Below are 143391 nucleotides of genomic sequence, written 5' to 3' on the forward strand. Positions count from 1 at the left end.
CCTTTTCAGCAATTTTAAACACATCTGTGACCTGCCAATATTTCAAAGGCCTGAAACCCTGGAGAAGGAGAGAGAGCGAGAGAGAGTGAGAGAGAGTGAGAGAGAGTGAGAGAGAGTGAGAGAGAGAGAGAGAGAGAGAGAGAGAGAGATGGGGGTAATTATTATTTTGATGTTGAACTTCAGTTTAATCTGTAAATAGAACTTGCACACATTCTATTGTGCATGCTTTACATTTAATAATCCTCCTTCCCCTGCTGGCCAACAATGGATGGCTGACCTACAGAAGATTTCTGGCTTTGTGATGAATCAGCAGTCACATCCTGGACAAAGACCAATGGCAACGCAAGTCACTCAGGCAGTGCTTCCCTGTCAGATGACGTGTAGCCTATTTATGGGTGACAACATACGGTCCTTGGGCCAAGAAACAGTGGGAGCATTAGCACAGGACAGAGAACTGGCTTCCTCACAATAGTAACGCGGCATACAGATGATTTATCGTGTACAATTATTACAATTTTGACTCCATTCAATGTAAACTTACATGTCATGAGTTTAAACTGTTTTTCTCCAAGTCATTGCTGGCCGATGGTGGAGAATGTGTGCCATGACGTACTACATGGTAGGGAAAGCAGCAGCAGCACTGAGCTACTGGATTATTCTCTGAAACAGGGCCATGATGGTTTATATAGACAATGAGTAAGCTTCAACTGTGCCCGATTGGTGCATGTGTATGAGTGACAGCAAAGTCGAGAGAGAGAGAGAGAGAGAGATACTGCCGTGAGACGTGGATTAGGCCCTGGATGGTGGATGCTGCTGTGGCTGCATCTGTTTTTCAAATTGCTCTAAATTCTCAGAGATTATGTGGACTGAATGACTGAATGACTGAATAAATGAATGAATGGCAGCATGATCTTCAAAACAACATACTGAAATGGAATCCTTCAGTTGCAATTTATTATAAATTATTTTTTTTATCATTTTTTTGTCAAACAAGACTTTCTTCTTAAGTGTGCAATATATTCCAGTTTAATGTAATATGACATAAGCAAAGTAGATGATGTATTGCTGATGATGTTTTGATGGATTTGAAACTATTCACTTTAATACTCAAAACAGTGTTTTCTTGCATTGAAGGTTTTTTTTTCACAAGAATTGAAACTACTGCAATGATGATGAATGGTGACATCTTCTCAAGTCACAGACACTATTAACGGTAATTAATGGAATATTTGAGGCATTAATTCATGGATTTTACACCACTTGAAGATTAAAGATCGTGTACCATGCCATTAGAGTACATGTGCGCTTAACACCAGCATTATAAGATAATATTGTTTCCCTTTTGTGCAGCTCACTCCCCTTCTGCTATCCTTTGCTTTAACCAGTCAGCATATGTGCCAGTATTAATTTAGTATGTGTCTAGACATGAGGTGCATGTAACTATGATATTTCTCACGTTAGTCATAATACTGTAAGTAATAGCTTGGAGTCCTTGTTCCTAAAATCAGCAGAATTTTTAACTTCATATGAAAAACTAAACAAACAGCAGAAAAAAACTGGTATGACTTTCTAACATAATTGCTTGTGACTAATGGCCGACCTCTAAAAGGTTCAACTGTAGCTGTGTCGTGAGTAATGGACACAAGCAGCAGATTGACTTAATGCAACTGTGATTCAATAAAATACAGCCGACCAAGCGCTGTGTCCTGCGGGGCTGCGTTTATGGGTACAGGAAGAAGAAACACGGGGAAATTATCGTGCATGGTTTTCCAAAAGAGAGAAAAAAGAGCCCATAAGAGCATACTTATGGGCCAGTTGAAGAAAAAGGCTAAAGATAACATGAGCCAACATGAATAACAATTACAAGCATAGAGCACTTGTGTGATAATATGGCCTTGTCGTTTGATTCATAAACTAGCAACACAATAAATATTAAGTGGTGATTTGTTAAATACACATAAATACTCAGGTCATCTTTATATTCATCACAAGTACTATCCCAAGATGCGATCATGTTTCTGTTTATGCATTCATTCAGTATGTTCATCAGTCTTAATTGGACAGATGGGCGATGACGCTTGAGCTGAAATATAGAAACAGATGTGTCAAGACTGCTACTTCTGTATTATGCATATAGTAAGTAAGTAATCTTTATTTATATAGCACTTTTCACAGACACAAAGTGCTTCACAGGAACCATGAAAGGAACCAAAAAATAAAATTACAGTAAAATACATACAATCAAAGTGTGCTAGTCCTCAAAGGCCTGTCATTCCAGAGATGGGGAGGGGGGGGGGGGGCACTTTAATGGATCTGCCTCCTCTAGTTTAGTCCCGTGTCTGAGGAACCATCAGCAGTGTCCGACCTGAGGACCTCAGACTAGGTGCAAAGTTGTAGAGCTGGATGAGCCTCCATGAAGAGCTCTGATTTTTTTTTATTACAAAATGACGGGGAGCCAATGGAGAGACTTCAAAATCTGAGAGCTGTGGGCTCTCCTGCTGGTGTGGCTCAGAAGCCTCGCTTAACTGGAGACTGTTAAATACTTTAATTGTTGCTGTTTCCTATAATCTTTTCAGATTAGTAGAAATTATATTTATGAAAATTCCATGAAAGTGAACAAAATATCAAGTGATATTTCAGATTTATCGGCAGCTCCCTCAGGAAACAGAACGTTCCTGGAACTACAGGACCACGGACAGCGCTCAGTGAAACTCGCCACAGGCTGCCTTCCCTGTTGTATGTGATCTTAAATCAGCTTGTGGGATTCCCAAGATGAAAAAAATAATAAGAATAATTTAAGTATGGAACTAGTGCCATGAATAAAATTACACCAATCAGTCACAACATGCTAAGCACAGGCCTAAATCTTTGTCAGAGCCAAAAGAGCTGAGCTGATTCCACAATTCCATTGAGGCATGGACTCCACAAAACCTCTGAAGCTGTGCGGTGGTACCTGCTGCAAAGATGTAATAGACGTCAATCATCTTGTCTATAGCCTCTTTATCTGCTACAGGAGAGAGGCGGGGTACACTCCGGACACGTCGCCAGCCTGTCGCGGGGCGTACTTAATCTAGCAGCATCAGTGGATGCATCACAGACACAGGAGTATGCATGAATCATTTAGTCGATGAATCATTCACATTGGTGAAATAGAATTTTACTCGGAAAAACTATCAAACTAATAATGACACCAACGTGAATCTTAGTTGTCCGGGTCGGTTTTCATGGTCAAACTCTCATTGCTTTTATGTGCAATGACATAATGGTAATAATGAGCTGCCAACGTGGAGGCTTGTGGTCCCAGAGTTCTGGCTGGGTCATTGTACTGTTCGAATGCAAAACAGCACATGATCAGCAGACCACTTCCATGGCAGGATTTTAAAACCACCCTACTTAAAGTGTGCAGTCACTGTTTCTCATACAGGACAACATCCCATAGCGCATTACATTTCAAATGAGCGCATATTCCGATGCGCGGGCTCAGTGCGGAAGGCTGAGGTGAAGCGAACTAAGCCCCCTTGGCGCAACGTCACACCCCCTGGCATATCAACACGATCCGCCCCACGCAGCAGCACAGAAGGCGTCAGGAGTGGATCGACCGTCATCGACGCGAAATGCTTTGCGAACCAGAGGCAATCCTCCCCGTATCCGTGCGTTTCGGCGAGGTGCCATTTGCGTGCTCAGGCATACAAGCAGGCTGAAGAACTCCTCCGCGAAGTGGGAAGGTCATTTAAAGTGGGGGGAGAGTGTTCGCGTGGACGATGGTCTGTGGTGAACGAAGCCGCGTCTTTAACTTCGGGATTGATTCATAAAGGCGCTTCTGCGGGATATTCCGCGCGTAATCATGCCTGTAAGAAGAGGTCACGTTGCGCCACAGAACACCTTCCTTGGATTAATTATTCGGAAATTCGAGGGTCAGAGTAAGTGTTTTCTGAATTTTCACACAAAGAGAATGTTTAGATTAAATTGGCATTAATAGGAATATGTGAGTTTATACTGGGCCACAGTTGTTCCATCCCATTTGGATGATAAATGTGTCGTTTTTCATACACGTTTTGCTGGACAAAGTCAGAGACAAAACTATTTCAATGCATATGTACTGAGTTACTATCTGTAAGTAAAACAATGGCACTGCTGAAGGATTTTTATTTCTATTTTTGGTGGGTTGCTTGCACTGACTCGTATCTTTTCATGCAGACCGTAAATTTGTCATAGCCAATGCCAGGGTGGAGAACTGTGCTATCATATACTGCAACGATGGCTTTTGCGAGATGACAGGCTTCTCAAGATCAGACATCATGCAGAAGCCGTGTACCTGTGACTTCCTCCATGGTGACCTGACCAGCAAAGATGCCATCAGCCACGTGTCCCAGGCTGTACTCGGGTCAGAGGAGCGCAAGGTGGAGATCACCTATCACCGCAAGGATGGTGAGTCAGTGTCTTAGAACAGAAGTGGGGCTGTCACAGCATGCCTGTAAGCCAAGAGGGGTTTTTTATTTGATATGTGATTCTCCTTACATTGTCTATCCCATTATGTGATCTGCCACTCTGTCACTGACCAGCAAGAGCAAGTTACAAGATGTGTTTCAGACGTTGCTCTTAACAGAGGGTTGGAATGGAAGTCGTCAGCTCTGAAATGCTAATAAAACACCCCTGTGCAGATAAATATAAATAACTTTGATCCTCTTAATACATAAGAAGGATTATGATTAGATATGTCAAGTGCAAAACAAAAGTCAACATGTTTTTGCATATGATACCCACTTCAAACAAACAAAGTAGAAAAGAGTTGAAGTTGTGTATTTTGATTTGTATTACAGTATATGAATGTTTTGGTTGTATGTCTTATAGAGGAGACAAGTACCGAGGGTATTAAATACACCAGTCACAGGCTTCATGTGAGAACACGCTGAAGACAGTGGAATTATGGTTTTTGGCACATGCCTTATTTCATAACATCATGTGACTGGGTGACATTAAAAAAATCTGGTGACGATGATGCTTCTCAGTGGCATAAATCCCCGGATTGACCACCACCTGCCACGCGTTCACATGGTTTCTCATGGTCAACGGGACATATCTGTGCCAAATCAACCTAAAGCTGTACCCTTATAGAACGACAGAATAAGAACATGCTGTTTTAATGCACCAACACTGCTGTTTGGAGCTCGCATGCTTTACTTAGGGCATGTACAAACCACTGTATATGAGAAGCTGGAAAACAAGAGATGCAACACTTTATTTAATCATAAGGAGCAAGGGTGTTAATTTTTAATTGTGACTTTGCTTTGGTTCTAAGCCATACATGTTTAAACTACCTTCAGCAGCTCTCAACCCCAATGTTTTATTTAGCTTTGTTGCTAATCAGAGAAGCAAAGAGCCAGCTGCTATTTTTTTATATATATATTTATATATATATATATATTTTTTTTTCAAAAACCTGCAAGACAATTGCACAAAACACTCCAGGGTCTGTTTGCAAGAGCATGAACAGCTTGCTTTTAGACAAGCCAGATTTTGTACTTAATTAATTTCCCTGTCCTCTTGCATGCATGTGCTGTACTCCATCACAATATAATAAGCCTTTGTAGTGTTTAGAGTGTAGGAAATAAGAGCTACAGAAACCTTCAAGCATAATCTTTGCTTTCTGTCTCTTTGCAATCGTCCCTGGCGTGCAATGCAGCTTTAAGACACAATTAATACTCCTCAGAGGTATTTACACTGAGCGTGTGTGCTCATGAATAAAGATGTCAAGACTGACAGTGCAGTGACTAGGAATGAGCATATTACATAGTAAATGCATTAAACTGTATGGAGGACACAATCCACACACTTCCAATGTAGGGGGATGAAAGATTCATGGCATCCTTGAGAACAATGGCCTTATTGATTCAAGTCTCTTCAAATGATGTTGATGGGTGGGGAGCAGCTTCATTCAATGTTTCCGCTCTTAACTGGGTTTCTAGCTGTCAGTCCTCATGCCAATTTGCTAATCCTTTATATTAACCTCCCGCATTTGCCATGCACCTTCTTCACAAATCACATGAGCATGTTAAAAAAGAATATAGGATAAAACAGCAAGTTTGTTTCGAGGGGTCGTAATGTGAAAGAGTACCATTTGGTTTTTCTCTTCTGTCCATAACAGCAATGGGCAAACTTAAAAAAAAGGTTGCGATCTGAAGGAGAAACGAACGTGTGACATCAGGACAGGAGCAACAAAGTTTTGACTCTTTTCATGTGCATGCTTCAAAATAAAAAGTAGTGGAACAAAGGGCACCACGGGAGCAGAGGCCTTTAGCAAATGGAGACACTTTGTTTCATTTCTATGTGAACAACCAGGCGATACTGCACTCTGCCTCCAACAATGACACGTAAATGCTTTCCCTTGATGGCTTTGCAAAGCTATCCTGTTCCACAGGGTGTAATAATACTTTGTACCTGAATGAGTGTTAACAAAAGGAAGCCGACACCGTGCAGAGAGCAGTTAAATGGATAATGGCTACGTAACAGCAGTAGCTTAGTGAAACGTGCTGAATGATCTGGGACATGTGGTGTGCATGGGTGTAAGGTTTCATCGGTGACTCCCTGCAGAGGGGACTGAAGGGTCGTGTGCCCTCACTGAGGGTCTGCTGGCAGGGGAACCAGGCAATGCAGAGTGTCTACAGTGCACAAGGTACACTGCAGGACCCTTGGATGACTACTCTCCAAAAGAGCACATCAATGTTTCATCACACTCAGGCCTCAAGTGTCGGAGTAAAAGGTGAAGCGCATGCAAAGCTTCCTTCGTCAGGTTTCATGTGTGAAAGATAAAATCAGCTAGTCTAAGTAAACATAGCAAATTAAAAGAAGAGCCCAGACACTTTCCATCTCAAAGTTATTAGTATCACCTTCATTCATGACAATTTGCATGTTTATTAAATAATGGATTAATGTGGATTTAGAGTATCGGTAGAGGAGAGGAGCAGATAGACCATTAAAGACTATAGGTCTCACTTTTTATTGGATACGACTGTTCATACTTGAGCTATTTTTATCTCAAAGGATCCTGATGGAGCAGGCAATGTCTTCATGCTTATATATTTTTGTTAATCTGCTACTTCAATTCTTACTGTGGATCACAATTTACAATTAAAGTAAATACAATAAACAATCACGAAGTAAAATGTCATGAACAGATAAATGCCAAATTAAATATAGTATGAGTCGTAGTATCTAACTATCCCTGATGGCTGTGGAGATGCTGATTGAAGCTGAAATTGGGCCAGGCTGCCCGGCTTAGAGGAGTTTTACTAAGGCGAGATATGGCCACAAGGCCGAGGGACTCTAAACAAAGGGTTAGCTTGCATGGCCTCTTCCTGCATGCCCCAGTCCTGATTGGCTATGCCCCAGTAACGTTGTGTATTGGCTTAGGCAGAATAGCCTGAACGAGAAACATGTCAGATTTCATTATGCAAGACGTACAACCAGAAAGTATCCGGGGTCGCACTGTTAAAGAGCTGCAGTTGTTGGAGGAAAGATACAAAAGTAAAAATCAGCATAAAGCAAATTGACCTCAATCATGATCTGCAGATTAATGAGACCTGATATCTAAAAATCTAATAGCAGAAATGACTTCTCCTTTTGGAATAAGGAAAATTAATAGATACTACTAAGCATAACTTCTACTAATGTAAACAGCGATGCATCATTAGGAACTCTCACAATTTCACCACAATGTTGTATGACCATTGAATCACCATTGTAACAATGCCCAAAGGATAGCTTCATTAATCAGCAGTGTTTTAATAATTGATGATGGAAATAGAATCGAGAGTGATGGAATTTCCATCATGAAAATAAAGTAAGTCTTAATGCACGTGTAAACATGAACATTTCATGGCCATATGGGAAACACCTTGTCTGAAGGTGAGGGAATTAATGAACACACTGGTGCAAACTGTTTCGCTGCCGATGATGTTAATCATGTCTAGCATCCATGCTTGTACTAGGTCAAGTGTTGCAGAGGAATAGTAGGTTGGAGTCACTTAAAACAGTTGGAACTATGTTTTAAGCGATTACAACTCATATTTGTAAAAATGAAATTGCAAAAAGCATAGCAGCATAATGTTAAATTCAGTGCACAGAATGCAATAGATGGTGGTGACTTGACATTTTTTTATATGTACATAATCTTTGGTGCATACATAATGTTATTGGACACATTGGCTTCATCTACAGACCAATTTAGAATTAATACCTTTTCCATTATGTCTCCCAGAAGCTTATCCTTTGTATTAAAGCCCTGCTCTGCTGCAGTGCAATGAAGTCTCTCCAACACCGTGAGGACTGGATATGCCAGTGACATGTATGAAGTGTGAAGTGGTGCTTTTCAATGTGATGGAGAGCAGCTGGGCCGTATCAGTCAAACTAATAAAGTGAAAATATTGACAAGGAGGAAAACTGATTTAAAACAAAAAAAATCAAATACTACAAGACCTAATTAACCAAAGAGGTACAAAAAGCAAAACCCTCCACTTGTGAATTGTGAAGATACTAGAAAATCATTTGGATGACTTTAGAATACATTGTGATTGATGTTAGCGGGGGGGGGGGGGTGACATTTTACAAACCCAGACGTCTTTGTCCAGAGCCTGTAAAAGACGCTGGCTTTGTGGCTTTGTCTGTCTGTTTTGGTGTGACACCGCAGCTGAGGAGTCGCATCTGCCAAGGCAATTTGTCAGTCAACAGGGGGCGACATCTAAGATGTAGAAAATGGGATCTGTCAAACACGATTCAGTTTTTATTTTATTACCCTCGCCGAAGGGGAGGCGAGGGTATTGCAATTGGGTGCATTTGTCTATTTGTCTGTTTGTCTGTTTGTTTGTCTGTCCGAGCGCATAACTCAAAAACTAGTAACCCAATCGACTTGAAATTTGTACACAAGCAAGGTTCGGTCCGTGGCTCGGTCCTCCCCGAGAATGGCGTTGATCCGGATCTGGATCCAGATTCTAGAAGTATTTTTACCCTCGCCGAAGAGGAGGCGAGGGTATTTCAATTGGGTGCACTTGTCTGTATGTTTGTTTGTCTGTTTGTTTGTCTGTTTGTCTGTCCGAGCGCATAACGCAAAAACTAGTAACCCAATCGACTTGAAATTTTTACACAAGCAAGGTTCTGTCCGTGGCTCGGTCCTCCCCGAGAATGGCGTTGATCCGGATCTGGATCCAAATTCTAGAATTATTTTTACATCTGGAATTGTGCCTGTGCTGTAAACTGTCACTTTAAGAGGGAGGGACACGAATGGCATGATGGGAAAAAGAGTCCAGAAGGAGTCTTGTAGTACGTTCCGGAGCAGCAAGCGAGAGCAGGTTTGGCCCCTCTGATCCCATTTACTGTCTCACAAGATCGAATAGTCTTTTGGAGGCGAGGGTCTGCAATCTCTGATTGTCGTTTTCTAGTTTTATGTATTTTATGGTTGGAATTTAATTATTTGACACGAATTTTAATTGTATCAACTTTAACTGATGTCATTTGGTTTCAGCTCTTATTATAATTCCTCATATACTACATTATTTTGCTCATATAAAATACAATGTTTATTTCTTACAAAGTTTTATTTTGCCTAAATCCTCTTAAATAGCCAAAATGTTCTCACATCATAAACAATTAGTTGAATGAATTACAAAGCATGATGGGATGCTTTGGATATCAATTAGTGCATAAGGTTTATATGAATTAAGGTTCATCATAAATTGGGAGAAAATCAGATCAAAGCTTAGGGTTCACTTTATTTTCCACACCATGATGCCTTCAATGGGCTCTCACCTTTTGTTTGAAGTCACGAATGACACGGAAAGTTGTTGATCACTGCTTGTTCTCTTCATGGGGCTCACCAGGTGAAGAACACTGTGGCCAAATTCATCAGTTTGCTAAATAATCAAGAATATGATGATACACTGTTATTAGAAGAAAGTGGTGCTGCACAGTCTCTGCTGATTTAACAGTGCAGCTGCATCCTTCCATTGATCCATTCTGGTAGAGGTGACATTCAGCAGGGGGCCAGATGAGAGAAGACCCCCCACGGTTTAGCCTTTATGCATGACCATTGTTTCCCCATCTGGTGTGGTATATTCCAGGCCAGAAATATTTCTGCTGAATCTTTGCTGTAGTGCATGGCTCAATATAAAATCCACTCGATCACTGCAGTTATATGCAGCTTCTTATTCTCACCTTTTAAGGTGAGAATTTTTGTTTCTATTTTGTCCTTTTAATTTCATAATTTCTTCAGCTGATAGAACTGAAGCATATGCTTGTGTAGTCTAAACTATTCATTGACAGAACCCTGACTCAATGCTCTGGTTTTTGCTCTATAAATACAACATCTGACTGAAAACTTAGATCTGCTGCACCTGAATATCTGAGCAGTGCAGCAAAGGGGGAATCAACAGAACTCTGGTATGTCTTCCTACACTCAACTCTCATCTGCTGTGCTCTATACTGTACCTTTTCCTTCATTGTGAGAAATGAGCATATTTTCAAAATATTTTTTCCCCCCGTCTTTTATAAAAGGGGCATTGCAGAATTAAGTAAATGATTTCAGGGAAATGCAGGGAAGCGCCTTTTTATGAAAAGGGGATTTTCTAGGGAAAGACTCTAAGCACCACTCTTCTACTTTACAATATATCATAACCACCCATGACACTTGGCAAGAAGCTGTTGAGCACACATCTGATGGTCGTATTATCCACATAAAGCATACACATAGGTTTGTGGATTGCTGTTTATTCCCACTAATTTGCATCATACCGCTGAAAACATTTATTTCTACCTGTATCTCCTTAAACTCTTGTTTTAATGATGTTTTTCATTGGATTCAAATCATATTATTTTTTTGTGAGTGGTGATGAGCCAACATTACTTCTGGGAGTTTTGATCCAGAAGTCCTTCCAACAGAACTCTGGCATGTTTAGGCAGACTGAGCTTGTTATATTTAGTCAGACAGCAAGACTACTGCTAATGATTGCTGCTGGCAGGGTGTCTATGAGCCCTGCAGAGATTAAAATGAACGCTGGTAATATGTGTCCTCTATGAGTAGGAGCAACACAAGCCAGACAGACCAACACGGAGACACAAAGGACAGTCAGGGTTAATCGTTTGAAGGAGTCTGAGGATAAACACAGCTACTGAAAATAATCTAAACCTTTTTACATATCATGAGATACAAATTAGAGTAATTAACAAATAGGTGAAAAACACTTTAGTCCCGTACCCGAATTGTTCAGGTTGATGTGCTACCATGACTGTATAGCAGTGGAAGAGCAGGAACATTTATCGGTGGGCAGTTGAGCCTGCAGGCATCAATTGCTTTCAATAACACAGCAATAAGAAATCTAATAGAGGAAATGGGATATTCTGGCCTCAGTACTAAGTTTAGCTCACATATTGTCTTTTGCTCCACTGCTTCACGCAATCCTCTGTTCCAGTCGATCTTATGAGAACATTGCAAGTTACACGTCTGAATTGCTTTTAATCTGTCCTGTCTGTTCGATCTATTTTTACCAAACTGTGTCGTCTTTACCATAGGTTGGCTCTCGTATCATATTCATTCCACTTCTGCAAGCTTGTAATGTACTAATTATGACAAATATATGTTGTACATCTGTAGGGGCTCAAGCAGGCATGTGACATACTTACTTATGTTATATCAGCTACTTTATTTGTTCTGACATGCAGGGATTAACCTTTGAATTCCATACATTTATTGATTATTCTGATTAATATTATGTTAGCCATTTAAATGTTTTTGTTTAATTAATATTGTTAGTAAAGGTCTCTACGATGACATGTCTGTTTGTGATTGTACGCGGTGAGTCAGTTCTTAATCTTTATTCTGCAGATTAAGGTCAAATAATGAGATTTTATAATACAGTAATCCCTTTAGAAATTATTATTCAGATGGATAACACATGACTTCTTCTTTCTGACACTTTTTCTGTCTCCGTTTCAGGGACTGATTTTCAGTGCAGCACTCACATAATCCCAGTGAAAAATGAAGATGGCGTGGTCATGATGTTTATCTTAAATTTTGATTATGTTGTGGACGAAGAGAGTGACAACTTCACAGAGAAGATAAGCCCAACATCCCCCACAAAATCCGATCAAAGTAAGTATTTTATTATATATATATATATATATACAGTATATATATTTATATTAGTACTTATGCACAACACTTTATCTGTCACACTTGTCATATATTTTAACATTAAATTAAAATTATTATTTTTTGAATTTTAATGGCACCATTTTATATAAAATAATTATTCACCTGTCGCACTAACAAATGTCAGTCTCTTAAATGTATGACTGCAATCTGTGAGGCACTAATTAAGAACTACACATTTTGATTCCTTGGCATGCTCATAGTAACCTCCAATGAATCAATAACTTGTATTAATCTGGACCAGTGCCTAATATTTGGTTGTGGCCTGCTTTAACGTGTTCAATTCTTAACCATTCCATCGGACTTCTGAGGGAGCAGCGTATACATACGGTACATGCACGTACCCTGCTCTCATTTTTTATTTGGATGTGAGTCAGTGGGTGTAAATGTCAATGAGACATTCAAACTCCACTCTGATTGGAAGCACTCAGCATCTCTTCTCTGACCGGAGTTCAGCCATCCACTTCACTCAGCATGAATTCCTCCAAGGCCGCAGCATTCAGCTTGTGCTGCCATTGTGTATGTGCATATTTTAGCATGTTCATACATTCACGTGCGTGTGTGTGTGAGCGTGTATGCGGTTGTGTATTTGAATACGTGCGCAGGGGCCTGTGTCTGTTGCCAGCATTGCTAGTCAGCGCTGATTGCTTGTGACAGTGCAGCAGCAGGGGGATCTGTGGGATGGGCCGGATAAACATATGATGTGACTTTACGTTAGAAAGGCTCTTCCTTGACTACATGCACACATCATAACTAAAACATGGCTTTACTACTGTCATTACCTTTAGATAACACCAATGCATTTGACTGCAATAGACATTATTTCAGGCAATATGTCTTTTGACTTCAATTGGTGTTTAAAACAAATGCCAATAATTTTATTTTTGCTACTGACCAGCTCCACACCACAAATTCTGTATTTCTTCCAGTTGTGTACGACAGATATGTTGATTTACCAGCATTTAGGTCATAATTTACTCTGTCACCCTTACAAATGGGATTCCCTTCACATTGAAGACTCTAACCCTAACCATTTCATTGTCAGAGAAGGAACCTAGACACAATTTATTTTTATAATCATGTTACCTGTAATCACCAGGGAGACCATCTTCAAATTAACTAGCCATTATTTTTGTATCGCTGTCCATAAAAAGTGACTTTTGGGCATTGGGGGTCTAATTATGAGCTGCTGTTGACAGCTGGCAATGAGCCTGCAGGTATCATCGAACACAAGGTTCAGCATGGAAGAGGGTAATCCCTCTGTCCCTGAGCATCCACCGAGAACACACCATTCTGCAACCTCAACATGCCTTCAAGGTCCTAAACCCGAGACCATAGTTACTAATGTTTGAGCAGAGTCTTGCTTAATGCAAAAGCATATGCTTTAATGCATATGAACTATTCAATACAAGAACTTACTTTCACTTAAAATGTTCCACAACAATAAGATTACTGTTAATTCTTAGCTTTAATTTCATTATTATAACTAAGCAATTGCATTTTTGTGCAATGAAAATCCAGATTGGATTAACCATAAATAAAAAATAATCTCTCAAGAAGTTGCAGAATAAATATAATTCTAGCATGTACATTTTTTGTCAGTGGGTTCTCAAAATCTTCTTTAACTTCTAAAATAAGAGGCCTGTCGAGCTTCTTCAGCAGATCTACTCCAACTTGTTTTTATTTCAACAGAGGAAGTGAAATATATTTAAGTAAAATATGGATTCTAAAAAAATTGTTAAATGTATTTGCGTGATGCCACAATCGTTTTCCTTAACCAACTCTGACAGTAATTGTACGGAACCAAATTAGAACCATAAATCATATTCCATAGGTGTGCTATAAGGAACAAGGCAATAGTACAGATGACATACAGATGTTTCCCTGGAAGCAGAGACTGGGAGGCCGATCATAACTCAGGATATGAAACCATTTCTCTCCACAGCTCTATTGTAAGCAACTATAGTCATAACCTCAGCACATTTGGCCAGGGAATGGAAACAGATGGCAAATGCTGTTTTCTATGGAGGGCACTGAAAAAATATGAGGCAGGGCTCACAGTCTAAGACAAGCATGGGCAAACCAAGGCCCGGGGCTATTTAATCCGGCCCGCCGAACTTGTTCAAATTATATCATTAAATGAAATTTTATTATAATTAAACCTGATTCATTTTTACCTTTTCCCTGTAATGCTACCTGTAAAAGGCCAAATTATTTCATGTAATGGGTTTTGCATGTCATTTAGTTTAGTTTAGTTCACACAAACACTCCATCCATCTGTTCCTGGCCAGGCCCCTCTGTCAAATTTTAGAACCCATTGTGGCCGAGTCAAAAAGTTTGCCCACCTCTGGTCTAAGAGAACTGAAAACTTTCAGTTTATGCCAAGGTCAATTTCTCCTCTGTCCATTTTGAAAATGTGCCTTTTGTACACAAATTGGTTTCCTGTTTCAAATCAAGGAGCCATAAGAAATCAATTCTGTATTCTTTCTAATGCTAATAGAAACTGAAAGGAGATACATTGCAATATGTAAAATCTCTATTGATTCATTTTCATCCTTGAATGCACTGATCCTCTTAAATGCTCAGTTGAACATTGTTTTGATAATTAAAAATTTTAACCATATTCTCCAGGCGAGAAATACAGTAAGGACATCAGATGGATGATTTATTTGATATTAAAAAGTTTATAATGATGTTGAGTAACATAAACCAGAATGTTCTTAATTATTGGCAGACATGACTGAACTCCAGGAGGGCCACACTATTTTTCCAATTTATTTTTTTACACACCGAAAAAAAGAGTCGACCGATATATCGTGTAAAAAATAAGTTACAACTGAATGACGCGTGTTCGTCACTGGTTATTGACAACCTTTGTCATTTCTAAAGTTGTGTCAACAATTGGATTTCTTTTGTGGGATTTAATTTACATACCTATACATTTTGTTATTCAATTTTTCCATTCACATCCATTCATATTTTAGGTTGAATGAATCTTTTGTTTTTTTGAACTTTTTATTTTTTTATCGGAACAAAACATCATCTGAGACAGGTATGTAGGTGAGCAAATAATGAGCTAAAATAATAAACAAAACAATATATTTATATATTATAATAATGAAAATAAAGTGTATTACTAATAAAAATAAATTAAGTAAAAGACAAATAAAAGAAACATTAAATAATAATAATAATAATAATAATAAATAAAAAAGGATAAAAGAAATAAGACAATTTTTTGGAGTACGATGTATCTATGTTATAGACTTTAGATGTATACATTTCAGCAGATATATCTTATATTTTGGAAATTAAGAATTAAGAATGAATCTTTTCTTATTTCATTTTTCATTTGTTAGAAAAAGATTCAACGCTTTTTTCCCCCTCTTTTTAAAGATGTTTTTACTTTTCAGGACAGTTCACAAAAAATGTAACAACCCATATTTTTTCCCCCCCAATCTTTAGGGAGGAGTAGATTCTTCCGCTTCCGCCAGGCTGCTTTGAGCCTAATGAATACCAACAAGCAGTCTCTTCCACAGGAGGACCCAGATGCTGTGATGGTAGACTCACCCAAAGAGAACGAGGACTCAGTGGCCCTGCAGCACGTCCCCTCACCTACCAAGAGCATTTGCAGTCCCGTTGAGGACAACGACAAACATTGCCTCATAAGCTCCAGCCGCCATTCCTCCCACACTACTATTGGTCCTGAGCCTCTAAACCATTATTCTCCTAAACTGCCTTGGGAGCATCTGTACCAGACTGAACCCCAACTGACCGCTGCAACCCTATCAAACACTTTTCCAAGAGGCAGCATGAACAGCATGAGGCGCGCCTCATCCGTCCATGAAATTGAAGGCTACTCTAATTCCAAAGCTGCATTCAGGGATCGTCATACAAGTGAAGGTGTGTACTAAAATAGAGCACAACATGAATAATGATGAATAAATATGAATTGTTGCAAACGCTACCATATTACACAACAAAGCACTGTCATTTCATCTTTGCTATTATCATATTGCATATAGATGAATTAAAATGTTCCTTTTTGCTTTATCTATGAAATGCTGCCTTTAGATAATGTAAATCATGCCAAAGGTAATTATGTATTTCAGCCCATGTTATTTGATACCAGGTTTCCTGATTAGCTATTGCCACGAGCTATGCTAGCCATTTAATGCACAGGATGTCATTTCTCATCTGGACTAAAAAAAGACATAAGTAATATGGCATCATAGAAGTTGTCTTCATTGTTTGACTTGAACTTAAGGTGCTTTGCATAAATGTTGATTAGAACGTTTCAATGTATAAATCATACATGTGTAACTTGGAATGGAAAAAGAAGATGCGTTGGTCGAATCGCTTTTTAAGAAACATGAAACACTCTGAATTTGTACTTGGTTCTAGTTCCCAACCAAGAACAGCTCCTGGTACCTGAATGCATGATCAACTAGAAAAGCACTTGGAGAGCACAGACTTCCACAGAGCACCTCAGTCTCCCTATATTTTGATTTTCACCAAAAATAATGGCCCTACATTTATTTAATCTTTATTTTTAGATTATTTGACCTTGAAAACAAACCATTAGCAATTGGATTCACATTAATATCATTATTAGTTTAGAAGTTATTCACAAAAAGCACACTTTCAGTAATGGCGGATTGTTCTGGCTATAGATCCAGGGCTTTTGAAGATACAACAAATCCGTTTGTCCACAACTAATTCCACAGAGTCTTGGTAAACGCCAGCAAAAAACAGAACCTCCTTTGTGAGAGATATTGAAAGCTAAAAACAAAATAGTTTTGAAGTGAAAATTCACCCGATTCCAACTGGATCTGTTTCCTCAGGTATTAAAGTTAGAACAAATCCGTTGACGTGCTCCGGTGTGGAATTGACTCAGCTATAAGACAACACTTTTTAGGAATCTATATCTATAATATTAAATGCACAGTAGGCCCAAATGCAAGTGTTCTCCCATTTAAAAAAAAATCTCAATAATATCTGCAATCCAGATCAGACCTGGATGAAACGCGGTGGTAAGATAGAGATCCCATTAAAATTGGTCAATTATCAAACGAAATATTGAGGAACAAACTTTAAAGCTCCATTAACTGCAATGTTAACGGACATTTGAAAGCGATCCAGAATCCAGGATCTCGTCTGGATCATCACCAGAATTTAATCAGCTGTTTCTGGTAACATTCCCAAATTTCCTGAATATTTCATCAAGATTTGTCTGGAACCTTTTGAGTTATTTTCCTAATAGACAGACAGACAGAAAGACAGGCGTCGGCAAACACATTAGCTCTTTGGCGGAGGTAACAATGTAAACTAGCTACTCTGTAGTGTATTTCCAATTTTCCAGGAAGATACACATGTCAGAATGCATTAATCAGCAGCACGGTGTAAATATTGTAGGCTGCTACTGCACCGCTGCTTGCAGCATACAGAGCACCATGTTATTACATGTTACCTTAAAAAGCAGGATTCATCCTTTTAGTTCTGGTGAGGAAGCATTTTGAGATCGTGATGAAGGAAATGAGGCAGGCACACATTGGTAGCTCTGTGTTCATAAATTATTCATGAATTGATATATCTGGTGGATGTAATGTTATTTCTTCAAAATGGTTGGTTCAAGACTAAAAAACATTTTTAAGTATTACTCCTATCACTGCAGGACACACATTCACAATCAACCATAGTAAAGTTAAATAAAAACATCTTATCCAGTCATACTAATATTTGTACTTTTTGTTGCCACCAGGCCCGATTAATCACGTGAAGTCCAGTCTGCTTGGCTCTACCTCTGAATCCAACATCAGCAAGTATAGCACCATCAATAAGATCCCTCTCATTGCGCTCACCTTCTCTGAGGGGATGGATAAGAAGACCTACTCTCCACCAACATCTGAGACGACCATCAAAGCGCCGAAGGTCAAAGACCGAACTCATTTGGTCACCGAAAAAGTCACACAGGTGAGTCAGGAAGTTTGATGTTGCACTACTTTTTGGATCATTTGAACCATTCTTTGGTGAGTAATCAGTGGGTGGTGGATAGAAACATCACTCGACTACAAGGTGGAACAAAGATGAGTTTTTCAGCAACTATTGCAAAATAAAAACTTTAATTCTTCAACAATTGCTGGTCTTCAGGTTTTGGAAGCTGGTAATTAGATGAGGTCTTTGTTCCAGTACCGCGGACTCTGGCTGTCAGTGCTTCCCTTGAGGGTCCTGAGAAACGTGTGATACACAGCCTGTTACAGACTGCGGGGCAAATTTCAGGCTGTCAGGTGAAAAATAGTAGCATGTGGTCCCAGGCTAACAACAACAAGACTGCTTACTGCGTACCCAGGTCAATAGTGGAGCGGTGGCAGGAGTGAAGGGGTAATTGTGCGTACTTGATTGCAGAAGAAGTGATAATGATATTGTGAAAAATTCCTACTCATTATTTTTAACTAAGGGCCTGGTGGCTTTGCAAAAGGAGAGAAAGGACATTTCTCTGATAGAATTTTTATTTTTATTGCAAGCTAAGAAGAGTATCATTTCAGCAGGCATTCAGCAGATATTTGGGTTGTTTTGGGCTCATGGCCGATGCAGCACAACCAACACTTACTCATATGGCTGGAACAAGGATGATCTGGTGGCGGAACTCCCTGTTGGCATGGCTCGCAGAACAACTCATACCAGCTTGCCAAACACAGCAACACACAAGCCTTTGTGATGAATTTTGATTGTGTGATTCACATGTTTTATTTGATTGTATTAAATAAAAACAAAAATATAAGTGGGATAATTCTAAAAGTTTTTGTTCTCTATGCTAGAAATAGACAAAATATTTTAAAACATTACATTTAAATCTATTTTTCTACAGAGCTGTCTCTTCTAAATTAGAACACGCTGCTATCGTGATTAAACTTTTTTCCTCTGTGTTTAAGTTTGAAGACAGTGCATTTACTGCTAGCATGGGAAAATCTATAATTCATGTACTGAAGATAGGGGAATGTGCTGAAATGAATTGAAGGACCTGCTGCCCTTATCCTCACTCCTGCACCATTTTCTGTCCCTTTTTTTGGGGGGGGGGGGTCTGCCATTGCTTATTAAGCCAAACACAGAACAGGGGACAGCCTGGCCTTAAATAATTCACCATGTAGTCAGAGTTCCATTATATGGGAAATTAAAACAAGTGTTTTGCTTAACGAAATATGTGTGCAAAACTATTTATCAACACAAGTGCATATAGCTTTTCTCACTGCATCATCCAGTTCACATTCCTGACATTTACCACAAAGACAGAGTGTAGCTCTCAAAAATATATAGCAAATCAGTGGATATTCAGTCACAGAGAAGCTGACTTGTCTAACGAGGGTAAATGTCGATGCCTAATAACTGCAGTGCATTTTTATTTGTGTCATTGTTGCTGTCAGATCAGCCCTTGGTGTGGGCCTCAGCAATAATTATCAGAAGTATTAAGGATAAGTAGTTGTTGGCATTGCTTCCACACTGCAAGAGGTTTCTGGATTTGAAGCAGCTCACTGTGTAAACTTCTCATACTCACCTCATGCCTGTGTCGGTTTCCTCTGACTTCCTCCCACAACTCAAATACATGCGGTTTAATTGGCAGCTCTACACTGAATGCAGGTGTGGATGTGAACCATTGTCTCCATAGCAGCTTTTTCCACTACAGGAGGAAGGCAGTGTGTTCCTGCTTCAGAGAGCATGGATGGATGGATTGTAAATATAGATTATAATGAATAGCAATTTTCATTCATTTGTCATCTGAACCATTGTCCGAGTCGTGCTGGAGCCTATCCCAGCAGTCAACGGGCGAGAGGCGGGGTACACCCTGGACAAGCTGCCAGTTCATCGCAGTTTATGCCAGATAATATTATTACTGTTATATTTGTTTTCTTTTTTTCAGTGAGTCAATTCAGCTGAGACTCCCACGGAAAGGAAGGACCGGTGTATTCCAGTGATTTTATTTCCCTTCCTAACCATCTTTCTACACTCCTCCAGGTCCTGTCACTTGGAGCTGATGTGCTACCAGAGTACAAACTTCAGACACCTCGCATTGACAAGTTCACCATCCTCCACTACAGTCCTTTCAAAGCTGTGTGGGACTGGCTGATCCTGCTCCTGGTCATCTACACCGCTATCCTCACCCCCTACTCTGCTGCGTTTCTTCTCAATGACCAAGAGGAGCAGAAGAGGCGTGAATGCGGATACTCCTGCAGCCCTCTTAACGTAGTGGATTTAATTGTGGACATCATGTTTATCATTGACATCCTCATCAATTTCAGGACCACTTATGTTAACCAAAATGAGGAGGTTGTCAGCGATCCGGCTAAGATAGCAATCCATTACTTTAAAGGATGGTTCCTTATAGACATGGTGGCAGCAATCCCATTTGACCTTCTTATCTTTGGATCAGGATCAGATGAGGTACGTTATCTCTAATGCATATATTTTTTTACCTGGTTTTGGTTAAAGGGAGCTTTGCTGCACATCAGGCTGACCATGCTTCCACTGTGATCCATTTACTAAGTCCAGACGTGTGCCCCTGAGCCACTGCATAATTCCTGAATCTTTCTGTCTCGGCGCTGAAAGGATTACTTTAAATTGCATGTTTGTTTTTTGTTTTTGTTTTTTGCTTCTTTTTTTTGAATGGTCCTCATTCTAGAATCCATTTACACAGATTAATGGCTTACCAAATGGCAATCAATGATGCATTTATGTGAGTAGCAGGCCAACGGGGCTGTGTGCACAGCTTACATGCAGATGTGAGCCAGCCACTGGTAGACTGCCTGCCAGGCCTGCTATCTTGTTTGTTGGTAGGATATGCCCCCTCAGGCTCTGGATCCACTTCAGTGCTTTATCGTGCTTTGTAGGCAGTCCATTACACCAGAAAAGCTCCTGATTATAAACCATAATCATCTTTGCTGCTGAGTCAGTTCAGTGAATGACAGCAAACCACTAAGAAAAAGGACATATGCCTGTGCAATAAAAACATCATTATAAACATCATATTTCCATAATAGACATGAATTTTGCTTCTTAGAAATCAATGCAGCTCATGAAATAACACTTCATATACCATAATAGCATGTTAATGTATTGCTTGAATTTATAATCTCTCGCCTCTCCAAATCCCAGTTGGCTGCATTGTCATTCAGAAACTAAAAGCAGCTGAGTGAGTGGCAGATGGTTTTCATGAGGCTCATTTATTTCATTCAGCAGCTTAATAAGATAAGCGCTTAATATGTGATCTATTAGATTGGGACAGGGAATATATTTGAAATAAATTTCAATCAATGGCTTGTTGATTTTCAGACAACTAAATCTCACAAGGAGATTAAACATACTGTGAGAAGAATTATGCAAAACTGACACCATGCTGTGTTTTATTATTATTATTTATTTTGAAATAGAAACAATATTTCAAGATGTTTTACTGGGAATGCAGAAGAAAGAATGTAAAAACCTCAGACCAGAGACACGGTTGTAAATACTGTGCTGCTGCGTTTCGTAACTGTTTGTGCAGGTAGACTTAATTGAACTTTCGTTAGATTGCGGCGTGCATTTGGCTTGTTCGTTCAAGCGCCACAATATTTTAAAGGGCAGAATTAATATTTTGTTTTATAATATGTCATCATTAGATTGTTTTGCTCGTACTGCAGGTGCTCACACAAAGTACTAACTATCCATTAAACTCCACACATACTGTGTACTTTTTTTTATTGCCAGTGTTTCTTTTTCACAGATGTATTCACAGATGTATTCCCACGATGGTAATATGTAAAATCAACACAGAAATACTTCAAAGAGAGCACTCAAAACAAATATTATTTTGTAAAGTAACCATCACTGAAAATGAACAGTCTATGAATGAACTAGTATAAAATGTAATTATAAAGTTTAAATTAATTATATTGATATAAGATGCAATGCTTATCCTGGATATAACATTTGGCAACTAAATCAAACTTAGACTGAAAAACAAGGTGCATAAATATCTAGACACAGAATTAGTGAAAATATCATATACACAATAAAGCAGTAAACTTTGTATGAATCAAATGAAGATTAAATGTATTGCTGAGTGGTTGGAGGAGGAGGGGAGCTCTTATGTGGAACGTTAAATTCATAGTTAAAGGTCATTCAATAATAATTGTTGGACAGATAAATGACTGCTAATAGGTATTTTGGTTAGTGATGCTAAAACCATTCTTGCAGACAGAGAAGTGGTGACAAACTCCCAGAGACCCGCCGATGAAGCATTGTTCAGTGTTACATGAATGAGAGTCGCTGCTGCCTTCAGTTCTATGTTTGATTGTTCATTGCGACTCAGACATTACATCAGCTTGTGAAGTGACTCTCATTTGTCACAGATTAAGTTAAGAAAAAGATGAGAGCACACAGCTTTCCCTGGTAGATCTGCAACAAATAAGACTGTTTCATGTTTTGCAGGACAGAATTTTTGTTGTTCCATTGCAATACTGTCACAGTTTTGTTAGACTGACACATTATTCCTATTCAAACTGCTGCTGTATGTTTTGTTTAGACCACCACTCTGATTGGCCTATTGAAGACAGCTAGGCTCCTGCGATTGGTGCGTGTAGCCAGGAAGCTGGACCGCTACTCAGAGTATGGTGCTGCTGTCCTGATGCTACTTATGTGCATCTTTGCCCTCATCGCACACTGGCTGGCCTGTATATGGTACGCCATTGGCAATGTGGAGAAGCCCTACCTGGAGCACAAGATTGGCTGGTTGGACAATCTGGGCGTGTCCATAGGCAAGAGATACAACTACAGCGATCCTAACTCTGGTCCCTCTATCAAAGACAAGTATGTCACAGCACTGTACTTCACCTTCAGCAGTCTGACCAGCGTGGGCTTTGGGAATGTGTCGCCAAACACCAACTCAGAGAAGATCTTTTCTATCTGTGTTATGCTGATTGGCTGTGAGTATGTTATTGTCTTTTTTTGCATTCCTTCAGAATAACTTCACGCTGTTTCTCTCTGCCAGAACATTCAAATTCAATTTTAGAAAACAGATTCTCTGCAAACACTTAAATTGCCCTGCAGATACTTGTTTACCACATTTATCCATCATTGTCTATTACAGCCCTCATGTATGCCAGTATTTTCGGAAATGTTTCCGCCATCATCCAGCGGTTGTACTCAGGTACAGCCCGCTACCATGCTCAGATGTTACGGGTCAAGGAGTTCATACGCTTTCACCAGATTCCCAACCCACTGAGACAAAGGCTGGAGGAATACTTCCAACATTCTTGGGCCTACACAAATGGCATCGATATGAACACGGTAAATGAAAGTCTTAGTCACTACAATCATATGCCAGTATTAAGGCACTGTTAAGTGATGCCATACCATATCATAGAAATATTGTTTGTTCGAGATTCTAAAAAGAGCTTTCTCTTTCTTGTCTGCTTTACATCTGGATTAACATCACTACGTTGGTAAGAGCAGGAGGTACATGTTCTAATTTCCTTACTCTTCATGGCCTAATTTGGTCCTGGAAGTGTTTGTCAGTTCTGTGAGAGTTTCACAATGTGAAATCACTTCCAAGTGAAAGTGAATTTTGTATTTGAATTTAAATCGCTTCTTAATTTGAATTGCTCCAGCAAGGCACATTTCAGACATAAATATTACGCTCACTTGTGTGTTGTGCTTATTTTTACTTTTGTGTCTAGTTTGACACAGTGTTACTGCCGAATTTCATAGAATTGTCTTGACTCTGGATAAAGCTACTATTCCTTTTCACATCTTATAATTTCGAGAAATAAAGGTTTAGACATTTAAGACTTTAAACCAAAGTAAATCTGTAGTTTTTAGTTAAAGCACCCTGTAAACTAGTGGTGCCCCATCATTTTCAGTGATTCGTTGATCCACCAACTCATTTGAAAAAGCAGGAAAGGTACAATAAGTAATAATGGAATATATATGTATGTGTGTGGAATAAAGCGTGAGAGTCGTGATCATCATATAAAGTCACACAGTAGTCTGTGTTTGTACTTTAACAAGTGTAACTTAAAGTGGATGCAAACATTTTATTTTTGGCTCCTGTAAGCGGAGGGATTTACGGTATTAAAACGCTGTTGTCTTTGGTGTCTGCATTTCTCCCACAAAATACTTTCTCCTCACTTTGATATTATGCGCTGCCAGTTCAGGAAACGAGGAGGTATCATGCTGTTTGTAAAGCTGAGAGTGTTGCGTACATAAACCCAGGCTGCAGTTATTTTTACTTATTATATTTATCTTGATGTTGTTTATATATAAATCCATCCATCCATCGTCATCCGCTTATCCGGGGCCGGGTCGCGGGGGCAACAGGCTAAGCGGGGAAGCCCAGACTTCCCTCTCCCCGGCCACTTCCTCTAGCTCTTCCGGGGGGATCCCGAGGCGTTCCCAGGCCAGCCGAGAGACATAGTCTCTCCAGCGTGTCCTGGGTCTTCCCCGTGGTCTCCTCCCGGTGGGACGTGCCCTGAACACCTCACCAGGGAGGCGTTCAGGAGGCATCCTGAATAGATGCCCGAGCCACCTCATCTGGCTCCTCTCAACGCGGAGGAGCAGCGGCTCTACTCCAAGCTCCTCCCGGATGACTAAGCTTCTCACTAAGGGAGAGCCCAGCCACCCTACGGAGGAAGCTCATTTCAGCCGCTTGTACCCGCAATCTCGTTCTTTCGGTCACTACCCAAAGCTCGTGACCATAGGTGAGGGTAGGAACGAAGATCGACCGGTAAATCGAGAGCGTCGCCTTTCGACTCAGCTCTCTCTTCACCATGACAGATCTGTGCAGAGTCCGCATCACTGCAGACGCTGCACCGATCCATCTGTCGATCTCCCGCTCCATCCTTCCCTCACTCGTCAACAAAACCCCGAGGTACTTGAACTCCTCCACTTGGGGCAGGATTTCCTCCCCAACCTGGAGGGTGCACTCCACCCTTTTCCAGCTGAGAACCATGGCCTCGGATTTAGAGGTGCTGATTTTCATGCTTCACATGCGGCTGCGAACCGATCCAGTGAGAGCTGGAGGGCACGGCCTGCTGAAGCCAACAGGATCACATCGTCTGCAAAAAGCAGCGATCCAATCCTGAGGTCACCAAACCAAACCCCCTCAATGCCCTGGCTGCACCTAGAAATTCTGTCCTTAAAGGTTAAGAACAGAATCGGTGCCCTGGCGGATTCCAACCCGCACTGGAAATAGGTCCGACTTACTGCCAGCAACGCGGACCAAGCTCTGACACGGGAGCGGACACCCCGTATCAGGGGGCTCGACACCCCGTACTCCCGGAGCACCCCCCACAGGACTCCCCGAGGGACACGGTCGAATGCCTTCTCCAAATCCACAAAACACATGTGGACTGGTTGGGCAAACTCCCATGCACCCTCCAGGACCCTGCCGAGGGTGTAGAGCTGGTCCACAGTTCCACGGCCAGGACGAAAACCACATTGCTCCTCCTGAATCCGAGGTTCGACTATCCGGCGGACCCTCCTCTCCAGTACCGCTGAATAGACCTTACCGGGGAGGCTGAGGAGTGTGATCCCTCTGTAGTTGGAACACACCCTCCGGTCCCCCTTCTTGTAAAGAGGGACCACCACCCCGGTCTGCCAATCCAAAGGCACTGCCCCCCGATATCCATGCGATGTTGCAGAGTCGTGTCAACCATGACAGCCCTACAACATCCAGAGCCTTAAGGAACTCTGGGCGAATCTCGTCCACCCCTGGGGCCTTGCCACCGAGGAGCTTTTTACTACCTCAGCAACCTCAGTCCCAGAGATGGAGGAGCCCACCCATGAGTCCCCAGGCCCTGCTTCCTCACTGGAAGGCATGTCGGTGGGATTGAGGAGGTCTTCGAAGTAGTCCCTTCACCGATCTACGACGTCTCGAGTCGAGGTCAGCAGCGCACTATCCCACCATACACAGTGTTGACCGTGCACTGCTTCCCCCTCCTGAGACGCCGGATGGTGGTCCAGAACCTCTTCGAAGCCGTCCGGAAGTCGTTTTCCATGGCCTCACCGAACTTCTCCCATGCCCGGGTTTTTGCCTCAGCAACCGCAGTAGCTGCACTCCGCTTGGACTGTCGGTATCTGTCAGCTGCCTCCGGAGTCCCACAGGCCAAAGAGGCCTGATAGGACGCCTTCTTCAGCTTGACGGCATCCCTCACCACCGGTGTCCAGCAAGAGGTTCGGGAAATGCCGCCACGACAGGCACCGACCACCTTACGACCACAGCACTGATCGGCCGCTTCAACAATGGAGGCACGAAACATGGTCCACTCAGACTCTATGTCCCCTGCCTCCCCCCGGTACATGGTCGAAGCTCTCCCGGAGGTGGGAGTTAAAACTCCTCCTGACAGGAGATTCTGCCAGACGTTCCCAACAGACCCTCACAATACGATTGGGCCTGCCAGGTCTGTCCGGCATCCTCCCCCACCATCGGAGTTGACTCACCACCAGGTGATGATCGGTCGACAGCTCTGCCCCTCTCTTCACCCGAGTGTCCAAGACATGCGGCCGCAAGTCCGGTGAGACGACTACAAACTCGATCATCGAACTGCAGCCTAGGGTGTCCTGGTGCCAAGTGCACATATGGACACCCTTATGATTGAACATGGTGTTTGTTAAGGACAATCTGTGACGAGCACAGAAGTCCAATAACAAAACACCACTCGGGTTCCGATCAGGGGGGCCATTCCTCCCAATCACACCGCTCCAGGTCTCACTGTCATTGCCAACATGGGCGTTGAAGTCCCCCAACAAAACGAGGGAATCCCCAGGAGGAGCACTCTCCAGTACCACCTCTAAGGACTCCAAAAAGGGTGGATACTTTGAACTGCTGTTTGGACCATAGGCACAAACAACAGTCAGGATCCGTCCCCCCACCCGAAGGCGGAGGGAGGCTACCCTCTCATTTATTGGGGTAAACTCCAACATACAGGCACTGAGCCGGGGGGCAATGAGTATTGCCACCCCTGCCCGGCGCCTCTCACCAGTGGCAACTCCAGAGTGGAAGAGAGTCCAACCCCTCTCAAGAAGAGTGGTTCCGGAGTCCTTGCTGTGTGTCGAGGTGAGGCCAACTATGTCCAGTTGGAACTTCTCAACCTCTCACACCAGCTCAGGCTCCTTCCCCGCCAGAGAGGTGACGTTCCACGTCCCTAGAGCTAGTTTCTGGAGCCGAGGGTCGGACCGCCAAGGTCCCCGCCTTCGGCTGCCGCCCAGCTCACACTGCACCCGACCCCTCTGGTCCCTCCTATGGATGGTGAGTCCACGGGAAGAAGGTCCCACGTTGCTTCTTCGGGCTGTGCCCGACCGGGCCCCATGGTCGAAGGCCCAGCCACCAGGCACTCGCCATCGTGCCCCACCCCCAGGTCTGGCTCCAGGAGGGGGCCCCGGTGACCCGCGTCCGGGCGAGGGACGCCCAGGACCAATCATTTTACTAGTCATTGGGGTTCTTTGAGCCACCCTTTTTCTGGCCCCTCCCCTAGGACCTGTTTGTCATGGGTGACCCTACCAGGGGCATATAGCCCCCGACAACTGAGCTCCTAGGATCATTGGGACACACAAACCCCTCCACCACGATAAGGTGGCAGCCAAAAACGTTGCTGCCTTATTACACTTGAACCTTTCCTTAGGATGCATTAAAGATGCAATGCTTGTGCATCCAACTGTGTGTAATAGTCTGTGCATATGTAACCTGTTATCATCCCATGACCTTAATCCTTGCTACTATCAAGCTTAATAGTAATGTCTCTTCGTAAAGGTGCATTTATTTTACCACCAAAGCGACCCACAGCCTCAACCAGGTCACAGAACAATTACCTAAATGCATCTGTTTGAGGCGATCAAACCTGCAACATTTTGGACACTTTACTCACACATTATTTCTGCATCACAGGTGTTGAAAGGTTTTCCTGAGTGCCTGCAGGCGGATATCTGCCTTCACCTCAACAGGAGCCTCCTACACAACTGTAAAGCATTTCAAGGAGCCACCAAAGGCTGCTTGAGGGCCCTGGCCATGCACTTCAAAACCACTCATGCCCCTCCTGGAGATACTCTGGTCCACAGCGGTGATGTTCTCACAGCTCTTTACTTCCTGTCACGCGGCTCCATCGAGATCCTGAAAGATGATGTTGTAGTTGCCATCCTCGGTAAATGCAGTGTCTTACTGAGCATATGAAGCATCATAATGTGCAGCTTTAGTAGTGGGTACTAAATTAGCAGGAGACCGTTATATATAGTCATCAAAGAAATGTCTTATAGCTGGAGGAAGATTTTGAGATTTGAATTGTCTCCTTGGCGATGTTCTGTTCTTATTCCACCCTATTTACTGTCCATCATCTCTGTCTGAGATGTAGCAGCAGTCTGTATTGTTCTCAGGACCCCCACCCGTCACAGTGAGGCGAACAACTGTAAAAGGCACCTCGATGTTGTACAAAAGATCACACAGCTGATTGAATCTTGAATGTCAGCATCAAACCTTTTGATACAAGGTTATAAAACCCCTGGAGATCAAAACGGACGTACTGGTTGAAAGTCTGGTTTATCTGACCCTGTTTGGTTTGGGAATTTCGCAAGAGTTAATTTATTGCTTGAACCACTATGGCGTATACTCACATATGAATTGAAGGCTTCTGGTTGATTTAAAATGTCCACGCTCACATTTAAGCATGTCGGGGAGAAGATGCAATTTAATATACACAGGAGTATCCACTGTTGACTTGCTGTGAAGGGTATTAATTATGTAGTTTGTTCTACTTGATTGAAATATTTGAATTATTGATTAAGCTAACCCATCTCTGCCCAGGATGCTTTATTTTTTTAATGTGCCATTAGTTCTGAAAACGATCAACAGTAACAGATTATTGTTGGACATACATGGTTTTAATACCCATCAAGTGACATCAGTGCCATCTGTGTGTATATCAAACAATTATAACGTGAATCCATATGTGAAGAATGATTAACTCCTGACTGCAGCTCATCCACATCATGTACACATGTTTTGACAAGGATGGCAAGGCGTGCCTGCATCCCACCCTTCCTGTCTTGGCAGCAGGGCTGTTCATGTGGCAGGTTGGAGAGACTATGACATTTATATTAAGTGGCTCCATTAAAGGTTGACAAATTCAAAGGACAGAGTGGAATAGCTGCCACTTTCTTTTGACAGCACAGGGAAAAGACCTGAAGCTACAAAATAGAGATTTTTTAAAAAAAGACTGCTGATAAAAGCAAGTGTCAGCTCTAAAACTAGTAATAATATTTCAGTTCATATATTTATACATACGCTTTTATGTAATACAGTATTTTGCCTTGACTTTCCATTATTCAGTGATAGTAGATCCACATTATTCTCATTAGAATAATGAGTATTTACCTTTTTTAGAAGTGTGAATCACAACCAGGTGCTTCAGGCCAAGCTTAGATTAAATTTACCATTACTCATGAGAGTAATGCGCTCCAAAGCGAGACCCGACAGAATGAGGTTTAAGGTTAGAAAAGCTGCTGCATCGCACAAAACCCAGGAAAGCCACAGATCTCATCGATCATCACAAAGCCACAAAAATAATGCTCCATCAGCATCAGTTGGCTCCAGTTTGTTTGGTAAAAATTGAAAGTAGCAGTGGCAGTAAGATGATGTGGATGGCGCTCGTCCAACACGGCTACCAGCATTGGAATTAGCCTCTTGCCCAGAGATAGAGGCTAACAACTAGAAGGATGCTAATGGAGTAGAGATACAGAGGGTCATGCTGGGCTGCTGTCACATCATGCATGGAGTATCTGTGTTCCCTGAAGCCCTGCTTATACTACTGGGTTCAATGGTTGGAAACCAGGGAATTCTCAATCCATCACTGTATCCCCTTTATTTTTATTGAGTTTTAAAGCGAAGTCTTTGGTATATTCCACCACTTCCTAGTATTAGTTTTTTGGCTTTGTTATGCAATAGCCAATATCAGCACAAATGTTTTCCTTTGAAGTGCACAACAGTCTGTCTGTCACAATCTAACCCTCCTTTCCCTCCACTTCAAAGTAGCTTTGAGTTAGCAGTTATTCCTCAGTGTAAATAGTGGATCAAAGCTGGAAAAACAAGTGATGCACAGGCCTTAAGAGAGCATCTAGCCAGGGAGGAAAGGCTGTTTGATTTATGTTTTATTATCCTCAAAAAATAAACGTCTGGTGCCCTTTAGTGAAAGCTAGAGGAACAGCGAGACTGGTCCCGATAGACATCATGACATAAATTCTTCCCCATAATGCACAGGATTATTTGTTAGTTGAGATGATGTTCACATTTATGCCCCATCTCAATCGACCTTAGAAGACAATTTATGGTCCGTTTGTGCATTGATGCCAGGAAAAAATGACATCTTTGGAGAAATGATCCATCTCTTTGCCAAGCCCGGAAAGTCCAATGCTGATGTGCGAGCTCTGAGTTACTGTGACCTGAGCACTATTCAGAGAGAGGACCTGCTGGAGGTGATTGACATGTACCCAGAGTTTGCTGACTCCTTCTTCAACAACCTCGAGCTAACGTTCAACCTCAGGGACGAGTCTGTAAAGGTAGGCATTGATACACTGGTGTCACTGAGCCAGGAGCGCTCACATAGCAATACTAATGCTCTCATTATGGCAGTCGTCCTGCAACGAAGAACTGGGCCAAGATGTTGAGGCCTCTAAGAGCTCTAAATCGAGGATCTCCCTCACTCCAGACGCATCTAAAAGTAAGCAGAGTCTGATCTACTTTGTTGATTCTGTTTTTCCCTTCATTATTGTTCCATAAGCAGCACTCCCAGAGAACATGTGGTCCATGTGGAGTACACTACAGTGTTATTCCACTCATTACTCTTGATTGCCGTTCTTCAGGGGAAACCAGAGAGGCAAATAGGGACATGAGAGTGAAGGAGTCCAGCTCGTGCCTTCAGAAGAAAAGATCTTCAGAAGTCCTGAGTCCATCATCACCTGCAGTCACATGTCCTGCAGTCCTGGATTCAAATGTGGTTGTCAGGGACAACATGGAGAGGAGGCCATCTTTTGAAAGTAATACATTGTGTTTTGCAGTGGAGTTTAAACTTCACATGGACAAAAGCTTTCCCTTTTTGTACTGCTGCCATTTCTGATGTGTCTTTTGCTGAAATAGCAACTTCTGTCAGCAAATGTGTGAATGGAGTTCAGAGCCAGTTTGATCAACTGTATATCCATGACCAGTCTCAGTCCAAAACATATACATTATAATTTGTATGGCACACTCAAACTGGTCTAGGTTAAGTTACCAACTCTACCAAAGCAGATTGGATAGTATTGGCTATTTCAATTCAAGCATCATATTGTACCATTGTTTATGTTTGTGAGTCCATATTTATGGATATCAGCCAATCGAACAACCTATTCTCTAGGACACAGGCATACGTCCAATAGAGATTCCATTTCTGGCCGATATGTGTGTCCGATACGCACACACTAAGCCAATAAGTTTCAAATACACATGTTCAAAATGATAAATAGTGTCTCTTACTGAACCGGTGTGCTTAATAGTGATTGCACGCTCAATTGCTCTAATGAGACAAAACAAAATGCAGAATCCAGTGAAAATAGTAAATGTATAGCCTCCTTTGTTTTCTTCAAGTAGCCTGACATGGGGATTTAAAATGTGCCACTTTAAATGACTGTAATAACATTATATATAAATCTCAGAATTGTGTATGAGCACATCATACTGACATTATAGGCAAGACAAGTCAAAGGCATATACTGTATACTGTTTGTAGTCGTCCTTCAAACTCACCTGGTCGGACTGCAACACGTAGCGTAATCAGAACCATCTCTGTGTTTAAAGCACAAAGAAGCTCAACCGCCATCACAGGACTGCATGCCGAATAGGAACATGTGCCCGCGAGAGATAACAGCGGCATTCGTTTGCTATTGGAAAACACAGCATTAACAGTCCTCCCGATAAAAGGGGATTGATAAATTACAACAAAGACCTTACACACAGCTCTCCTGTGGAGATTAATGACATTCTACTTTCTTTGTCCGGTTAATGACATTGTTCCGACCCACATGTGAGAATGTAAAGCATGCATTTTGGTTTGCCTCTCCAGATCTGTGCTGTGATAAATGGGTCTGCAAGAAGCCTAAGGACATCCATGAGGATGAGTCAGCACAGTTCCAGGAGATGAGAGCGGATGATAATTCTGCCAGCGAAACCACATATGGAGAAGTGGAACAACGCTTAAGTCAACTTCAAGAGCACCTGAACAGGTACGTATTTAGAGTCACCATATGGCTGATCCTCATTTGATAGTCATCATCCATTAAATATGAATAATTCTGATTCCAGCTTGCCACTGGGCCACAGAGCAATTATGATATTCATTTACATGTCCATGCTTGCTATTTAGAAATGATTGTCTTCCACATTTATTTAGGTAAATAACCCAGAAGAACAATCTCAATGCTTCCTGATCATCTGATGAGATAATCAAATTAAAGTGTTGAACATTTTCACAACATTTATGACAGTCGATTCTTCAAAATCCACTAGTTAACCACAAAATTGGCATTTTACCTTCACACTAATTCTTTAACTGCAGTGTGTGATGCATTTGTTCTCTGAACAGAATGGTCCTCAGGTACACAAATAGATTCACCTGATTTGGGTATTTCTGTTTAGAAATCTTGACAAGTTGCAATGCGAAGAGTCGGGAGCAGCTGTTGACTCCACGGGCAGAGCGTTAAGAGTTTTTTTTTTTTTTTACCTGCTGCATCCAACAGCTCAATATGCTGTCTGGCTGTAGCAGTGGTTTACCATTCAAACAGCTGTTAATTTCAAATCCATGTGGAGACTGCAGATTTGGGGGAATGGCTATCAAACGATGCACACGAGATAAAGAAAGACAATAAACATCCAGGTCCACAGAAGATTTGAAGCAAACAGAAACCGGAGTTATTACGTCAAAGCTGTCAGGCAAAATGTTATGAGAATAAATTCCTATTTATGACTTTTCAAAACATAAAACTACAGTACAAGTTACAAGGTCCAATAAAATCTAAATATAGCATTCCAAATTGCTCACTTGGCTTCTTAAAAATAGCTGTCTCATTATACAAACATGATGTGCAATCAGTGAGGCTGATCTCAAGCATCATGGCAGCTGGTGTGCAATAATACTGAGTGTAGTATATTTTGATTATGTTTTAAACCTCTTTTTAATATGAATTCAGTGAAACTTAAATCATATTCATGCTATTTAATGGTGTATTAGCCATTATTAGCTTTCAAAGCAGTGCAAGTTTTAGCTGAAGGATTAAATCCAACAGTAAAGAAAGCAAGCAGGTGCAGGACTAAAGAAAACGGCGTATGCAGATATTTTTATAAGCACCTTTTTTGGTGTGAAGACATTTTGTTGTCATATTCCAAGGAAGTAACACAATTAAAATTATAAATATTCCTGATTATTACTTTTTCAGTCTGAGAGTTAATGGTGTGTTTTACTTCTTAAATTTGTCACCTCCCACACCACTAAATGTAAGCTACATCTCTCAATGGATTCCTCACTGGCAACATATTGTTTAATTGCCAATGTGCATGGGTGGGTGGAGGAAGGCGACTGGCTGGCAGAGGCTCTCGTCGGATTCAATCTACTTGAAGTGCGACGTGCCACACTTGAACTGAAACATGTTCTATGGTACAATAGAAATAGCTTTGAAGCACCTTTGGAATAAAATATTTTTTTGATCTAAACTGACTGTGATTTAAAATATGAATATATATCTAAACTACATTTCCAGAATGACACCCTTGCATTTTGGGCTCATTATTTCCGCTAGCAGAGAACCACTTAGTTGTAAAAACAGACCTGCATTCGATAGACCGCCTGAAATAGACACACAAATGACTAGCAGGCAGTATTTTTAGCTGGAATTATGACAGAGAGTGAACGACAGCAGAAACAGCCTAGATATTTATTTTTATTTTTATCCATTGTACTCCAGCTGGCCTTGTTTTTTTCCCATTAAACTAACTGGTTGAGCAGCACTTCTCTGTCGCTCTGTATTTTTGTGGATTTGAGTCGTCTGAAAAGATATGACAGAGAAAATGTCGGTGCAGCAAGTTCATATAAATAGCCTTTTTTTAATCTATTTGCTGCACCTGCACCAAATGTCACCTGAGTGACTGCTTTGACTGTAGCCTCATTTCAGCTGAGACCAGGAAGATAGAAGACACAATGTCCGCATTTCACCAAAGAAAAAGTAATTAAAATGCTATTCAGCATTAGCCTATTTGGCCTTGTGTGTATATATAGATTTTGGCTCAAATCTACTCATAATTAGATTGACCAAATGAGTGTGATCCTGTCATTTCCACAGTAAACGCTGTGTTCACACCTCCCACACAAAGCTAATTATCACTCCGAGCACAAGCAGTGTCTTTTGTCTACTACATTGGCACAGTGTGTTTCCGTGCCTTTAGCATTTCTCCATTTGTCAGTTAAGAAGCACAAGCTCCCTCTAGTGCTCAGTGAAGCCCAGCTGAGGGCGTTTTCGTCCTTGACGTGATCAGACTAGCCAGACAGTCATCTCCTCTCTTCTCCTGTGATTAAGGGTCCACCTTCCTTATTGTGTTTGTTTTGTGCTTGTTGAGGCTGGAGTCTCAACTGGCGTCAGATATTCACGCCATCCTGCAGCTGCTGCAAAGACAGCCGACGCTGGGACCTCCGGCTTACAGCACTGTGACTGCCAGTCCGACCTATCGCAGTCCTGCTGTGAAGGTTCGGTCAGTTGCGCTGACTGCAAGTCATCTCGTCAGCCATGCAGGAGCTCAAGTAAGGAAGTTGAAGTCAATGGAAGTTCTCATTGTTTCATTGTTTTCTCCTATGCAAATGGGCCATTGTATTTTTTTATGGCAGCTTGCTGAAATCATGCATGAGGTGCTTCCTACAATTACTAGCTGCATTCTCATTGTCATCAGTGATTGTCGGGAGACAATGGGGTTGTCTGCAAAATTTGACAAGCTCCTTCTGTTTCATGATGAACTTGTTCTTGCTCCACTCTGACTGCTCAGCTTTTATGATTGGGCTGTCTTTGCCAGTTAGTTGGAAAATTACACAAGAAGAAATTGCTCATCCATTGTCACAATTTTATATGATGTTTCAACATCTGAGTTGTCTGATGACATCATCAATATGAACAATGAATGAGAAAATGAAATAATGAATCAATCCGTCTGTCTGTCTATCAACAGGACAATCATTTGTATATATTTTGTCTCCTTCCTCTTTCTTCTCAGGGTTCCAACCTTAAACTGGAGAATATCATTCAGGAATCCAAAGACTCTCTGGTGAACGTGAATGTCTCCGTCGAGGACAGCCGTACAGCATTGCCTGTACAGAGACATACAAATTCACAACAACAAACACAGGTCATTGGGCATCAAGACTCTGCACTGGTCCTTCATCCAACTGATACCTCGACCACCTCACCCTCAACTTCCTCTCAATCTCCTGCTGAGGTCAGCCTCAACACAGATGAACTCCATAGGCCAGTCTCAGACCCAGAGCTTCCAAGGCCATGAGTTAGCGGCAGCACAGCGTTCTAACATCTGAGTTGTAATGCTGTCATTACTACATAATTATCAGCATGCTGGCCCAGACATTGGTAGTGTTCTTTTGCAATAGCTTGAAAATAGAATGAAGATGTTTGATTATTTATTCATTATGCATGTGGATAAAATGCTGCTTGCTGGAGATAGCAGTGTATTAAACTGGTTTCTGCTGTTACCAGTGTAAGGACAGTGGTTACGTACGGTAACAATAGTCAGCACTCTGATGACTCTTAGGATAATTACCCACCTATTCACACACCTTCAAAACCAATCAGATTGGCCAATTCAACCAAACAGAGATTGGCCCGATAATGAATGACACAGCAGTTACTACAGCATTATTCTCCTTAATCAGCACAGTTGGTTTCTATTTCATGCAGGCTTTGACTCTAATGGGCTCTTTTTGTGACTCTATTGCAACATTTTATATCCCAATATAAAACTTGTCACGCTGATCTAGTATGGGGCCACAAGGCTAGAGACAGCCATTGCTATCACAGACTGATGCCGCCCCTCCATAGTAGCTCAATTAGCATTTATGAATAAACTATTACCTAAATCTAGGCAGGCGTCAACTGTTCAGCCATCATTGCATCATATCATATGCAATGAGAAAACCCAGGCAATAGCTACCACAGGTCACTAGTGCAGCAGATTGATGTTGGTGAAACAAACCAGGAATAGCATGCAATTTATAACTCCGACCAACTACTCTTCAGTGTTCCAAGGCGAGGTTGAGTGCCATGCATGTGCTGCCATGACCCAGAAAACCATCCAATCTGCCCTATAAAGGTGCAGCTAATAAATGGCCTCTGACCACTGAGCATGCATGTGAACAGAATTATACATTCTTTTCTGCAGTTAGTAGTAGGGGTGTGCGATACATATAATTACTTATGTTCTGTTATTGATTGTTTAAACAATGTTTAAGCTGATATTATTGATAATGGCATAAAAAAATCAACGAAAACTCATCATGAGTCCTTTTCAAGAGGGAATGCAGTGTGTGTTAAGTGTGTGCACATGATTACAGCACCTCATAGTCAGTGTTACTGAAAAATTAGAGAATGTACAGTACAAAATAAAGGACTGATACCATTTGACTTACCTGTCAATCACAGATCAATGCCAGTTGCATATATATGGGCATAGTTTGGGTTTGAAAAGGCTGGTGTTGCAATGCCTTTGAATAGGCATTACCTCCACAGGGAACTCTTTTCAGCATCTCCAAACAATGCTGAAAGAAAGGGAATGATTCAGGAGGCGGCTGACCTCAACAGGCCAAAGTCAGGACAGGTATCTGGAACCTGCCCCCGTATCAATACAAAAACACATTCAGTTCAATTTGGAACAATCACTTCAAGAAAGGCAACAAATGGGAACAGATAGCAATCTCAAAAAACATCTTATTATATATAATTAATGACAAAAATTCCTCTATATCATTAGTGGGCAACAATTAATGTGCTACTAAAAACAGCAAGTACTGCAACACAAGTATTTGATGAAATATTTTTGAAGGATGCAAATCATTGCCAAATTATACTATATTATTATAATTTTTAATTTATCATCCCTTTTGACAAAAATCCACAAAGATATTTATACAAATCTTTCGTATATATCGCACACCCCTTCTTTGTAGTGTGATACAGCGTTATCACAGTGTGTAAGAACAGTTTTCTTACCCTTAGTTGATGCCTGTCTTCTCTGAAATGTGACTCAGGGGTTATGGAATATTGCACTGGAATATACAGTATAGTATTGAGTATGCTGTAGTTTTCTTCTTTTAACAATGTAAATTATTACTGCAGTCACTGGCACTGGCGTGTACCGAGTGTGCACCATTAAGCCAACAGAATGCATCATGCATGTTTGTCCAGGCACAGCTTAACATTCAGTATTCTCCTGTTGTCCCAGAGTTCAGCCTGATTCACTGTATTCACTGTATTATTGTGGGTCGGATGTGATAATAAGCTTGGTTTTGAAAAACACAAAATATTACAAAACGACGGCACGATAATTAAAGATTCTTGTCTGCCTCTGACAGACAAGTATGATGTAGGCATTTCTACAAGGTGATGCATGTGTTTTATATTGATATGGTTAATGTTTTGCACTGCTTATCAGCCCAAAGTAGCAAATAACATAAAATGATGTCAGTAGACTTGTCTTTTTTTAGGCTGCACTTCAAGGAAAGGGAGAGGAGGAAAGGGAGTTTGGGGAACACATTGAAAGGTTGTACTTGCATATAAACAAACCCCAGAGAGGGTCTTGTGCCTATAGACCAATCCAAATGCTCATTCTCCATCCTCATGTACTCTTCATTTTGTTACCCTTTACTGGTTTTGTTTGCAATGTACTGTTACGTCCTGATTTGTACTAATCCTACAGTACATTAATGCTAAAATGTTATTAGATGATTGTTTAAAAAATAAATGCATCATCTTGCCAGATGTTTAAAAAAAATGAAGTTGGTAAATTATATGAGAAAGTTATGAGCAAAAGAGTAATGCATATGTTTGTTTTGAAGCTTTGAGATGAATAAAGAAAAACACACTTACTGTATGATGAAGTAACTACAGTTTATCAATTAAAGTACTCTTGTTACGTTTGCATTGAGCCTATGTGTGTATTGAGAGAGACAGCAGTTGAATAATCCAGCAGGAGCTGCCCTTATGGTGCCCGGAGCACAAACTGTGGATGCCCAAGGATCCGTCAGCACAGGGGCGTCACTAGGTTTTAAGGACAGGGGGGGCTTAGCCCCCAGGCGATGCACAAGATGTGAGCAAATGTAGCGTACGAGCACAAAACCTCACAAACGGCTAACAAGGACTGAGAAATTATACATTATTATTATTTCAATCTGTTTTTAATACAGTACAACAACAAACAGTTTTAGACAGTAACAGGATGTTTACAGCATTAACAAGAAACAAAATGGCTAAAATTACAAGCTACTTGGTGGAAGGAAGCATCAAAGAACGCCGTCTGTTTCTAAGAGTCGATCACTCTGTTGTGATTCTGAAGCTCATCTTTTTCAATGACTGCAAGACTGTGAGGTATTTTCTGCCCCGTTGTTTGACACAGCCAGAAATGCAACCGACGCGGTGCAACCGACGCGGTGCAACCGACGCAGTGCTCTAAATGACCTTTCACACGAGCAGCTGCTTACGGGCACCGTTAGGGCAACTTGGGTAGAACCTTCAGAGAGGGAAACATGTCTGAATCAAGGAGGTTGTGAACAGACAATATCTCTTTGGGAGAAGATCCAGCCTCTGTTTTCAGGTCACCAGAACCTCCTCTGTTTTCAGGCTGGAGTGTTTTGAGAATTCATTTAATTGTGATACTCAAGAAGTTCTCACATTTAGGCCTGCATGCTGGATGCCTCTGCATCTACTGCAGAATCTGAACTCAAGCTCGCCAGCCATCCTACCCACACAAGGGAAAAGTAACTCTCTTGTCTGAGCTGTTCTCTACCTTACGTCATGAAGTGAGGGGAAACAGATCCATGATCAGATTTAAGTCAATAATGACAGGTTACATGTTTTTAAACATATATTCTGGCGGTTTTAATAGAATATGTCGGCATTTTTGGTCACTGAACAAAAAAAAAGAAAAAAGAAAATATTTTTATAAAACAACCCAAAACTATTTAGGGGGGCTTAAGAATATTTTAGGGGGGCTGAAGCCCCCCTAAAATAGGCCTAACGACGCCACTGCGGTCAGCATGTAGGCTGGGATGACTGGGACTCCAACCAGCAACCGTCTGATAAGTGGCGATGCTTTGATCAAAAGTTCCAAAGATGGAGGTCAGCTGTTAAATGTGCATCTCATTATGTGCTGACCTCACATCACCTCCACTAGAATGGAACGATACTGCACTATGGATTCAGAGAGTAATGTGGGATATCAACATGAAGAAAGAACTCTGTGAAGGGGCCATGGATGGATAGATAGATAGATAGATAGATAGATAGATAGATAGATAGATAGATAGGCAGGCAGGCAGGCAGGCAGGCAGACAGACAGACAGACAGACAGACAGATAGACAGACAGATAGATAGATACATAGATAGATACATAGATAGATAGATAGATACATAGATAGACAGACAGACAGACAGACAGATAGATAGATAGATAAATAGATAGATAGACAGACAGACAGACAGACAGACAGATAGATAGATAGATAGAATGGAGAAACGTGTCAGCTTGTTGAAAGCTGAATACCAGTGATAGTATTAGTACAGGTCTGTTAAAAAGTTGTCCTACAGCAAACACGCAACAAAAGAACGCCTGCGTCACTAATTCATACAATAATGTCATTTTCTGTTCGTCTGTAAATGCTTCTGAATATGTTGTTAGAAATCTTTTATCCTCACTGTTTTTATTGTTCTGCCTTTGCAGCCTTCACGTGTGCGCGCCTCTGAGATGTTCAAATACTGACACCGAGCGGTCGAAGCAAGCTATGAGTTTCATGTGGGAGTAAATGAAAGTGAAACTTCTTTATTGTCGAGTCATGCGTTTCATCCCGACGCGCGTAAGGCCGCATCGCGTTTGATTTCTGAGCCTTATCCGACGTGTCCGTCTTTATTATGGAGTCTGATACTGATAGCGATGAAATAAACGAGCGTCTCATTGAATATTTCAGGCCCAGGTTGCGAGGCCTTATCGAGGTGCAGCAGGTTCTGGATCATTTTCATTTTGTCGCTGACGATCAAAAGGAGCTGATCCGACAGAGGGAAGCGAATGACGGGAATCTATCGGCCGTGGACCTCCTGATCGACGGCGTCATCAGGAAGCCGCATGAGCGCGGCTGGTTCACGGCGTTCGTCGACGCGCTGGAACATTCGGGTTGTCGGCATGCAGCTGATTACATGCACGTCAACCTCCCGGATCCTAAAGTGGAGGAAGAGAACGATCACGCGGTGAAACTCATCCGGCTACTGTCTCCCAGACTGGTGGACATGAAGACAGAAGACGTGTGTCTCCATTGTCTCTCACAAGAGCTGATCACCGACGAAGACGCTGAGATTGTAAGTTCTCTGCTGAGGCGCGTCTCCGGGACCAGCTCAGATCCTCATCAACGAGACAGGATCACTGGTGACATTTAGTGATGGTCAGTGTAGTACTACTAACCCTTAACACGTGTCAGTGTAGTACTACTAACCCTTAACACGTGTATTTTCTGTACTTTTTTCCAGTCCAACTACTTGTACTGTACTGTAAATCGAAATGTGTTTTATTGGCTGTATTGACGATCATTGGCCACAAGATGGCAGACGTGCATTCATATGTTTCGAACCCTAACCCTCACCCAAGCAGTAAAGTCCAGTTATGAAACTCTTGTTTCAGATTGGAACGGCAACAACCAACGGAGGACGCAGGCGTGGAGCCAGAGAACTTCTGAGGAGGATCGTGAGAGGTCAACCAGGATGGTTCTCCAAATTTCTCCATGTTCTGCGTGAAACAGGACACGAGTGCTTGTATCAGGAGCTGACTGGAAGCACACCCGATGATGCTGATGAGCAAGGTGAAGGAAATCACTGGTTACACAAAAGCAGTGGCTTCCATCCATACTTGTTCTATCGATATTCCCATTTCATAAGGGAGTTCTATAAATGTGTCTTTATTTTTGATTAGACTCCAATGATGAACCTTCAGTAAAAGCTGAACCTGCAAGAACTGGAGCGTCTGCAGAGGAGAGTCCTGTAAAAGCTGAAAGCTGTGAAGTCAAAGAGTTAAAGGAGAAGAGCACAGACCCTCAAAATGAAGGCATGGGTTTCATTGAACTCCTCTCTGATCGGTGTTCAGCAAAGACTGGAACTGGACTCCGTTCTCTTCACCCATATCACAAACCACGTATTTCCTGGTAGTGTAGATAGTTTTTTTTATATGTGTAAGTTATAATGGGCAATATTCATAAAAACAAATATTGATGAAAATAAAACATGAAAATCCAGTCTCGAAATCTGAAACAATATATGAAGTGTTATCAAGTGGTTTATCTTTAGTGAATGGGACATGGATCATATAGTTTATCGTCAATGAAAGGACTGCACACTGTTCAGTTCACACATCTGGGAGAGGCAAGAAAACATTTCTCAAAGCTAAATGCCACCAAGAATGAATGTGGAAATTAACATTTACCTCCAGGAGGACGATGTGATTAATTTAATGTCATTTTAATTTTCTTAATGGAGGCATGTGCTCCTTGAATTCCCCTTTAATTAGTTGGTTAGTTTGTTGTGCTTTTACCTCTTGCAGCTGGCACTCCTTATACAATATGGCTCAGTGTTGAATGTCCTAATTCTTAAGTTCTCCACACAGCTGGACCTGAATTTTAAATGGACTGATGTCTTTGCAGACCTTTATGGAGACGCGAGCACGAACTCCCAGGAATTGCCTGACAGCTTGCAGCCCTCACAACCAGGTGCGATTGAGTCCCTCTCCTTCACCTTTGACCCCATGTATTTTGTTCAGATATTTCAAGTATGTATGTAACCTAAATAGTTTGGCCTTCATCTGTATAAGTTAAATAAAAAGCTGGACTTGAATTCAGTGAGGAAAGTACACACTGGATCGCTGATGAAGGCAGGATGGGTTTGGAAAGTTTTGTAAGTGGAGCTTTTCTCCATCCTGCCTGCTTGTCACTAAAGAATATGTTCCATGTGTTTGCCATGATGAATAGTACATAGGTCAGTGAGGAGGGAGCATAGCCAGTGTTGTGAATGAAAACCACATGCTGATTCTGCATCGTAAAATAATGCAAAGCAAAGGTTTAATCCAAGTCTTCCTGTTTGCCTCGAGGCATATATCAAGCCTTCTTTGTTTGGATTTTTCTACAGCTGTTCCCTCAGCAGCATCTTTCATTGCAGTGTGTTTGTGTAAAGTGTGTTTCGGACATTGTGTTCACAAAACAAATTATTGCTTCAGCCCAGAGCATAGATGACATTAAAAAAGGGCATAGATGTTGACTAATAAGGTAATGGAAACAATGATATGAAATGATGAAACACAGGAGGCGCCTTCATTATCCTAAAATGAGGTTATTCAATTCAATTCAATTTTATTTTTATAGCGCCAGATCACAACGCAAGGCATTTATAGGAGTAGCAGGGAAAGACAGAACCCAACTTGATCCACAAGAGCAAGCACTTTGGCGATGGAGGCAAGGAAAAACGTCCCTTAATCAGGCAGAAACCTCGGACAGAACCTAAGGCTCATAGTGGACAGCCATCTGTCTGGACTGGCTGGGTTGAGGAGGAGGGAGAGAGAGAGACATGTAGGAGCAGACAAAAACAAAATGTAACATAGAGGCTGCTGAGCAAGATGCTGACTAAAGAACATAAAGTTATAGAACAGCTTGTCTCGTTAGTTGCCACAAATGCCACAAACCGGACCGCAAAATAAAAACAAAAGTTGCAAGATTGTTCTTTCATAAGAGGCACTGAAATATTTAAGTCTTCCCAAATGAACTGAGCTAAGATTCACTTCACTTAATCATTATGAAAAATACTTTTGTTCTCATTGAGTAGTACTTAACATATCACACTGGTAGAACTAGATTCTTAGATCTAGGATCTAAGAATTCAGACTCATTTTCTGCCTGAGACAGACCTTTAACCTCTGGCATACGAATCCTTAGAAGGAAAATGAAAGACGTCCGCACTGAAGGAAGAAACCCATTTTCTGTGGTTTTGAATTCCTCTGAGGTGAAATGCAGAGCTTTGAGTTGAGGAGAAAGGACAGCAGATGCCTTAGTTATGTTTTGTCCCTGTCACATTCTACTCTGGAACTAGCAAGAACGAGGAGAATGCAGAGAGAGAGACAAAAACAAAGTCTTTAATAATCCAAAACATGAAACACTCAGCAAAAGTACTGGGGCGGCTGAACGTCCAGTAACCAAACAAAAAAATCACAGCCAAAAGAAAACCAAGCTAAGTGGGACTGGAGATACAAAAATCAAGTCATGATAAGAATACAAACTTAAGCTTGGTGGAGGACGGAATGGCATCACGGAACACAACACAACAAACAGAGCACTGGGGAGGCATAAGCATCATCCGCTAACAGTTAGCGGCTAATTGGTAGAACAGGTGAGCAGTAAATCAAACAGTCTGGTGATGGGAAGACGGATCACAGGTGTGTCTGCTCCGCTCTGCCAGTCCGTGCTCTGCCACGCCCACAGTCACGCCCACAGACACGCCCACTGCCGAGAGGAAAACAGGATGAATATCAGGAACAAGGAACACATAATCAAAATCAACTATCAATAACCAAACCCAGACAATCCCTAACCCACCCACTCCAAAAAGCAACCAAAAGGTTGCTTTTGGTTTTCTGTTCATAGCAGCAATATTTTAGCTTTTTAACTGTAGCATTCAGCAGACATTAGTCACAACCTGGCTCTACAGCCATGACAAAAAAACGTCAGAGGCACAGGTAGATGAGTGGAAGCAGCGGGTATGCTAATAGTCCTGGATCAATAATCTGTCTGTCTCTCTGCATTACAGATGGAACTCACTCGGCAGCAGCAGACAATGGCTCAGAACAAGCTAATATTGTTCTTCGAGATTATCAGATGGAAGTGGCTCAGCCTGCCTTGGAGGGGGAAAACACCATCATATGCCTCCCAACAGGAAGTGGTAAAACCAGAGTTGCAGTTTATATTACCCAAAAACATCTGGATGGCAGGAGGGCAGCGAAGCAGGAGGGGAAAGTGGTCGTCCTGGTGAACAAGGTACTACAGCAACAGTCTGGTGACTTACTGCATGGCTTCACTATTATTGTAACTGTCTGATACCCTCTTCAGACCCAAAGAAAATATTCTGTCTTTCAGTCAATGTGCTCATGTGGGCCAGCTCACCACAAATTACAGGCCATAAGGTTTGGAGACTCTGCTTTGCTTTGCTTTTCTGGATGGGATTGGCTCTGCGCTGAGAAAAGAATCAAACACAGTTTTCAGACTGTAAATCTATTTGCGTTTTAGCAGTTTGAGAAATAAAGACTATGAAACTCACCATAGAGGTTCATTCTTTAACGCTGGAAAGAACAGAATAACAATTGCAGAAAAGGGAGTGTATTTCCCCGATCCTTTAAAAAGAACAACAAATTCTTTACAAACATTGAATGAGTAATTTGAAACCATGCCTTAGCCAAAGGGGAACAAAACATGCTGCTTTATTTGAGCCAGACTGCTGTCTACAATGGCAGAACGCTGCAGCATGACTATGCAAACCTTCAAGTCCTCAGGAGGTTTGTAATAACACTCCTGCTAATAATAGTAATGGAAACTGCTTACGGTTCCTTATTATTTTATTTTCTCTGCTTTACATTTACGTAAGATGCGCTTGTGTGTTTTGTAGATTCCTCTTGTGGAGCAGCATTACTCCTCAGAGTTCCATCCATTTCTGAGGCACACATATAAAGTGGAGAGAGTCAGTGGAGACTCGCAACTGAAAATCGCTTTCACAGAGATTGTGAAGGAAAACGACGTCATCATTTGCACAGCCCAGATTCTTCAGAATTACTTTGAGCGGTCTGACGAAGGAGGGGATGAAGGGATTGACCTGAGCGGTATGATTTTAGAATTTTACAAAGTTGATTCCAGAACTACAAAACAAAAGTGAAAAACTTTTCCTCAGCTCAGGAATCTCCTTTGGTTTCATTAAGCCAACTATAATTTAAAATTGAATGAGCTCACGATATAACTGAAACCCTGAAACCTTTTGTTAAATATCTGTCCAGGTTTAAACCACAGACACTGACACATATTGGAATGGAAAACAACCCAGAGGACTGAAAGCATCTCTCTTGATAATACCTGACAGGCTCTTGTCAAAGACTTGCGGCTCTGCTGCTCGCTCTTGTTGGCACTCGCCATTCCAAGGTGGAATAGCCACCTCAGTGGAACATATGCTGTCTGTTGAAACGCCTGAGAGCGTGCCATTTGTTTTTTCTTTTTTCCATCTCCTGCTGCTTTCCAGGCCACACGTCTGTTCAACCCATCAGTGTGTGGCTGATCAAATTCACATGAGAGCCTCGATCACCCACAATACATCAGGCTGCCACTCATCATACTTATTTCCTCCAGGGATACATTCGTTTCCCTCTGCATGAACTCACTTATATGTTGGTATAATCTAAAAAACGTAGTTAAGAAGAATTGTTTTTCAGTTATGCCATTCTCAGCAGCTTATTTTGTGGCTTTTAGGTTCCTAGAAAAGGACTGGTTTCCATTTGAAGATCTCAGAATATGAAAGGAAATGACATCCCAACCTTTCATGAAAAATATCAGAAGACGCATAATTCAAAATATTTCTGCTCATTGTAATCCTGTCATCACGGTACTCAAATCACAACTTGCTTGCTTTACATCACTGCAACACTGAAGTTTTGTTGTTGTCATGTCTTCGGTAGATCTGACGCTGATCATAATAGATGAGTGTCACCACACTCAAAAAGGAGAAGTCTACAACCACATAATGATGCGCTACCTGAAGCAGAAGCAGAGGAATAGGAATAGGAAGAAGGAGCAGAAGCAGACCGTGCCCCTCCCTCAGATCCTGGGCCTGACTGCCTCACCGGGGGTCGGTTCAGCCACCAAAATGGAGAAAGCTGAAGAGCAGATCCTGCGTGTAAACACCAATCTCAGCTTTCTGTCTGCACCCGAGTGGATAAAAGTTTAGCACACTGTACAAGAAGAGATGAAGGAACTTTTTTTGATGCAACATAATCGTCTACCTCAGATTATTTGTGTTGGTTCGAATTACATTTTACAGGTTACATTTCTTTCAGTGGTTTTATCTTTATTTTTAATTCCGTGTTCATTAAACTGCTACCTTAGTTTAGGATACGGTTCAAGCAGAAAAGCTGCTTCCAATATGCCTCACAGGCAGCCATAAAGATTTCTACTGCCACGAGAGGGAAAGGGATTAATAACAGCCTTTTGGCACTAATGCTGTTAAAGGCTGCAGATATTTTTACACCAGCATCACCAAGACAGAGACGTATGATTTTAATGAAATCTGTGAACGTGTGTCTGTCACAGATTTGTGCAAACTTGGATGCTTCCAGAATCATGACAAGCAGCCATGAGGGGCTCCAAAAGGAACCAAGGAAAACGGTTGCAACTGTTGAAGACAGAAAAGAGGTAAATGCATTTGGCTGGTGATACTTTCATACGTCCTTTATTTAGACAAGTACGGTAATCGTGTTTTTGAATACATTTTCTTGACGATGACATTTTCTTGGTGATGACATTCGAAGTGTCAACAACATATTTTTTCAGGAACCCTTTGGTGATGTTATAAAGCGCATCATGAATTGCATTCATGTCCATGCTGGCCTGAGCCCCACTTGTGATCTGGGCTCGCAGAGTTATGAACAGTGGGCTGTTCAAAAAGAAGACAAAGGTGAGCACATTTTATGCTCCTTTTTATGACGACGTTAACCCTCGTTCTCACATACCTTCCTTTGAAAAGCAGATGAACCCAACTTGTAGGCATCTGAAATCTTGTCTCCATCTCTTTTAGCTGCAATAGATGAAAATCAGGTAGTGCGGGTTTGTGCAGAGCACCTTCGTCAGTACAGCGAGGGCCTGAATCTCAGCAACACCATTCGCATGCAGGATTCCTTCAGTTTCTTGAACAAATACTACGAAGAGGAGATAAAGAAAAAAACAACACCAGATGAGGAGCAGATCATAAAAATCACAGAAACTGAGAGGTTCCTCTTCAGTTTGTTTGAAGGTATCAATGTTGTTTTTCCAAGAAATTGATTTAATTTGTTAAGATTGCTAAATGTAAGACTGACTGCTAATTATATTAGCCTAGCATAAAGACGAGAGAAAGGTGAAATATGTGAACTTGTGCTAAAAGTCTTATTTTTGGAGTACTGCTAATCCTACTCTAGCAATTCACTGCAATCCTTTGTAATCTGTGTCTCCCAGACAACAAGCAAGAGCTGAAAATGCTTGCAAAACAGCCCGAGTATGAAAATGACAGCCTGTCAAAACTGAGAGCTAAAATTTTGCATGAGTTCAGCACCAGGGAGATGGCCAGAGGGATCATCTTTACCAAAACACGCCGTAGTGCCATCGCTCTAAATCAGTGGATTCAGGAGAATAGCAAGTTCGCTGACATTGGCGTGAATGCCTCTTACGTCATTGGAGGAGGAGATCAAAGTGTCGTTAAACCAATGACGGCTGTGAGTGCACAACACATGTCCTAGTACATTTGTCTCAAACATCCCATTTACTTTATCCAAAGTGGATTTACCGGTAACTGCATCCATTTTGGGTGTGTGTTCATTAGGCTGAGCAAAAGGGCATCTTGAACCAATTCAGCAAAGGTGAAGTCAACTTGCTGATCGCTACCTCAGTGGCAGAGGAAGGTTTGGACATAGCAGCGTGCAATTTTGTCATCCAGTATGGTCTTGTGACCAATGAGATTTCTATGATTCAGGTCAGTGCTCCTCGTCACCATCAAGTCGTATGACAGCAATATATTCATACGATTGCTGAGCATTGTCTCTGTTTTCCACAGGCTGAAGGCAGAGGTAGAGCCAAAGACAGCAGTTACACTATCATCGACATAAAGAACTCAGGGGTGACTGAAAAGAACTCGGTCAATGAATACCGCAAGAAAATGATGTACAAAGCCATTGGCAGGGTTAGAGCCCTCAATCAAGTGGACTATGACAAACGGGTATCTTCACCTCAAACGTTGTTGTGTGTGTTGATGAATGATCACACCAAAAGCATGTTGTAATAATATTGTACTCAGCAATTCTTATCTCGTTTAAGATCCAGGACTTTCAGGTTCAGGCTGTAAATGAGGAGATGGTTAGAAACAAAAGGAAGAAGCACAAAGGCATGAAGACTGAAAACCCTGCTGAGGTGAAGTTCAGATGCAGAGGCTGCAGCAAAGATGTCTGCAGCGGTGGAGATATCGAGATAATCGAAAGCATGCACAGGGTCAATCTTACGCCACAGTTTAGGTATTAAAAGTTGTCTAATATATTATTCTGAATCTTAGATATGTACTTAATTTTAGCATAAATATGATGCTGCTTTTCTCCTTTCACCCAGATGTTGAATGATATCTTACTGCACTTAGAAAACTTGTCCAGAATCAAATCAAATACTGAATAATTTTTTGCAGTAAACTTTTCATTCTGCGAGAAAACACCACTCTTGTGGAGCGACTTCTTGATTATGAGACGAACGGCTACATAGCGTGCAAAGACTGTGGACTGGTAAGTAGATTTCAGGAATTTTAACTTGGGACTTGTGTGAAATGTGCATAACAGAGGACCAGGGAAATTTGTAGAATGCCAAAAATAAAAAATAAAACTGTTGGTAGTATTACACTAGTCAAGAGCTATATTGGTCCCAGATGATAGCATCATAATGGGGTGCAAACATAACAAGGCTGGCCGGATGAACAGACTCCCGGACATGAACTAGCTGTACAACTTTAGAAACTGGCTCACTTGTTTCTTACCAATAGATTGATAAGGGGATGGACAAGAAGTGTGGTAAATGAGTCACGGCACCAACAACACTATAAGATTTGTCATTCAAAGTGAGAGGAAAATGAATAACAGAAAGACACGTCCTTATATTTTTACACCATGACTTTTATAGTCAGCATTTTGTAACTCATTTCTGACCAAATTATATTTAATCAGGGCACAAACAGAATAAATTAAAGCTTTCATTTAGGTTGTCATTGAGCAAGGCTTCGTAAAGATCTGTGGTAAAGGTAGCCCGATGGTGCAACTTCAGAGTTAGCTTAATGGAGATGATTGCAACTTGCAACTTGGAACTGAAGATCTAAATCAAAGTAATACATTTATAAATACATCACTGGACATCAGACAGAAAGTAATGAATGCCTGATAAATAAATGTGATCACACAAACTGTAAGATGCTGGTGATGTGCGGGGATGATGTTTATGCCATGGCTTTTTTAAAGCCCTGTTGGCATGAAATAGTTAATCAGGCTCCACCATGTCATACCTGCAGAGATGGGGGTCCATGATGCTGTACCGAAGCATCGAGTGCCCCTGCCTCCATGTGAAAAACTTTGTAGTCATATTGAATGAGAAGAAGATCCCAAAATGCACCAGGTGGAGTGAACTCGCCGTCAGGTTTTCTGCCTTCGACTACGCTGGACACGCAAGCCGGGTGGCACAGAGCTCAGAGGAGGAGGAGGAGGAGAAGGAGGAGGAGGGGGCATAAACCATAACACACAGATTTCTGACTATTGTTATCTTCACTGCGTGTCTAGAGCAGAATGGTGGTTAATTCTTGATAACCATAATCATGGGTGATGTATTTACGCTTTCTCAAAACATGTTTTATCTGGTACAAAAAAATCATTCTTTATAGATTTTATTGCACAGTTACAGTATATCACAGTTATGCTGTTTTGTCAATGTATTGATTTACAAAGTTGAATGAAATGCAAACATTCTCTTGAAGTAACAAAATGCATATATAACCAACTGAGGGGGGAAGCAGTGATAAAATGATTGTCCTTGCAAACCCCTGGGGTTTCATCATCTGGAGCTACTGAGTCTGTGATTGCCCCTCAGAGCCAGCCTGTCAAACACAAGTAGACTTTGAGACAAACAAAGTGCTGGTGAATGTCCATTAAATCCAACTGGCAATGAGTCACACTGTCCAAGCATCCAGCAGGGCTAATCTTAAAACGTTTATGCTATTTTATGTTAACAGGTAGATTTGATCTTATATCTTGGTTGTGCAAAAATACAAGTTGCATGGATTCTAATCATTAAAGTATGATCTGTATCTGTGTGAAATAAATACGATGATAAAACGTTCCCATCAACATTTTTTATGGATACATATAACAGTACTGGTGTAAGATATGGAAAAATAAAAAATTGAAAAGGGAAGTAAAGCTATTGTACCCTCCCCCAGCAATCACTTTTGCTGATTAAGTGACTTGCGTCAAAGATCGCCTTAAAACATGCATGTTGTTCGTTCTTTGAAAGTTGTGGGAGCTGCTGGCTTCAGGGAAGAATCTGTCTGGTGGCAGACTCCTCAGGAATGCAGCGGGAAGTGTGAGAAGCCTGTTCCTCCGAAAGAAGGAAGGAGCGTTGATGTAAAAACATTCCCTGAATGGTTTTTTTTCATTATTAATTTTAACAAGAGATTGTTAGCAAGGCTGCTTGTCCAAGAAGTAATACTTTCAAGGATTGTTAAAGGCTGACTGCTTCACGGGAAACTCTTCAGCATCATGGTCAGTAATGGATCCGTTCCAGTTTGCTCGTGGAAAAAAAAAGTATCAAATCTCAAACGAATTTTGGATTTCAGTGTTTTTGCAACTTTTGTGTCACTTTCCACAGCGCTGCAGCAAGGTGCTGTGGTGGGTGTTTGGGGCGGCTGTCGTCATCACGGTAATAACAGTCCCATCAGTTTATTTCAGCAGTAAGTTCCGTCTCAGGTCTGTATGTGTCTTTGTGTGCGCGCTGCCGCCGCGTAAAAGCGCACCGTCTGTAGCTCTAAAACGTATGAAAACACTATTTTCGGCTCATCTGATTTGTTTCAAGTTTTTTTTTTCGTGAGCACCCTACGTTTTTAATCTTAACACGTTTGCTTGTTTTAGCGAGAAACGTACGAATGAACAGTGACAGTGTGATTTTTAAAGTTCCTTTTATCTTGGTGATTAACGTGCAGATGGCTTTGCAAAACTAATTGCGCCACCGCGTGACGCACAGATGGATTTGCTCATATTGTTGCAGAGTTAAAGAGTTAAATAAAATAAAACACATCTGGTGACAACCCAAATAACGCAGGGTGTCCATCATTTCAGAATCCGATGGCTCTAAAAGGAAATTCACCTTTGAGGATTACTTCAATGACACCATTACATGGAAATCCTACAATTTGTATTGGATATCAGGTATCACCAGGCAGACCAATCCTTTTTATCAGACATGCTGTTCTTTTGGGCAAGATAATAAATGAATCTTCATGTTCCATGTTGTTTCTGTGTCTGCAGACAAGGAGTATCTGCATAAAACAAGAGATGGGAATGTGTTCCTGCACAACGTTCAAACGAAAGAGGAATCACTATACTTGAGCAATTCAACCTTTGTAATAAATCCCGTTTTCATAGTTTATAACAAGATATAATAGCAGCATCAATGTAGCGTAATAACTTATATTTCCACCATCATTTTCATTGTAGGCTCAAGTGAATTCGACACATTACCTGTTGTCAGGTGATTATAAATATATTGCTTTTGAAAGTAATTTCACAAAGGTAAGATGTTGCTTTTTTCATAACATTCATAAACATTTATACTGGTTCACTGTAAGTATTTCTTTTAGTTTGACCATGAAAAGGTCTGAAAACAACTTTTGTGTTTGCAATCCATCAGAAATGGAGACATTCCTTCACGGCTTCTTACTCCATTTATGACAGAGAGAGTTCGTAAGTTGCTTTTTATTACAAATTAAAGGGTATTAAAGGGACAATTTGGGGCCCCAAAAATCTGACTGAAGTCAATCAGCAATATATGGAAATATATTTCTATTTCTTCCATATTTTCCAGAACATTTGTTATGCCTGTGAGTCTTCCCTCTTTTGTGCAGTACTTTGCCTGGGCCCCGACAGGAAACAAATATGTAGGTGTATAACATGGTATTACTGATTACAATGTTTATTTTTTACATTCTGTTAAAATTACTGACATTGCAGCTCCAAAAAACATAACTAGTTTGTTCTGACTTTCTATGTATGGCACTATAGAAGCTAATGTGGCATTTTACAAAATAAATGTCAGCACATGTGAGTCTTCTGTGAAAGTAAAATTGCATTTGATGAAATAACATGAAGAAAATGAATGAATTTTTGGGCATATTTATGATTATAATTAATTATAATTCTCTTTTCCAGGCTTATGTGTCAGACTTCAATGTTTTTTTCAAATCCAATGTCACTTCTGAAGTTGTACAAGTGACCCACAATGGGAAAGAGAATGAGATCCTTAATGGTGTTCCTGACTGGGTCTACGAGGGTGAGTGGACCCAGTCACTTTTTACAGAGGTGGCTCTCTCTCAAAGGTGGCTAAAATTAGTTTTACTTTTTCCCGCTTTCCTGATTTTAGAGGAAGTCTTTGCATCAAATGGAGCGATATGGTGGTCATCAACTGGAAAATTCTTGGCTTATGCAGAGTTTAATGATACAGATGTTCACAAAGTGGAATTCTCTTTGTATGGAAATGAGCAATATCCTCAGACAGTGGCGGTTCCATACCCAAAGGTCAGAGACATATTCTGCATAACTGCATAAATTGTTTTCTTGATATGCAATTAAATTTTTTAAAATGCATGTTTCATTCTGCTTGGTGCAGGCTGGTTCAACCCTCACCAAGGCGAAACTCTTTGTGGTCGATACCACGGATCCATCAAGTCGCACACTGGTGGTTCCCCCTGCATCGGTTTCTTCTGGGTCTGTATATTATTAACTTTATAACAGAAATGTTCAAAGCAGGAAGCATGACAAACAGCAGTTCTAGGACCATTATTTGTTAGTTGTGTATGATGGGATCAAACCATATTCCATAGGTAACCAGTTGTTCAGTAAACTAAAACTGGGGCCTTTTTTCCATCTTTGCTTGAGGATAAACCCACTACTCTTTGAAAGCCCCTTGTTTGTGACATTGCTTACATCAAATTGCATCGGAAATTGAGTCAAATGCATTGTCTTTCTGTTCTGTCTCATGAAAGTCATGTCTCTTCCTGTTGTGTTTTCCTCAGTGATCACATTTTGTGCTCAGTGACCTGGGTTACAGACGAGCGTGTCGCTGTGCAGTGGCTCACACGGAAACAGAATTACCTGGTCGTACAGATCTATGACCTCGATGGAACCAGCTGGAAAGACAAACAGGTAAGGTAGCTCACCCTCCGGTGGTTACCACTCCAGGCAGGAAATCATGAGTAGTGTCCAGCTGGATCACCTTGAGGATCCTGACACGTTTATTGATGTTATGTTCATGTGATTAAATGTTAATTAACAGAAAAACACGTCTTTACTCCAACTAGACATTTGAGCAAAGGAGCAAGACAGGCTGGATCGGACATGTAAGTCTCTATAAATCTACCAATATAGATTAAAAAGGTTAAATTATTTTCTTGATCTGTGACTCTAAAATCTCATTTTTCCAGTATGTGCCTTTACCTCTTTTCTTTGCTGAGGATAAGTTCAGTTTCTACAAAGTGATGAGTGACACTCAGGGATACAAGCATATTCATTATGTGAAAGATGTAAGTATTTCTTAAGTAAAGTAAAGTAAAAATATTCCACACCATAGCATTCACCGTGTCTTTAGTGCTCAATTATGCATTCATTAAAGGCATTTTGTTCAGGGCAAAGCAACACCTGTGACTTCTGGGAAGTGGGAGGTGATCTACATATCCAAATTAACAAAAGATGCCATGTGAGTAATGATACCAGTGGGGGGAAAAAAATCATGAACACCGAAGAATGTAAGGAATGACATACATGCACATCTGACGTGTTAAATTCTTTTCAACAGATATTATGTGAGTAACGAGTACCAGGGAGTACCCATAAAGAGAAACCTGTACAAGTAAGGCGCAATGCTTCTCCAGGCAGCGACATCAACACGGATCATGCTTCTATGGCTCCCATGAAGCTGAGCGTTAACTGATGCTGATATTACATGAGCTCAAATGAAGTTGTTGATGGTTTGTTTTCAGGCTTCTGATTGGAGGCATCTCTTCTACCCCTCAATGTCTCACCTGCAATCTGAATAAGGACAGATGTCAGTACAACTCTGCTTACTTCAGCTTTGATGCCTCTTACTACCGAATGGATTGCTATGGTGAGTTGGACATTTCCTCTCAAGCAATGTGTCATCCATGGTGATGGCATGTGTGAATGATAAGCATGTTAAAAAAGTTAAAGCACTCCTAAAGTCCAATAATAGAATTCATGTAAAATTGTGCATGTCTTTATTTTTATTTTGCAGGACCTGGTTTTCCCCTCTACACACTCATGGACAACCAGGACTCAGGTGCAGGTCTGTGTGAAATGCACTCACACTAAACCCATTGCAAAACGATTTATTACAACTGGGCCATTTTACCGTTTATTTTACCGTTTATCATATTCTAATCCTATTCGTGCGGAGTTTGTATGTTCCCCCCATTTCCGCGTGGGTTTTCTCCAGGTTCTCCGGTTTCCTCCCACCTCAAAAAACATGCAATTGAAGTGAATTGAATACTCCAAATCTTTCCATATTCATTCATTCATTAACCTGCTGATCAGATCTAGACATTCTCTCTACACACTAAACATGTAACTCTCTTCTCAAAACATACAAACCCATATTATGAAGCTATTTTACATATTTTCCACTCCTTTTAAAATACTCTATGAATAATATAATAAACGTGAATCATGCTAGTTGTTTCTTTGTTGTGGTGTAATTTGCCCTGTGTCTCTTCCACTGTCTTTTTCATTCATTTGCCTCCATTTGTTGGCATGCAATTCTGTGTGGATTACCTTTAATAGATATCAACATAAGGATGCTATGAATCATGGCTTTATATTTTATCTTTGCCACAGGCTAGCCCTGGTAGTTACACAAAACGTATCAGACAGAATTTCTTTATAATTCAAAGAAGTTGTTAAACCTGGAAACATCATTTTCCTTAACTTTAATAATGTATTTTTGGGCACATCAATAATTTTCTCTATTACTTCAATTGCTCTCTCATGTCTGTTTGTTTTCGTCAGAGCTTTCCGTCCTTGAAGACAACAATAATCTGGAAAATGTGCTGTCAGAATACCAAATGCCATCAATGCAATATGGCACACTAGAGGTTGCAGGATTTGGTAAGATGTTTCAGAATGTCTGCAGCGATAAAAAAAAAAAAAAAAAAAAGGCTGCCTTGAGCAATAATCTGTTCTTTATAGCTATTTCACACAGAAAAAACTTTCCTTTCATTTAAAAAGTACTGCGAGATCTGTGGCGCCTAGTGGACCATGATTCAAAACCATCTGCACAGACGTGTTAAATTGATAAGAAAGGTTAAAAAAAGGACCTTCCTCCCACCAGCAGATTAATTTAGAAAGGTTCTACTGTCATACCATGATGCTTAAATGAAGCAGTAATAAGCAAAATTGTAATTAATTAGATATTTACTATGATGTTTAACCCTTTATTGCCAAAGATATCATAATTGATACACAACTTTTTCAGAAGTTTGAATTTCTATTTTTTCCCCCGAAAAAGCTGACACATGCATTTGCATTTTCCATGAAAAAATTTCAGATTTGGCAAAAGTTACATAAATTAGAAGACTAAAAATGTATATATATATATATATATATATATATATATACTTTATTTCAAACAGATCTTTGGTATCAAATGATGTTAGAAGGTTCCATTAAGACCTTATTTTCCAAAAATTAGAGTGTTCTGACGATTACTTAATGGTGCGTGTGGGCTTTAAAGGGTTAACGTCAAAAAGTGAATTTGCTTTACTCCTCTTGGTGTATGTAGTGTTTGTACTTTTAGTAAAAACAGTATTCATCTGTTTTTTTTAAAGGATGTATTTTGGCTTGAAACCTTAATGACCTTTATTTCAAACAGATCTTTGGTATCAAATGATGTTACCACCAAATTTCAAGAAGTCTAAAAAATATCCTCTTCTCATTGATGTGTGAGTAAACTGTGCTCCTCCACGTTTGCTCCATCCCAATACAATCCAGAGAATGTCCAGAGTAACATATGGCATCCTGATTTGCAGCTATGGTGGCCCCTGCAGTCAGCGGGTATCCTACCGTTTCAAGCTGAACTGGGGCACCTACCTTTCCAGTTCACATGGGATTATCATAGCCAGCTTTGACGGAAGGGGAAGCGGTTACCAAGGTGATGAAATATTGCACTCAATCTACAAACGCCTTGGTACATTTGAAGTTGAAGATCAGATGACAGCCGTAAGGTACAGTGAGTCAAGCCCTCCTGTGGCTTCACCTCCTCCCTACTATACTGTGATGCATTATATGTATTAAAATGGCTTTATGATGCTTTATTACATGTCCAAATAACTGTTTGTTTCTAATGGAGCCAATAAATGTTGCAGGAAATTCATTGATATGGGTTTTATCGACAAAGACAGAATAGCAATATGGGGTTGGGTGAGTTTTTATTCTTGTGTCCTTATCTCTATTATTCATTAATTTTTGTTTTTTAGTTAAATAAATTCATTCTGTTCTCTGCTTCAGTCGTACGGTGGTTACGTCACCTCAATGGCCTTGGGTGCTGGATCAGGACTCTTTAAGTGTGGAATAGCAGTTGCCCCAGTTGCCAAGTGGGAATATTACGGTTAGTACTCAGAGAGTCCATGCGTTTCTCTATCCTGTGAAAGCATTTTGCTTGTATTACCCACAATGCAGCACCACTGCCAATAGTTCAGTGAGATTCAGGTGTGCTATTTGAGCTCTGCTGGCATCAGCTGATCCAGATGAACAAAGCTATCATCAAAGATTGACGATTCATACATAATTTACTGTACCTATCAGTACCCGTTACCTATTTAAAATACATGATTACAACACTGACATGCGCAGCAGAGCCTCAACGCCTATGTTGCCACGTACGTCTACATGAGGTGCAGAAGTGTATTTTTTATTTATTTGTCAAACATGATCAGTGTGGAAAACAGTTTATAAAAAGTGCATGCAGATTTTGTACAGATGGCTTTAATTCTCAGATTACTCAGAGGATGAGTTCCCAGTTAACAATTTCAAAACCTTCATACCCAATATCCTTGGGGCAAAAATTAATATATGATGTCTTTCTGTTGAACAAGAGTTTTAGTGTCTGTTCAGTATTTATTGTACAACTATGACATCAACTCAGTCTGCTGCAGATGCTGTGTACACTGAACGCTACATGGGCACGCCCTCCGATAATTCAGATTCTTATAAGGTAAGCTAAATGCAAGTTGTCAGACTCACGAAAAAGGGCTCAAATCATTGCATAATTCTGATTACCTTTATTGTATTGTTTAACTAAACAGAATTCTTCGGTGACGGCCAGAGCAATGAACTTCAAACTAGTAGATTATCTATTGGTTCATGGAACAGCAGATGGTACGTCCTGTCATTTGATCCAAACACCCTTCTTTTCCATTTTTAAGCATGACAGTACAGCTTTTTCACAAATGAATGAGCTTTGATGTTAAATCACGTAGCTGAAGCACTCTCCTCCCTGCAGATAATGTCCACTTCCAACAGGCAGCACAGATCTCCAAAGCTCTAGTGGAGAAGCAAGTTGACTTTGAGGCAATGGTAAATATTGTCTCAGGGAAGTGGGGCAAATCCTGGCCTTGGTGGTGTTGAATTAATGAAGGTTACAAGTGGAAAAATGACTTATTTATCATTTCATCCAACGTGTTTCTGATATAAAATGTGCATAGTTTCATAATGTTTTGCATATTTTCATGTGTTAATCCGGTTTTGGTGTTCATTTCAGTGGTACACTGACAAGGACCACTCCCTGAGCGGGTCAGCCTCCCGTCATACGTACACCCTCATGAGTCACTTTCTGCAGAAATGCCTTGTGGATCCCAAATAGATATGAAGAATGTGACGACATTTTCTGTTAACATCACTAGCATTTATTTTCTAATTTGTTCTTACAGATATACTGAAGTATCACGTTGTACTCTGTACATTTGCGTTGATGTGTAATGTTTAATTGCTGGTACAAATGGGCATTTGTATGTTATCTTGATTTGTGAAATATTTGTCAAATTATATGACATTAAATGCTTACTGAAAACCATTGCATGCTGTTCTAATGTGGGTATGATTTCAATAGCTGAATTGCCTTTCACTGCTTTATTTGAGAGTGTTATCATTTTTGTTGCAGTCAAATGAAAGTGAAATAAACATTGTTCAAACCACAATCTTATAATTCTGCACGTTAAATGTGTTTAGAAAAGATTTACCGCCTATGCAATCAGTAGAACAAGTTACCACTATTAATAAAATGAAATAAAAATGAGAATAATTTGTTTTGTTTTATGCAAGACATTATTTGAACACTTGAGCGCTAACGTTTCTCATTGCAGAGCTCATGTTTGACCATAACACCTTAAATAACAGCTTTAATCATGCATATATTGTTTTCTCAAAGTCAAATACATTTTGTGGACTGAAACGGAAGCTGACTAATGGATTGAGAGTAACACACATCTGTGACGGTGGTGTCCTCTGGGAGGATGATCCTCAGCTGTTCTATATAAGACTCAACACTTCAGGAGGGGGCAATGAAGCAGCTTCAGAAGCTGAGAGAGCCAATCAACGCACTTTACATTTCCGATCTGATACTCGACAGAAAGGAGCACAGGTGAGAACACCTTACTCCTTTCGAGCATATCTTTTTTATTTTTTTCTACATTAAAATATTTTCACAGAATCTCTGTCTTTTTTCAGCAGGTCAAACAATGCAAGGCGCTCACTCATTGGCTGGACTCCTGCTCCTCATCATCATCCAAAGCAGCCTGCAGATGGCTGATCAGGACCCAGAACAAAACTCTGTGTAAGTTCAATTTTTTTTTCACTCATATTTTCCTAAAACCTACCGAGACCTACTGGATTATTCAGATGCATAATTGAAATGTTTGAGCAAATCAGCTACAGCAAACCTGGTTGGTTTATTATGTCTCACGATTGTCTCACGATTTTATTATGTTCGCACAATGATAATAAAGTATCTTGAATCTTGAAAAAGAAAAGATGCAAGTGTCTGGTTAAAAGTTTATCCATTTCAGAGACTGATCCATCCAACCAGGTTTGCCGTAGCTGATTTGCTCAAACATTTAAATTATGCATCTAAATAATCCAGTAGAAAATCAATGACCAGTTGTTGTTGTTTTTAAAGATTCTATTTTTTCTATTAATTTCAAATAAATGTAAGTGTTTTGTTTTTTGTTGAGATGGCTGTGAAACTTGTTTTTTTAGATTGAGAATGCTGTGCAGCTTGACAGTTCCAGGTTTGATGCAAGTGAGGCATCATCTGTTAAGGAAAACATCTGCTGCTCAAATAAAGCCAATACGGTCAATTGTTGAGGATTTGTTATAATTTTTTTCAAAGCAAAAGGGTGTGTTTTTAACAACTAGGATGATATTTGGTATCTTTATATTTATGCTGAATTCTCTTTATTCTAAAGCTCCTGGTGGTTTCACATTGCTATTTTGATGGAATTACTGTGTGTTCCACTGAAAACAGGGCACCTCTTATTTACCAGAAACTCTTTGCACAAACTTAATTCAGGGCATTACTGCATATTGCAAATGAACCTATTCAGCACTCAAATAAAAAAACAAAAATCACATGATCAATAAATTCCAAATGCACATTTATTATTAATAATAAATTGAATTGTGATTCAATGATGATTGGTAGGGGATAATGATGAAACGGTAAATACTGTGAGGATTCCAGCAAGCACAGACGATAGGAAGAGGCAATGGCTGAATTGACATTTTAATTATCTCCATGTTTTCCAGGTTTCTTAATGAAAACTCGTGGCTGACTGAACCCATCGAAAGCCTAAACTTGAAGAGACATTCAGAGGGAACATTTTCCAATGACTACAGTAAATACCTGGAGACAAGAAGAGCACAAGACTTTGTCCAATGGCTGAAGAACTCAAAGAGAAACGGGTGAGTATGGTCTTTCCTTACTGACTCGATGCAGTCAGTGATCCCGTTAATTATATTTTAGAAGCATCAGGTCTGTTGTATTTTGTCTAACTTTATTTCTATGGCATGGTTCTTTTTATTCGTTCAGCTTTGATTCCAGAAATACTACAGATTACTCAAAGATATACTTTATCAAATACCACCTAAATGTGGTCTTTTTCCACAGGAGTTTATTTAGACGCCATGCAGACGGCACCTACACCAGTGATGTGAGCTCCTACCTGCAGGACCTGGCAGTAAAAGAGTTTGTGTCCTGGCTGAAGACTGCCAGAGGCAGAAGAGAGTAGCATCAAATGGAGCTGGCTCTGTGTGATTGATAATTTCACAGTCTGTACTATCCTCTTTTTACTTGCTCATGCAATTAAACCCCTCATCAGAATCTCTGTTGGCTTTCAGTGGTTGAAGGGTCTGTTGTTGAAATGCAATCATTTTTGTTTGAGGTCTTTATTTCTTTCTGGATTATTAAATCTGTCCATAAAGGTTTTAGTATGTTCACTATTGCTCTCACATAAACCTGTAAAAATCACCTTGTTGATCTGAAATGCAACTTCAGTAGAGTGTGTAGATTTTCTTGACATTCAGATTAAAGTCACATTTAGTTTTCAATAAAGAATTATGTACAATGTATGATTTTACTCTTTAAGAACTGAAGACATATTTGAAATACTGTTTTGGCAAAGCACAACTTTTTGATCTACTCTAGAGTAGAGCTACATTCTACTACATGCAAGCACATCTTGGACACAGGCGCAAACACATTTATATCCACCCAATCAAAATTAGAAGAAAAATTATTATTATTATTAGTAGATCATGATAGAGTAAATACTACTACTACTACTAGTAGTATTTACTCTATCATGATAATTTAGATTTGTCCAGCAGATCTTCATTTTATAGCATTTGGCAGAATGAAAATGGGTAACTCTCCATGGAGATACTGCATGTGATAGAATCGAGCACTGGGTGAGTCCGGTCTGCCCATGAAACAACTTGAACCGGGAGAATTCTGTATATCTCTTAAAGGCTCCCTTCCATGCAAGACATTATCCTGAGCTTTCTTCTCACCCTGGATTTGACCTCATCTAGGATTTGCACTCATGTGTCAGAAAGAAGATTCAAATGTATTCAAACTTCAATGCTTTCAGTCAATAATTAAATGCTTGAACCTCTCGTGAGAGTTGGTTATAAAGAGAAACGTTTGATATTGAAAAAATAATAGGATGAATTCATCCTATTTCCCAGTGAAACCAAATGCTTGGCGAGTCACTCTCCTGCAGCGGCGGAGCTTCGTGTGCTGTGGGATTTCTACCAGGTGGCGTGTGTCACTTGTCACTTGTTCACTGTTGAGGGATTTCTCATTGATGCTTTGACAGCATGCCAAAGAGGATTATGTGAATTGAAATAACATTAAATCTTGTCAACCGCCTTGACTCATTAGAAAACATGGCTGGATTTACATTCTGAAGTTTCTCTTGGCACTTCAGACAAAAACAGCAATTCACAGGAGCCAGCAGCTTGAAATGCTTTGGGATGTGCCACCTGTCTAAATTGTCGTCTGTAGCACATCAAACCATCTGGTGGTTAATCCCAGAACCTCTGCCCACTTCAGTCTATTTGTCGGGCAATTCTCCTGGGATTGAAATTGGACACTTTAGTCTGGCCTCATTGGTGACATATATCTCTACCATGTGCTCCAAATAATCACTTAGCAATTTAATTCAGATTAATCTGTGATTTGGGCTCGATAGGATTTTAAACACAAAGCATGGTGAGGATGCATCCTGAACCTTGCTGCATGAATGCTTTGTGTCTATTATTTGGAATGAGACCTGGAATAGATCAGGTGGAGGATCTTATTCGGGGGGGGGGGGGGGGGGGGGTGATTAGGAGCTGAGGGGATGTAGTCATAACATCTTGGAATATAGGAGTCGGTGCCAAGGGTGGGACCATATCTCTGTGAGTTTCATTATCCCCGTGCATTCCCTATGATAGAGAAGAGGAAAATGTATTCTTTATGCCTCCGACTGTGGAAGAAGCTGAAACAATGAGTAAACCCCACACAAACACCCGGGGAATGTGTTCAGTTTGTGCAAATGGGTCCTGAGACATCCTGGGTTCAGGTCTGGGATCCTCGGAGGGGAAGCAGCAGAAATGAGTCATTGACAAAAAAGAATGGCCATACAATTTATTACGGTAAGTTAAAGTAGCACTGACAAAATGTACATAATAAAAATATATTTTCTCAGTACATTTTTTAAATAAATCAATGCTTTGTTCTTCAGCTCCATTTTTACAGGTTCGTCGTAATCTTTGGATGTGATTTACTTTACTTAGCATGAAATGCATTTTAAAGAAACTCTTGGGATTGTCTAAACTTTATACAAACATTAAAACAAATTAGATTATTAACAATTACAGTACAGTCTGTTTGGCTACAAAATATTCTTAGCAAACAGAACAGAAGTGATTTTTTTTTCCCCACAACAAATTAAGACATGTGTATCAACTCAAAGAATTTATTCCCACTAGTCAGAATGCTGACATGGAGTCGACAATAGCCAAATGAGAGACAAGAAATGTGGGAAAAGGGTATTCAGGTGGTCTTCATGTAACAGATGTTTATCATAGATTTTCAGAAACTGTGTGTACAGATATGGTCTGTACCGTTCAGTCCAGCCTAGAAAATCACATTTGATTTCAAAATGAAATCTCCGTCTACAGAAAAATAAAAGAAGAGATAAATGTAGGTTATGAGTATAGAAATAAAGAAGTGAAGAATATTTTGAGGAATGGTATTCCAAAGTACCAAAATTACAAAATATTGCTTATACAAATACAGGCAAGACAAAAATTTGACGTGATCACGTCATCACCAAAAACCAGAAGTTCCTCCCTAATTTACATTAAATTTAAGCAACACACTAAGGAATAAATTTGACATTCATGAAATAAGAATGAATAAGAATAATACACAAATAAGTAAGATTGAATGAGAATAATGAAATAAGAAACAGAGGAATTCACTGGTCAAGCAACCAAGAACAAGCAAAAACAAGCAAGAATATTTGTGACATATTAGATGCATAACACAGCTATGAACTTTCTTTTTACAAGACTAAACTTGAAGGATTGATAAACAGCAGCATAAAATGCCGACACCCAGAAGGGAGAGGGACAAAGATTCACAACAACTGTTCTCCATCTTCATCACTTGTCATCTCGGACATCAGTGTTATGAAATACTGTAACTGAACCGTTGGTACAAGAAAAAAACATGGATAGATAATTATTAGTGAATAATATGATTTTCCTTCAGGCATTTAGATTATTTTCTGAAGTAAAAGTAGTTTAATTGTATTACAGGCAGTACTGCTGCCTTGGAATGACCTTTATACCCATGTCGTTAGGTTTGAAAAAAGCGTAACTAAGTTGTTATATTAATAGTAAGCTATTTTGAATGAATGTTTTATTTTTCTAGATGAATTTCTAGTCACATCACAAATAAATGTCATTTTGCAAGTTGGATGGTGTGCTTCAATTCCTTTTGCAAGTAACGTAACTATTGAAAACATTTGTGCCAAAAAGTTCAACTGGTAGTTAATACTGTCATGTTTCCCTCCTTTTTCATGCAGCCAATGTGAACTAGATCTTGGAATTTAGACAGCTGTAGATGAAGCTTAAAAAATTTCAATTTTAATATAACAAAAAAGCCCATATTAGTTCTGTTGAATTGGGTATTTGAGTCAAGTATATTTTGCTATCATTTAAATTTTTACGCTTTAACAAGTTATACGCTGCAGTAAACCTTTTGATAAATTCACTTTTTCAATATGCTGTTCAGAGTTGGAAGCTGATGTCACACGCGTGTGTGTGCGTAGGTGTGTGTGTGTGTGTGAAAAGTTATAACCATAATTTATCTGCAAACTCCTTTAAATCTAAAACGCCAAAACATAATTAAACAATGCAAATGAATTAAGGATATTTTTAACAACGTTTGCAAAATGACATTTGTCTTATGTATGAGTTTAAATAGTGTGCCTGTGTCCTGTACAGGTTATGATAATGTTCCCTGTAAAGTTTCCGTAAATTCAGTCAGGCCAGTTGCTTTTCTAAGTTGTAGGGGTTTTTTTAGATGTTTAACTGCTCTATCTTTATTTATTCTGTGTACTTATAAGTGTAGAATGCTTCACCACAGTGCTTTAAGGTCTTCCTCTCAAGAATCTTAGCTGTTGGCATTCCAAGTATTTCCAAAGGAACCTTTTGACATTTCGTCTGTGATGTTGATGATGGGTATCCCCCTGTGAAAACAGAAGCCAATGTGCTGTGCATGAAATGGTATTTAAAAAATAGTGTTGCAGCTTTGTGAGTATAATATAACTTACTTGTACCCTTCTAAAGGCACTTGCACCTCCCCATCGTCTTCTTCAGCAGTGCTCTGCTCCTCCTCCTGAAGCATGAATGAAACCGAGTTTAAATGTGTTTGAATGTAAATGATATTAACAGATGTGATGAAATAGTGCAGAGATAGGATACAACAGCACCTCTTCTGCATCCTCAAGCTTCTTCTTCTTGCTCTCTGGCATGAGGTCATCCAGCCAGCTCAGCTCTCTCTTGGTAAAGACACAATCCATGAGCTTCCTGATGAACACGAGAGCCAACACCTGTAGAATTAATACGATAGATTGAAACATCATCTATTATAATCATGGAGGAGGATGAATTTGAATGAGTAAAACGCAAATACTAGTGGTTGCAAGAAGGACAAAATAGGTTTTAGACTCTTTGTGTGTGTTCTTCTTGCACACCATCATAGGAAAGACAATGGCAGCCCTGGAAGTCTTGATGATCCAGAGCAGAATCAGACAGGTGAGCTGGATGATGGTGAAGAAGTGAACCTTCCTCAGAGGCACATGTCTCAGATAGATGAAATCTGGTTGGTGCTTAGCCGGCATACCAAACAGTGTCAGACGATCAAAGAACTGTTGGGGATAAAAGACAAGCCTGCAGTCCAAGAATTTCTCAATTTGTTTTGCTCTCTGTGTGCATTTTCATAAAAACATGTGTCTGCTGCAACCAAAAACAATTACTGAGTGGAAAAAGCAGAATAGGTGCAGCTGGACAGCTGAATGTTGACACGGCTATAAACTCCATCATCTGGGTATAGCTGCAGATTCAGATGATATTTCTCTGTAGGCTCATCATTGCTAGTGAGCCTTCTCAAACAGAGATTTTGTTATCATTTTGTTAGGTATTCATCCATATCTGCAGCTCTGCAGCGTGTCAGCATCAAGGCCATCATTTTGTAAGCTTTTTCTTTTGCATTACGCGATTACAAACCCAGCAGTACAGTATAGTTACTGAATGGTTGGTGGAAAGTCATCTATCAAGCTAAATGTTTCTCTGTGTAACTACCTTTACAACTAAACTGTATATTTTTAAAACATATTATAGGAAACACTTTGGCGACGTGAAAAAATGAGGAGTAAACAGAGCAAGTAAATCACCGTCAGGTGTTCTGTAAATACTGGAAACACACTGGCGGCTAATTAACAGGTTTGATCTCAGCAGCCAGATATTATGGAGCCAATTCCCTGTCATGGTTTAGGGAGGAAAAACAGGTTCAAAAGATGATCCAAAGCATCTAGAAATTGAAATTCATCCACACTGAACAACAACCTATGTAATTACAGCCCCTAAGATGATTGAAAATTGTGTGATACATAATCAACCACTTTCAACGGTTAGTTACATTTAATCAATTAAAACCAGGGAAGGTATCAGAGAGTGGTGTTGGCGGCGTGATTTAATTGCTGCAGCCCGATGCTCACTCATTGAGCTTGTTTCGTTGTTGCACTGTACTTGTACTGTGATGACAGTGACAATAGAAGCATTCCATTCCAGTCACTCTGATCAAATGTACTGCAATGCTAGGGGGTATCATTGTTTTCTTAATATAGTGATACAGTAAGATGTGAAGGAAAGACACGCAGTAAGTACACAGAGGTTTTTAGCAATTTACCTGAATGCCTTTGAGAGAAGATGCTCCCATGTACAAGAATACTCCATACAACACAGGCATAGGGATGAACTGAAGAAAAATTTACAGTCGGTGTTATGTCAATAAATCCTTCATTTTACATACATTGTACATTCGACAGTTAATCAATAAATATATATATTCAATCATTTTCCGGACCGCTTTGTCCGTTTAGCATAACCAATTCACCTAATTTGCATGGTTTTGGTGGAGGGAGGAAGCCGGAGAACCCGGAGAGAACCCTAGCAGACACGAGGAGAACATGCAAACTCCTCACAGAAAGCCCACAAGTCGGATTTGAACCTGTGACCTTCTTGCTGTGAGGCGACAGCACTTACTACTGGGCCACCATGCTGCCCATATGTATATCGTTCTGAGGGATACTCTGTATTATATTCAATAAGAATTACTCAAAATGTACTAATTACAAAGAATCAGAATCTGACCTTCAACACAGACGTCATGAAGACGGAGCAGCCCATGAGGGTGAAGATCATCAGCCCGGTAAACCTCTGCTCTCTGATTCCAAGGAATTTGGGCTGCTCCCCAGGAGCAGAGCACTCTGACTCAAGCTTCAGGCTGTTAACGTGGGTGATGGAGAGAACGGTGGCTGCTACAAACCACGGCAAACCCATCATGGAGCACACACCGAGCATCACTCCCACCATGAAGAGATCCAGGTGGTACCCGCAGCCTTTCTGATAGGAGAAAGTACAAGTAAGTAAAGCTGGGAAAAAAAATATTTGAAACCAGTCTAGAGTTGAAAGCTGCGACGGGAAATCACCTTCAGTTTGTGCTCCTTCCTGTTAATGATGACAGCTGTGATCTGCTGGTCCATGAAGATGAGGATGGTGCAAAGCAGAGCTGGGATTACCGTAATGACTGCTGTCCACCAGGGGTTGGGCCCCAGCGGGTTAATGAACCACCCTCGATCATCTCTCGTTGGCTGATTTTACAAAGTGTTGTTGTTTATAAACAGCATCTCATCTGATTGTTAAGAATGATGGTGCAATTTGGTGAACAAAATAATTTATTTTGTGTTCTGTCTCACCTTAAACACACTGGGAACCTTTAATTTTGGAGATGGGATCCCGAGGGCATAGTCCACTATGACCATGGTAAGGATGGTGATGAATACAGCAAAGTCACTGATAGTTGACCTCACCTATTACAGAGCAAAACAAATTAAAATGCCCCTAAATGAGGTATCATTTATTTTACCAGATCGAATCTCAAACATTGGGTTCAAATATCCTTGCAGTACCTGTATTTTACCATCAGGTGGTAACATAGTACCATGCTACATATTTAAAAAACATGCTTTTCAGCTGTCATAGATGCATCTTCATATAAGGGGCTCGCTAATGTTAAACTAGTATATAAAGAATAGTACCTTGGTGGGGAAGTAGTTACTGAACTTGAACTCCTTTAGGAAGGCGGACATGATGACAGTGGAGAAGAAAAGAATAACACACCAAAAGAGGGCATCAGGAACAAAGGGTCCATGAGGGCCGCAGGCGCTGCCCACAAACTCGCCACGCTTTTCAATGCAATCCTGAAACAACAGTTAGTGGGTGGTTATTTATAACCTACATATAATGTGCAATACACTTCCATTAATGCAACTAACCCGATCCCTATGTTGTTACAAGCCAAGTTTACAAGCACCGTGACAAGAAGTCAAATGAGTAAAAAATATTTCATTATAATTTTCAATGGGTAAAACAATATAATCCAGAATTTAATCTCTCTTTTTCATCGTCCTCCATCTGGGAGAGCATGACTGTTCAAGATGGAAAACCCACATGTGTTTCAGTCAGTCTCTGTAACTCAGAGATTCCTGCTGTTGTGTGACATCATGGCCGTCAAATCTGTTTTCCTCATTTTAATTTTAAACCAGGTGGGTGGTACCTTTGTCTCCAGTGCTTCCCAGTAGATTTCTGACGCTGTGACATTATTCATCTCCCAATACTTCAGAGTTAGATTGGTGGGGTCAGAAGGTTCAACACATGAACATCTGTGAAAGCACATGAACATCTGGGTTAAAAATAAATCCCTCATCAATCAGGGATTTACAGCACCTCAAAGAAATGTATTTAAAACGGCTTTCAACAGTATGTTGCTGTGCGAGGACAAGTGTCCGCATACGAGTACAAGGTGAGTTTGTCCAGGTTGTTGTTCTTGTTGAAGGGATAGTGGTCTCCAAGGTGGATCAGTTTCTCTAACGCTTCGTAGATGAAGATGATGCAGATGAGTGAGGCGAAGGCTTCCTCTGTGAAGCGTGTGATGTAACAAACAAGGGTGCTGGCATCTGTAGCCACCAGAACAAGACACAGGAAAGCTGTCCACAGACCGATACAGGCCCTCAGCGACAGATAGGACAAGCCGTACTCCCTGAGTGAGGATAAAGAGACGATATTCATACAAAACACATTATGTAGTGATTATATACTCTTTGCAATAAAGTGTATAAGACAAAAATCAATATCACATTAAGTGGTATATTTAATCAGAATAATTAAGGGCCTATAGGAGACTCGATTAGAGATAGCTCATTTGTGTCCAAACCAAGCCAATCAATGTAATGATAATAACCATGAACGTTGACAATGAACCTGAAATCACTGGTCATTCAGTGACGTGACTGATGTTAACACACACATGAAAATGACATACTTGCAGAATTTGAACAATATCTTTTCAAATACAAGCACCGGTCCTGTGCTGCCCAGGATGGTGAGGGGCTGACCAGCAAAAAGGGAATAGGCGATTCCAGTCAGCGCCGCTCCAAACAGAGACTCAATTGCACTCTGCCAACAGAAATTGACAGAGACATTGATAGATTGATATTTTAGAAGTCATCACCATTTTGAACAACAGCCGTTGTCTGCTCTCATTTCATGAATGGTGAATACAGTTTACAGCAGTACACAGCTAGCCTTGGCAGAGCATTGTGTGCAACTTGAGCATGGGGTTTACTATGCGTCCTTCTGTTGCCTCTCCCAGCAGTCCTCCAAAGGTGATGACAGGGGACATGCAGGCACAGTAGAGGAAGAGGAAGGAGGCCACACACTGTAAACTGAAAGCGTCTGTGTAGTCGGACAGGTAGCGGGGTGCCTTGCGTTTGATGTCTCGCAAGAGACCACCGAACCACCTGGAAATATGAACAAGATGTCAATGATGCCTTTATTTACATGGGAAATATTCATGATGAAGGACCAACTAAAATGTTTGTAATAGCAGTACACGTTAGCTTTCATTTGGAAAGCCTAATTCTTATACACACAACTAAAACTTGCTCTCTTTTTCTTTTTCTTTTTCCCTTTTTCTGTTTTACTGGCTTCATCGATTTACTGGCTGATCTCCCAGTATGACTCCTGCTTTCAGGGAGCAGGAGTCATACTGGGATGGTCAAACTATCATGAGACCTTTGCTTTAAGGTGCAATAGCATATTCAATCAATCAATCAATCAATCAAAATGTATTAATATTTAAGTCCAAGGGGTGACCAAAGGGCTTTCAAATAAACACAGGAGAATAAAATATATGTATTTAGTATTTCTTATGCTCTGTGTAAAGGCATATTTGATATTAAATATCAAACCAGCTTCGCTACCTTCCAGAACGCTGCAGTTCCGGACCCCCATGTCCACCGATCTCCTCCTCCTGATGGCCCTCTACCGTTCCATTAGATAAAATGTTGCTTTTCTTTCTCTTCTCCTGTTTAACAATCGAACCAGAGCAGTTGGATTCTTCTTTATCATAGTGATTGAAGGTTAATGAAGAAACCCACAAACCAAGCCTTGCTAACCTGAGATGGCACATTTTTGGGTGGCTCTATCCGTATTGATGGATCCCACTCTCCTGGAGGCAGGACTGTGACTTGATCCAGGAACTCATCAATCCCGGCAATCAGATCATTGCGGTCTTTAGCTTTGTAGGCAACATCATGGAAAACCTGGAGACAACAAAGTATAGAAGATCAAATAACTTAAAACATGGGGGCCTCCTGTGTAACCCTGAACACATGCTGAATCATTCATGTCTGCTCCAAACTCAGCAAACCATAAAAACACAGACAGAATCAAGGACAGGATACTGAAAGAACAACAATGTTAACTACTGGTTCAAAATGTCACACAAGAGAAAGATTCATCATGTCCAAGTAGCACATACCAAACTTTGGTCTAACCCAGACATGGGCAAACCAAGCCCCGGGGGCCATACTTAATCCGGCCCGCCAAACTTGTCCAAATTATATCATTAAATTAAATTTTATTATAATTAAACCTCATTCATTTTACCTTTTCCCTGTAATGCTACCTGTAAAAGGCCAAATCCTTTCATGTAATGGCTTTTACATGTCATTTATATTAGCTCACACAAATACTCCATCAATCTGCTCCTCGCCCGGCCCCTCTGCCAAATTTCAGAACCCATTGTCGCACCCCCCGAGTTAAAAGGTTTGCCAACCTCTGGTCTAACCAAATCCCATGTTTTCCTCAGTGATAATGGATGGCAGCTGAAATTAAAGGAGGACATGATGTTTGACTAATGCTGACAAACGTTCTGTTACTGTCACTGCAGGGATTTGGTGAGCGCTGACAAACTGTGAATTTATGCAATGTGTGTGCAGGAAATCAACATCAATTTTATATTCGTCTTGGTTCAAAAATCATCGACAATTATTACAAACAAAATAGACTTTATCCAGTGAATTCTTACCTCATCAGTCATCAGTGTTGCAATTGATCTTCCAATCTCGTGATACTGAGGTCCTCTACCTAAGGGCCCTAAAAGAATAAAAATAAACCTAAAAGAAATACACATATATTTTTTAGTATTATATACAGTACATCATTATACATTATTAATTTCAAATAATTTGAGTCAAATGATGCATGTTATGGGAATCATACAGAACAAAAATAAACTTTTGAAAACATTTAGTCAGGAAGACGATTTCTTGGCACACCTGAACCGTAGATTTTCTCATTCTATCCTGATAATTTTGCATCTCTCCTGCATGTCCAGTCTTTATTTTCTGTTATCATGGTCTGGCTTTGTCACTTCAGATTCTCATAAGCTAATCACATAACTACATCAGTTTAAACCCTCTGACCTGTTATGTGTTCAAGACTAATAGGAATAGAAACACTACATACCCTCACAGAAGCAGAGTAAAAAATGCTTTATGCATGTCACTCACACAGTCACACATTTTGCAACGATTCAAACTCAGTCACAAAAAATACAATTGAAAATTCTTATAATGAAAAACATTTTCAACACCTTAACTTAAGGAATAAAGTCTTATAACCTCCTTCTCCTGTCCATCTATTGTTTACGATAATGGGTCACTGCTGTATTAACTTAAATTTGTTTTCCTGTACATTAAATAATATAGGTAATCAAACAAAGTGAACCAAATCCATATTTCAATAATTATTTTCCTCCACTCAGGTAATTCAATTTATGTTCAATTTAGCCTGATATCCATAGTCGCCCATCACCTCTCTTATAGCCTAACCATTAGGCTTCTAAGCAAATTACAACCATTCATCTACAGTTTTTGACTTCAATTTATGATCTACAAAAGCTATTTGGCACACTTATAATACTGTTTTTATCCAATTAAAACAAAGCTACTGAATTTTCTTGCATTTGACCAAAGGACATTCTCATCATTTCTAATGTGGCAGCATCATTCAAAGCAGCATAGTGAAAAGTGTATTAGCTGCTTAATAGGTTGGATTGGTTCTTTGATGCAGCCTTTCATCTCCAAATCCATGAGCACATCCCTACAATTCCCACATGTACACCATTTTACCCCTAGACAGCCTTGGCAGGTGGTGGGGCACCATTCTGGCATTGGCGAATCATCAGGGTATCAAATACTAGCCCTGAATCCCTGAAAAAAAATCCTACTCCAACTTCCCTGTATTCCTCAAGTGTCAGTGTTTGAAGAATCTCTTGAGAAGACAGATGGCACAAGAAACAAGCCTTTCAATACAAATATTTACTGCAAATATTTAATATGTACAAATTATACTTTTGATTATTAGTTTTCTGAATGTTATCTATATCTGCATACATAAATCCTTAGTTCATCAATTACAACATTTGTAATTAATACCTATTTATAACTCACGTAATATTACTTCACAAGACTAAATCATTGTGACTCTCACTTGACACAAAAAAATATGACGGTTGTGCAACAAACCACCGACCACAGGAGGGAGCATGCGCTTCAAGGAACCATGATGTAATACGAACGCAGTGCATGTATGAAATGGGTGACTGGAATTAATGTATGGAGTATGGACATTATCAACAATGCCTCAAAATCAACCTCTCAAATGTAGAGCAAACATTACAACGATCAGAGGGAGACCACACAGCCATTTATCAGATGCAAAGATTAACAGCTGTGGTCTATGTGGGTGATAAATGTGAGAAAGTTCCAGGACGACAGAGAACATCCCAGTAACCAGTAAATCACTGTCACGCCTGCCTTGTTGTTCACAGTATGATAAGATAGAGACAATGCTGCCAGAAGAAGTGCTGATTAAGATCACACTGGACGGCCTGTACTGTAATAAATTACCATATAATGGGATTTTATTTCTCTCTTCTCCTGATGAATCAAATAACAGGGTTGGGTGACACTTTGAAGGATAGGGCCTGAATTATTTTTGGTAATACCAATTGAAGAATATCTCTAGATATTTTAAAGGTATTAAGTGATTTTTAGAAGCATTGATTCCTGCTGACCATGCAATTTAATGCCATTTATATTACATTTAAATTTACTTTTAGACTTCTTTTTTTTATTGACAGCAGGGAGATTCATTTTTACAACACTGTAAACACAGAGGGCTGCACGGTGGCACAGTGGTAAGCAAGAAGGTCACAAGTTCGAATTCGACTTGCGGCCTGTGAGGAGTTTGCATGTCCTGCCTGTGCCTGCGCGGGTTCTCGCCGGGTTCTCCGACTTCCTTCCAACACTCAAAACATGCAAATTAGGTCAATCAGTTACACTACATTGTCCATAGGTGTGATTGTGTGTGTTGTCTACATGTGGCCCAGCGATGAACTGGCGGCTAGTTAAATAGCGTGATGAAGAAGCAAGAGGAGCAGTAACAGCAGTTACTGTTCCAGCAGTTTTTACTTGCCTCTGTCTCCAAAGTGCTTGTGGGACAAGTTGGGTTCTGTCTTACCCTGCAGCTCTTTCCCTGCTACACCTGTAAAGTGCCTTGAGATAACTTTCTGTTGTGATCTGGTGCTATATAAATAAAATAAAATTGAATTGAATTGAAATTCATTTCTTAGTTTTGATGCAGTTATACAGATTGGGTATGATGACAATTAAAAAAATAGTATAAACAGCTTCCTACATTGGAAACAAAGCCTTTGAAAATAAATTTGATAGAACTCTAGCAGTGACTGACGTCATGTATGTCGTCACTGTTGAGTACAAATGCAGACAAGTTAGACAAAGAAGAAGAAGAAAGGAAAAAAAGCCTTTGTTGAGTATCCTTGACTCTTCATCACTGCCAACGAGAGCTGGAGTGATTGTGATTGCTGTAGGATTACTCATGTCTGTTGATCAGCACGAACGCTGAACGCTGTCAACGTTGTCTCTGGCCAAGGAAGACATTCTGTGTTGCTTAAATGTAATTACACCTCAATCAAAGTAAAAGTCAGGGGTGATTTAAGGCCAAATACAATCAACTGACTAACCAAACCACATGCACTCTGTAGCCCAGTTGTTGTGCATCCATCTTAGCAATGGAGAATATGTATTTCTACACATTAACTAAACGTTTGGCAGGATAAATAAGACATTAGTAAGGGGTTTAGCTTGGTTAGGCTGCAGTAACCTTGTGGCGATGGGAACTTCTGTCAGTCCACTGAGCAGGACCGCCGGTGAAAGACGGACAAACGCTACCACTGGTTTGTTCAGAAATTCCAGCTCTCCCACTAAGACATTACAAGCCTCAGCTCCTGGAGGGATCTTCTTCATGAAATGAAGGTCAATCTGAAAGAGGGCGTGAAGCAGAGTGTTTGAGTATCACATAAAAGACCTTGAAAAGACCATTGAAAAGATCATTGATGCTTCAAAATGCACTCTATAAATGCATCATGATTATATCAGTTTATCCTCACATTAAACCCCAAATTAAAAGGTTTTACCAGATCTAGTGAATGTGATCCTCTTACAGTTGCTGCATTTGCTTCCCACTCTTTGATGCAGACTTTTTGAGTACTGAAGATGTTGCTTTTAAATGTTAAAGCGATATTGACAACTTGAACATTGTTCTGATTGCGCTCCGCACAATCCCTGTCTCCTGCATGAGTCGAAGAAGAAGAGCAGAGTGGATAAAGTTTATTTTTTGTTGTAATGTTGTGACCAAAATTTGCTCTTTTTTTTATTGTGTGCTAAAAATGTCCCTCACGTCCCTTTACCATGGTAGCGTGCATGTGTGTGTGCTCGCTATGAACGTACTTTTGCTTCCGGGTTTAGAGCGTTTCTGGCAGAGCTGTTGGAGACAGAAATGACGGACGCTGTCCTGCAGCATCTGTTTGCTATTTTGTCCAAAGACTGGCACAGATATTTAAGTGCCTGGGAACTGCATTAACTTGTGGAAAAAGGGTATAATATGTGACCTTTAAACCCTGCCCTGCTCAAGCCCCGGTGCCAGTCTATGAAATGTCGTCTCCTTTGCCAACTCGTGTTTCCCCGTTGCTTGTGTATGTACTTCCAGCGTGTTTCTGCCTTCTCTTCCATGACCATAAGATTTTTCGTATTGTTTTTGTTTTGGAAGGGGTATTGTTTTCCAGCACCTGCCCACTGTATCTAGTTTAGCATTTAGTATTTTGTTTTGGCTGTATTTTGTGTTAACGTTTTTCTGGGACCTCAACCAGTCCAAGCCTTCGTTCTTTTTGTAGAGTGATTTTGCGTTTTCTGATTTTATTCTGTATTCACATTTTTTTATATATATTCATAAAGTGTTGCGTTTTTACTGTTGCTCTCTGCATTCTGGGGTCCACCAGCTTGATCATTATCACTCTTGACACAGACAACCAAATCCACTATAAAACCCATTCCACTCTATTCAAGCTGCAGCCCCATGACAATGAAGCCATTAATCTTTCTGTGCCATCTCTAATTCTGCTTATCCAAATCTGGGTTGCAGATTCACGCCTGTTTGTCGTAGGAAAACGTAAAAAGACAAACATCTAAACGTAAAAAGACAAACATCTTGATTAACACAGTACAGTATTTATTACAGTCTAACTATACTATATACTTTGTGTATTATACCTTGCTAAAGTCCACGGAACTGTTCTCTCTGCTGGTGTCCCCTTTCACCTCAGGTCCAGATAAGTGAGACTGGGGGAACGTCATCTGATCTGGATTAAATGAAACAATAACAAAAATGCAACATTTCTGTAACTGATGGTTTCATTAAATGTATGAATTTAAACAAGCAATGGACGCAGGATATCCTGAGGAAGGAAGACAAGCGATCCAAGTATCATGGTCAGAGGCCAGCTTTTATTGGTGCCGTTTCGGATGAAACCACTTCGATTTTTCAGCTTTGTCTCATGTTACAATGATTGGTGTTTTACCATTACCTATTAAACTAGTTCGGTGTCCTCTGCATTGAAACGTGTTATGTTAAGTGTTGACAAAACTCTATATTATAAAAAGCACATTATTTTTATTGAAGACATTTCTCCTCAGTTTTATAGGGAATAATGTTTTCTATTAGAAGCCTGTCCTAGAATTAACTTAGGTCAAGATTCAGCCCAATTATTCTTACATCATGAGTAAATCAACACAACATACAACAGCATTAAATGTATTTTTGAACATTGTTTAGCATGCTTGCTCCGCCAACTTTGACCTGAAATTTTCCAGCCACAGCACAACTCTTGATAATAAGCCTTACCACAATGTTATTTACGTGCATGCTGGTAAAGGGACGAGGACGAACGGTCTAAAGCAGCCCCTGCTGATTCAGTGGGGCTGAGGCAGGTGGGTGGGCAGATGGTGGAATTAATCGGTACTAAAGTAAGAATGATGGATGATATGCAAATTAAGACCGTATGCTTATATATCAGCACATATTGCACATATTGCATATTTACTAAGTATCCACACTTAAACCTAACTGATCATAGTCATGGTCCAAATTCCAGAAAAAGAGTTGAAAAACAAAGTGCGAAACGTGTTATTAAATGATGAATTGTACCACAGAAGCCTGATTTTCTCACCAGTCTTGTCAAGATGGAGCTCCGATGCCCGTCGACCCATGTCAGCAATGGAACGCACGATCGGCAGGCGACTGGCCAGCTTCCTCTGATTCTGGTGATGGTGCTGCTTCAGCAGTGTTTCACGCACTTTGGTTCTGAGCTCATCTCCCAAAGGTGAGTACAGCTCCTGGTGGTCCAAGACCATGTCTAAAGCAGACACACACATGAGGTTTGGATCCATCTGTGTGGACTCTTTCTGGAGGTTTTGTCCAGAGCAAAGAATGAGTCTGATGCTATCTCTAGTTGACAAACATAAATTCACAGTAGCAAGAAAACAAGTGTGGCAAATCAAATCAAATAAAAAGTACCTGAAATATCTCTACATGTTTTTCGTGTGTTTGCAGGCACGCTTATCTAACCAGGCCTGACAGGACATTTCAAAAAGTTGTGCCTGGGATTTGAAGAACTTGTGTGTTAAGGTAAAGCTGAGGGAAACTTTAACACATTTTCAGTTTTTTCAAAATTTTAAAAACTTGGCAATATCATGAAAATTAGTAATCAATTAATCAAAACAATAAAGGAAAAGCAGTTCATAACGATCCACTACTCTGCACACCTGGACCCGGCTCTGGATCATAATCAGCTCAGGAGAAAACTGTGTCTTTTTCTAGCATTAATGATGGTGGCTCTTAATTTGACAAAACTTTATTGCTCATTTCAGATTAGTTACCAGCAAGCTCTTCAATTGTATTGGCCCTCATGTCGAGCAGCACAGTGCAGTTGATGATACAGCTCCGCAGCTCAAATAGACTGTGTAGAGACAGAGTGGCTACGTAGGGTTTACTCCATCGCTCTCCTCCATCCTCAACATCCTCCTCGAACTTCAGCCACCTGCAGCAGCAGCAGTTTGAGTCAGTACAAACCAGCAGACAACAATCTGGACAGCCATCTGCTGTAGCTGCAATAACAAGGCTTCTGCATTCTGGACGCCTCACTCCACACATTTAGCAACTCTCTCTCTCTCTCTCTCTCTCTCTCTCTCTCCTCATTTACTGCCCTTCATTATTGCCTTTCATCAGGACTATTCATAAAATAATTCAAATACCGGTATATATAAATACTTAATATTAATATTATGTATCAAATCTTGATTAAGAGATGTGAATGAAAGTATTTCAATTGCACCAACGAATTTGAATTACTTAGTGTAAACAGGAACACAGACCTCACAGACGGTTATATCTCTCATCAGTGTAAGTGCATGCCTGGTCCATTCAATCACCGCTTTCAGTAATGAAATGTCATGACTAGGAGTAGATGTGAGATTAATGTCATGTCGGCTTCGTCATACCTGGCACTTTCCCTCCAATCAGAATCCTCTCCATGTTTCACACAGATTTCATCCATCTCTGTGAAAAGGTCATGAGGAATATGTTCCTCATCATCATCCTCAGTGCCCAACAGGAACTGCACTCTCTGGGAGGGAGTATCTGGAAACACATGGAATTATAAAGAACACGTCAAGTTCAAACGGCAATTTCTAGTATTTTAGGTGAGTAAAATCCAAGATTGTGGACACATACCATAAACAGGAGACTCTGTTCCCTCCACCAAGCTTGAGGCCCGATCAATACTCCTCCTCCTGTGTTTGTTTCCATGGTGACGATGCCTTCGGTGGCTATGGTGCCTGATACTACTTAAAGGAACGTGAACCCCAATATAGAGAGTTCTGTGACCTGGAAACATATCCCAAACAGTTTAGTGTGTGTGTGTGTGTGTGTGCGTGTGTGTAGGTGTGTGTGTGTGTGTGTGTGTGTGCGTGTGTGTAGGTGTGTGTGTGTGTGTGTGTGTGTGTGTGTGCGTTTTGCGTGTGTGTAGGTGTGTGGGTGTGCGTGTGTGTGTGTGTATGCGTGTGTATGGGTGTGTGTGTGTTCATTATGAACAACAGTGGTCATGATGCAGACAGGTTTTCATCTCTGGAGTGACCTCATTTTGATTTAATTGTTTGTGTTACCCCTTAATACGGAGTGTTTTTCTGGGTATAAAAATATAATGCTTACTGCTTCTATATAATGCAGGTAATATACAACCTGTTATGTCTATAAAATGAACCATAGTATTACTTTCCTTTCATTAAAATAAGGTCATTGCTTTAGTAATGACATTTGGTTTCATTAGAAATGAATTGCAGTAGGATAGGATGTATTTAAGAAGGCTTTTATCTAAAGCCACTGCTTTCTTTGTTAATTACTTTATTTAATTTACCACTTAAACACATTATTAAATATATTTTCTAACCATGTCATCACCGCATCATCTTCATGAAAATATTCTTTGACTGTGGTAAATCATTATCTTGTGTCCAGTTATGTTAGAACTAATAGGACATCCTGACCTTCATTTGGTCCATTTTGGTCCAAAAAAAGGACTGAGAATGATGATTATGAAAAAGAAACTTCATATTAGGTCCATACTGACAAATAGTTAATTTGTTGGCTTTGTGTTCTACGATACATCTGTCCAGTAAAGCCTTATATAGTTAAATAATATTTTCAAGCATGGCCTAAACAAGCACATATAATTAAAGTAAAATGTCATGTTATTTTCTAATAATTAAGAACTATCTTTGTTTCAAAATGATTATGCAACTGTGTGCATTTCTTTCTGCCTGTTAGCTAACTCATGCATCCAGTCATTTTACCGGTTGCTTTGCACAATTGTGTTTCTTTATTCATGCTCATATTTGTGCAGGTATTAAATGATGAGTGAGAGCAAAAGAGAAAAACATGTCTGTTTGAATTTGTAAGTCAGCCCACTCGGCTCACTGCAGTATGTCATTAGACAGCCACGTACTGTGCAGTACATGCAGTACTCTCCACACTGATGGAAAACAAATTTGCCAAAATGTGTGTATATGTATCACATGAGTAAATAATTCAGATATTATGCAATGTTGAAAAGCAAAACCTAGCAGATAGGTGCTCTGAAATCTGTCTGTCATGTTGAAACCCTTCAAACCACTTTTGCATTCTTAAAATAAGTATCATACTAGTGTAATATTTTATGCAACTTTAGATTTTTAAACCTGAACTAACCGAGATATTTTTTTCTCACATAGCTCAGAGCAGCCTAACAATGATCCTGATCACTATTGTGCTGTGTGGAGCATATAAACCCTTCTCTGAGCCGTTCATGTGTTTTCACTTTTACGTCTGACAGTACGCACACCTAACAATGTCAGGTATGTAAAGTCTTTCTATCAAGATCCTGTATTTGTCAATCGACTGTCCCGCTAAAGGCATAGAGCTTCAACGAAAGCTGAAAAGCTGCGTTTTGTTCCACTGTGTGTCTGGAGAAGCGGATACAAACAACAAAGTCAGTGAATCACGCTGTTTGTATCTTCATCCTGATCGACCTGGTTTTCAGGGGTTATGAAAATGCTGATGTTAAGTCATCCACAGTTCTTATCTCTCAGCTATGAAAAAGCTGGAGAGAGGAAGGCAGCAGTCGCAAGGACGGAGTAGGCGGACTTAGCTGTAGCAAACTTCACTGCTTAAAGCTTTCTGTATTTCAGATGCATAGAGAGTCTATTACCTTCCAGGTCTTCCTTCTCAAAGTTGGTGCCCTGTTGGGATCTCGTCCCTCGTCTGTCAACCACGGCTTCATCATCACTCCTCTGTTGGACAAATCAGGCAAACCCATAGAGACACGTATTTAATATGTAATATTATAAACATTGCTCAGAATGCTGCTGCTGCTGCTAGTACACATCTGTGTAACCACTCCGGCTGCTGCTGATGTGTCTGTACTTGTATGGTTTTTGTATTTTGTCATTAATGTTAGATGTAGCACGACTTCACCGAGAAACGTTCCTAGTCTGTGAACCCTCACTGACAATGGCAATAAACCACTTCTGATTCTGATTCTGATTCTGAATATTATCAGATGCACAGTAGGTAGAAAATACTGCAACATATCAACACTAAACTGTTAGAGTTTTCCTAACTCTCTCCAGCCATTTTATCCCATTCAGAGGTGTGTAATCAATGAAGAGAATGTTTTAACATAAAATGTTGCTGCTATCTTGCAGTAAAGAAGGGCGTTATGAATATGATAGCATCTTTCTCAAAACAGAACAGCAAGTCACCAATCTACGATTTAAGATTTTGATTAAAGTCGACTATTGTTGTTAACTGAACCCAAGCACAAGAAAATGCTTCATTTGATATAAAAGGTTGGTCAATTAACATTTATACTCCCTAATTAGTCTTTTTATTTTTACTTTTTTGTTTCCGTTTTGCCTCCTCTTCTACCACCCACATCTATTTACAGAAGGATGTATACATTTCCCAGGCTGATAACAAGCTGAAGGACCACAAAAAATGTTGATATAGTCTTTGAGCATGAGAGATTTCCCATAAATCCTCCCGTCCTACAGAACCGACATATTAATATCGCCTCAGAGTATTCTGCATGCGATGACAGTTGATTAGCAGCCAAACACAGACAGCTTAGTGAGAAACCTGCAGCAGAACGTTCAGTCATTGCCAGCGGTGGAGATGAGAGATCTACTTGATTAAAGTCAGTTCACAAATATAAATGTTTTGTGTAGTCAGTGTTAGCTTGCTCATAAAATTATCATGATAGTGGCCCGCGAGGCAAAATGTTTGCCCACCCCTGGAGTAGATGGTAAGAAGGAAAATCATCACAATCATTATTTGTCAGTGCAAGTAGGGATAAACCTTTGACAAGTCATTCTGACATGATGAATTCTGAACACCAAAACAGCAAAGGCGTGAAAATTCACAGCTATGGTGCACAGCCTCTAACAGTGAATAAGCAAAGCATGCTAATGAGGGCATGACGCAGCACAAAAGTGCCATAACTAGGGGGGGGGGGGGGGGGGTCATATACTCACTGTACTTCATTGATTATGTGAGCACTATGTAAACCAACAACCCCCTCACTCCACCTCACAAGAATCGAAATGATCAGATATTCTGCAAAAATGGATAAATTATGCTTTACAGTAAGTCAACGACCGGTCGTTTAACATTGACTTTTTCCTTTCAGCCAGTCAGTGTTTTGTGGATTTGGAGAAGGCATTCGACCGTGTCCCTCGGGGAGTCCTGTGGGGGGTGCTCCGGGAGTATGGAGTGTCGGACCCCCTCATACGGGGTGTCCGCTCCCAATATGACCGGTGCCAGAGCTTGGTCCGCATTGCTGGCAATAAGTCGGACCTATTTCCAGTGCGGGTTGAACTCCGCCAGGGCTGCCCTTTGTCACCGATTCTGTTCGTAACCTTTAAGGACAGAATTTCTAGGTGCAGCCAGGGCGTTGAGGGGTTTGGTTTGGTGACCTCAGGATTGGATCGCTGCTTTTTGCAGACGATGTGATCCTTTTGGCTTCATCAGGCCGTGCCCTCCAGCTCTCACTGGATCGGTTCGCAGCCGCATGTGAAGCGGCCGGGATGAGAATCAGCACCTCCAAATCCGAGGCCATGGTTCTCAGTCGGAAAAGGGTGGAGTGCACCCTCCAGGTCGGGGAGGAGATCCTGCCCCAAGTGGAGGAGTTCAAGTACCTCGGGGTCTTGTTCACGAGTGAGGGAAAAAATGGAGCGAGAGATCGACAGACGGATCGGTGCAGCGTCTGCAGTGATGCGGACTGCACAGATCTGTCATGGTGAAGAGAGAGCTGAGTCGAAAGGCGAAGCTCTCGATTTACCGGTCGATCTTCGTTCCTACCCTCACCTATGGTCACGAGCTTTGGGTAGTGACCGAAAGAACAAGATCCCGGGTACAAGCGGCTGAAATGAGCTTCCTCCGTAGGGTGGCTGGGCTCTCCTTTAGAGATAGGGTGAGAAGCTCAGTCATCCGGGAGGAGCTCAGAGTAGAGCCGCTGCTCCTCCGCGTTGAGAGGAGCCAGATGAGGTGGCTCGGACACCTATTTAGGATGCCTCCTGAACGCCTCCCTGGGGAGGTGTTCAGGGCACGTCCCACCGGGAGGAGACCACGGGGAAGACCCAGGACATGCTGGAGAGACTATGTCTCTCGGCTGGCCTGGGAACGCCTCGGGATCCCCCCGGAAGAGCTAGAGGAAGTGGCCGGGGAGAGGGAAGTCTGGGCTTCCCTGCTTAGGCTGCTGCCCCCGCGACCCGGCCCCGGATAAGCGGAAGATAATGGATGGATGGATGGATAAATTAACCAACCCTAACCATTTTTCCAAATGTTCGGCTAGAGCCAAACAAGGAATGAGTAACTGAATCAGGAAATGTGCATGAATGTTGGCATGAAGTTCCCCTCTGGGGAAAAATCTGCCCCCTTTTTAGTCCCTGAACTGTAAAAATCCTAATCTGCTCCCAAAGATTGAAGAAGCATCGGGGTTTTTTTTCTTATATAATAGAGTTGTTGTTTACGCTAAGCAAATAAAGATTCAGATATACTTCAAAGACAAGAGTAAAGCTAAATGTATAATTTAAAAAGTGAAGTCACTTTATGATTACCGGTATATTTTATTATGATATTATATAGAATATCTTTTTCTCAGGGGAGAAATTCAAGGGAGGAACTTTTCCCATAATATCCCTCATAGCAGCCAACTTTAAACAACTTCCATGACGGTTCTGTAAACCAGCACACCCATGCACAAAGCTGCTCTGTGGGATTTCTGCTTTTGTGCCACTTTGATTGGACAGAGATTCTAGGAAGTGACACTAGCACATAAGTAGGACAGCTTTACTCACCAGCAAAAATCCTGTCTAAGAATGACAAACCACACAAATGAAGTGATATCACAGGATGCGTCACATATCCCCACAGATGGCTGAGGACATTTTTGAATCATCAGTGGCAGTAATATCATTAACTGCAGGCTTTCATGTGGCACCATAATCCTGTAATGTTTCTGCTCTAAGCTTCAACGTCTTGTGAGAGGACACATTAGGACTAAAACGTTTTAAAGAGGCTTGACATCTTACAGCGTCGAGCTGTCATTTTGGCAGACTTAATATTCATCTCTAACATGCAAGATGGATTGAATTCATGCTCGTTTAGGACATTTCAAATGTACAAATTGTCCAGAAATTCTGATCTGTGGGACACACCTTCCCTTCTGTTACAGTAACCCCGCAACAATTTCCTCTATTGAACAGGTGCGTTACATCGTTACGGCAGTGAGTGCACGAGCCATGCTGCTACAACAGTGGCGATGTCATACCTGATTTTTGAAGAGCCAAGGAGCCTCCAGGTTTTCAGAATGCATGAGCTTTCCTTCTGTGTGCTCTGCTATGTGATCAGTTGAGACAGTCTAAAATCTGAACCCTGCAGTTTACCCCTGCTGTCCTGCTCACACCATGCCTGGTATCTGCCGATGCCCTTCTGTTGTGTTAGACAAATGAAATTTGTGATTGAGCATCTATCGAGAGAGCGACCAGTCTCATCGTGGGATTGGAGCTGTGATGTCATTTCTGTTGCCCAGCAGCATCTTGATTTATTCATACTTGTGCATCCTCTCCTCACTACATGTGTGTAAAATAAAACTATTTGCAGCTGTAAATTCAAATGAACCTGGTCATGCCAAAGACTGTTTTTGTACCTCCACCAGAGAATTTGTTTTCTATGTTTATTTTTTTATTACAGCTTTAAGCAATCCAGGGATTGTTCAGTAACTCACCAAACTGCCAAACCCAATGGAGGAGCCGAGGGAAGAACTGACCTGAAAAAAATACAAAGCTTTGATTTGTCAGGTGTAGGAGTTCATAAAGATGTGTGTTCAAGTAGTGCAGTATTTTGTGTCATCTGGAAAGGAATTAAATGCACAATTACTATCAAATTTAGACATTTCTGTTTCAAATAAGAAGATCAACTGTGATATGTTATTTTTAGATGCTTAAATGTTCATGCCATGTGGCTCTCAAAGTACTGTCAGGGCAAAACAACTTTTAATCTAACAGCATGCCTGCCTAAAACCTTCAGCTAAGAGGAAAAACCATCTGCTTTGACAGGAAATGGATAATGACAAAAATAATTTCCTCTGAAAGGATCAGAAAAAGCACTGTGAATCTTTTTCTGAGATTTGTGAGACTTTAAATTCTTTATTACCCTCGCCGAAGGGTAGGCGAGGGTATTGCAATTGGGTCCGTTTGTTTGTTTGTGAGTCCGCGCGCATAACTCAAAAACTAGTAGCCCAATCACCTTGAAGTTTTTACACAAGCAAGGTTCTGTCCGTGGCTCAGTCCTTCCCGAGAATGGCGTTGATCCGGATCTGGATCCAGATTCTAGAATTATTTTTACGTCTGGAATTGTGCTTGTGAGGTAACATGGGAGTGTCACTTTAAGAGGGAGGGACACAATGGCATTATGGGAAAAAGAGTCCAGAAGGTGTGTTGTAGTACGCAGGAGACAAAAATATTACTTGACGTTACTGAACCGAGGACTGTAATTAAAAGTTGCCAAGCGAAGATGATCGTTCATTTCATTTCAGGGGTGCAACGTAAAAGTTGTATCTTTCCCCTTTCCGGAGCAGCAAGCTAGAGCAGGTTTGGCCCCGCTGATCCGGAAGCCCTGTTTACTGTCTCACAAGATCCAATAGTCTTTTGGAGGCGAGGGTCTGCAATCTCTGATTGTCTTTCTAGTTATCAGTGGGATCAATGGCCTTTACCACTTTCTTTCAACCTCTCAAATAGCAATAGATGTTTTAAAAAAAAGGAATAGAAAAATAAACTAATAAACAACAGGTTTATTAGTTTATTTGTACAGCCCAGGCCATTCACTGCATTTTATATGAACCTTAATCTATCACCTAATTACATCACAAGATGTTATAAGATCACTTCTGGTGGTTACAATTGCTAAATAATAGGAAATCTGTCACAACAGGAATTTATATTGTCTGAAAGTATATAGCAAAAGGTATTGGAACAGCACTTACTTATTGTGCCTTTGTGAAGCATGCAGCAAAATACTGAACAACAGTTCAGTCAACAGTTATGCTTGTCCTATAACTTTCAGACCATCTTTATAAATAGTGTAGTTAAATATTGACTCACAAATCTATCAATGATTTTACAAGATTGATGATTGATGTGGCGCTTTTGAGCTATAATCCGCTCAAAGCGCCACAGATAGGCCTACCTAATCCCAGCGGAGGGATATTCAACCTTTGCGTCAAAAAATGCAGCATTTTCAATCACTTCGCTCACATGTTTCCTTTTGTATTTTCATTATATCACATAGATTGATCTTGATAGTCTAGAAAGGCGTTCTGAACTATTCACCCATTTGCGTAAATAAAGTGTACCCAGAGATCAGGCTCTTACCGTTGGGAGAAGCGGCTCCGCGGGCTCCATCTTTCTCCTGGCAGCGATTATCAGAGACGGAGCAGAGACCTCTGCTGCGTAATCCCAGCAGTCACTGAGCGATCACACGTCGTTCACGGGTTTATAATCGTCGTCGGCCAGTAGTGATTTGTGCTTCTCCCGCTGTCCTCTTTCATAAAACCATGCGCGTCTTTCGTGGCTGGCGCGGACGCGTCTCTCTTTAAAAGTTTGGTTCAGACGCAGACGCGAGAAGTTCAGCAGAAAGAGTCAGTGGACAATGTGGAAGGAATAACAGATGATGAAGCAGTTCTACTGTGTTGCTGTTTATTGTGATTGGGCATTTTAACATGCTACGTGCTGTAGATATGCGTTCCCATCTCTCTGTGACTCAGTGTTTCCTCCACTGTGATGTCTAAAATGATAATGGATGTTGACATGAATCCTCATTTCTGTCATTAGATAATTGATAAAGTGAATGCGTGCGAAATGTCTGTTCCAGAACATATAGATCTACATTAAAAACAGGTTGTTGGTTGTTTTTTTCTTGTATCTTAATGGCCAATTTCCTCTGTGACTGCTTGTGGGTTCGCTCTTTCACTCTGCATCTGTGGATAGAAATTCATATCATAAGAAGAGAGGCAATTTTGAGAAAATTTAAATGCTGTTTTCTGTCAATGATTTAGTTTTTGCAGTGTTGGGGGGTATCCGTCCATTCATCATACATCTCTGCCATTTCTCATCTTCCTCATGATGGTACCGTGATTCTGACATCACAGTGACATCACAGTGACTTCATGCTCAACAAATCAGGACTGAGTCGTTTTAGCACTGTGGGCAGAGGCCCTGCTGGGAAAAAGAAATATCTAAAGAATATGAGCAGACCAAGGCATGAAGTGCTGTAAAACGTCCTGGTATGTTCACGTTGATTGCCTCCCCTGGAATGTATCGCCGGCTCTCGCTACCTCAGCAGAGCTACAAACATTGTCAGAGACTCCTCCCACTCTGGACACACCTTGTTCAACCTGTTGCCCTCAGGACGGCGCTACAGGTTGCACAAGAGCAGGACCAACAGACTCAGGGACAGTTTTTTCCCGAGAGCCATCAGCGATCTCAACAACAACCAGGACTAAACAAACTACTCACCATGTGCAATAACAAATGTATTACTATATGCAAAGTACTAGACAATCTCTCTGCATGCACTGTTTATCACTTTAAATTTGTGTTGTTTTAGTCTTTATATTACTTGAATTGTGTTATTACTTGAATTCTATGTTGTTACTAAACACCAGACGGAGCAGCGCTCCTAATCTCATTGTGTAGCCACTATGCAAGGACAATAAAGGCTATTCTATTCTATTCTGTGAACTCCCACCTCAGGGGCGTCACTAGGTTTTAAGGACAGGGGGGGCTTAGCCCCCAGGAGATGCACAGGATATGAGCAAATATAGCATACGAGCACAAAACCTCAAACGGCTGACAAGGGCTGAGAAATTATACATTATTATTATTTCTGTCTGTTTTTCAATACAGTACAACAACAAACAGGTTTAAACAGTAACAGGATGTTTACAGCATTAACAAGAAAAAATGGCTTTCTAAGAGTCGATCTCTCTGTTGTGATTCTGTAGCTCGTCTTTTTTCAATGACTGCAAGACTGTGAAGTCTTTTCTGCCCCGTTGTTTGACGCAGCCAGGAATGCAACCGACGCGGTGCAACCGACGCGGTGCAACCGACGCAGTGCTCTAAATGACCGTTCATATGAGCAGCTGCTTACGGGCACCGTTAGGGCAACTTGGGTAGAACCTTCAGAGAGGTTGTGGCAACACTCAGGGTGCTTTCACACTGCACCAAGAGGACTCGGTTCCTTTGGGAGCAAATTCCTGCATTTATAATTAGTTGAAAGGTCTGCGTTCACACTGTGATTTCTTCACGAAACAAACTTTCGGAGCAGCGTCGCGTGGCTGAAAGGGGCGCTCATCGATTGGACAAAGTAGAAGGGGCAGTGTAGAAGGGGCAGTGTAGAAGGGGAAGTGTGAAAGGGGCAGTGTAGAAGGGGAAGTGTAGAAGGGGCAGTGTGAAAGCACCCTAAGGGTGCTTTCACACTGTCGCTGTTTGCTCCCTTTTAAACTGACCAGATTCCTTTTGGGCTAGTGTGAACGCGCATCCGGACTCTGGAGAGGATCAAAAAAGGCAGGAACAACTGTACGTAGTGACGCTACGCGGTGCATCTCCGGTAGAGGAAGTACAGCGAGCACTCAAAACTGCTCTGCAGGGGAAGCTCAGTTACCAGAAAAACTAAAAGTGGTGAAATATGTACCGCTGTGTGTAGATTTCATTGCATTAGAATACTTTAATCTTTTGTTCAGAATCAGCTACTTATCACCGGTAACTGACACGACTTCTCCACGCAGAGCCACGGAGCACAGGCAAGCATGAGCGTCGAAACTGGACGGTCATTGGATAAATGCTGGGCTTTGTCCCGCCCATTTATTTGTGCTCCTTGTTTCTATCCCTCTCATCCAACCATAACCAAGAGTTATCCCAAAATACCAGGTTCTCATTGGTCACCAGAAGAAAGTCTGGAACATCAAGGTCTCAGGAGATCTGGGGAAGAAGAGTGAGAGCATAGTGAGAGCCACAAACACTAAACCAGCAACCTCCACTGACTCAGAGACCGGTGGGAGAAGTCAACTCTCAAATCGAGTTCCGATAGGTGCTGGAGTGGTGGACCTGGCATGCGCAAAACCTCCACCCAAAGACAGGGCAGTCATCCCGGGCCCAACAACGGCAGCACGAGCCCCCCAGATCACCCCAAGCTGCAACAGCACCCCAAGAATGACCCCCGGGGCCCCACCAGCGCCACCCGCAGAAGATCCAGCCCAGGGCCCGGGAGCGACAGTCACCAACACAGCCGACGAAACCAAGGCCAGCAAAGCGGCACGGGGCACAGCGGGCCGGGCCGGCGCCCCACCAGCACACAACACCCCCCCCACCGAGCTTGGGCCACCCCCTAACCCGGAGGACCATCTGGGGAACGGGCATAGGTAGCGCAGGGGCTTCAGCTCAACCCGACCCATATCCGGGGGGGGGGGGGGGGTTAACACCCTGGGAAGGACAGGAGGGTGCAAGAGGCAGGCCCACCAATCCAGAGCCCCAGGCCCAGCCAGTCAAGCCACGGGGACAGCCTCTTAAAAGTTAGCCCAATATGCAACAGCCCCAGAGATCAACCATCCTTGTGTGAAGAACATTGAGCGGGAGACTGGAGCTGAAACAGAAAGTTAGAATGGCTGGGAGGTGATGTAATTCTGAGGTCCACTCGGTCCTGGTGTCAGAAACCGGGTTCCTAAATGAAAACAAAAACAAGATGAGTCATGCAAAAAATGTAAGCAGCATTATCATTGACATCGCTGTGGTGGCTTTCGCCAGCAGGCAGAATCAATTCAATTCAATTCAGTTTTATTTATATAGCTCCAGATCACAACAGAAAGTCATCTCAAGGCACTTTACAGGATTAGCAGGGAAAGACCTGCAGGAAAAGACAGAACCCAACTTGACCCACAAGAGCAAGAACTTTGGCAACGGAGGCAAGAAAAACTTCCCTTTAACAGGCGCGAGAAGTTCAGCAGAAAGAGTCAGTGGACAATGTGGAAGGAATAACAGATGATGAAGCAGTTCTACTGTGTTGCTGTTTATTGTGATTGGGCATTTTAACATGCTACGTGCTGTAGATATGCGTTCCCATCTCTCTGTGACTCAGTGTTTCCTCCACTGTGATGTCTAAAATGATAATGGATGTTGACATGAATCCTCATTTCTGTCATTAGATAATTGATAAAGTGAATGCGTGCGAAATGTCTGTTCCAGAACATATAGATCTACATTAAAAACAGGTTGTTGGTTGTTTTTTTCTTGTATCTTAATGGCCAATTTCCTCTGTGACTGCTTGTGGGTTCGCTCTTTCACTCTGCATCTGTGGATAGAAATTCATATCATAAGAAGAGAGGCAATTTTGAGAAAATTTAAATGCTGTTTTCTGTCAATGATTTAGTTTTTGCAGTGTTGGGGGGTATCCGTCCATTCATCATACATCTCTGCCATTTCTCATCTTCCTCATGATGGTACCGTGATTCTGACATCACAGTGACATCACAGTGACTTCATGCTCAACAAATCAGGACTGAGTAGTTTTAGCACTGTGGGCAGAGGCCCTGCTGGGAAAAAGAAATATCTAAAGAATATGAGCAGACCAAGGCATGAAGTGCTGTAAAACGTCCTGGTATGTTCACGTTGATTGCCTCCCCTGGAATGTATCGCCGGCTCTCGCTACCTCAGCAGAGCTACAAACATTGTCAGAGACTCCTCCCACTCTGGACACACCTTGTTCAACCTGTTGCCCTCAGGACGGCGCTACAGGTTGCACAAGAGCAGGACCAACAGACTCAGGGACAGTTTTTTCCCGAGAGCCATCAGCGATCTCAACAACAACCAGGACTAAACAAACTACTCACCATGTGCAATAACAAATGTATTACTATATGCAAAGTACTAGACAATCTCTCTGCATGCACTGTTTATCACTTTAAATTTGTGTTGTTTTAGTCTTTATATTACTTGAATTGTGTTATTACTTGAATTCTATGTTGTTACTAAACACCAGACGGAGCAGCGCTCCTAATCTCATTGTGTAGCCACTATGCAAGGACAATAAAGGCTATTCTATTCTATTCTGTGAACTCCCACCTCAGGGGCGTCACTAGGTTTTAAGGACAGGGGGGGCTTAGCCCCCAGGAGATGCACAGGATATGAGCAAATATAGCATACGAGCACAAAACCTCAAACGGCTGACAAGGGCTGAGAAATTATACATTATTATTATTTCTGTCTGTTTTTCAATACAGTACAACAACAAACAGGTTTAAACAGTAACAGGATGTTTACAGCATTAACAAGAAAAAATGGCTTTCTAAGAGTCGATCTCTCTGTTGTGATTCTGTAGCTCGTCTTTTTTCAATGACTGCAAGACTGTGAAGTCTTTTCTGCCCCGTTGTTTGACGCAGCCAGGAATGCAACCGACGCGGTGCAACCGACGCGGTGCAACCGACGCAGTGCTCTAAATGACCGTTCATATGAGCAGCTGCTTACGGGCACCGTTAGGGCAACTTGGGTAGAACCTTCAGAGAGGTTGTGGCAACACTCAGGGTGCTTTCACACTGCACCAAGAGGACTCGGTTCCTTTGGGAGCAAATTCCTGCATTTATAATTAGTTGAAAGGTCTGCGTTCACACTGTGATTTCTTCACGAAACAAACTTTCGGAGCAGCGTCGCGTGGCTGAAAGGGGCGCTCATCGATTGGACAAAGTAGAAGGGGCAGTGTAGAAGGGGCAGTGTAGAAGGGGAAGTGTGAAAGGGGCAGTGTAGAAGGGGAAGTGTAGAAGGGGCAGTGTGAAAGCACCCTAAGGGTGCTTTCACACTGTCGCTGTTTGCTCCCTTTTAAACTGACCAGATTCCTTTTGGGCTAGTGTGAACGCGCATCCGGACTCTGGAGAGGATCAAAAAAGGCAGGAACAACTGTACGTAGTGACGCTACGCGGTGCATCTCCGGTAGAGGAAGTACAGCGAGCACTCAAAACTGCTCTGCAGGGGAAGCTCAGTTACCAGAAAAACTAAAAGTGGTGAAATATGTACCGCTGTGTGTAGATTTCATTGCATTAGAATACTTTAATCTTTTGTTCAGAATCAGCTACTTATCACCGGTAACTGACACGACTTCTCCACGCAGCGCCACGGAGCACAGGCAAGCATGAGCGTCGAAACTGGACGGTCATTGGATAAATGCTGGGCTTTGTCCCGCCCATTTATTTGTGCTCCTTGTTTCTATCCCTCTCATCCAACCATAACCAAGAGTTATCCCAAAATACCAGGTTCTCATTGGTCACCAGAAGAAAGTCTGGAACATCAAGGTCTCAGGAGATCTGGGGAAGAAGAGTGAGAGCATAGTGAGAGCCACAAACACTAAACCAGCAACCTCCACTGACTCAGAGACCGGTGGGAGAAGTCAACTCTCAAATCGAGTTCCGATAGGTGCTGGAGTGGTGGACCTGGCATGCGCAAAACCTCCACCCAAAGACAGGGCAGTCATCCCGGGCCCAACAACGGCAGCACGAGCCCCCCAGATCACCCCAAGCTGCAACAGCACCCCAAGAATGACCCCCGGGGCCCCACCAGCGCCACCCGCAGAAGATCCAGCCCAGGGCCCGGGAGCGACAGTCACCAACACAGCCGACGAAACCAAGGCCAGCAAAGCGGCACGGGGCACAGCGGGCCGGGCCGGCGCCCCACCAGCACACAACACCCCCCCCACCGAGCTTGGGCCACCCCCTAACCCGGAGGACCATCTGGGGAACGGGCATAGGTAGCGCAGGGGCTTCAGCTCAACCCGACCCATATCCAGGGGGGGGGGGGGGGGTTAACACCCTGGGAAGGACAGGAGGGTGCAAGAGGCAGGCCCACCAATCCAGAGCCCCAGGCCCAGCCAGTCAAGCCACGGGGACAGCCTCTTAAAAGTTAGCCCAATATGCAACAGCCCCAGAGATCAACCATCCTTGTGTGAAGAACATTGAGCGGGAGACTGGAGCTGAAACAGAAAGTTAGAATGGCTGGGAGGTGATGTAATTCTGAGGTCCACTCGGTCCTGGTGTCAGAAACCGGGTTCCTAAATGAAAACAAAAACAAGATGAGTCATGCAAAAAATGTAAGCAGCATTATCATTGACATCGCTGTGGTGGCTTTCGCCAGCAGGCAGAATCAATTCAATTCAATTCAGTTTTATTTATATAGCTCCAGATCACAACAGAAAGTCATCTCAAGGCACTTTACAGGATTAGCAGGGAAAGACCTGCAGGAAAAGACAGAACCCAACTTGACCCACAAGAGCAAGAACTTTGGCAACGGAGGCAAGAAAAACTTCCCTTTAACAGGCAGATTTCAATATTTATATTTAATGATTTAAGTGTTTATCGTGATTGTTAGAACTTGAGCGTTAATTTCAGGGTCCCAACATCAGGAGCACAGAACAGGTAGGAGACATAGTTGCTATGGCAACCTCCCAAGAAGGAAGTATCCTGCATTTCTTGACTGATTTTTAGTATTCATTATAGAGGAAGGGGGTGCGGGGAGGGGGGCGGGTGAAGGGGATATTTACCCCACCAACCCTTTAGCTTTGGGGAATTTATGTAAGATGTGCGCACCTGATCTGTTTCACCGTATAAGTGTGGGAAACGTCCTCTGCATGTAATCCTAGTATGTGTTTGACGTGCAGGAATTGACAAATAAAACGACTTTGACTTTGACTTTGACTTTGACTCACAGTGAAGTGACGCCATCTGGTGTAGATGTTTGAAGACCAAGGCAAACCGCAGCATGATCTCTTTTATATGAGGAACATCTTATGTTTATTTATTAATAAATAAATAATACAATTTCTCACCGCTGCTCCAGGACTGATCGGGTCACAAATGAAAAGCTGCTTCATACAGGACCTGTACTCTGTTATCCCCATCTGCTGTTTATCACTGAGAAGGTGATAAACCTCTCTCTCTCTCTCTCTCTCTCTCTATTTCTCTCTCTCCACACCAATTTTTTTCGACGCCAATTAATGCACATTATTTTTAGTATTATTGGCTCAGTTTTATTTACATTTCAGCTTCTTTCATTTGATATAACTTATCAATTATACTTCATATGAAGCAACTAAAATCAGCGATTTAGCAATTAAGTGTAGGCAATAAGAAATATGAGAAGCGGTCGCTGTGTGTTTGATGAAGTCACGTGTTGTGGTTTTTGTCTTCTGCAGGCGTGTTTGGTTCCTCGTTTTCATTTACACAAGCCTTTCTTTAGATGTGTCAGTTCTTTTGGCTGCCGAGCAGAAAACTTGTCAAATTCACAGTTTTTTCAGTGATAAAGATTTTTAAAAAATACAAATAAAAACCAACGCCCTCTTATATTGGCCAACTACATCTACCCAACCAAACGCTTCCGCAACAATCGTTATTGTTGAGTCAGATTGAAATATATAAAGACAGATCCACTGGCCCGATAATTATTAATAACCACCTGGGTCACTTTGAAATGTTGCGGATATAAACGTTACACATTAATTTGGCGCCATCCACAATGTTTCCGTTATTTATTATGTACGAAGTATTTTTCTGTTTTACCGAAATTATTTGTATTCCTCATCAAACGAACATTTATTGTTTAGATTCTGCGCCAATCGCAAAAAAAAAAAAAAAAAGACAGAATGGTCTCTGGAGCATAATTTAAGTGGCATTATTTATTATATTTTAGTTAGAGTCGTATTTGAATATTCTTAATTTTTATTTGGAATACATTCCGCGTCCAGAATCAATTAATGGAAGTCTCGAGGAGCGTGACAATAAATAAATAAATAAATAAATAAGAAATACAAAACAAAACAAAAAATAAACCAAAAACTGTCTTTAGCTGTAATAACATCATTTATTACGTTTCAATCACACTACAGCAGATACAGAGATTTTCACAACAGCATAGCGATACAGGCTGAAAAATAAACGTCTTGACAGAATAAATAACGAGACTAGTTTTTATTACCGACACGTAATGATTCAACCACAGGTATAATTGGAGCAGTGATCTACAGTCATGAACATTTTGTAGCCTACAGCTTTGATAAAGTACAAAATACATACTTTTCTGACGGGGAATATTATTCCAGTATATACTACACAAGAACATTTCATGTACAGATTCTTCATATCTAACAGTTACTGAACAGAAGATGGTTCGATTTTAAAACACTACTTATGAAAGAGATGTTACTATCACCAATAGTATGCACGTTATATTCATAATTACAATTTCTCCGTTATTAACAAAGAAGAAAGGCGCCCAACCCAGAACAAAGGTCTCAAGTCAAGTAGAAGAATGTTTTGATCTTTTTTATTTAATTTAATTGACTTGTTGAGATAGATAGATCGATAGATAGAAATATGTTTAACTGTGATGGTAGAAATTGTAATAACCAATGTCCTTCGTGCAGTTTTTCTCGCACTCTCTCGGTGTCAGCAGCTCGGATTTTAACGGGGACACTGTCTCGGAGACTGGCGTTGCACAAGGCGAGATCCTTCTCCTTTTGGCCTGTTCAAAGATCCCAGAATCACTTGAATCGATTGATTTAATAGAGGACGGCGTCTCTATCCAGTTCGACTCTGACGTGATGTCTTTGGGTTTGGACTCCTCCGACGCGCCGATCGGTGACCTCTCTGTGGGGATAGAGTCTCCCTCCTCGGCCAGGTAATTGGTGCCCACTCGGCCTCCGATAGTGTTAGAGGGCCAGCAGGAAAAGACCGAGCTGGATTTGCCATTCACACCACAATACTGCGGCGGCGTGCGTCCCCCCCAGCCTGACGGGTCTGCGTAATAGCCAAGAGGCCGATTGGAGCAGCCTGCAGTCGGCAGAGGAAGAGCCTTTACTCCGGCCGCTGCGTAGGACAGCAAGGTGGCCGCGTTACCGGCGAAATCGGCGGCTTCGTATGCCGAGGCAGCAAAGTCCAGTCGGTTGTTAGCAGGGGTGACAAACCATCGCTGCGGGGGGGTGGCAACAGTGGGCTCCTCGGTTTGCTGCGGGGAGAGCAAGCTGTTGCCGAGTGGGACGCTGCGCTCCGTGCCAGGACAAGTCCCCATGCCAGGGTGAAAGCGAGATTTGGCATAAGTGCTGACAAATTGGTCCTGCAGGAAAGAGCTCGACATCGCGTATCTCGCACCGGGCACGATCTGTGAATGTGGGGAGTCACCCGGCGATGGAGTTAGGCGGTCGATGTCGCAGCCTGTGTAGACTCTGAAAAGATGGAGAGAAAAACAGAGAAACAATTCAGTTCCGAAACGGTGCGTAAAGGTCCATTCAATTTAGGTAAACATCCATTTCACCAAGTGCCTCAGCAGTGATGACTGAAATCGAAATAGACTTGCGTAATTAAATAAAATAAAAGAATGCATCAATTGCCTCACCAAAAAGTAATCCGTTTGTGTTTTATTTTATTTAAATATTGTCAACATGTATACATAATCCTCAAAGCGTATAAATTATACTCGAATGACATACAATAACAGAATTATGTGAAATTATTTCTGAAGATACGTTTTTAATTTTGGTCAAATATTTACGTGACATTTCTGGCTGCTAAATTTAAGGGAAATCTGTTTCAGTTTCGGTTAATTCTTAAATATAATAACACTCACGGTGAACCTCATATCTGATTAATAAAAATAAGAAATTGACGCCCCCTCGAATTTCGATGAATAAAACATTCCACATGTTTAGGGTTATTTTTTTAGTGCGCGGTGGCTTTGCTGTTGCTTATATATAGTCAAACTTACAGAAGCATCCATTACAAAAAAAATGTCAATTCTATTGACACAATTTAACGACCAACCCAGAGTTTAAAAACAGAAAAAATGAAATAAACTCTTACGTGTCGTAGTTGTCCCGAAATCCTTTAGCAAACGGGTTGTGATCAATTTTCAATTGCGTTATCTGTGGGGAAGATGATGCATCGATCAGAAAAACAAATTTACGAGTTTGGGTTCACTGCAGGGCTCAGTAAAACAATGATTTTATATAGGACGAGTCCTCTTTTTTTTTTCGTGAGAAATCGTGCTGACTGGATGAAGACACTCAATGTCTAAATATTTATTCGATCTCCGATAAAAATACAAAAAATCCTCGTTCCGCGTTATTTAGAAACAAATGAGAATAAAAATAATATTTAAAAAATGCATCGTTTTGATCAAAATATCTATACGTTTAAAACGTTGGTGTTTGTGTTTAAAATATATAAATATTTCGTACGTCGGTATTTTGGTAAGCTGTGACGGCGATGAATTGCGTCTCGGTGAAGGTGAAAGCCTGGACTCTTCCCGGCTGGCTGCTGTCCTCTGTCCCATCCTCGTTGACTTCCACCACATGGAGCCTGGGCTGGTACTTGTGGAGAGACTGCAGGACCACCATCTGGAGATTCAAGGAGAGACGCACGTCAGGAAATAAAACCAGAAACGAGTTTAGAATTATTTTAGAAATGATGCAGCCAGTAAGACAGTAAACCATTTATGATAATAAACAAAAGTGTCGATAACAAATGTCATGTTATATTGCTTACCTGCCCCGTGTTGTTGGTGGCACCTTTGTTGTTTGTCAGCTTTAGTTTTCCAAATGATATTTCTTGACGCATCCAGTGCGCGCCGGTATTTGGCGAGTCTGGGTGCATGTAAACCCTATTTCCTAAAACAAACACAAACATATTTGAATTATAATTAATGAAATTTGTTTAGCGAGATTAAAAAAAATAAAAGTGTTTTACCTTTACATTAGCCGAAACAAACCCACATAAAAATGTCAGAGTAAATAAATTCTAATACCTGTGACATTTGTGTCTGCCTTTCCACATGGCACCCACTTGCCTCCTTGAAACCTCCAGTGATTTGGATCAGCAAGTATCACATCCACAAATATATTGTAGTGAGCAGTTGGGTCAAGACCAGAAATGTTGAAGCTTAAAAATGGAAACATTCGTCTGTGGAAAATAGAAGCACGTGATTTAGAAAACGCAAAAAAACACGCACGGAGAGCCGTTATATTTATTTTTCCTGGTGATTTTTCCGTGCTGCTAAATGTGGAGTATTTCATTCATCTGTTACGTTTTTTTATATAAGCAATTACAGATATGATTGCGTCATTTTTGAACTTCAAAATCAAAATCAGTGATCTCCAGAAATGGATTCTTTACAGATGTGAGTGATCGATTACGCGCGCACTTACCGTCCTTGCTTTGTGATGATCATCTCTGTTTGGTGTCTGTGAAACTTCAGCCACAGCGCCCTGTTGCACAGGTACACCTGCGCTTTCCCTGGAACCAGTCCCGCCTGCGCCGTGGAGAACTGGTAAAAAGCCCCTCCTTGGTACGCGTGTCCATACTGTTGTGCGTAAGGGTAGCCCGCTGCCGTGTAGCCTTGAGGAGAGCTGTTGGTTAGAAGGCTGTTGTACGCTCCATTAGTTATGACCGGGTGGTGGGCCATGTAACGGCTGGGACTTGCAATAGAGAAAGCCGGGTGCGCAGGTCCATGCTGGCTCGGGTAAGGGAACATGGCTGCTGCTGAAACTGACTGCGGCTGGGAGGATGGAGAAAAGATGCACCTTTCTCCTGCAGATCCATCGAAATGATGACGAATGTCTCCGTGAAGATCAGGAGAGAGTTTGCCCCTCTGGACGTCCCCTGTTGCGTCCTTGGAGTCTGGAAAATTGTCAGCCTCTGACTGATTCGTCATCTCCCTCGAGTTTTTTTTCTGGGGCGAACTTCTCTCCAGGTTGTCACTTGCACATATAATCGGATGCTCCCGCAGAGACAGCTCTGACCCGTCGGAGCTCGGAAAACCACTGCCCACATTCATACATTTCTTGGAGCGATCACTCGCGGGCGAGACGCAATTCTCGACCTGCATAGCTCAATAGGAAGCCATGCACTATTAGCTCAACATATACCACAGCAGGCTTTTGCAAACGCCTTTCCTAATCTAACAGCAGGAAAACGCCTTGCTGTGACTCGAGAGGCAGCAAAGGAGCCAACTGACACCATCGTGCAATCAGGAAGGATTTTCTTTCCATCACTCCCCTTGCTTTGCTAATGAAACAAGAATTGCCATTGGTTAACTCGAGGTTGTAATTTAATTATAGGCAGCTCTTAATTAGGAGCAAAGCGTGACATGAGCATATCCCGGTATTTGATTAAAACATATGGATTCCCATCTTTCTTCTAATTTACAGAAACACACAATAAATAAAGGTTTTTTTTAAGCATACTGTATTGGCATGGTTTCTACGGTCAGCTGTAACGTCCGCTGCGTTATTTACCTATTTATGTGCCATGAGTGCCAAAGTATGTCTGCAGAAGAAACCACGATATATTATTAACACGCCAAAAATGACAGTCCATGACAGGCAGTGCCTTAAAATGCTTGTGATATAGCGTGAAATCATAGCGTCCCACTGAAGATGTGTTTATGAGTCCCTCGGCTGGTAAATATTTGATGCTGTAAAGTTATGAACCAGCGGCTGATAGCAGACCTGTTGTCACAAATGCATCTGGAAAATGAAGGAACACCTTAAGAAGGCTTTTATGCTTTAGCCTGTTCGGTTCAGATTATTCCGATAGAGCACAATTAATAAATTTATGACTGATGAGGATTTATTATAAGTGTTGCAGGCTTATTAAAATTATGTAATATGCATACAAATTTGTCCAAGATCCAGACAGTAATTGTCAATATGAAGGTTGATATTGATGTCTGTAAGTCTCTGAGGTATTTAGAACATATAAACACGAATATTTATTCCAAGATCTAACATAAAGAACATAAAACAAAAACGTTGTAATTGAATGAAACCCATAGGAAACGGTATGAAGTCTCTTTGATTCGTGAAACTTTATCTGATATCAGAAGAAGAAACCTAATGTGTGTAGAAACAGCTTCCAGGTTAACACAGTCTGCTTCTCAGGGGATGTTTCAGTCTGCCTTTTTAAACTGCTCACAATTTATACATTTCTGTTTCATTGGGTAGACTGCAACAATAATATACAATAAAACCTTCATGGAGCTTTTATTGGAGGTGCTGATTCAACACTGTCATTAATGTAAATTATTGTTACAATTTAGAGATCATTTATTACATATGTAAAATCAGATTCCAAATGCCCTTCTCTCCAGGGCAGTAACAACCGTGTGTGTGTGTGTGTGTGTGTGTGTATCCACTATGCTAATTTAAAAAAATTGCATGAGGTGGCATAACCACTAAAATAATATTGCTAGGTGTAACTGCAATCATAGCAAAACATATAATTCTTATTATTATTATTGGTAGTAGTAGTTTTTGTTGTTGTTGTGGTATTACTACTACTAATATAATATTACTGCTACCAGTCAGGTGTACAATAGTGCTGTGTTGGGTTTCTTTGTGGTGTTGCGGTAACACAGCTTGGGTTGGGCCAATCAATGTCAAAAATAGCACTGCCTGTCAATTTAATTAATTTTCTTTAAATGTATTAAATCTAGAAAACGTATTGTATTTTCATATATAAAGTAGAAATTATAATTTTCTGAAGTGTCTTGACATGTTAAGGGGTTTGGAGGTGAGGAACTATTAGGAGTACAGAAAAAACATTCAGTAAAACAAGTAAGAAGACTTTAAAGCATTTTAAATCACTGCAATCCAAACCAGACAAGTCGATGATAGATACACAAGTTTGTATCTCTAGTCTAATGAACAGCTATGAAGCTCTGACACTAGCACGAGGGGTCATTATAGTGCTGTAGGGTCCAGCAATCTATTTCTGTGAAACGTACAAGCACGGACTTGCCTGTGGCAAAGAAAGAGAGGAAGTCTCTGGCCTCCTCATTACAGGATTACGGTTCACGTCCATCACTGCTCTTCAGTAAGTAAAATGAGCTTGTTTTTTTCCCCTTGAAAAAACCAATTGTTGAACAAGCCTGCAGCATCTCAGTTTGTTTCCCCAGGTACTCTCGCTCCTATTTATCAGTCAAAGTCTTATCTTTTCATTGGCTCACTTACTGGACATAACCAAAGCGGAGGGGGGGGATTTGTTATGTTAGTGGCCAGCCTTGTTCCTTGGGGAGAGAGCAGAGTGCAGATTTGGATTGTACAATTGACCAGCTGAGCTTAATGCACTGGCTCCCTAAGAGTATGCTGTTCCTGCTCAAACCTGAAAACACCTTTTGACTCTAATCAGTGTGTGCCTATTGGTGTAATTTGCTAGTGTCGGCATGAGATAAAAATATATTTTTATCTGAATTGCAATATCCTTCAATTAGATGATCGGCTCATCTAAAGAAGATGGGTTGATGGATGGATAAAATGCAAAAATACAAAAGCATATTTTATTTTATATAATAGTGCATAAAACAAAATAAAATGTGTTTTTTCAGGTGCTATATCATTTTTTTTGGGGGGGGGGGGGGGGGGGGGGCTCAAGAAATCTGCTTGCCATCTGGGTCTAATCTAATCAATGTGAATGACAAGGTGGGAAAAAGCCTGAAAGTGAGCACCAGCTTAGGGACTTTACCTAATGCCCAGCACTGTCACTTCAATGATATGATCACAGCACACAAAATGACAACAAAATTATAGCCAGCAAGGATATGGGGACATAGTGTGCCCCTCCAGTCAGGTGAAATTGCTTTTTCCGGCTATGAAGTGGCTTGTCTCTTGTCGGATGGGTAAACATTTCCTTGTCAGGCCAGTAATAAGGAATGAGGCACACTGGGCTGAACTAAGAGGATAGAGCCAAGGTTATTTGAGATTCATGACAGGTAGTGGCTTATATTACAGCAGCTCTAAAAATTTCATGGGAATGCATTTAAGATGCCCTTTAAGTTATTTATAAGTTGTTTGCCAGATGTCACATTGCAATTTCCATCAATAAATCAAGCTATTTTTTCCTTATTCCTGGCACTTTGATTGAAATAAAGAAAATTCAGTATTTACCTTAAGCCTTTGATTAACATAGTATGGCTAATTTAGTCAAGTGTGCTATGTTAACATGACTATTGCCCCCTGTGGCTCCCTGCCAGCAGTGATCTGCTCTGTCAAAGGGAATCAGGGTGCCCTCTGACAGAAAAGACAGCTGGACGCCTGCTAAGGGGCGGAGTGGACAGTTGTGGCTTTTAAACCCTTATTAGGCGTCCTCCCTGGACACACCAGACACACGTCTACGCAGAAGTGCACTCCTACACCTGCTCATTATTGATGTCTTTTAAGGTTCACCCTGCCAGATCAGACCCAACCTTGATTTTTCACCACAAAGCTCACAACAAATTAACCACAGGACAGATGATCATGATCAGTTCAGGGGAAATGCAAGAAGCGTGACTCGTGTGCTAATACCTGCGCCAAGAGATGATTCACCCAAAACAAATATTTGTACATGTGTTTCTTTCTCTGGAACACACTGAACAAAAACATACAAGTTTATTTAAAGAAAAAGCTATTTCTTTTTTCCGGTACCAGACACATCCTTCATTTACTTTTTAATAAGTTACACTGCGATTTAGCCTTTATATTTGCAGAAATATAAATAATTAGAATTTATTTTCATATGTTGATACCAATTGCATAACAGTGTATTTATTGCATACAACTCTACTTTAGTCTTCTCATTATTCGTCTATTTTTTACAAGGTTCCAAATCTTGTGACAAAGATTGCTATTTTAAAATCTCTGTACATGATTCAAGCACATGTTGCAAGTTCTTTTTGTCTTTCAATCTGACAATATAGTCATTGACTCAGTCCTATATGAAATAAATTCTATTGGAAACTGAACCACAACCTTTCCTCCTAAGAAAAAAAAGGAAAAACATGATAAACATGAGAGAATGAACAATTCATTGATAATTATAAATTAATTGTTTTTTGCCAGATCGGTAAAAAATACTGTAATTGTCTCAGTACAACTACTTCATGCTGAAAGTGTGTTTTCATTTGCTTAACAAATGATGAGGAATCACGAAGTTAATGGAAGGCATCATCTCCACCAGCTCCCTATGAAAACCTCTTTTATCACCTGCTACCGGCCCGTTATCGACTCTTTGGTTTGATGCTAGATTCTTTAAAATTTAAAGACCCCGTGTGACCCAGTGAGTGCAGCTGGGGTTTGTGACCATTTTGTTATTTCTGCTGTCATGCACTGTCAGACGTCTGCAAGTGAAGAACAAGAACCACCGTCCCCAGTAAGCCCATGGCATGAAAAATTCAGACTAGCTCGACTTTTTAAGCCATTTCTGATGAAAAGCACACAGAACTGAAACTGACTTATGCCAAATTAATATCATTGAATTGCAGTGATTGTGAAGCTGATGTTTGTAACTTTGAAATAATTTATAAAACATCAATTCCATTTTAAGAGTAGCCATGTCATGAAGTGTGCACTTACTCCTTTGAGAATCCTCTGAGGTTTCTTGAGTGTTGGACTCAAGCCTGAACGATAAAAATAAAATAAAAAATCCAGTAATGTAAGCATGTCTCTTCTTCTTCATGGGAGCCTTGCAGTGCTTATTCAGTATGCAAATGAGTATTAATTACCCACTCAAGCTGTGTATTGCTCAATCAATAACTAGGTTAACAGGATGCTGAATTTCTAATCTCTAAACAAAACTCAGAAACCTGTTACCGCCAGGTAGCTGAATATCTTTAATGACATCCTGGTGAGTGACCTGCAGAAGAAGCACTTTTGAAATAAAACACAAATGCGGCACAGAAATTAAAATTCTTAGTTTGAATAGAAAAATATTTGGGGAATAAGACCAAATAGGCGACTGTCGTGTTACAAGAATAATCTTCATTAAAATCACAGGCAACAACACCAGGCCAACAGACAGCTCATTGGGAATGCAGTGTGAAAAGAGAGGCCCACAGATTATCACTCTGCGTAACTCATGTTTAATTTATCCTGCAGCAATATTGTCAAGACCGCTACCAGTCCAAAGAAATAGAGGCTGATAAAAGCTGCAATGAGACTCAGGGAAGCCCAAAAATAACAAAGATTTTGAGTAAAATGTCGCAAAATGGAGAGAACACACTTGAGAGTGGAGGCAAATCTTCAATATGTTTAGCACAGATTCACAGTAGTGGAAGAACTGCTTTAGGATTGTTAATATTTCAAAAGATGACTTCCAAACGGAATTGATGCTTAAGTGTTCGCACAACAACCAGACTTGATACACAGCCCTTGACCTTTTATTTTGATTTGGGCTACCAAAAAAGTGGGGGAAATAAAAAAAAAGTGCCCCTTCAGAAGAGAGCAGCGCTCTGTACAACCTTTAAACCTGGACACTACAAGCAGAGACAAAAATTCATCTCACAACTTCAAATTCAACTATAAAGCATAACTCTAAACCTATTTCTGTGAGCACTATGGTGTTCTTTTTCTTCCTCCTCCTCATCCTCCTCCCCGTGGCTGAGTGAAATGGAATTGCCTCTCACATTCAAAGACAGCTCTATGAAGGTGATAATAGAGCTACTCCCTGCTGTCTGCAGGCAGGAAATAGGAAAGTGGCATATGGGGCCAGGAACCAAATAGAGAGGAAATGTGACCAGGCAAGGGAAGGAACTAAAGGAAAGGTTAATGATCAGTTCTGAATTCCACGGGGAAGAGAACCATGTTCCAAGTTGAGAAGAACAATAAATGTGAGGTGATTTCTGTCACTGCTGCTTATACGCAGACAGCCACAAGCAAATACTTGCATTTTCTTGAAAGACTTTGCCAGTGGAGAAAAATAAATTAATGTATTGATTTGTTTGTTTGTTTTATAAAAAAATTATCACTTGCAATATAAATGTTTAATGTTTAATTCATACAGCCATGCAAAGAACTAATAAATGTCATGCAGAAAATAATATAACCGAACAGCAGAGCCACTATATCCCATGTACCATTTAATAAAGCGCAAATCCATTTTTCCATCTACACAGCTTTACGCTCTGCGCCAACATGTGCCGTTGTCCTGGCGGTGCCTTTACAGCAGTCGAACGAGCTCTCCGCCCTGCAGCATCTCCAAGAGCTCAGAGGAGCTGCTCCACTCTTCAAGTGGCTGAATGCTGAGCTGCTGCACTGGAGCTAAATTAGCCATTGGACACTATGCACTGATTCCTGTACAAGAAAAAAAAGAACATGGAAAAATAAATGACACAATGACCAAAAACGTTTGCTACTAATGTGAATGAAAATTAGCACTATGAGTGCGAAACGGGGGGGGGGGGGGGCATGTGGGGAGCATTAGAAGGCAGTGCATTTTCACCCTGTTAACACACCTTGGCTGAAATAGTTTGTGCTCTTTCACCACAAAGCTGGATACCAACCCTTCAGTTTGAAGGGTTGGCAATTTTGAGGCAATTTTCACTTGGTTTGAACCGCTACAAAGATTCAGAGAACATTTGTGGCAAGTTTCCGTTTTAATTATCCATGTGAGACCATGTGTGACAAGTGACGGAAACAGCGGATTTGAATCAGATGCCATACACAATGTGGCCTTTCATTTTAAATAAGTATGCTTTTGTGTAAAATAAATGATGCACTAACAGAGACACAGATCTGGGTTGTCGTCAATCATCACCAGACGAGTTATATATCTTAGAAATCACAGTCCTAATAGCAGTTTAATGTGTTTTTCTGATACAGACATTGCAACAACTGGACATTGGAGACAAAGAAGTATCACACAGGCTGGCATTTTCCAGATCTGACAGCTAGATCCTTTGAAGCTGACAAGATAACACTTAAATGCAAAGGTGACATGACAGTGTCTTCAGAGCCAGATGGATCAATACTCAGCTTGGCTCATTGGGATCTGAGCAGTGGCTCTGCAGCTAGGTTTTTGTTTTTAATGCTGCCATTTTGAAAATAGGATATGACTCTCACTGTCTCAGCAAAATTTCTGGTGTCTTACGTTACAACTGTAATATTGATCCAAAACTGCCTGGGAATCCAAAGGAGACTAAGAACCTTTTGCATATTTGCACATTTTAAAGAATATTATGGTCTGAGGCCCCCCAAAAAGAGAAACAGCTGCCACATACATAAAATGTGGATCTAAATAAGAGAGTAAATGATCAGCAATCCATCGGCTCATCGTTGCAACGCTGGAAGAAGCCCACTTTACCAAAACGTCTTCCAGTGAGATGGCCAAGAAGTCCCGTAGACCAGTTAGAAAAACTCGGCAAGTTGCCTTGGTGGCCATCCAGGCTGCACCGACTGCCACCATCTCTATTTTACCCCCCCAATCCACATTCCATCCACATTCATGCACTTGAATAAAATAAATAATAATAAAATTCTATCTTTCAAATATTCAACAGTCCATTTTCCCTTTGAGAGGTAAGGAGTATTGTTGAATAATGCAGCCAGACAGGGATCTCCCATGGCTGGTCTCGACCAGCGGCATCACTGAGTGGGTCTGATTCCTCCTGAGTGGCGTCTCCCGTGGTGGCATCATTCATACAAGGAGTAACGATATGATGGTAGTGCAGGACTCTACAGGAGCCAACTCGAGAGGAGGCAGCGGTGTTACTCATTTAAACCGATCAACTGGCCATCTGTTGATGCTAAAATCATGTTCTGCCATTTCTAGATCAAACAGCATCAGTGATTCTTTGCTGCTTTCTGCTCAACACAAACGTGATTTTTTTTTTAGAACGGAAATTGGTAGCATGTGAGACACAGTTTTTTCACAGTGTGTGATTCTGGTGGGCATGTAAACGTAAAAACCACAGGGACGTGCAGCTAAAGATGTAAAAAAAAAGAAAAAGCATCTACATGCAGCCGCAGCAGGTCTCTGCCTCGCAGATTAGGGCACTGGGAGCACTTTGCAGGGTGTTGTCACAGGTATGACGAGGGAGAATTGCGCTTGCTATCCCCAGGTTACACAAGGTGTGAACAAAATATGCAGCCAATTTGTTTTGTGCAGAATTAGAAGAGGAAAACAGGAATATACTTTGGTCTGTCTGCATCCCCCTTTTTTTGAGTGCTTGCATTCCAGCTATGCACAACTCAGAGGTTTATTAGGCCCGAGCGCCTAACAGGCGTATGGGCCTATTGCTTTTATTGCTTTGACTGTCCTTGACCTGTTACTTAAAGGTATATCTGAACATTTATGTTCTGGATTAAGCAGCTATTTTAATTGGACTTCAAGTGTCATCATATCAACAGTTAAACAACAGACACAGCAGCAAAATTAAACCCATCCAATCCAACAAGCTCAACCAAATCACAAGGACAAAGGGAAAGCGTCAGTGTTGGCGCAGGAATCGCTGATCTTGGGGGAATTGGCAAGACCAGCAGCAAGCAAGTGTATTACATATGGCGTGCCATTTTCACAGCTTCCACAAAGAGAACACAGAAAGTGTTATGTCTCACTATCTGAGACCAATAAACAACAATCCAGATATCCTGCATCGGGTTTGTATTTTAACAAAGACAGGAGCTCGGCAAAGGCTTTTCGGTTCATCGTATCCGAGCTTCGAGTTCAAGAAAATGATGAGCTGCATAGTTGAAGCTGACCAAAGACGGTAGATGAACGCGTCCTCCCACTAATTCCATGAGGTGTCCGTCAGGAAACGGGCCTGCCAGGATGACTTTCAGCTCCAATCAAGCCAGATGGTTTCTTAACACTGAATAAATGAATTGATTTGAGTGTAGCGTCTCTAACACGGTTCATATTCTTCCACACACGACACAAAGGTGGTCGGCACGTGAACATGAAAGCTGCGATCCGCTGGCTCAGAGGAGGCCCATTGTGAATCGCTTTGGTCCTGCTGACACGAATGACTCAAATCTTTGCAGCGTTTGTATCTGTTAAAGTGACAAAGTGTTATTGCAAGGCCTTTGTTATCAGAATTGAACATGCTGACAGCTGATGTGTTATTTTCCCTGTCCTACCCCACCATAGTTTATCGCTAGCATTAGATGGATCGCTGCACTTTCCCTATGGTGTGAACGACTATCAATTATATTTCAATTGTTGCATATTGGTAAAATACCTGCTAATGAATTGTGAAGCTGCAGCGTGGGCTTTAACCAGCTCCTGTACATTAGGCACTTTTCTTTTCAATTAGATCTGGGTGACTTTTTTTATTTACTCATTAAGTACTCTTAGTGTAAGAATGTCCACCTTACACTCAGTCAAAGGTGTTTCTGCAGCTGCCGTTATTAGCGAGTAGCATCTCAGGCCCCGTGCAAAGCCACTGCTGCAGGACTCAGAGGACAACACAGTCATACCCGTTGTGATTTTCACGGGGGATTTTGATATTCACACATGTACTAGGTGTTGTTTGGGAGTCTGATAAGCATGTGTGAAACCAGAGGCTTGACTAGAATGGGGATTTTATTTGAAAGGGACAGATCCTTTTTAGATCTATCTGTTGAGGACACAATTTGTTTTTGTATTTACATGTGTGACAATAAAAAGAGACAAAGCTAATCAAGCACGGTGTATCTTAGCTACAAGCCACGTGTCTATTTGAAGCTGCTCGTGGCCATATGGACATGTGCGAAGTATAGAAGGTCCAATAACTACATAAGGATTGAAGCAGCATGTGGAAAAATACAATATTTCCAACATCAGTGCCAGTCTTGGCATCAGCGGCTGCACTGATCACGACTCGAGCATTTATCTCTAAGAATTCATACAAAATTCTACAATTACAGAACATTACAGAGCACTGTGTGATGCGAAAACGACTTTAAGCGTATGAAGCAATCACAGACCTTATCATTACGGGATCAGAGGCTGAAAAACAAAGTGCAGGAGAGTTGCTCCTCCTCTCTACATTGGTGATGTGCACAGGCAGCCTGTTATCGGAGGTGTTAATTGGCAAATTCAGTACAAGTCAAGAGCATGTTCCATGTCGTCCCCGACCAGCTAGACTAGGTCATTAAACCGAAAATGGATTCTTTCATGCTGTCTTAACCCTTGAATTGCGAGCTAACATCATTGCGTTTTAGCCCACCCCCATGTATCAAGAAGAAAAATAACCTCCCCCGATTTAACAGCCACAATAAAACAGGAGAAAGAAGGCGACATAGGAGCCATTGTTTCGATTGTGCAATTATTTCAAATTGGTAGTCAAATGTCTTCAAAAATGTCAGAAGTTTAAAAATGTCTAACCCTCCTCAAGTACACATGAAAAAGCCTCTGATGTAGTTTCTCAACAATGTGATTGTGAGAACAACGGCATCGCCAGACTCGCCTAGTGTTCTGTGTATGGAGCAAGGCCCTCGTCCGCCTGAAATGTGAGCCTCCTTTGGGGTTCTGGGTGCGATCTCACCAGTGCCTCTGTCATCACTTGCTGTGACTGCCAAATCTCTGCTCCAGAAATCAGGGCTCTCAGACCAGCACTGAAGCAAACACAGAGGAGAGGGGCCATTCTGAGACTTTGCACAGGCATCCATGGCTTCAACACATTTCAGCAAAAACAAAGTCAGCTCCACCACTTCTGCACAGAGAGCACGATAAGATCAACGCATGACAAGACAACTGTGAGGTGATGCTCGCAGCTCGCGACGCCATGAGAGTTGGCAGTCTCTCATGCCAACGGTGACCAGTGCACAGACAGTTGAATATGCTTCTCCCCTAAGTTGTTAATTATCGAAATGACATTGATGTGAAGAGGGAATGCTAACCAGGTGACCTTAATCCACTTGCTATCTCTCTCTGTTTTGATCTGATTAAACCAGCTAACAATCTGGGTTTTTTTACACATGTGTTAAATCTCCTTGGCACGCCACGATCTGTTGTTTAAATGTTTAGAAGAGTAACTGTGGAAAATAATGTCTTAGTGGAACGGTGCCTTGTCTTGTTTGACTGTACTTGTACTGCTCTAACATTCTATCTAATAAATATATTCATCATTATCATCATCATCGGCAGCCTGCTAATTATCATCCATTTTCTTAGTAATGAAGAAACTGATGTGATTGTTCATAGAATTTACATATTTTAAATGTTTTTGTTTGATATTATAATTTAATCATTCATTTCGTCATAACTCCAACAAAACATATACTTATATTTGTGACCCATAAATTGTCCATAGAATATAAATTTTATGTTTATGATGTAAAAATTGTCATTAGGTGAAAAGACATAATATAATATATATAATAATGGACATGATTTAAAATTCAATTCAATTTAAGTAAAATGTTCAGTTATGAAAAACTTGTTTACATTGATTATTTTATGTAGCTGTTGCTGTCCAGTATTGCGTCAATAATTCTACAGGAGTGAGTCTTGCAGTTTGATTTTTGTTTTTGGAGGTACCTTTTTTTAAAGTTTATTGGGTAATCCAAGAAGATTACATATTTTATGTAACAGTTTTCTATTCATCAAAACTGAGTGGTGGTTCATTGCTCCACAACACAAATGCTCCAATAATTTGAATTTGAAACACAATATTGTGTAGTGGCGTTTCTTAGGTGAAACAATTCAGTTCACTTTGAATATGGCTGAACATGAAAACAAAGCAGGTAGCATTTTAAGACATGTGCGTCATACTAGTTCTTTTTTTTATTACCTCCGCCATGGAGGTTTTGTTTTTGACGGGTTTGTCTGTTTATTTCTTTGCTTGTCTGTTTGTTAGCAGGATTACTGAAAAACTGCTGGATGGATTTTGATGGAAAAATAAATCTGAATATGGGTCTTCGTCCAACTTAGTCATTAAGGAGTCCGATATGCATTATCATTAAAATGTCTTCTGGATCTGATCCAGAATGAGGTCAGGAAAAAAAAAAAAAATTTAACATTGAAAACTCCATTTATGGATTCAAAAATCAGTTAAAAATACACATAAACTCTGATTCACTTTTAATTTTCATGGTTGGTGTACCTTTAGAACAATTTGGTGATGATCCACGTCACCATGTGGACGGTGTAAATCTAATTAGGAGGGGAATGAGCTGCTGAGCGGAGGTGCTTTTCTAGTTGTTATTGCTTTCTCCATTTAATTGTTCATGTTCATTATTAATTATCAATTAGTATTTGTAGGGACTACTGCATTTAGTGCATGCATTAGATTATAACCTCAACACTACTAATTTATTTTAAATTGATCTAAACTTTAAAAGACAATGCCACATATATACGCTCCATTACACTTTATTCTACAAATTTCACCCCAAGAAAAATACTCCATTCCCATGAGCTCATGTCTCATCTGCTCATCTCCACTCAGGATAACCCAAAAAGCTCAAACGCTGCCAACAGCCAGTACAGTACATCAATTTCCTGCCTCTCCTTACTACTTGAAAATGACTGTGGTCCCCTGAAGCCAGTGACTTCTCCGTCTCCCCAAACTAAGCACCGACTGGTGGTGAAGAAACGCTGCTGATTAGCATGCAGTAATGATGGTGAGCTGAGCTCCATTGTTCTAACACCTCCCCTTTCCTCCGCACCAATCTGTCACCATTCAGTGGGCTAGAGCTGCCTCAAATGCTCTTCTCCACAAAAGAGATGGATAATTAGTTGCCCCTCATGAATGCTGCACTCTTCCCACCCCTGATTGCTTTCACCTTCTTGCTCCTGGCAATTTCGACACCTTGTAATCAGCCTGCCACTTCTCCATCTCAATCTATATTCTCTTTCCTTTTTTGTAGCTCTATTTCAAATCTACTTCCTCTGCACATTACAAGATGTAAGGCACAAATCATATTCTACAGGACACAACAGCTATAACAGTAATTAGAGCTAAAGTGGAGGTTTCTTTAACAGTCCAAATTACTGTATGGTGCATGAAAGTGAGTACATTTACAGGAGATTTACAAAACAAATCCGAGCTGTCAGTTTGAGTTTCTTCTTCCAAGTAACACTGAATGACAACATAATTATGAGCAAGCAGCTGTTCACGATCCCAGAGAGAGAAGCATGCAGGCGGCACAATGTTCGACTCTTCACAGATTAACCAGAAAGGATCATTAGGGATATGTATTTGCCAAAATCTCTGAATAAATTCTCTCCTCAGTGTTCATGTGATTTGAAATGTAAAATTATGTGGTTTCTGTCACTTCAAAATAAGCATGCAATACGTTTTGCACGTTAAATTAGATCAATTTAATTATGTCGGAGAAATAAGCCTAATGGCATGTATGATCATTCTAGTCCACCTCCACGATGTGTTGCAGTTGACAGACCACTGCATAACCACAGTTGAGAGCTTCACTGCATTACTGTGTTACACGCCTATGAGCCATTTAAGACACAGAGAAATGCTCAGAACCGGCTGCCAGGTTAGGATGAACTCAGTCGATCGAGACGAATTTGAGCAATTGTGTCACAAAAAAAATGTAATAAAGAAATAAATAAGTAAAGTTCATTTCCGGTCTTCACACCAAACAACCTACGCAACAAAGTGTTACCCGGCCATCGCTGTAGAACTGCAAAGTTCTGCACAACCGAATGTTCCCGTCTGTTCAAATAGCATCACAATAAAATACCACAAACATGTGCAAAAAAAAAGAACACGCAGGCCTGCAGCAGAAATGAAAGCTGACACATAATGTAATGCATGCTGTGTAAGATGTACCCTTACAGCACCTATTTCCATTTTACAATAACCTGCTTCAGTCTCTTTATTCATTAATAGGTAGGCTATGTCATGTGGAACTGATGCCCTCGTATGTCCATCAGCTTTTATATAGACTTAAAATAGTGTGTTTATTATACTATTGAAAGTAATATCAATGCAATAAATACAGAGTAAGCCTAAGGTAAAACCCTCAGCATTTCAATAGCAAAATAGCCGAGCATCTCACTGAACAATGAGTTGCTGCCTGATGTTAAGTGCTTCCATTTGTGTACAAATTTTAATGATCACATGAGATGAGTTCAAAATGCTTTCAGACTTGAAAATAACAAACACACGGAAATGAGGTGTGTCCCATTCCAACAGCAATGATCACAAACATATCAGTTAATCTCTCCAAATGAAATTGCTCCATGTCATTAATGCATATTGTTTTGTAATAAAAATGTAAAGCATGTTATAAAGATAATAAATACACATTTTGTCAACTGTGTCTTTATGTATGGCTGCATTTAAGAGCATCTGATTTACATTTGCATTTTGAAAACAAATGAATTTAGTTTTTAAATGTCACAAAAGTAAATGCTTTATTTGCTGAAATATAACATATTACTATGCATCATCGTGTCTTAGTATTAGAGTAAAATCTTAGCCAGGTATTAAAAAAATATAATGGGCAAGAAAAGTGTACCATTAAACTCTTCAACATTAAATAAATGGTTTCAAGTCTTATTGCAGTGTCATTTCAAATCCAGTACAGCGCATATACTTCATGGCAGGCAGGACTAAGCCACGAATACAGTAAGTCTGGAAGTAGTTTAGGCCTCGACCCGTCAGCCTCTGCTTCCATTGTTAATTGTCGGCTTCATTTTTAGGAGAGAAATGCAAGTAGAGATGGCTGTTCATTTGGTCCTGAGGAACCACAGCATGGCAGAAAGCACATTTAGCAGGACTGCTGCTCTGAGGCGTCACCAGCTCTGTCCCCACGCCAACTGCATCACACAACTCAGGGCTCCAGAGAGGCTGCAGAGCAGGACGAACCAAAGAGACAATATATTATTCATGCACTAAACAGTTCTTACACTCACTCTATTAAAGCATGCCAGACCACTTGGCCTTCAAGCTAAAGTATCTGTTGGTCTAAAAATGTATTCTACGTCATATAGTCTGGACAAATACTCTCCATCATATGAGGTGAAAGGCTTTTACCAACCGTTTCATTATCTTACAATTAACATATCGATCCAAAATACCAAACAGCCTCGCCCACTGTAACCTGTTGTGTGTTGATGTAAACCGGATAGAAAAAAAACCACATTATCATTTATATTATGAAACAACTTTAGACCTTTGGCTCTTGCAGCACATCATTCACAGTTTTTATTAGGTACTTATACACATCAGCATATAGAATCCCATCTAACCATCCTACTTGATGCGTTTCCATCTGGCTAACACGTTCCAGCAAAAGACGACAAATATAGCCAGAGCATCCAAGAAAAGACTCAGCACACACTACATAGTAATATGCTTCAAGGTAAGACAAGGGGAATATTATTTGGACTTCACACCATTTCACTCCTCCATTAGCAAAGACCAATCAGAAGATGATAATTTGCTAGTAGTTTTGTCAGACGTTCTCCTGTGAATCTCACCTGCTGGGGACCCCGCACGCTCTCCTGGGAGAGCGACAATGATGTTGACGGGGAGGGGGATGAAAGGTAGACAAAGTGCATGGGCAATTCCACAGGCTCCTCCTCTATCAGTGCGGAGGGGACACTACTGAGCGGTCGCTTTGCGGGCACGGTCAGACCAGCGTGTCGCTCTGGTGCACTGTTCAGGAAGTCATATTCACTGTCCGCAGAGGGCGGAAATTTGACGCTGAGTTTGGTGAGAGAGTCTACCAAGTCCTTGTCCTCATGGTTGGTGCCCAGAGGTGTGGGAGGGAGTTGGGTATCCACCGCTGACCTCAGCGCCGAGGTAAAGGGTCTCTCTGCCTCTTCTGTGTGGTCTGTGCACTGGATGGGCATGGAGAACCGCTGATCTGTTAGATGGTAAAAACATAGGATTTCACAATTTGTCTGTCTCACTTAACACGTTGTCCCGTTCCAATCCTAGCTTTAGAATTACGTGTAGCTTTAAGAAATGTCCCACTTCAAAATATAATATATAGTAAAGTAATTACAAATGGAATAAAAACATATTTAAACTGCACTTACTAATCACTACATTACTAAATATCCATCCATCTATCCATTTTCGAGTAGATGAGATGACTTCAATCATCTCGTCTCGTCTACAGCTGCTTTATCTGCTGGAGCTTATCTCAAATGACTATGGCAGAAAGGCAGGGTACACCCCGGACGAGTCGCCAACTCGTCACAGGGCCACGCAAAAGACAAAAAAATCACACACAGCGTCACCCCACTTTAGCAATTACGTTATATAAATAGTTCTACATCTCTTATCTGGAGCCAACATGAATTTGGAATTATTAAATTAGTGCTGTGCTACTTTTGCAAAAATTACCAGCCATATTTGAAAATGCCAAAAAAACATTCAAGTTCTGCAATGTGTTTAACTTAAATAGAGCAAAAACTAGCCAATTTAAACCTCTTTTCACTCAAGCAGGAGAAATAAGATTATTTTACCATTTGAAGTATCATTTCCTCCGTGGAATCTTCTTAGGTGATCTTTCTGTCTCCTGGTTAGGGAACGAATCTGCCGGAATTTCCCTTGAATTGCTTCAAATGCTTCCAGCATGTCCTGACTGAGAAAAAAAAAAGTAAAGAATGAAAAAAAATTCCAGTCTTTAACTGTATCGTCCATTGATTGTTTGAAGTCTTTGTTCATGGAGAGACACATACTAGTCAACGCTGCTGTTGACTGGCATGTTAGGAGCAATAGCACCAGTGGCCATAATGTCCTGAAAACAGAAACATTGCATTCATAGTGGTCATTATGAACAATTATCCGAGGCCGTGTTGTTAACAAATTTTTATTTACACATCAGAAATGTATATATTTATTGGGGAAAACAATCCCGGCCTCTTCGATAATGAACAGGAGAACTGCGCAGAGACATTATCCTCTAGCACCATCTGGTGAAGTAAAACTGGATTCACCTTTTGTCAACTAAGAGACTGGATATTTGTGCAGCAGAAATATAATCAGATATTACACTTTCTTGATTCCTGAAATCCCCAATTATTTAATTACGTAATGTGTAAACAAGATTTGGAAACGCTGGACAAATGATGGATGTGCACGAAAAAGTTATTTAAAGGGCAATACTTAGATGATACAGTATTTAGTATTTAGATACAGCTGCAAAACCAACGCTCAAAATGTCAATGACATATGGATCAACAGGTTTTGAGCGTCATAATTGCAAATATATAAATTTTACATGAATAACCTTTAATATTCTTGTTGACAAGTACAAGCACAAGTAGACATATAATTAACATGCTTGAATAAGAGAGGGAGCTGTGTTCATGTTCATGTTTTATCTTAATTACGATGTTGAAGAAAATCTGTTTTCACACACAACAATAGAAAAAGCTTTTACACTGCAGACTTACTGGGTACTGTATATTCCTATAAGCGTTTATGCCCTCAAGGAGACGGTTGCAGGGCTCACCTTTCATCTCCCCTTAGAAAACAAATCGTGAAAATTAAGCGTTTTCTTCAAGAGGAGAGACGAAATGAAACATATTTAGTCCATTTTCAAAGCCCAGAATGAAATGCAAGAGCAAACCAACCAGTCGGTGCATGAGCAGAGGGATCATCTGGCACATCTCACTCACCTGATGGTTGCCTTGTAGCTGATAACTTGGCTTCAAGTTTTGAAATCAACTCCTGCTGGTCCTCTATTTGCTTTTGAAGTTTTTGAGTGTATCCCTCATAATATTCAGTCTGTGAAAATCAGGTTTCCATTATTTTCTTACACCCAAATCTGTAATATTTTCTAAGATAAGCTAATCTACACATCTGGGCGTCAGTCTCAATGTCATTCACATGAATAATGGAGTTCATGCAATTTGACGCTAGATACAAACCAGAAACAAGTAACAGTGCAAGTAAATGATTACCGAAACCTGGAAACTCCTCTGTGAAGTATTATGTGTGCTATACGGGAAGTATTTCGGTTTTTATGCAAAATCGTTACCATTTGCTGCAGCTGTTTTTTTGCAATGTCCTTCTCAATGGAGACCTGGCGGTAAGCTTCAAAAGCTTTGTTGAGCTGGTCTCCAATATTCCTTTCCATACCGTGGGCTCCACAATCATCACTGACACGGCAGACATGAGCCCTAGGAGCAAGACTCAGTTAGAGAAACATGGCAGCAATTCAGTCCCAAATGAACACAGAACTAAGGACGGACATTACAATGAAAGCAAGTCAATCACAGCTGATGAAAAATGATTTGGAGGATAAAAAAGAAAAAATAGAACTTGTGAAAAACCATATCCTCGTATGCTTTAGTGATTACCACAGATCACCAGGATACACCTGTCAACAGTTACCTGCGCTGAAGAGCATTGACAATGAATGGCAGATCAATCAAGTTGCTCAATACGTTGGGATCGTCTTACACAAGACAGAAGCCCCTCGACTACCGTCACGTCTCCGTCTGACCAGCAGATCAAACTTACAGTTCTAATAGTTAACATGGACGTAAAGAACAAGATGCTGTCAATCATAGGACACACGCGCGCGCACGCACACGCTCATAGAACACACGCACGGCAACACTGGAGTCTGCCGACGCGCGTTAAAGCGTAACACCAAATAAAACACACAAAGTCCCGGACGGTTTCTAAATGCTGCTCCGTTAGACAACCCGGTGTCGGACCGGCAGCGGCCCCGGATCAACCGGCCGCGCTGCCGGTGAGCTGCCGGTGAGCGTCCGTCTGCTTACCTTCATTCAACTGTTAGAGTCGCCTGAACTTCAGCAGCAACGTTACGAGGCGCAGCAGCGGATATGGCTGAGTCTGTTCTACAGCCGAGCCGAGCTGGGAACTTCCCTCGGGGAATCCCCCCCGCTTCGGAGACTTCCGCCTTTACGCGGCTCCGGCCAATCAGCGCGCAGCTTGGAGGAGCGCAGGGTGGTTTGCTGGTCGAGGGTTCTTCCAGCCGACGCGCCTGCAAACCGACTGATGTGCATGTGAAAACTTCACGAACTACATTCAGTGCCAGTTTATTTTGTTTTTAACACAAATGTTTAACTTAATTACAAATATGTTGAGCCGAGAACAAATAAAAGCAAAGTTTAGCCTTGCTGGATTGAACATAAGGCCTTATCAGGGGCCATTGTGGTGACACTGTTACGCAAAGGACTTAAAATGCATCGCTCTGTGTATATTCAGATTTGCTCGCGCAGTTTGTGCAGATAGGTTTCGTATTGTGGCGCATGAACCATTCTCCCCAATACTGATTATTGAGGTCTTAGAGATGAGTTAGTTCAACAAGGAGGTCAAACAATAAGTAGCGTATAACATATCAACATGTCATCTGCGTGATAAGTCCACGACATAAATTAATACTGCACATTTAATAAAAGTTCAAAAAGTTTGAACAGAATGCAATCATGTACATTTACATACCTCTACTGGCAATGCCAATATCCATGAAGTACACAAATGTGTTTTTAAGACTTGCTTGGGACTGACAGTCTTTTACAGTTTTTCTCAGTCGCTTTGGTGCTTTTCTCACATCACTATTTGCACAGCACTTCGTGCATTTCTCGAAACAATTAGTGCAAACTGCAAAACCTAGTGACAACCTGCAAAAGCAGGTCACTTGCTCTAAATGGTTGGTCCATTCCTCAAAAGCAAGTCTTCATGTAAATGAAACTGCCGGTGTCATCAAAATGAGAAGTCTTGACACCACCGTTTATGAACAAGAGTCAAATGGCTTTGTCATGTTTTCATTATGACAGTTTTATTCTCTCAGTGTTTTCCAATAGAAAAGAAAAGGTCAGAAGTCGGTGACGCTACCTGAAAATGCTTAAGACAGCACTTTACAGTAAAGTTACACATTGCTGTAGTTAGGAGAGTACGTGAGTACAAGACACTGAATACGTACATTTCACAATTTTACTGTATATGCTCTTTGCAATTCTACAGCATTGTGCAATAGAAAAATACACTACAGTTACTTATTTAGAACAAACACAAGAAACACCCTTTTGGTAGAGCTGTGCACAAATGTGACCCTTATAACAATTCATATTGTACCAGAACACGGTAAATCATTCTGGCACATCCAGACGTTCCGTCTGTCTGGACACATATTTTCATCTACATCACAACGGATATCAACATCAACCCTTGCAATGCAGCGAGGAAAGAATCTCCTGGAGTGGTGAATCCACCCTCTGCATGACTCTGCTGTGATGTCACCACATGCTGCATTCATGGCTGCAAGCAGGGCCGTTTGTGCATAAAGAAAGGTGTAAAATTTGCTTGTATTTGATAACTAATTTGACAATTTCTCAGTTGCTTTAGTGCTTTTCTCCGATCAGAATGTAAATTCTCATAACTATTAGTTCAGCGGTGTCAAGCTCATTGTCTCTGAGGTCCACATCAGCATTATGGTGGCCCTCAAAGGGCCAGTTGTAACGGTAACACAGTGTAAATGTAACCAAATCTAATGTAAAGTAAATAACTGCTCCTTAACATGCTGATAAATAACTGTATTTATTATGTACTACTTATTACTACTACATACTTAATTAAGTTACAAATATTACATATGCAATTGCATAGTTCTAAATAATATATGAATAGTTTACTGCTGTAATAATCTCTGCTGAGGTTATGTAATCACTGGCGTCTGTCTGTAACGTGTTCCTCAATATCTCGGTTGATTATTGACCGATGTTTTGGGAATTTAACACAGTCATGTAGGGTGGGGAATTTCATCTGGATGGGATCCAGAATGGAGTCAATAACAAATATTTCATTTTAACATTAAAACCTCATTTACAGATTAAAAATCAGTTAAAACTCAACTCTGATTAACTTAATCAGTTTTTGTAAAATTTTGTAAAATTTTCAGCATTTTACAAAAACAAATGTCTGATCACAACTCTTGCGGGCCAAAAAATAATTTGGCGGGCCGCATTTGGCATCTGGGCCTTGAGTTTGACAAATATGTATTAGTTAAACCTCCATTTAGACATTTGTGCACATCATAGCAGCAATTTCCTCTTAGCAAATTGCAAATGCTTTTGGACATATCAGTTGCTTTCATACAATTCTCTGCTGTTTCATAACATTATCATTTACTTACGTCATGTCAGTCGAAATGAACTATACTTATGGATGCTGAATAATCGTTCCCAATAAAACTAATAGTCTTCATTGCATTGCTTGAGTCATTACCGGTACATACAAAATTGTTGAAATAGTTATCAAATTCTTTCAAGCACATTTTCTACCTTTCTTTTTGTACAAATGTCCCTGCTGGCAGCCATGGATGCAGCATGTGGTGACATCACAGCAGAGTCATGCAGAGGGTGGATTCACCACCAGGACCGATACTCAGTCCTGTCGCTCTGTTATTAATGCCTTTCCATAAGCAACTAATGCTTCTACATTTGATAAATCATCCATTGTTTTATGTGGAAGCATGACTGCACATCATTTAAACGTGTATTTCTGATATGTATCGCCTCAGACTATATTGTGTGTCAAAAGTGGGTATTCTCCCCTCAGTACACAGACCCACCAAGAGGTGGCAGCTGAGAGTGGTTTATTATGACGTTTTATTCCCTTCTTTGCAGTTACTAAAACTTCACGTTATTCCCAGAGAATAGACAGTGAAAATATGAAAATATTTATTTATGTTTCTGATTTGAAGTGTGAGCATGGTAGCAGTATAAAACTTAATAACCAGATCCTATGCTGACAACATCGGCAGCACATTGTTGGTTTTGGGTACCAAAAATAAGCTTTTTATAAATGACTATATAATATAGTGGTAATTAAGCCTGCATTGCAAATAAAGATCCTTTAATATCTGGGGATGTGCCAGACCACTTTTCATTACAACAAAACAGCATGTTGATCGAACAATAGAAAACCACAGTATATTAAGGTAGGAGATTATACACATTCAATTCAAATCAGGAGTTACATTTCTAAGCATGGCTCAAATTTATCCAGATTTTTCTTGCAATGCATTAGAAATATGTTGATCATTTTCATAGATGCAAGACATTTTGCATTCAGTTGCTTCTTTGTCATGGTGAATTGACACAGGTAATGGAATTTTCAATTAACATTTTTTTTTCTTTGAAAGGAAATGTAGCACTGATGTCATTATTGTATTATAGAATTCTAAAAAAAATACCAATACACATATTTTGTTTTAAAATGGAAAAAGTGTTTGATACAATAAGACAATTTTTTTCAGATGGTAAATGATTTCATGCAGACAAGCGCCTGACAAGACCTTTATGTGGTCACTCAGGGTGCTTTCGCACTGCACCAAGAGGACTCGGTTCCTTTGGGAGCAAATTCTTGCATTTATAATTAGTTGAAAGGTCTGCGTTCACACTGTGATTTCTTCACAAAACAAACTTTCGGAGCAGCGTCAAGTTGCTGAAAGGGCGCTCGTCATTTGGACAAAGTAGAAGGGGAAGTCCCTCCCTCTCCTATGTTTGGTTTGGTTTGGAGTGCGCCAGCTGCGGCTGCTGCTCATTCAAGGAGGGGAAGCTCATTTTGTTCTTGCCTACATCATAAATGTTACACAACGCTAGTCGTTTTTAAAGAAGACAAAGTTCAGTGGGACTTCAGGTGCCTGGTTCCTCCAGGCTTTCTGGAGTGTTGCCTCAGAGGTCGTCGTCTCTGACTCTCACTGACATCCCAACCTTAACCTCTAAAAGTGCTACAAACAATCTCAATTCATATACTGTACTGTAAAAGCTGCAATTACTGCCTCACAGTTTTTGTGACATCATACATAATTTAAGTTGAAGCTTTACATCCATGTCATTATAATATGTATAATTGATCATATGTAGTGGAATCTTTCATGTATCATCATGATAAATTTATCCTTTGCAGGGTTAAATGGTAAATGGACTCACACTCCAGTGGTTGACTGCTGCCATTGCTGACCCACCGGGAGCAATTTCAGGTTCAGTGTCTTGCCCAAGGACACTTCGGCTGGGATTTGAACCACCTACTCCCTGACCACTGGAAGACCCACTCTACCAACTGAGCCACAGCCACCCCATCCTGGGTGGTTGAACTAGTTGAACTAGTCCAGCTGACTCTGGGTGATAGGTGAGCAACAATCTAGACAGGACAACAGCCCATCTCAAGGTGGACACAAAGAAAAACAAGTTTCCTTTGTTTTATTGCATGTTTGTGGACTGTTGGAGGAAGCCTGAGAATCTGAAAAGAACTGAGAAGAACATGCAGACTCTAAGCAGAAAGGCCTGAGGTCTGGTTTCAAATTCAGGATCTTTTTGTTATCAGGCTATAATTCTAACAACCGTACTTCCACGTCAGCCTATAAAAGGAATTTAGTTCTGGCAAATTGGAATTAGCCACTTCATTGTATGACAAAAATATATTCAATATCACAGTTGACTTTTGACATTTTGAAAATAAGATTTAATCTCTTCATTATTTTATCCTTCGGATATTATGGTATGTAAATCATCATCCAAAACACATTTTAAGAGGGTCCAACAAACTTTGACCAACAAATTCCAATCTGTCTATCCTTGAATCCAAGTGGAGGTTTTGTCCTCATGTGAATCAAGTCCCTTGGGGCATTCATAAGAAATCACATTTGCAAAGACGTGACAGAAAAATTAAGAAAGAGAAAAAAATACAGAAAAAATATAATGCCTTGGTTAAGGCTGTCACGAGGCATGAAAACTACAGGAATTCCTATAATAGAGGCAACAGCAGGCCATCTGAAGAGTTTACCATATTTTCAATGGTTGTTTTGAACTCTGGAGTGATGACTGCCTCCACATAACTCTTGTCTTTTGATTCCGAGGAAGATAAATGTCTCGGACTGTGTTATACTGATATGCAGTGAACTGACTCGTGAGTCATTTGCATCATTTCAATGACAACCTAATCATTCACCTCAAGTGTCATTTTCTCTTTCTGTTCAGTCCTCAATCTTCCTTTGGTTCATCTCCCCTGAGGATAAAGTTCTATTATCCAGCTGACTGCTTGGGATATAAAATTGCTATAGCAAAACATCAGAAAATCAGACCCAAGACCTACAAACGACTTGGGTGAGGGTAAACCAACAAAGAAGAAGAAAAAAGACAAAAACACAAGGAGACAAATTTATGAACAGTAATCTGCTCTTTTTGATCTCTTATTTTCTGCTTCGCATTCACATGGTTCGTATCATATTTGCCCCTGCAGAGCTCCACCCTGCATTACCTTTAGCTAAGACAGTCAGATATAGGCTTCATGTGTGCCTTTATCACACATCACCATAAAGACACACTGTATGTGAGTTATAGCACCTCGATGACAGGTAGACAGTACCAAAGAAATGTGACAAATACACTAAATTTACTATAAACCATCGTTGCTGTGTTCATTCGTAACAGTATGCATTCAATCTATGTAATAAAATAAACAGCGTGATGTTTTGTTTGAAGAAATTACTTCCCCAAAGCTGCTTTTTTTTATATATATATCCTGACCTCACCACTTAGAAGTGGACATCAGAGGGGCAGAGGGTTCTCAGCAGAGACGATCTCAGGGGAGGTGTGGTGTCCCTTTCCATTATCGTCCATCTTAACTCAGGAGAAGACATTTGACATGGTCAGACATTTATTTATTTAGCTAAAAAAAAAAAGCTATAGGACATTGTGGGTAATTGAAAGAAGTGCATTTCTATTAACCAAAAATATTAGAATGATTTAATTAGTTATTTTCAAAAGAACAGAACGTAGCCACTGATGAGATCGTCCAATATATTCCCAGCGCAGGCAGACCCATTGTTTTCAGCGAATGTGAAAAGACTTCCAAGCTTTCTGGTCTAAAGGGGCCCGGTTCTAGCTAGATGTCACGCTGCAGTCTGGTTGGAGCGCAGCAATAAATCTTTGGCCAGTGAGGAGTCCATCCATGTTTCCTCTGGGTCTAGCAAAATAAACAATCTGCTGTAGGTCTGCAAAAAGACGAGATCAGACGGGGGGCAGAGCGGAGGACTCTGGCATGCCAGGGGGAGGGAGAGCGGAGGAATGCAGGGGAAATACATGGATCAAATTTCAAGGGCTGAGAAAGAGGTGGAAGAGAAACGTTGGAAAAATGCGAGGGGGGGTGGGGGTGGTCGCTTTTTTTTTTTTTTCAAATGAAATGCAATTGGTGTTAATCATCACAATTGTTTTGCCAGCATAATCAATCTCATTGTGAAGGGTTGCAGTATTTGTTTTTGTTTATTCTTGGACTATGTGAAATGAAGCCAGAGCCATGCAGCGCCTATTAAAAGCCGAAGCTGCACACAGCGCTGTTTTGGTTGAAGCTATGGCCTTAGGGGCTTCCTGCTATTTGAGGAGGATGGGTGGGGTTGAGTGCATTGCGAAACTGTGAGAAGATTATGTCGTTCGGAGAATTTTACATAAGTACTCACTCATTCTTAATCTGTGTAAAGCGTTTTTAAGGGCAATCTTCACATCTCTGATGTGCCAAATTCCTGGTAGAATCAGCCCTAGGCAATAGTGCTGTGTGTTAAACTACAACCATACAAATACTTTTCTTAAAAAGTTTCAATTTATGCAGTTATACTACAAGATTCACCTGTGTGCTTGTAACATTTCCTAATTGACACTGAGGGGAAGTTACCCGTATCTCCCTGCCCCAGTTTCGTAAGAGCAAAGCCACAAGCCAATTGTTGTGCAAGATGTAGCTTACATGATATACACTTAACAGAACAGATTATCAACACCTATGGATATTTTTTAAATGATCAATCATTTTACATCATGTCATTTTTTTATTCAGTGATTTGACTGTTTCTACAGTCCAATATTGCTAAAGTTAGCCGATAACACATTACTTGTTGTCCTCAGACACATGAATTGATTTATAATTTATCAATACAGGAAAAGGCATTTTGGACATGCAAAAGCAATAGTGGAACGGTGAGCATGGGGTTCAGTGGAATATTTTATTTCCGCCTGGGAAATTCTGGCATCAACAAATATTCCCTCATAATACTGTACTACTATTACAATACTTGCAAAACAAGGTACAGTGTTTTGCATATATTGCAGGTTCTCACAAGATTTGGTGAGCTTGATGAAACATGATGGAATTTAAGAACCAACTTTTGGCTTTGGATTTTATAGGAAACCGCATTCATGTGTTAGCAGTTGTGATGTATATATAACATATATTTGGTCTTCATAAAGTACATCAATTAAACGCTAAGCATTAGTTAACATCTGTTCAATCTTTTCAATGATTTTTCAGAAATGAGTATATGATGGCAACCGATTACACTGACTGATTACTAGACTATATAATGAAGGACTATTTGATTTAAATAATAGTATGAAAGCATTTAGAAAAAATTAAGTGTAGTTTAAATAAAACTGTAGACATAAAGGAGCGCACAAGGTTAAGCAGAAAGTCCCTTGCTGACTAGCAGGTATCTCGCCACATGAAGAGTGCCTCAAGTCCCTTCATTAGATTTTTTTCTCAGTCGTTTTGGTGCTATTCTCAGATCAGAATGAAAATTTTCATAACTAGTAGTTCAACCTCCACAACATTTAGTCATTTGTGCACATCATAGTTGCAAATTCTCCTTCCTCTGAACAAATTTCAACTGCTTTTGGACATGTTTCAGTTGCTTTCATACAATTCTCTGCCGTTTTAGAACATTATAATTTGCTTATGTCATGCCAGTCAAAATGATCTATACTTATGGATGCTATATTGTTGTTCCCAATAAAACCAATAGTCTTCATTTCATTGCTTGAGTCATTACATACAAAATTGTTGCACTAGTTATCAAATCCTATCAAATGGCATTCATGGCTTGCAGCCATGGATGCAGCAGGTGGTGACGTCACAGCAGAGTCATGCAGAGGGTGGATTCACCACTCCAGGAGATTCTTTCCTCGCTGCATTGCAAGGGTTGATGTTGATATCCGTTGTGATGTAGATGAAAATATGTGCCAGAATGATTTACCGTGTTCTGGTACAATATGAATTGTTATAAGGTTCACATTTGTGCACAGCTCTACCAAAAGGGTGTTTCTTGTGTGTTCTAAATAAGTGACTGTAGTGTATTTTTCTTTTCCGCAATGCTGTAGAATTGCGATGAACATATACAGTAAAATTGTACTTACTCCCCTAACTACAGCAATGTGTAACTTTACTGTAAAGTGCTGTCTTGAGCATTTTCAGGTAGCGTCACCGACTTCTGACCTTTTTTTTATATTGGAAAACATTGAGAGAATAAACTGTCATAATGAAAACGTGACAAAGCCATTTGACTCTTGTTCAGAAACGGTGGTGTCAAGACTTCTCATTTTGATGACACCGGCAGTTTCATTTACATGAAGACTTGCTTTTGAGGAACGGACCAACCATTTAGAGCAAGTGACCTGCTTTTGCAGGTTGTCTACTAGGTTTTGCAGTTTGCACTAATTGTTTTGAGAAACGCACTAACTGCTGTTCAAATGTTAATAGTGATGTGAGAAAAGCACCAAAGCGACTGAGAAAAATTGTAATAAAGCTCATGCAACTTTCATTAGCAGGAGTCTTTCTGCTCGAGATAAGTTTTTCTACCAGCAACATAGAGCACATTCATACTATTGTTACCCTTCAGTGAAGGCAATGCAGATCACGGGCCTACTTCTTAGTGCAGGCATGGGCAAACTAAGGCACATAATTCAATTCAATTCAGTTTCAATTCAGTTTTATTTATATAGCGCCAGATCACAACATAAAGTTATCTCAAGGCACTTTACAGGATAAGCAGGGAAAGACCTGCAGGGAAACACAGAACCCAACTTGACCCACAAGAGCAAGGAAAAACATCCCTTTAACGGGCAGAAACCTTGGACAGAACCTAGGCTCATGGTGGACGTAACATCCCAACTTTTTCCAACTGGGGTTTGTATGTGACAAAAGGTAGACATTTGCATATTATTAATGAATAACAACTCTGAGAAATTACTTTGTAATATTTGTATCACTATTTATAGCTGCCACCATCAAGACTAACTTTAAATAATTGGCAAGGTGAATGCATTAACTATCACAGTGAGAATGTGAACAATGGCATTGTGCTGAGCTCAAACAGCACCATACAATGTTTACAATTTGGAGAGTTGCCAGGCAGCAGAAATGTACACAATGAAAGAGCAGTGGGGCAGCATCAGGCCTGAAAGAACTGTCTTTGTACATTTATGACTCTCATTCTCATCTGACAGGAGCAAAATGAGGGCTAAGCTACACAATAGCACCTTTCCTGTTGTAATCACGTGCATGATATTTTATAATGTGTTTTTCGGAAAACTGGAGGCAAGGGTGCATAAAGCTAAAGTGTATTTATCATTCAAGGTTTAGAAAGTCTTACCGTAAAATAGTGACATATAATAGTGAGTGTGGCTGCTTGTCTGTCTCTGTGTTGCCCTGTAATGAACTGGCGGCTTGTCCAGGGTGTACCCCGCCTCTCGCCCATTGACTGCTGAGATGGGCTTCAGCTTGGCCTGCGACCCGATAACGGACAAAGCGGTTGGAAAATGAATGAATGAATGAATGTTTCTTAATTTCGAAATTGCCTCATCCACAGTTTTTTTGCATTCTTTTCAAGTTTTAATTATTATAGTTGCTTTAGAATAAATTATCCATATTAGCCAACAACTTCAATAAATGTTGCATCATTATCTTTTCAAGCTATCCTGTTCCTACTTTTAAATAGATAGCTTCAATGTTTTCTAATTCTCAGTAACTAAGTCAATAATACTTGGAAAAATTATGAATCTATTCCTTTCATAACTGTAAAGATAAACTCATTTATTTCACTGTAAATCAAATGCAGATTATGTCCCAGATGCAGAGGGGTTGGAAAGAAACCTGTCAGAAAAAAATACAAAATGAACATTTCAAACATCTGAATTCTATTTTATTCATTATTCAATGGAAGCAATAATGTGACTCATTCACTTCTGGACAACTGAGCAGGGACTGCAGGAACACCACCCCCACATCATCACCTCAGATTCATGAATGTGGCCTTTTTCTTCTGTGTGACACACACAGAGTCACCCACCCACTCTATATCCTGCCTAATTTACAGTCTAGACTCAGGGGAAATGAAGCTGCTGCTGCCAATGAGCTATTACTTGGCCCAACCCTTCTATACAGGTAGGAAGACATGGTGCTGTTGACTTAAAGAGGGTTCCATCTCTCTAGCATGTCTGTGCCTCAGAGTCGATTTCTGGTAGAGAGCTTTACATTATTTCAGGGAACAGTAGTGCAATGTCCTAAATTAACCTTACTTGCTTATTTCCCTTGGAAATACCCAGTCTCTCTCTCTCTCTCTCTCTCTCTTTCACTCTCTCTGTGTGTGTGCGTGTGAGAGAGAGAGCCTCTGTATCCGTTGCCGTTCTTGCAATTGTTTTCATCTGCATGTTTGTGCCTGTTACAGAGGTTATGGATGTGCAGTTCAGGCTATAGTGTGTATCCGATGAAAGGAGATCTCCTTCAGGGGAACAGCATGCTCTCTAGGTTCCGTTCTTCTGTTGGCAACATCTACGCTTTCATCAAAACGATCTTCAGTAATTTAATGATATATTCTGCATACGCTGTAGGCTTTACATTCCAGCTGCATGAGCGAGAGAGGAGAGAGAGAGAGAGAGGGAGAGAGAGAGAGAGATCTACTGACCAGTTGACTCATGGTGGCCTGTTGAACTTTTCAAGATTCATTCAGAATGACCTTTGCTCTAATAGAAATGGGACAGCCATGAGTAGGATGACATGGTGGTGCAAAGTTTAGCTCTGACACCTGACAGCAAGTTTCTTAGTACAGGAATCGAGAACTGAAGTCTTTAAGTTCTTTCTCTGCCTAAATGAGAGCTATCACTGAGCAGACCTTGATACATGTGATAACAAACACAACAAGTGTTTGATAGACTGTAGATTCATCTGTTAGAATATAGTACACCAGTTTTCGACCATGGTGTTTGTACCTCGCTGAAGTTCACCATTAATTCACATTTTCGGCCACCAGTGTTGGTTTTCCAATCAGCAGGTGACAGTGGTGGGTACATTGCCTTTGATTTATGGCTCAGTTTGCCCCTCCTTAGTTGTTGTACCCCCCCCCCCCCCCCCTCACACACACACACACACACACACACACACTCTCTCACACACATACACTTTATATAACAACTACTCACATTAAGAATCTCCTTGTGCATTTCATTCACAATAGAATCCATCTTGATCCTGACAGATTTCCTTCACTGCAATAACCCATCCTCAATAGTTACCAGATTATTACCAGACCATTTACTGGATTGTATGCATGTAGATTTTTTTTTTACCCAATTATTATTTAAATAATTTTGTAATATGGCGACTGTGAAATTAAACTTTAGTATCTGGAACTCAGATTTGTGAAAGCAAGTAATTATGTTTTGCACTTAGTTAAATCACTTTTAAATTAAGTTGACTTAATGTCAAAATTGTGAATTTTGGCAAAAAGATATCTTACGTTATCGGCATGGTTATAGTGTTATAACAGGTCCACTATTCATTTAACTGGAAAATATATTGAATTTTGGTTGTTCTTGTCCATTGTCATTTCAGTCATTATTTTTAAGTGTAATAATAAGTGACTATCAATATATCGAAATTATACTGAGGAAAAGTCCATTTTGCAAGGCTTTAAAAAGAAAAGAAAATATATATTCAATGAAGTTGCTAACGTTCTCTGTACGTTCATTATATTCAAACAAAAAAACAAACAAACAAATCACTTAAATGCCCCAATTATATTCGTGCTCCATTTGATTATCGGTAGGCTGCTAGATTTTATAGTTTGTCAGTTTGTTGGTGTTTTTCCCGTAAATTGAGAGGATATATCGCATCCAGGTCCAGCTGCACGGTGGAATGTTAGGTATTCATTTGATTGATGCACGAACAAGGGGGTGAAACTGTGCTTTTACATTATGTGTCAAGATAACAAAGATAGTGTCCATGAGAGAATATCGTCATTAACCATAGTTTATATTTACCCAAAGTACCTTTAAATATCGATTAGAGTAAATTATTGTGAATTTCAGGAACACTGTCGTTAATGTATTACCCCCGCACTAATGGCTGAAATGGTTTCTTCCGCCGTGGCTCAGTCTGTCCTGCGTCCTTATCGCTGCAAATCATTGAAGCCGGGCCAGCAGGCGGTCGGGCGGGCGGAGTTGGGACCATTTACCGAGGCTTCTGTCGTCGGACGGTCGGAACTTAGGATATGTCCACAGCGATTATGAACAGAGTCCTAATGTTATAACCTTTTTCGGATAGGTGGATATCTTTGTCAGTGGAGAGTTGTTGTTGTTTTTACTTATACGAGGAGTTTGATGTGTTTCGCTAATTATAGTTTAAGGAAAAGGAAAGCCCTCCGTCCTCGAACTGAGGATGATTTTTGCTAACAACGTTACCGGAACCCCGCTGCGGATTCCGTATCGCAAACAGGTAAATGCGCGGATATTTGTATTTTTAGACCAACCCCAGGACAAGATGCTGGGAAGCTGAGTTCATACTTGTCGCGACAAGGATCTGTTGGACGGAAACGCACAGAGCGCACCGAGGACTTTCCTGGTTTAACAGAAGGTGTTCCTGTGAGGTTCATGGGAATACCTGCTGCTGTGGGTCGGGTCCCCCGCTGGGGATAGAGGCCTACGCGGCTGTAGCGTGAGACTAGCCTCTTCCAATGACGTTGTTTAGTTTAATATCGGATTGGATTATAAATGGGGAGCTCTAATGGGCAATACTGAAATTCCACCAAACAGAAATTTGGATCATATTGTTGGTTAGTTCTGATTAAACCACTTTGCTTGAGGTTACCTTGTAGAAGTAAAAAGTAACCCGTAAAGCGTAAAGCGTATGTTTTCATTATTAGGCCTCTGTTGTAAAAACTTTACAACCAGGAGGACTAATTAGCAACTGATGAATTTATTTTTGCTCCAGTTACAGGAAGATTTATACAATTCCCTTTAAGCAAACCATATTTGCTTAAACATCAGTCTGTTGTCCTGCGGCTGGGGCTGCATGGGCGAGGCCTGCTGCTGAAGCTCTGTGTATTTCCAGCTCGGATATGACAGCCTCTGCTGGCCTGCTGGTGGTTGATAAGGTGCCGTCCTCTCCCCATCAGCCTTTTATCTATGAAAGAAACAAAATTCCCTTTCTGACCCACAGAAAAAGAAAATAATGTTTGTGTGTAACTAATACTCCTGCCTCATCCATAATCGGCCAAATTAAGTAAACAGGGAGGAGCTTATGTGTTCGCTGTTAATTATTCAGGACTTGCAAGTAAATGCAGACTTGCGTCTTGTGGAGATTTATATATATATAAAAGCTGTAACACATTGCTTTCCATGTAGAGGCCTTCTGCAGCTGTTGGAAGCAGAACCTAGACACAGAATGTGAAACGTGCATTTCCAGTTGTTTCTTACCAGTTGTTTTTTCTTTTAGGGAAAATGCGTACAACACTGTCATTTATACATTTATATCACTCTAAACATCTAAATTAGGTTCTCATTAATGAGGATCCTAAGAAGTCTAGTGTTTCAATACAGCGAATTGTTTATGTTGACTTATGAATACTTTATTTGGAACTTTGAGGTTGTATAAACATCAATGCGACTGTTACCTGTGCTGACAGCAACAGTGTGAGGGAGAGTTCTTCTGTTACGGCTCACTGCTTGGCACAGCATTGATCCTGATACTGGAATCTGAGCTGCATGACATTAATGACAGCATGTCCAGACAGTTTGTCTTATTTTCAATTTTTGGATGTGACTTTATACACATGGCTTTTATGTGAATTTGTGAGTGCATGCATAGACCTTTTGGAGCAAAATTTCTATACAGGCATTGTGCAAATGATCTATCATTATTCTGATATAGATCACTATTGTTATAATTATATTTTTCTCCCATAGATATCCCTCTGCCATAATTATACTATTATTATTATCAGTATTAGTAGTAGCAGTAGTATCAGTTTCAATAGCCCCTAAAGGTTTTTGTTTTTTACCACTGCCAGCTTATATAAGGGGCAGAAGTTATAGCAGTCAAATATGAAGGTTATGTTGGGTGGATGCTCATAAGGTTAATGTCAGAAATGTTTATTGGATGAACATGATGTGACTTCACCAACCTGAGAGGGACAAGAGTTACACTGACGTGACTTGAGATGAATTAAAAATGGCCCAGATATTCAAATGGGGTCGCTCAGCTTGATGTAGTTACCTTTAGCACTGAAGAGCATTTTAACTAGCGTTATTAGTTGTGTTCAATCTCACCTCTCAATGGCATTTCCAGATGAAACAGTTCTGAGTTGTGACAAGGTTGTGCGAGTGATCTTTAGGCTACTTTCATAGCACCATTTGACATAGAGCATGGCTAGGAGCTAACTAATGTATTTAATGGATCCTTTTGCAGCTAATGCACTGGAAACTGGTGGAGAGCAAAATGACTTAGAGTAAATGTTGGACTTCTATTGATCAGATCACCAGTTACATGACTCAGAGTCTAATTGAATACACATTACTCTGTTTGTCGGGTGTGTAAATAAGCTAACAGTTTAACTCTGTTAGCTTTTTAAGGTAATAGCATACCAATTTCGTTTTTACAGTTATTTATGTCTTACGATCTAACTTTGCACCCACTAAATGTTATTTCTGTACGTAGAGTTTTAGTACAGTTTGGCGTCAGAAACGACATTCAGCAGTTCTGCTCACCGTTTTTATTTCTGCATATTCCCAGCCACCATTTTCCCCATCATCCCACCCCATGACTCCACCCAGCCCGAGCACAAGCAGCACCAACAACAGCAGCAGCAGCAGCACTGCAGGCTGGGATCAGCTCAGCAGGACCAACCTCTACATCCGAGGCCTGTCCCCTTCAACCACAGACCACGACCTGGTCAAGCTCTGTCAGCCGTGAGTACCGCACTTCCTCTAACCATTATTTGCTATTGATCAGTCGTTGATTTTTAGCAGAAAAATCTAATACCGGTATATATAAACTTACTTTTTTAACCCACGAAGGAGGGGGCAATGTATATTTGGTTGCAGATATACTCGCAGGACCTTTCAAGACGAGCTTTCTTTTCTCTCTCTCTGGAGTCTGGAGCGTTGGCCTCCATGTCGATAGAAAAGGATTTGTTATTGGACCTGAATCGCACAGATAAACTGTACAACCAAGTCACTGCAGTCTTCTTGAGGAAAGAAAGGAGAAAGGATTTTGTGTTGAAATAAGTGTTTTGGGGGACAGCCGTTTTGTTGAGTGCAAGGATTATATTTATTACATTTTTCATGTGTTTTTGTAATTTTATTTCGTTCATATCAAACTAAACAAAACAAAATAAAATGACAAATTTATTTTTCTTGCTCTTCTGCAATGTATGTGACTATTTTGGCACACTGGCGCAGCTGTGTGATTGTAGTGGAAGTACACAAAGCGGCTTGTTTCATTGTGTCGCTGTCACATGTGGGCCTATTCCGAAGAACAAATGTGGCCGTCTTTGTTGCTGTCTTTCTTATATTAAACGGAAATATCGCTATTTAGTGTACAATCTTGTTAAAGCTTGTGTATTCTTGGTGGCCTTATTAACTTTTTGGACAAGTTATTTGAAATTCTCTTTTATTTGTAAGTTTGGCAGTACCACGTACTTACCTATAAGTTTTAATTGCCGATGTAGGTTTATTGATTTTTAAATGCTCTGGAAAATAGCCCGTGTTGTACACGATTGAGGTGATGCAACACCCAGTACTGTGTAAGTGTGTTTCTGTATATTATTTCTACAGCCGTGGTGTCAAAAATGTTGGTAGTAAGAGGGGTATTTATTCAAGTCGGACTAAGTAAATGCAGAGCCCGCCACTGTGTAAATCTAATTATAAGGGGAATGAGCTGCTTGGTGGAGGTCTGAGTCCTTTTCTAGACGACAGATAAATGTGACAACAGTTCAGGCTTCATTTGAACACTGCAAACTATATATAATCATTTTACTTCTGACCTAAATGTGAGGTGGGTTGTTTCACTTCCATTGTGTATCTGAGGTCAATTTTACGTTGCACTCTTGCTTTCAAAATGTGTCACATGGTCAGCCTAAATTGATCATGTGATACATTTAATATTACATTTTAATGCGTGGTACTGTAAAGGAGAATATGCTGTACTGGCTGTGTATGGGTTTAGACGTTTACCCTAATCCCTGGCTCAAATGGCCCCTGGGCTGACAGGACTGTACGTCGTTCTTTGTATTGCTCTCACTAAAGATTATATAGGTCATTTTAATGATGCCTGTAGGTTGTGTGTGGAAAAAACATGTTTGAAGAAATGTATTTTAAAAGAAGCATAATTACATTATCTATTTTCTTTGCATGAGAGAGAGTACAGACACACTTCAAAATATAAATGACTGTACAGACTAAATTTATATATATATATATTGGGACTATTCCTTCAGAAGCAGTGTTTAGTGAGGGAGTGGTTCATTCATACTGTCTGTAGAAACATTTACACATTTACTTTTTAAAAAGCAAGGTAGGTGATCCAGCTTTATGTCACCCTTTGGAGACTGTGTAAAGATTGACACTGGAGCTAAAATGAAAGAGTCTGTTTAGCTTTGCACTCGCGTGGTGGGGATTTTCAGGACCCCATGGAAACCACTTCCTGTTTCTCATATTTTAAAGGTGATGTCATAGATCACTGCTGAACCCTCCCTCTGTTTGTGTTTTATAACTGGTTCTGTCTGGTACATAATCCAGCCAACAATGCTTTGCCTTTATGCTCCTCCCATAGGTATGGCAAAATTGTATCAACAAAGGCCATCCTGGACAAGACTACAAACAAATGCAAAGGTGTGTGAAATATTTCTCTTTCCAGTCCTGCTCTCTTTCATGTGTCTGACTCAGTATTTATCCAGAAATACCACAAAATGCAGGACTCCCAACACCTCACACTAAGAGAGGATACGACTCCTGCACTGTGGCTGTTGTCCATATGTTTGAACTCATTAATTCAGCAGCTATGCAGTTGCCTCAGATGAACAGGAAACAGACAGCCAGTCTGCATAAAGCTGCCTCCCAGCTCATGTTATTTTAAGCCCCGGCCCTTGACTGTGTCACCGCTGTGGGTGGTTCCCGGGAAGAAGAGGCTGACTCCACCCCTCTAGTCTAACTAAACCAGCTTGCCTTGGTTCAGTTAGACTAGACTGCCCAGCGGACAACAGGGAGATTTACTAATTCTCTCTGGTTCAGATGGGATTAAGAGAAGGCTTTGTCACCCTACTCTGGATTATACAGATGCCAGGTTCTCCGTGAAAGGCGACACTGTTAAAGACCTTGTAAAGATCAGACTGAATATTAAATGGAAACTGGAGACGGCTTTAGTAATGTCCTTGGAAAACCTGGATTTCACATAAATCCATTTTGTTTGTTTTTTTACTCATTTCGAAATTATCAAGAATGTATAAAACTCACATTAAACTTTTATCACCTGTGTGATCTATTTCCACACTGAATTAACCCTAACAAAAAAAATCAGCATGTTAAAAATAGCAACTGCAGTTGAGGTTAGCAACCACAGTCTCACCCCGTCTGCACCCGCAGGACAAAGAGCTGACCTGAACCCTGGATGTCACACTGCGATCTGTATCCTCAGCTCTTTTCTGCTGCTGCTTCCAAAGACACAGTAAAGCACATATAAATAGACCAGTTTAATCCAGAAGTATGTATAATGTAAAATCACACGGTAGCACTCTTTATGTACATATTTAAAGTAATGTTAATACCACATTAAAGACGGGGCTGGGTATCACTGGGTATATTGCAAAATTCCAGTTTGAACATTAACTCTCATGGAAAATAGAAGAAATGCATCTTGTGAAATGAAAAACACATGCTAAAAATACTTATTACAATAAGTAGTCAATGTTTTTGAGTTGGCCCTACCAGCTTCCATCCTTTGCTTCAAGCCTTGTGAGTTTTAATGTAACTCTGTTGTAGCAGTGCCTTAATTATCACAGCAGAAGCAGCATGAGGATTTCCTATTCTAGACTTTATTCAACACAGAAATCTGCAACACCTGGAAGAATCTCAACAACCTACTTTCTCAGTTTGCTGACTGGTAAATGAAAAGTCATTTGTAACATGTGACCCAACTTTAGCAATGACCTTTTAACACAGTATCATCTTAGTCATGTCCATGCCAACATGTTTAGAGGCTGGGATTCATGTTCTTCCTTGTTCTGTAAATTAACAACTTGTGATATCTTTTGACATTAAAACTACCAGCATATCAACTGAGGCATGTTTTTCCTGAGAATTTCCATTATTTCGTGCAAATTTCTGTGGTTTTATATATTTGGTATGACATACTGACATGCATGACTTCTGGAAGAGATGGAGTTCTTAGAAAGTGAAGGTTTTCAGGTCATGCAAGCAATCTGCATAGCCTGGTACGTTGGCATTTTTGTAAAACAGTCAAAAATGTTCATGCACCCCTACTTATGACCACATTATTAGGGGTGCCACAGCATTGAACTCAACTATTTGTGCTGGTTACAGAATGTTGCCATGATTTCTTGTCTCCCCAGGTTATGGATTTGTGGACTTTGACAGCCCTGCTGCTGCTCAGAAAGCTGTGGCTGCCCTGAAGACCTCTGGTGTCCAAGCCCAGATGGCAAAGGTGATTCATTATAGTGTCCCCCTGACAGCACATCATTGGCCTAGCAACTTGGGTCTAACGTTTGTGGTATGAAACAACAGTGCTGGTACCCCCCCTTGTCTTGTCTGAGGCACGCACGTGCAGAATTTATCTCCCGTTGTATTGAGTCCTCCTGCATGTATTTTCAGGAGCAGATGTGCAGCGGGTTCTTTCAAACCTCCCTTCGTATGTCAGTGGTTGTGTTTGCCGTGTAGTCAATGGAGAGATGTTAGCGCAGGTTAATAATGAATTAATTATATGTTGGATTATTAATTACATTGTAACTTGGATTTACTGCAATTGCAGTTTGCAATTAATGCGTCAAACAATGTGTTGATCACATTATGTTTGAGAAAAGCAATTTCTCAAACATTAGCTATGATAGTTTTTAATTCATTATTTTTAATATTTTTATTTGATAAAGTATCAGAGTTGAGAGCTAATTTCCCTTTTCCCCCCATTCTGTTTGACTCAAATTTGCAGTCATTGAACACTGCCTATGTTTGTAGAATAGAATAGAATAGAATAGAAAGCCTTTATTGTCCTTGCATAGTGGCTGCACAATGAGATTAGGAGCGCTGCTCCGTCTGATGCTTAATGACAACTTGAAATTTAGTAATAACAGAAAATTCAAGTAATAAAAAAAGAGCACGTATATATTTGTCCTTACCTGCCAAGTATGAGCTCATATAATCACTGATGCTCTTCTGTCAGCTGCTGGTCAGATTAAGACAAGGGTGGCTGTGGCTCAGTTGGGAGAGTGGGTCGTCCAGTGATCAGTCAATCGGTGGTTCGAATCCCAGCTCTGACTGTCCACATGTCAAAGTGTCCTTGGGCAAGACACTGAACCGCAAATTGCTCCCAGTGGGTCTGGCAGCACCTTGCATGGCAGCACTGCAGTGTGAATGGGTGAATGTGAGGTGACTGTATAGGTGCAGTCCATTCACCATTTACCCGAGTGGTGCCAATAGTCAGTCTGTCAGATGTAGCGACTGATGTTACTGACAACAGGATGACAAACAAACTATTCACATGAAATATAATCTTTATTAAAAATGAGCTGACAGCAAATTACACTTCATGCTGCAAATATGATAAATATAATCTGATAAAATATTGCAGGAGGTGCAGATGAATAAATGGTTATCCGCACTAGATTTTCAGATGAAAGAAATGGTTCTGCTGGTGCCCACTGATGCGTGGACGGTTGTTCAGTGTCTGAAGACGGATCCATCTTCTCCTTACATTTTCAGATTAAGGGCTTTAAGTATGGACAGAATTACTTTAAGATTCTACTCCCGTCGAAATTACAAAAGGAAGTACCGGTAAAATAATTCTGTGTTGTTATGGTAACAAGGACCAGTCAGGGGTAATTAGTTCCCGTACAGCACTGAGCAGGGATCCTCTGCCACATTTCCCTCTGGGGTTATAAGGAGCTTCGTGACATGCCTCTGTGCACCTATTTGACTCTTCTGCTTCTTCTTTTTTTTAATTGAGCAGCTATCTGGGACATTCCCAAGACTAATCTTTGTATCGAGTAGGATAAATGCCTTTATAAAGTGTGAGCCATTCACTTCAGCTTCATTCTCTCTGACAAAGGACCTATTTCCTGTTTTTTAATCCGGCCAGGCAGCCCTCATTGGGCTTTCTCACATTATTATTTCGTTGGCAGGTGGTGGGAAGTAGCCAGATAAGAGCTTTCATTCTTTTTACCTTATGTTATTTCACTTCTCACTCTTGCTCTCTCTTTCTCTCTTGCTCTCTCTTTCTCTCTTTCTCTCTCTTGCTCTCTTGCACTCTTTTGCTGGAGGTGCCACAACACAATGTTTTACGCTGTTTGTCATGACTGGAAGGTCACAATCCAATCCCTGGATCAGTAGGCTAAATGTGGGTGTGGGAAGTGAGACAGAAACACATGACAGTCCCTCATCACCACCAGTCTCGTGTCAGTGAAGTAGACCGTTAATGTCCCACCTACTCCAGTAGAGCTGCACAGATAGGAGGTGGTACCGAGCTCCTAACTGGTATTCCTTTAGAGAGGGAAAACAAAGGAATGCTAAACTGGCTGGTTAAGTAAAGGGTGTAATTTCCACAGCACCTCCATCAGCCCTTTGTTTAACAGCATGCATCATTTGCTTTTCAGTATGGGTGTTTCCCCAAGCAACTAACCAAACATACTATTTCTATATCAGTCATGTTCTCCTCACCCTTAAATACTTTTAGTTAGGACTAAATATGATATGCTGAATATGAGACGATTCCTGTTATGTTTTCTGTGTCAACTAATGGTGTGTGGGGGGGGGGCATACCTAACCAACTCCATGTTCACTCTCCGTCTGTTTTGTTGCAACTCAAGCTCGGGCTCATTTATTGTGCTCTACTTCTGTAAATGTTGATTTTTCTGTCGGTGCATTGCATTTCATAATCCAGCCTGCGCCTGCAGCTGACTGAACAGCAAAATGCTGATCAATATTAAAGCTGAGAGGCCAATCCCCTGGGACTCGTAGCTGTGTCTTATGTTTCCGCTGATGCTATTAAAATACAGCGAGAAATCGGCTGACGTGAGTCTTTAGCCAGCGTGGGCTGCATACAGATCTTGATTTATCACCACACAAGGTGACTCTTTACGACAAACTCTGAAAAATGGCAAGCAGGAAGAATCAGACAAGCAAACATATGATTCCGTTCCTGAGATCACTTTAAGAATCCTTTTAAAATATTTAATATGGAATAGCAAGGAAAGCTCTGCTTCTCTCCTATCCTCACCTCCATTACATACTCATAAAGGAATATTTATGGTTTTGTTGTGTTTTTCTAGCAATTCCTGTTGTATAATTACATTACCGGTACATCTGATTCCTTCTTTATTTATTTTTTTACCAAACAGCAACAAGAACAAGACCCGACAAACTTGTACATCTCCAACCTGCCTTTGTCTATGGATGAACAGGAACTGGAGAACATGTTAAAGCACTTTGGACAAGTCATATCCACTCGCATCTTGAGGGACTCCAGTGGAGGCAGCAGAGGAGTTGGCTTTGCAAGGTTATGTCCTGTTCTTTATTGTGGGAGATTTATGGCTGCAATAAGAGACTAATTCTTTTTTGACCACTACAACATTTGTAGTATCTGGTAAAAATTCGCCTCACAGCAACAAGTTTAAATCTCCCTGTGTCTGTGTGCGTTTTCTCCGGGTTTTCCAGTTTCCTCCCCCAATTGTCCGTAGTGTATGAGTGTGTGTGTGCGTGTGTGTGTGTGAATGGTTGCCTGTCTCCATGTGGCCCTGCGATGCCCTGGAAACGCGTCCGAGGTGTACCCCTCACGTAAAACCTGGCTGAGTGAAGATTTTCTTTCATACCATCAGCAGTGACAGATTATTCCGAACTTAATTCAGCAAACATCAACAAACGTGTCGACAGAATATTTTGTACCAGTGTTTAGAGTAAACTTGCTTGAGGCTATTCAAGATGACGACCACAAGCAATATCAGGACGTGAAAAGCCGTAGATTTGTGTGAAGCTGCTTCAAAAGTACAAAGACACGGATATATACCATCATATGAGAAGGAGTTCAAATTAGTCGTAGTACTTCCAGTATTTATTGCTTCACGGATCTCGATATCAGCAAATCGAAGCGACATTACCAAACATGAAATAAAACAATTTATCATTACTTTCAATTTAAAGCTTACTTAATCTGCCTATTTTTGTGCATGAATACACAAACAGATTTTGAAACGTGTTCCAATATATTCTCTATTTATTTTGCCAAGTGGTGGTAATGCGGAATACGAGTTTCGATCTCAAAATATCCTAAATGGCCAAAATAATCTGCTTTTCCTTGATTATAGATGTAAATAGGTCTGTTCAATGTCAAAAAGAAAACACAAACTGGAGTAGTAACAAAGAATTGATGCCAGGGTGAGACAGGGAAGACAAATTGGGAAACTCCATTTACAACCTTGGCGAACAAATTCTGGAAGCAGTTTGATTTATTATTAAATTAAAGGTTGCAAATGTTCCATTAGACTTTTCAAGTCCTTGAGAAAACACTTTTTTTTTCTTGTCATACAAATCTTCGTGCAATTCAGCACAGAGCATTTTTCATTTTTTATATTTAAATGAACACCTTAAAACACCTGGTCATGTTACCAACACTGCAAGGAGAGAAATATTTTATGCATCTAAAGAAAATAGGTCTCTGTGGCTCAAAAGCAAACATACTGGATGTACACATTATTTCACAAATATTTTATATATTGAATCACCCCTTCACAGAACGCAGGTCTGGTACATATGTCTGTCTATTGTATATACTATATTGTGTGTGTGTAAATATATATATTTATATTTCATAATTTTTTTTACTATCTTTTATAATTTTAGGATGGAGTCAACTGAAAAATGTGATGCAGTCATTTCTCACTTCAACGGAAAGTTTATCAAGACACCTGCTGGTGTACCAGGTGAGATAGATGTGTCATTATAAATCGCACCTCAACTGGCAGGCCATAAATGTGAGAATGATTTGAAGAATAGTTTTGTTTAGTGTTTTACCATAATGCATCTCAAGGTAACGGCCGGTGTCGGCTGAAGAAGTGATTCATGCTTCGAGCAGGAGTCGGTGAGTCTGCTGTTAAAGAGCTCAAACACTCTCGGCATTAAGTGGCCGAGCACAGAGAGAGAGGTGCTCTGTGGGGCTCTACTTCCTCTTCAAGCTTTTTAATTGGATTATTAGATTGAAATAGTCTCTGTTGGCCTTGCCTCCTTTAGGAAGGGGAGGGGATTACAGCTGCCAAAGTAGGTGATGTGTTCCCAGACTGTCCAGTAAATGTGCACTCCCAGGCTGTAGACAGTGACTGAATCATATAGCAAGCCATGACAGATAGCTCTCTGTGTGTGCGTGTGTGTGTGTGTGTGTGTGTTGTGGGACATGAGATGAGATAAACCCTTAATTTTATTCTGCATTCCTTACACTCTTTAGCACCACATGAACCCTTGCTGTGCAAGTTTGCAGATGGTGGACAGAAAAAGAGACACATTCACAATAAATTTCATCAGAATGGTCGAATTTGGGGAAGGACCTTGGACTCCAGACTGGTGAGTGGTGTGATTTCAGGTGCCGCTGAAGTGATGTGTGGTAACGACTGGAACAAACACTATAAGTGTGGTCCGGTCGCCTTAGGGGTCCTTAAGGTGGATCTGGGAGGTCTCCGGCAAACAATACAAATATAAACCATATAAGAGTAGCATAATGTCTCAAAGGTTTTATACCCTGTCTGTTATAAACTCATCAAATTCTTACCAAAAGGGAAACCCAAAGACAACATGTGGATACTTGACATGAACAGTTTTCAAAGCTGTGATGGAGAAATAAATTGCACGAATCATGTTTGTCGTTTGTCATTCTGGATATGATCTCTGCTTTTTAGAAAGTCATGTGTAGTCAAAGGTAGCCTAGTTCAGGTTTAGGCACAATAGATACACAATAGGCCTTTTGTATGATGATGATGATGTGTTTGTGTGGCAAGTTTCATTTCAGTAGCCAAACCTGTGGTTTGTTTGTTCACAGGCAGGAATGACACTTACGTATGACCCCAGTGCAGCTGCTATTCAAAATGGGTAAACTGCAACAGCACACTCGCTTGAAATGTCATGGTCGATGAAGAATTCACTTGAGTTCTTGTAATTTTATTAAAATACTCTTTCTTGTTTCCAAAGCTTTTTCCCACCAGCATTCAGTATTTCAAACAGGATGATTGCTCAAACACCCATGTCTCCATACATGTCTCCAATGTCAGCTTACCAGGTTTGAATCTTTCTCAATCAAGACATACCGGTACCTTGACAACAGGACGCATGACATTTCATCGTTTTTTTTACGTAGTCCCTTTGCATTTACTTTTACAAATCCATACGATTCACAAAGTGTCCTTTTCAAAATGGATTATATTTAGTGGTGTGGGTTTAACTTGTGACAAAGGGCACGCCCATTAGTGTCAGATACATTAGCATGTGATTTCTGCAAGTGGCAGCTGTTTAGAGTTACTGTGTTGATGGAGGCTGCTTATGTGACGTTCCAGGTGCAGAATCCATCCTGGGTTTCTCATCAACCCTACATCATGCAGCATCCGGTAGAAACAGAAATCTCTACCTTCCTAACTTTCCCGTGTTCTCTTTTTTTTTCTCTGTGTTATGAACAGGATTAGAAAAAAGAAATTGTTTCATGCATTATAGAGAATAGTAGTTGGACAGATGATGACACTGATCCTTGAGGATTTTTTTGTACTAGAGTGCACAAATCCTCCATGAATCCAGCCAAGCATTTCATGACAGATGGGCTTCATTTGAAAGCAGTGCATCCATTCTTGTTTTGAATACAAGCTATCAGGTCACCCAAGGGCAGATCAAAGTTGCTGAACTTGTGATGATTAATTAGATAGATGTTTTGCGATACAGTTTCTCTGTCATAAATTTCAAAATTCAATAAGTATTTAAATCTTAAATATTTTCTCACTGTATTCAATATGTGTTTAGAATAATATTTTCCTCCAGCTGGTAAAGCCATCTATTGCACATCCTGTACTCCCATCTCCTCTTTTCTCCTAGGGGACTGTGATATCGCCCTCTATGGACCCATCTATGTCACTACAGTCTACATCCATGATGACCCCACTTGCGCAGCAGATGAGTCACCTCTCTCTTGGCAGTGCAGGAACAGTAAGAGAACCCCGCATGGAATGAAAAATGAGTTGAGACATTATGTTTATCGAGATTGACGTGTTAAACCGGGCCTCACTGGACTGTAAGATGTATAGATCACGATTGTACTGTATGAATGACTGTCTTTCCTTCATTGAAGCAGTTTATGGCTGCTAACACAACTATGCAAGGAGCATATATGCCACAATATGCACACATGCAGACGTCAGCTGTTCCTGTAGAGGTGCGCTCATAGACATGCTGCCTCATTTTATCTTCCATAAAAAAATTGCTTGGAAAATGGCAGTGATAAAAAATATTTTTTTCTGCTTTCT

General features: G+C 40.7%; 9 protein-coding genes across 10 annotated transcripts in view; 6 read left to right on the plus strand and 3 right to left on the minus strand.

The window, feature by feature from the left end:
* Window positions 1-3844: 3844 nt before the first annotated feature.
* kcnh7 (potassium channel, voltage gated eag related subfamily H, member 7) lies at window positions 3845-35783 on the plus strand. Its single transcript, XM_068756902.1, has 15 exons — window positions 3845-3920; window positions 4198-4428; window positions 11984-12139; window positions 15665-16102; window positions 17961-18172; window positions 20210-20635; window positions 22755-23154; window positions 23319-23518; window positions 28113-28365; window positions 30567-30772; window positions 30846-30933; window positions 31076-31249; window positions 32311-32470; window positions 34854-35034; window positions 35499-35783. Exons 1-15 carry the CDS (start codon window positions 3845-3847, stop codon window positions 35781-35783), a joined length of 3486 nt encoding a protein of 1161 aa, XP_068613003.1.
* Window positions 35784-40415: 4632 nt separating this feature from the next.
* LOC137912743 (interferon-induced helicase C domain-containing protein 1-like) lies at window positions 40416-50667 on the plus strand. Its single transcript, XM_068756879.1, has 16 exons — window positions 40416-40856; window positions 41176-41353; window positions 41464-41601; window positions 42188-42253; window positions 44337-44563; window positions 45189-45399; window positions 46243-46460; window positions 46874-46975; window positions 47114-47237; window positions 47358-47573; window positions 47774-48030; window positions 48138-48287; window positions 48369-48530; window positions 48629-48822; window positions 48987-49080; window positions 49854-50667. Exons 1-16 carry the CDS (start codon window positions 40416-40418, stop codon window positions 50067-50069), a joined length of 2994 nt encoding a protein of 997 aa, XP_068612980.1. The 3' UTR covers window positions 50070-50667.
* Window positions 50668-50823: 156 nt separating this feature from the next.
* Window positions 50824-58803, plus strand: LOC137912745 (dipeptidyl peptidase 4-like). The gene is made up of 26 exons (XM_068756882.1): window positions 50824-50958; window positions 51203-51284; window positions 51670-51759; window positions 51859-51953; window positions 52048-52122; window positions 52241-52293; window positions 52415-52487; window positions 52759-52879; window positions 52970-53124; window positions 53216-53313; window positions 53622-53751; window positions 53907-53945; window positions 54030-54128; window positions 54231-54301; window positions 54401-54454; window positions 54585-54709; window positions 54857-54907; window positions 55627-55725; window positions 56489-56558; window positions 56646-56840; window positions 56982-57036; window positions 57124-57223; window positions 57771-57829; window positions 57921-57993; window positions 58118-58191; window positions 58376-58803. Exons 1-26 carry the CDS (start codon window positions 50824-50826, stop codon window positions 58475-58477), a joined length of 2373 nt encoding a protein of 790 aa, XP_068612983.1. The 3' UTR covers window positions 58478-58803.
* A 548-nt stretch (window positions 58804-59351) lies between these two features.
* LOC137912768 (glucagon-2-like) lies at window positions 59352-60934 on the plus strand. Its single transcript, XM_068756906.1, has 3 exons — window positions 59352-59446; window positions 60418-60573; window positions 60779-60934. Exons 1-3 carry the CDS (start codon window positions 59352-59354, stop codon window positions 60897-60899), a joined length of 372 nt encoding a protein of 123 aa, XP_068613007.1. The 3' UTR covers window positions 60900-60934.
* Window positions 60935-64837: 3903 nt separating this feature from the next.
* Window positions 64838-86264, minus strand: LOC137912746 (sodium-driven chloride bicarbonate exchanger-like). The gene is made up of 23 exons (XM_068756883.1): window positions 86235-86264; window positions 80513-80594; window positions 78270-78408; window positions 77649-77809; window positions 76940-77125; window positions 75984-76072; window positions 74539-74696; window positions 71378-71465; window positions 70464-70610; window positions 70269-70372; window positions 69632-69806; window positions 69329-69462; window positions 68801-69046; window positions 68564-68669; window positions 68046-68207; window positions 67704-67817; window positions 67437-67598; window positions 67099-67350; window positions 66635-66703; window positions 65421-65594; window positions 65157-65276; window positions 64998-65062; window positions 64838-64913 (listed from the first exon to the last, which is right to left on the minus strand). Exons 1-23 carry the CDS (start codon window positions 86262-86264, stop codon window positions 64838-64840), a joined length of 3039 nt encoding a protein of 1012 aa, XP_068612984.1.
* Window positions 86265-88669: 2405 nt separating this feature from the next.
* On the plus strand, window positions 88670-92653 carry LOC137912747 (uncharacterized). Its single transcript, XM_068756884.1, has 3 exons — window positions 88670-88689; window positions 88772-89281; window positions 92140-92653. Exons 1-3 carry the CDS (start codon window positions 88670-88672, stop codon window positions 92651-92653), a joined length of 1044 nt encoding a protein of 347 aa, XP_068612985.1.
* Window positions 92654-95270: 2617 nt separating this feature from the next.
* LOC137912767 (T-box brain protein 1-like) lies at window positions 95271-98771 on the minus strand. Its single transcript, XM_068756905.1, has 6 exons — window positions 98092-98771; window positions 97692-97846; window positions 97433-97554; window positions 97126-97284; window positions 96749-96810; window positions 95271-96114 (listed from the first exon to the last, which is right to left on the minus strand). The coding sequence occupies exons 1-6, from the start codon at window positions 98769-98771 to the stop codon at window positions 95271-95273; spliced, it is 2022 nt and encodes a 673-aa protein (XP_068613006.1).
* Window positions 98772-112757: 13986 nt separating this feature from the next.
* LOC137912763 (TRAF family member-associated NF-kappa-B activator-like) lies at window positions 112758-116700 on the minus strand. Its single transcript, XM_068756900.1, has 7 exons — window positions 116587-116700; window positions 116225-116333; window positions 116000-116070; window positions 115283-115341; window positions 115067-115185; window positions 114071-114459; window positions 112758-113438 (listed from the first exon to the last, which is right to left on the minus strand). The coding sequence occupies exons 1-7, from the start codon at window positions 116683-116685 to the stop codon at window positions 113268-113270; spliced, it is 1017 nt and encodes a 338-aa protein (XP_068613001.1). The 5' UTR covers window positions 116686-116700; the 3' UTR covers window positions 112758-113267.
* Window positions 116701-129824: 13124 nt separating this feature from the next.
* LOC137912744 (RNA-binding motif, single-stranded-interacting protein 1-like) overlaps window positions 129825-143391 on the plus strand; it is a 15844-nt gene continuing 2277 nt past the window's right edge. The window contains exons 1-12 of one of the 2 annotated variants that reach the window (XM_068756880.1): window positions 129825-130115; window positions 132411-132586; window positions 134451-134509; window positions 136246-136337; window positions 139243-139400; window positions 140741-140820; window positions 141339-141454; window positions 141927-141976; window positions 142076-142163; window positions 142438-142488; window positions 142964-143074; window positions 143217-143300. In XM_068756880.1, the coding sequence (XP_068612981.1) occupies window positions 130059-130115; window positions 132411-132586; window positions 134451-134509; window positions 136246-136337; window positions 139243-139400; window positions 140741-140820; window positions 141339-141454; window positions 141927-141976; window positions 142076-142163; window positions 142438-142488; window positions 142964-143074; window positions 143217-143300 (1122 nt within the window). In that variant the 5' untranslated portion in view covers window positions 129825-130058. The remainder of the gene's footprint in view (window positions 130116-132410; window positions 132587-134450; window positions 134510-136245; window positions 136338-139242; window positions 139401-140740; window positions 140821-141338; window positions 141455-141926; window positions 141977-142075; window positions 142164-142437; window positions 142489-142963; window positions 143075-143216; window positions 143301-143391) is intronic. The other variant, XM_068756881.1, reaches the window with a different exon arrangement.

The sequence above is a fragment of the Brachionichthys hirsutus genome, unplaced genomic scaffold, assembly GCF_040956055.1.
Source record: "Brachionichthys hirsutus isolate HB-005 unplaced genomic scaffold, CSIRO-AGI_Bhir_v1 contig_790, whole genome shotgun sequence".
In the NCBI taxonomy this organism is placed as follows: Eukaryota; Metazoa; Chordata; class Actinopteri; order Lophiiformes; family Brachionichthyidae; genus Brachionichthys; species Brachionichthys hirsutus.

Bases quoted from the DNA above. Each gene is read 5' to 3' on its own strand.
- kcnh7 (XM_068756902.1), top strand. From the start codon at position 3,845: ATGCCTGTAAGAAGAGGTCACGTTGCGCCACAGAACACCTTCCTTGGA. The intron at 4,429-11,983 runs GTGAGTCAGTGT...TCTCCGTTTCAG, and splicing joins CACCTATCACCGCAAGGATG to GGACTGATTTTCAGTGCAGC. The intron at 35,035-35,498 runs GTAAGGAAGTTG...CTTTCTTCTCAG, and splicing joins TCAGCCATGCAGGAGCTCAA to GGTTCCAACCTTAAACTGGA.
- LOC137912743 (XM_068756879.1), top strand. From the start codon at position 40,416: ATGGAGTCTGATACTGATAGCGATGAAATAAACGAGCGTCTCATTGAA. The intron at 46,976-47,113 runs GTAAATGCATTT...ATATTTTTTCAG, and splicing joins CTGTTGAAGACAGAAAAGAG to GAACCCTTTGGTGATGTTAT. The intron at 49,081-49,853 runs GTAAGTAGATTT...TCATACCTGCAG, and splicing joins CGTGCAAAGACTGTGGACTG to AGATGGGGGTCCATGATGCT.
- LOC137912745 (XM_068756882.1), top strand. From the start codon at position 50,824: ATGCATGTTGTTCGTTCTTTGAAAGTTGTGGGAGCTGCTGGCTTCAGG. The intron at 54,455-54,584 runs GTAAGGCGCAAT...GTTTGTTTTCAG, and splicing joins ATAAAGAGAAACCTGTACAA to GCTTCTGATTGGAGGCATCT. The intron at 57,224-57,770 runs GTTAGTACTCAG...AGTCTGCTGCAG, and splicing joins TGCCAAGTGGGAATATTACG to ATGCTGTGTACACTGAACGC.
- LOC137912768 (XM_068756906.1), top strand. From the start codon at position 59,352: ATGCAAGGCGCTCACTCATTGGCTGGACTCCTGCTCCTCATCATCATC. The intron at 59,447-60,417 runs GTAAGTTCAATT...CATGTTTTCCAG, and splicing joins GACCCAGAACAAAACTCTGT to GTTTCTTAATGAAAACTCGT. The intron at 60,574-60,778 runs GTGAGTATGGTC...CTTTTTCCACAG, and splicing joins AAGAACTCAAAGAGAAACGG to GAGTTTATTTAGACGCCATG.
- LOC137912746 (XM_068756883.1), bottom strand. From the start codon at position 86,264: ATGGAGCCCGCGGAGCCGCTTCTCCCAACG. The intron at 69,463-69,631 runs GTAAACCCCATG...TTCTGTTGGCAG, and splicing joins AGGCAACAGAAGGACGCATA to AGTGCAATTGAGTCTCTGTT. The intron at 68,670-68,800 runs GTATGCGGACAC...GTGCTTTCACAG, and splicing joins GACAAACTCACCTTGTACTC to ATGTTCATGTGTTGAACCTT.
- LOC137912747 (XM_068756884.1), top strand. From the start codon at position 88,670: ATGAGCGTCGAAACTGGACG. The intron at 88,690-88,771 runs GTCATTGGATAA...ACCATAACCAAG, and splicing joins ATGAGCGTCGAAACTGGACG to AGTTATCCCAAAATACCAGG. The intron at 89,282-92,139 runs GTAGCGCAGGGG...ACCATAACCAAG, and splicing joins CATCTGGGGAACGGGCATAG to AGTTATCCCAAAATACCAGG.
- LOC137912767 (XM_068756905.1), bottom strand. From the start codon at position 98,771: ATGCAGGTCGAGAATTGCGTCTCGCCCGCGAGTGATCGCTCCAAGAAA. The intron at 97,847-98,091 runs GTAAGTGCGCGC...TATTTTCCACAG, and splicing joins ATCATCACAAAGCAAGGACG to ACGAATGTTTCCATTTTTAA. The intron at 97,555-97,691 runs GTATTAGAATTT...TGTTTGTTTTAG, and splicing joins GGCAGACACAAATGTCACAG to GAAATAGGGTTTACATGCAC.
- LOC137912763 (XM_068756900.1), bottom strand. From the start codon at position 116,685: ATGGAAAGGAATATTGGAGACCAGCTCAACAAAGCTTTTGAAGCTTAC. The intron at 116,334-116,586 runs GTAACGATTTTG...TGATTTTCACAG, and splicing joins AAAAACAGCTGCAGCAAATG to ACTGAATATTATGAGGGATA. The intron at 115,342-115,999 runs GTAAGTCTGCAG...TTCTGTTTTCAG, and splicing joins ATAGGAATATACAGTACCCA to GACATTATGGCCACTGGTGC.